The sequence below is a fragment of the Alosa alosa genome, chromosome 6, assembly GCF_017589495.1.
Source record: "Alosa alosa isolate M-15738 ecotype Scorff River chromosome 6, AALO_Geno_1.1, whole genome shotgun sequence".
Classification (NCBI taxonomy): domain Eukaryota; kingdom Metazoa; phylum Chordata; class Actinopteri; order Clupeiformes; family Clupeidae; genus Alosa; species Alosa alosa.
In genome coordinates this window covers 8,814,510-8,958,688 of record NC_063194.1, presented here as the reverse complement: position 1 = coordinate 8,958,688, position 144,179 = coordinate 8,814,510, and the positions used below count along the sequence as shown (strand labels likewise).

The 144,179-nt window shown below is 41.1% G+C and overlaps 8 protein-coding genes across 15 annotated transcripts in view; 2 read left to right on the top strand and 6 right to left on the bottom strand.

Moving 5' to 3' along the window:
- Window positions 1–5,223, bottom strand: part of bpifcl (BPI fold containing family C, like) — an 8,955-nt gene extending 3,732 nt beyond the window's left edge. The window contains exons 1-8 of one of the 2 annotated variants that reach the window (XM_048244741.1): window positions 5,030–5,223; window positions 3,693–3,814; window positions 3,467–3,566; window positions 3,154–3,282; window positions 2,819–2,974; window positions 1,886–1,949; window positions 275–335; window positions 63–154 (exon numbers count right to left, since the gene is read on the bottom strand). In XM_048244741.1, the coding sequence (XP_048100698.1) occupies window positions 63–154; window positions 275–335; window positions 1,886–1,949; window positions 2,819–2,974; window positions 3,154–3,282; window positions 3,467–3,566; window positions 3,693–3,786 (696 nt within the window). In that variant the 5' untranslated portion in view covers window positions 3,787–3,814; window positions 5,030–5,223. Of the gene's footprint in view, window positions 1–62; window positions 155–274; window positions 336–1,885; window positions 1,950–2,818; window positions 2,975–3,153; window positions 3,283–3,466; window positions 3,567–3,692; window positions 3,815–4,955 lie in introns of both variants that reach the window. The other variant, XM_048244743.1, reaches the window with a different exon arrangement.
- Window positions 5,224–7,671: 2,448 nt separating this feature from the next.
- On the bottom strand, window positions 7,672–11,429 carry LOC125295539 (vesicular inhibitory amino acid transporter-like). The gene is made up of 2 exons (XM_048244852.1): window positions 10,606–11,429; window positions 7,672–9,768 (listed from the first exon to the last, which is right to left on the bottom strand). The coding sequence occupies exons 1-2, from the start codon at window positions 10,984–10,986 to the stop codon at window positions 8,587–8,589; spliced, it is 1,563 nt and encodes a 520-aa protein (XP_048100809.1). The 5' UTR covers window positions 10,987–11,429; the 3' UTR covers window positions 7,672–8,586.
- A 43,399-nt stretch (window positions 11,430–54,828) lies between these two features.
- actr5 (actin related protein 5) lies at window positions 54,829–60,235 on the top strand. The gene is made up of 9 exons (XM_048245310.1): window positions 54,829–55,206; window positions 55,324–55,562; window positions 55,702–55,871; window positions 56,096–56,316; window positions 56,443–56,607; window positions 57,133–57,240; window positions 58,374–58,513; window positions 58,943–59,075; window positions 59,385–60,235. The coding sequence occupies exons 1-9, from the start codon at window positions 54,829–54,831 to the stop codon at window positions 59,751–59,753; spliced, it is 1,923 nt and encodes a 640-aa protein (XP_048101267.1). The 3' UTR covers window positions 59,754–60,235.
- Window positions 60,196–87,254, bottom strand: abca3b (ATP-binding cassette, sub-family A (ABC1), member 3b). Its single transcript, XM_048245308.1, has 31 exons — window positions 86,999–87,254; window positions 84,751–84,840; window positions 82,539–82,797; window positions 80,959–81,086; window positions 80,420–80,585; window positions 77,615–77,874; window positions 76,872–76,988; window positions 76,561–76,681; window positions 75,277–75,450; window positions 74,634–74,815; window positions 74,288–74,434; window positions 73,721–73,850; window positions 73,348–73,502; window positions 72,979–73,134; window positions 72,256–72,466; window positions 71,847–71,997; window positions 71,464–71,562; window positions 70,495–70,693; window positions 69,820–70,126; window positions 69,245–69,518; window positions 68,846–69,050; window positions 68,264–68,483; window positions 66,936–67,094; window positions 66,462–66,634; window positions 65,641–65,778; window positions 65,215–65,409; window positions 64,174–64,361; window positions 63,832–64,002; window positions 63,344–63,540; window positions 62,791–62,864; window positions 60,196–62,298 (listed from the first exon to the last, which is right to left on the bottom strand). The coding sequence occupies exons 2-31, from the start codon at window positions 84,802–84,804 to the stop codon at window positions 62,167–62,169; spliced, it is 5,142 nt and encodes a 1,713-aa protein (XP_048101265.1). The 5' UTR covers window positions 84,805–84,840; window positions 86,999–87,254; the 3' UTR covers window positions 60,196–62,166.
- A 2,867-nt stretch (window positions 87,255–90,121) lies between these two features.
- ccnf (cyclin F) lies at window positions 90,122–104,816 on the bottom strand. Of its 2 annotated transcripts, none has more exons than XM_048244737.1 (17): window positions 104,735–104,816; window positions 103,129–103,283; window positions 102,885–102,991; window positions 102,546–102,613; window positions 102,255–102,451; window positions 100,688–100,741; window positions 100,159–100,263; window positions 98,855–98,932; window positions 98,546–98,697; window positions 97,985–98,149; window positions 96,752–96,875; window positions 95,405–95,585; window positions 95,182–95,269; window positions 93,514–93,613; window positions 93,274–93,407; window positions 92,856–93,028; window positions 90,122–91,342 (listed from the first exon to the last, which is right to left on the bottom strand). In XM_048244737.1, the coding sequence occupies exons 1-17, from the start codon at window positions 104,766–104,768 to the stop codon at window positions 90,843–90,845; spliced, it is 2,415 nt and encodes an 804-aa protein (XP_048100694.1). In that variant the 5' UTR covers window positions 104,769–104,816; the 3' UTR covers window positions 90,122–90,842. The 2 variants fall into 2 exon arrangements, with proteins under 2 accessions (XP_048100694.1, XP_048100695.1); XM_048244738.1 differs by having other exon boundaries at window positions 104,581–104,810.
- Window positions 104,817–107,810: 2,994 nt separating this feature from the next.
- LOC125296037 (transmembrane protein 100) lies at window positions 107,811–112,081 on the bottom strand. The gene is made up of 2 exons (XM_048245672.1): window positions 111,997–112,081; window positions 107,811–111,807 (listed from the first exon to the last, which is right to left on the bottom strand). The coding sequence occupies exon 2, from the start codon at window positions 111,734–111,736 to the stop codon at window positions 111,332–111,334; it is 405 nt and encodes a 134-aa protein (XP_048101629.1). The 5' UTR covers window positions 111,737–111,807; window positions 111,997–112,081; the 3' UTR covers window positions 107,811–111,331.
- Window positions 112,082–114,652: 2,571 nt separating this feature from the next.
- LOC125296036 lies at window positions 114,653–119,666 on the bottom strand. 5 transcript variants are annotated; one of them, XR_007193706.1, is made up of 10 exons: window positions 119,425–119,666; window positions 119,217–119,321; window positions 119,052–119,098; window positions 118,384–118,891; window positions 118,248–118,301; window positions 117,145–117,260; window positions 116,780–116,909; window positions 116,218–116,313; window positions 115,276–115,463; window positions 114,653–115,160 (listed from the first exon to the last, which is right to left on the bottom strand). XR_007193706.1 is itself a non-coding variant. In XM_048245667.1 (10 exons), exons 2-10 carry the CDS (start codon window positions 119,318–119,320, stop codon window positions 115,032–115,034), a joined length of 1,350 nt encoding a protein of 449 aa, XP_048101624.1. In that variant the 5' UTR covers window position 119,321; window positions 119,425–119,663; the 3' UTR covers window positions 114,653–115,031. The 5 variants fall into 5 exon arrangements, 3 of the variants coding, with proteins under 3 accessions (XP_048101624.1, XP_048101625.1, XP_048101626.1); XR_007193707.1 differs by having other exon boundaries at window positions 117,145–117,256; XM_048245667.1 differs by having other exon boundaries at window positions 117,130–117,223; window positions 119,425–119,663.
- Window positions 119,667–119,734: 68 nt separating this feature from the next.
- cfap70 (cilia and flagella associated protein 70) lies at window positions 119,735–139,022 on the top strand. 2 transcript variants are annotated; one of them, XM_048245666.1, is made up of 26 exons: window positions 119,735–119,907; window positions 120,105–120,285; window positions 120,381–120,479; window positions 122,225–122,307; window positions 123,992–124,171; window positions 124,469–124,651; window positions 125,006–125,100; window positions 126,657–126,756; window positions 126,930–127,061; window positions 127,279–127,428; window positions 127,632–127,706; window positions 127,812–127,903; window positions 128,036–128,096; window positions 128,580–128,774; window positions 128,959–129,090; window positions 129,538–129,663; window positions 129,843–129,976; window positions 130,711–130,826; window positions 135,162–135,350; window positions 135,903–136,090; window positions 136,358–136,510; window positions 137,035–137,196; window positions 137,309–137,398; window positions 137,734–137,835; window positions 138,346–138,393; window positions 138,841–139,022. In XM_048245666.1, the coding sequence occupies exons 1-26, from the start codon at window positions 119,836–119,838 to the stop codon at window positions 138,919–138,921; spliced, it is 3,219 nt and encodes a 1,072-aa protein (XP_048101623.1). In that variant the 5' UTR covers window positions 119,735–119,835; the 3' UTR covers window positions 138,922–139,022. The 2 variants fall into 2 exon arrangements, with proteins under 2 accessions (XP_048101623.1, XP_048101622.1); XM_048245665.1 differs by having other exon boundaries at window positions 127,617–127,706.
- The last annotated feature ends 5,157 nt before the right edge of the window (window positions 139,023–144,179 follow it).

Sequence of the window (144,179 nt, the reverse complement as noted above, 5' to 3'; positions counted from 1 at the left end):
TTGAGCTGTTGGCTTGAAGGCCTGAAGCCATAAATGTAGGAAGAAAGTTCTTCTACTGTCACCTTTAAGTCCACTTCTATGCCAGAGGTTTTTACAACTGGAGCATTTGTGAGAGGAACTCTAAAGATCAGGCTTGGATCAACATGGTAGTCGACTGTAAAAGAGAATCACATCACTTATTGTTTCAGTTTAGGCAATTCCCCTTCGTCTGTTTCATAGCATGCACATACACATGCACACACACACATACACACACACACACACACACCATTACCATGCATGGCTGCTAGAATTTCTTCAAGGTTTTTAACTTGGTCCTCCACAACAGGGCAGATCTGCGTGTGGTGACAAAAGATATTCAGTAATTTATTAATTATTACACACTGATTATTTTTATTTTAAATGAACCATATGTAAGATTGTGGCCAAAACTGGTACTGCAATCACTTTCAAATTACTGTAGAGCGGTGTATCCCCTCCCCCCTGACTTGAGGTTGCCAACCCAGATGCCGAAACACTACTGACTTCGTGATTAGTAGATAGTTGGAGGGTGGCACATCAGGCCAAAACACAACATTACATGACAAAACACAACATCAACATCAGTTGAGGGCTGCACTTTTTAAATGTCAATATCCTTGCTGGACTACTGTTGTCAGTGATATAAGTATTTGGAATGAATATGGTTTTTTTTTATGTTTAGTGACATATCAGGGCCATTTTATGATTTATTGAAATACATTTCTTACATACGGTTCCTTTAAATATAGCTGCAAGCAGCAATGAGGGGGCCAAGTTACATCAGACATATGGCCGTGAGCAGTAACTACAACTTTCATGTCTAGCAACCAAAGATTTGCTGAGATATAATGTCACTTCCTGTTTGGCGGCTTTGCCACCAGTTTCTATTGGCTGTGATGGGCAAAAAATTTTGTCAATGGCTTTTAGAAAGTAATGCTGATAAGGCATTGTCTGAAGATGATCTGTGCCAATTTTGATGAAGATCAGATAAAATTTGTGACCTGTGAAAATGTTTTTGTGTTTCTGGCAAAACCCAAAATGACGGCCAGATCGATTATGGTGACATCACAAGTTGGCTTTTGTTGGCCTTAGGAACTCCAAAAGACACATTAAGTTTTAATTCCAAACATGTCAACAGTTACAAGCCAAAATGCATTTTTGCTAATTGTAGCGCCCCCTAGAGGTCAAAGGTTACCAAATTTCTTGAGCGTCCATCCAATGGGGTCATGAGTCCATGTACTATGTTTGGTTATGATACATGAAATGGTTGATAAGTGATGGCATGGTCTGAAGATGGTCTGTGCCAATTTTATTGAAGATCAGATGACATTTGTGACCTGTGAAAACGTTTTAGTGTTTTTGATTGAATCCAATATAGCAATATGGCATCAATATTGTTGATGTCAAAAGTTTGCATGTGTGGGCCTTAAGACCTTCCACAGTATTACCAAACACCACCTGTAAGTTTTAATTCCAACCCCATCATTAGTGAAAATTTAGTTTCACTTTTGATAAAATCCAATATGACGGAAAATCCATCATGGCGGAAATTGACATCATAGGGTTGAACGCGGCTTGGTCCAAGGATTCCAACGATACCTCATATTTGAAAATCGGGCCAACGGGTCAAACGTTACATGCTTGAACGTTACAAACGTTACAGCGCTACAGCGCTCAAGGTGCCGACATGAAACTCGGTGAAATAAATCATGGGGCTGTCCCCAATCAGTGTGCCAAATTTCACAACTTTTTACTAGATGGTTCTAGGGCTGCCATAGACTTCAATGGTGGAAGCATAATAATAGGAATACGTACAAACACAATGGGTGCCACCCAAAAATATAATCTCAGTTTGAGTACTCACATTTCCTTGAATTATTCCCTTAATGTGGCCAGGAAAGAGATCCACAAAGGCTTGGATGAAGAAGCTGGAGAGATTTTAGGAACATTTTACATAGACCCTAAACATAATCTCTCCCAGATACATTACGCTAAACAAAGCAACTTTAATCAAAGCGACATGGTCCACAACATGGTAAACAAGTTAGTGCATCAATGAGTGCTATTTTCATACAGTCAAGTGTCAGTTCTAGTCAGGTGATAAGTGCTAGATTTAGAAAGGCTAGTTGTAAGTAGTGCTACGAGAGGAGATATTCTCTGAAGAGCAGGCAATGAGTAGCCAGTGTAGCTGGATGAGCAGCGGGGTAACATGTGCCCTTTTGGGTTGGTTGAAGACCAGGCACGCCGTCACGTTTTGGATCATCTAAAGGGGTTTCACTGTGCAGGCTGGGAGACCTGTCAGGAGGGCGTTACAGTAGTCAAGTTATGAAATGACTATGGCCTGTACCAGGAGTTGGGTAACATATTGAGTCAGGTAAGTCCTAATTTTCCGTATGTTGTAGAGTGGGAAATGGCACGACCGGGCGACCGAGGCAACATGATTGGAGAAAGTTAGTTAGTTGTCGAGCATGACTCCTACATTTCTTGCAGCCTAGGTGCAACAGTCAGGGAGTCAATTTTGATGTTAATGTGATGATGTATAGTAGGTTTAGCTGGGAGGACCAGCAGTTTGGTTTCTGAGAGGTTTATCTAGAGGTGGTGTGCCTTCATCCATGTAGATATATCTGAGAGGCAATCAGAGATCCGTGCCGAGACCAAGGGGTCATCAGTTGGAAAAGATAGAGCTGTGTGTCGTCTGCATAGCAGTGGTATGAGAAGCCAGTGCTGGCCAGTGGGCTGAACTTATGAACTCATGAATGAACAAAAGAGGATCCTTCTTTTGGAACAAGCTACCCACCTGGCTCCTCCATGAAAGCTCACGTCTACACTGCCGATTTGTGCATCACATGTCAGGCACTCGACAGAGAGACGTGCTTGGTTGTCTCTCCCCAGCTGTAGCAGAGAGGATGTATCGGTATTAAACAATGCCAGTTCAAATGCCCCTCCGTCCTTACTATGAAATGGATGGCAGAGTATGGGGGTGAAAAACAGAAAAAGATGGATTAATATTACAGTAAGGTCACAGGTCATCAGGTCACACCATTGTAATTTAGATCCACCCTCTCACTTCCCCTTCAACCCTGAATCAGTCACATGCTGAGAAGAGTGAAATAGAAATCAAACAGAACTCACAAGATTCCAAAGGAAGTTCTCCAGCTCCCTGCTACAGCTATAGCCAGGCCACTGAACTCCACCCGGAGGCCAGTATCCTCCTCAAAGTTGACACTTGGCTGTGGCATATCTACCTTAACCACCTTCATACTGAAGAAATCAGCGAGATACTCAATCCATCAACATTCTCCCATAAAAATTAACCATTTTGCTGTATCAAGCTGAGGGTACCAGGTGTTGCTCCTTATTTGGCAAACTTCCTCATAGGTTGAACACATAAACATATTACATTATAAAAAAGTAAAGGCGGACTCCAAAGACAGACTGGACTTACTCATAAAGGGCATAGCTAACACCGATGATCGATCCACTAACTACTGGGAGGTCTGCCGTGAGTAGCTTTTCCTGTACCCAGCCTGTAACCAAATCTGTCACTACACACACACACACACACACACACACACACACACACACACACACGGTGCATAACATAACAATACATCTTAAATTAAGATTAATTGTAGGATTGAGATGAAGGTGTTTTTGTCTTCAGGGCTCACCATAGTCAAGTCCCTTGGATGAAACCACCATTTTGACTCCAGGACAGGCTTGAGAAGTCTGGGTGCCCAGCAGCAGTAGCAGAAACCACCTCATATCTGCTCTGATGCTATTTCCCTTGCGTCTGTATGCCAAAGTATAATGTTGTATTTATATGTTGTAGAGAGATATCCCAGTAGGTCACCTGGAAGTGGGCCTTTGTCCAGTTTGCTTCCATGGATTACTTTTCTGCCCCACAGAGCTGTCCACTCTTAACAATTATTGTATATCATCATTATGCTTATAGTTGTTTCGCTTTGGACAAAGCAAATTCCCATAACCATAATTAATATGCAACTGCCACCACAATGCATGTTTTGATGTATAGTATAAGCAAATAAAAAATGTGCAAATAAAAAAGTAAACAACCATACCATATTATTTGTGCAGATGTATTGCTAAATATAGCAGCCTATATGGAGTACTACAGTCAATGCTACCTGCAACACCACTAAATTTGTTTGTTGGTTGTACATCCTTTTTTTGAATGGTGAAGAACTACTGCCTTGTACAGTGATTGCTTTTTTAATTGGTGTAGAATTACACTTGTGCATTATTGTTGACACCTTCCTGGCATATAGCTTATATCTATTTCCTGATAATTACACTTTTTATTCATTTTAAAGCAGCAGTGTTGTGGTCTAAATCTGGAGAGCTATAGATAAATAAAAGGTATGAAAAACTTCTAAACACTAACCAGGGCCCTTAATGGCACTGAATCTTACTTTACTAACGTGCTAATTGTGTTTTTTGCAATATACTCAGTGATGTCATCTGTCAGTGTTTAAGCTATGCTCTCTAACATAGTACATATACCCCTTAGTCTCATAAAACAGTGTTTAAGCTATGCTCTCTAACATAGTACATATACCCCTTAGTCTCATAAAACAGTGTTTAAGCTATGCTCTCTAACATAGTACATATACCCCTTAGTCTCATAAAACATCTTCACATATGAAGTTTTTGTTATGAGCATGACATAGGTGCCACAGAATGAAGTTCATTAACATCTTTATGCATGTCTGCCATTATGACAATATTTATTTTTTACATTTAATGCAGTGGAAGCACACAAAACTGCAGTATAATACCATGACACGACTGCATACTTATATATGAGCAGCACTTACCATAATGTGCTATATCAAATTATTCGCTGTTAAATTTCAAAGTATGTCCTAATGATTTTTTGAATTGTCCATGTCAGGAGAAACGATAGAACTTACCACTTAGCGAACTATCCACTGATGTTCAATGTGCAAAACTTAAACAATCTGAATACCAAGCATGCCGTTCTTACCCGTTTAGTCTGCTCTCTGAGTGGTGTTTCTTCTCTGTGAGAATGGGAAATGTCTTCTCCAGGGGATTTTGTACATTCACACTTCCTCATTCTGTATTGGAGCTTGATGTTTATAAACACACACTATTTTGTCTAAAGTGTTTATCACTCACACTATCAATGTTATCCATTAGTGTTTCAGGTGATTAAACAAAGGTTTAGTTTATGTTTGTCTGAATTCAGATTGAATATAGGTTAACAATATCACTAACACTCATCCAACTTTAGAGAGAGAGAGAGAGAGAGAGAGAGAGAGAGAGAGAGAGAGAGAGAGAGAGAGAGAGAGAGAGAGAGAGTGCTTTCAGTTCTTCTTTCTAGAAATAAAAAGAAGAAGCAAGATAAATACTTCTGTTTATTCAGATCCTTATTCTTTCTCTTCTAGATGTTCTCACACATCCACCCGGACACCCACCTCACCAACAATGCTCATTATAGCATGTAACATCAATGTTGCGGGATAGATTAGATATGTCAGCAGATTGTATTTCTTATCTTACATGTGTTTGGGGAGAACAGGCAAGCTATTGTCAGCTGAAGGGGTTGGAGCATCTCCAAAATGGCAAAGTATGTGAGGTGATCCTGATCAGTAGTAGGCTATCTGCCAACAGTATACTGTTATATAGTCCGAAGAGTGACAGGCGATGGTCCAGTGACATGGTGTTTGTCATCAAGTTTGATTAATTAATTAATGCATTATGGTTGTATTCTCCCTGGTCTGAACAGACAGAGGGACTATTCAAATCAAATACAAATCAAAGAAGCCCTCACTTATGGTCACCGGAGGAAGGTGCAACAACCCAATGCACCACACACTGGCAATGGGGTTGTGTGGTGCAGACCAATCAGATTGCACCTGCAATGGACATGCATCAAGTCACATGACAGTTTTCTGTCACATCCTGTGGACAGCAGGTTCAAGTCTACTGGAGGAAGGCGGCACACTATGGGAAGAGGATTGGCCAGTAGTGGGGGTTGTGATGCTCTAGGCTTGGAAACCCTTAGTCAGACATTCATGTGAATGGCAATTTGACAAGTTCTACTGATCTAAGCATTACTCTGGACCAGGTACATCCCTTCATGGCATATAAAACCCATGCAGTCAAGAAAGTGAAAGGTGGCTTGTGCAGCTTTGTCCATAACACTATGGTATATATATAGTGGTATATATATCTATCTATCTATATCAATATATATATATATATATATATATATATATATATATATTAAAGCAACACCAAAGAGTTTTTTGTACCTTAAAATAATGTTTCCAAAATCGTTTCAGTGGTTCATCAACTGGTATCTTCTGCATTCACTTCGCGGCCCTCTATATAACCGCACTAAGGGTATCTTGTCAGATCGGGTAGCGGATCTGTATGTAGTTCGATGGAATGAGACATAAGAAACTACAAATTTGACTTGCTTCTGAAGTCGCAATACATCATACTTTCATAAAATCGTGCAACATCCTCTACCTTGTCTGTGGACATCGTAACAAAGCCAGTGCTGGATAAACAAATAGCGTGCGCGACAGAAGAAAAGTGCTTTGGTGTTGCTTTAATACAATTACAATGCAAAGATGATGGACCAACAATGGTCCTAGTTTTAATTCGTCAAGATATTACCTTCATTAAACATACGATTTCTGCCGTGTTCTCTTTAAGCCAGGTTTCCTGTAGCCTCATCCCAGGGGACGTAATCTATGCTTCCGCCCACCGACGCGGACACATGTGTGCGCATCGCACATGCAATGTGCAAATTTCGTGTCCTCGCGGACTCTTCTTAGGTGTTACCTATAAAAAAAATCAACGTGCTAATGTAGAAATTCAGTCCTGAAATTGTAGCTTCCCTACAACATTTTCACTTCAGTTTTTAACCATTCTTACTATTGACTCGTGCGGCTTCTGCAAGCCATTTTTTTTTTCAACTATCATTTGACCTATGGAAATTAATGTGAAACCCATTTTTATTTTGTTCGTCAGTGGTAGCCTAGCTTTGTCAGGGGTATCAGATAATTACAACTCTACATGGTTTAAAAGGCTGATGCTAATGTGGGACTGGGATGTTATTGGCTGTCTAGACAGGTGAAACAATGGAAAACATGTGTTTTCTTGAAGTTATAAATGTATGCATTTCAATCCTTTCGTTGACCATGCCCCAGGTGGTTTGCTTCAGTCTTTGCACGCAACCTGCCCCACAGGTAGGCCTAAACACTCGCACCTCTTTAATAACTGTTGTCTTTTAACGACGAAATGCTTGGTCCTTGTCCTAATGGTAATCACTGACTACTGTAAGTGACGACGTGCTTAATTTGTATTAATTTAATTTGCGATTTTTTTTTTTTGCAAGGGTCTTGAGTATAGCCTAATGCCCTCAGGATGACCAAAATAAGATAGATTAATTTATTATTATTATTATTATTATTATTATTTCTGTAGGGCCTATAAGACAACAATGTGCTGTGTTTCATATTTGGTATTGAGTCACAGTAATTTATTGTTGGTGAAGAAATGTGGACAATTAATTTGAACTAGGGCCTGATTCTGACACGCAGGAGTTTATAGCATCAATTTAATTTTAAAACATGATCGGGCAAGAGGCAGAGAAACTGCAACAGCAAATAAAATATTTTATTCTTGTTCCATATACACAATCATTTTCTTTTTTTCACATCGCCGTTGTTGACAGCACATGAAGAAAATATCACACAAAGACAAAATTAGTCATACGATTAAAAAACAAATATTACCACAGGAGCCTGCACCTCACATTCACTCTCACAGATACACGTGGTTACGGTTAACAGCGAAAGAGAAGCGTTGATATAGGCAAAGCCTTCCACCAGAAGGAAACATAAATGTGCTGCTTAATTTACAGAGCCTACTTTTCTCTGAACCACACATTTAAAATAGAATGTGATATGTCACAAATGTAAGCTACTGACATCCAGATGTAGCCTCTGCGCCAACGTGTTGGCCCACAAGCTTACTGTTATTGTGTGCATTTACATGATCTAGGCTAATTTAAGTCTGAACAGAAGTGATGGGTTCTTTCCATGCCACTTGCCAGAGCGTCCTAAAGTCAGCCTCCTTATGTTACCTTTTTAGTGTCCATCTTGCTAATTAGAAGACATGTTGTGCTGAGGCTGTTTATTTTCAGAGACCAATGAATAGCAGCAATACTCTCTTAAATCATATTTCACAAGAACATCTATGTGCTGTAGGCTTTTTGCATAGGGAGGTCTTGTCTCCAGCATTCTTTTCAAGCTCAGCTTTTACCTCATAAATTTGCATCCACTTTGATATAAAGACTACCACAAAACAAACACAATTGAACAACAATTGAAACGTCTATTGAGATATTGCACGTTATTTCGACAAAACCCGAGAAGATATTTTTTAACGAACCTAAATAATTGCTTGACTGATCGTGGCAGTCATGGTACCTTAAGGTAATAGACCTAGAGTGGATTGTATTAGCATTTTCATACAATCTGTTCATTTCATTGCCTACCTAAAACCCTAATCCTGAATGTTTAATTGGAAGGCTTCTATGAGGCCTTCGATGGAGTGAATGAATCCAGATACACTGCATATGCCCCCAACTATAAATATTGCGACGTCAAAAAATACATGGTGCCACAAGAGTTTCCTCCACTGAAGCTTCAGGTGGAACAGACTTGGTAGTAAGAAGCACAAGCCTGCCCCAGTGAGACTCCCCGTAAGGCCCATCAGGAGAGCAAAGTGTGGGACAAATATTGCCATTAACAGTGTAAACACAACCAGCACAATTCGCAAGCCCAAGCCCCATGACTTCAACTTCCTTCCTGGGCCGTAACAGTCTGGGAATATTCCTCCCCCTTGGAAAAAAGACTTTTCAAAAACCTCCACCGCGGCAAAGAAGGGCAAAGGATATGACAAAAGAGCTTTGGAGACCAGGAAAATATTTACTACTGCACGAATACCTCCAGGGAGATTGTCCGTAATCACTTCCTTAGTGTCGTCTGCCCATGTGAGATAGGCCACCAGGGCAAAGAGCCCCTTGAGGACACAGGCAGCGATGTGTGTCCAATCCATCATGCAATGAAATTCACTAGGTTTCTGCATGTTCCCCTCTAGGGACGGCAGGAAGATCTGTGAAGTGTAGCTGAACACTATGATGCCAATGGAGATGGGAAACTTTTTGACATCGATGTAGAACTTGACTTTCTCCCATGCCCAGTCGTGTGCCCGCGACAGGCAGTAAGCAATCACTACAATATTTATGACGAAGTGGGCGAGTGTGCAGAGCAAGCTGAACTTGGACACAGATTTCAGGTCCTTCAGAAATGCGCAAGGTAGGAGAGCTACTGTGGCGAGGACCGCCCACGCCTTCTGAGACATAGGTAGACCAGGAAAGCTGTTGGCCATCAAATTCCCACTGACCACCACGTAGAGAATACAAGTCATCACCAACTCAATGATCTGGGCCACATTGACGACGTGTCCGCCAAGGGTGGGAAAACGTGGTGCGCAGCAAGCGTTGGCGATGTCTACGTACGTGTCTCTCACGCGCACGAGCTCGCCGTCTTCATTTTCCTCGTAGAGACATGCTATCAGGATCTTGCCCGTGTAGCAGCACACCACAGCAGCAAAGATGATGAGAAAGAGCCCGAGGTAACCACCGTGCAGAATGGCGTATGGCAAACCAAGGACGAACATGCCCTGAGGATACACAGACGTAGACACCAGTGATGACAACATTTATCCAATTGGCAATAATAAAATCTATTTACAGTGTATGACATAATTCGATAATATCAAATTTGATATTTAAATATGCAACTAGAAACACAAGTGGCCACTGGGATGGTTTTATTCTATAATGTTGCAGTTCGGCTATGGGATATAAGCTATAGTTATGTATAGTTAATGTAAATAACGCCTGTTTTGTGGTATGGTTGTAGCATAGCCTATTGCAATCTAACGCTTATGAACTGGAAAATAGAAGACGGCTGGTTGAGAAGGCATCCTAGACCAATGTAGCCTAGATTAGGCTATTCTCATTACTGGCCAAACTTCAAAGCTAAGGATATGTGACAAAATAAAGGCTCATCAGATTGTATAAAATAGCTATTGGTAAACCATCAGGCTACAGAATTATTGTGGTTTCCGATTATGTGTAGGGAGGGGTAGCCCACAGTGACGTAACTGACTGCACCTCAGGAACTCGCTAACTCGCGATTTCAGCAACATTCACATTAACGCGTTGCGATGGAACGGGGTCTCTATGGGAAGAGGGGATGAAATGGCATTATCAGATATACCCCTCCCCCTTGAACCGCAGTCGCTCTTGATAGCAAGAGTATATAAGAATATTTAGAGTTCCACATAGCCTGCACGTCAACTAATTTCTTAAATGATTTTTAATTTAGTTTTTTTTTTTCATTAATTCTAACTGAAAGCCCCCTCTTTCAGTTCATTTTATTAAATTGCTTGAAAATATGATATTTATCATATTATGTATTTGAAACAGTTTTCTCAAAAGTGCATGTGTCTAACCTGAATGGCGTTGGTTACGTTCCATCCTGCCTCCCAGGCGGTAATTTTGGGCTTGTCCTCCACCACCTCACAACCACCTCCACTCTTTATCGAGGCCCGGTGAAGGGTGCCATCTCTTTGGTAGTGACTATCCCCTTCTAGCCCGTCTCCGGTCATCTCTTCCCCGCCATCCTCTGTCTGAAGCACATCCATGCGCATTCCCTGCCTGTAGTCATAGTCTAGGTCGTCGCATTCAGCGAAGCCCAGACCCTCCTCGTCCGTGGCCGCCTGGAAGCCCAAACGAGCAAAAGCCCCGCTAACCTTAGCCTGGGATTTATTCGATGCTGTGTTCATAGCATTCGTAATTTTGTTGGAAAGCTTGTGTCGGATTAAATGCGCCATGATTATTTTTTCCAAAAACTTCCTTATTTCAATATGATTGACTGTCAAAATCTGCCCCAAGTATCCAGTTTTATAGGTGGAGGAAGAACTTGTCGGTATTAGAAGATCAAATCATTCCTGTTGCAAATGCATTCCCCGATATCGTCAAATTCTTGCTGTCTGTGGGAAAGCTGATTTATCTTGTTCTTGCCACATGCATGTCTGTTGTCCTTCAACATCCACACACCTTTCGAAATTATTCCAGAATGTTTTTCAATGCATCAATCATGATTTCCAAAACACAGAAAGAAAAAGAAAATATATAACAGAATTGTGTATATTCAGAAGGCTGTTTTCCCTTATTGCATGAAGAAAATGTCTTCCCAAACGTTCTCTATATTCCACTCTGGTGATAAATGGCTGCTCCGAATCGCGTCGCGTGTGCGTGCGTGTGTATGTGAGTCAGTTCGTGTGTGTGTGTGTGTGTGTGTGTGTGTGTGTTTTGGACACGTGCCTATGTGTGAAGAAAATTCACACACCTTCTACTAATCAGATTCAGTAATTCAAACGGTAAGATGAGTTATCGAAAAATGTTGACAGTAGCCTACCTGAATAATACAAGTGAAAAGAATAATAGTGTAATAAAATAAAATGTAAAACTCTACATTTATGGCAATGGACCACAAATACGCACAGACACATGTCAACACACACGCGCTATGTATGTGTGTAAGAGAGAGATAGAGAGAGAGAGAGAGAGAGAGAGAGAGGCTACCAATGTGCGGAAATTACAATATTTTTTATTCACAACAGAAAGGTTTTCGTTAGTGAGAGTTACAACACAAATCTAGCCTACAATAGAATATTTCGTAATATCTTTATTTGCTTAGGCTACATGTGTATGTGTTCGGGAGCTAAAATATGCAGAATGTGCGTTCTTGTCGCCGCTCCTGCGGTAAGATGTTTTTTTTTTCTTTTTTTTTGTTGAGTCGTGACGCAGTCTAAGTGCAGATATCATTCGCGCGTGTGCTTTGCACGTGTAGCCGTTGCAGACAGTGAAAATATTATTTCGTTAGCGAACATTATCGAACAATTGTTGTGCTTTCATAGACTAAATAAAAAATACATCAGCCTATGCCTATAGTCTTTATGTAGGCTGGCACATTACCTTATTCGTTTCATCTCATAGATGTTAGATTTGCCCTACATTCATGACAATTACATATAATATCTCGGCCATGTTAATTTTCTCTCCTTCATTTATTTATTTTTGTCAATAATAAGTAAATAACTATCTGTTAAAAATCTCAGTGTACTGAATGGGGAATTTGAATATCGAAATAATAGGCAGATCGTCGATTCACTGACATATCAGTACCACGGTCAGCGACCTCTGTTACATGCAGAAATTAATTCGCGGCTGTTGCATTTCATTTCATACGTGGCAACTAGGCCATTGTGGAACCTTATTGATCATTGATGAGCATATCACATCAATTGCAGTGAGAAATTAATCTGTAGCGGAAAACAGAGGCACTGAAAACACTTGAAAAATCAAGTTTGGTGCACACAAAATGAAAGACATAAGTGAGAGTCGGATGCGCTAAATATAGCAGAAACCCAGAGGACACTCACGCTCACACATCAACCAGGAGTAGACTACAGAGCACGCACTCGCACAGGCGCAGGAGTAGCGCGCGCGCGCGCACACACACACACACACACACAACCCAGAGGACAGAGGAATTTCCACATCGAAGTCCTTGGCTTGGGCTGTTTTGCCATGTGCCATTTGGGCTGAGGAAAGCACGGACAAATAGAGAGTGTGCAAGAGCCTAGGTAAAGCTATGTGAGAGGTGAGGTCCACAATTCCACAACATGCAAGGATTCTGCCTTCACTTCAGAGAAAAAGAGTGTTGGTTCCTGTCTGCATTATCTGACAGCACAAGTGACATTCATAGCTTGTGTCCTCTTGTGTGGCAGGGGATTCTGTCCATGATGGGGGAGGAGAGCTGAGTCACTCAGATGCCTAAAGGACTCTTGGGAATCATCTTTCATAACGGAAGCACACTACAAAAATGGTTATACTGTATATCTATGGTATAGCAGCATATCTGTGTTGGCCAAACATGGAAAAGCAAAGATTAATCTCAGCACACAAAATAGGGAGGAGACTGTCAAAGGTCAAACAAAAGGAATTGTGGCTAAAAGAGCTTGCTTTATTTTCCAAAATTAAAGATCTGATTAAAGCATCTGTAGGTCACTTAAATGTATCTAACAGCAACACAATGGAGGAATCTTTTTTTTTTTTTCCTTTTCTAATTTGTTCAATAAAAAGTATATCTCAGATTTTGGAACCATCCACATTGTCAAAGTCATATTTGGATACTTAATACTACCTATTCCTGTAAACACATTTAAGGAGTAGTCATCCTTTTACTGAGCCCCAAGCAAAAAGGTTGTCATGGTGATCTTGGCTTTAGTATTGGGGGACAAAGGCTGAGATTAGGCTGGCACTGGGCTGGGTGGGGGTGGGGGGTGGGAGGGTGAGAGGGGTGGGGGCGAATGCAAGAGAGAGATAGTGGAAGCGTTTGACCTGGAATTAGCCATGGTGCGTCTGGGGGGCAATCTTCCCTGATAATTTCCATGGACACAGTCACACAAGAAAAACCAGAGCCCAGGTCTTAATCCACAAAGGAATCTTGGGGTGCTTCAAGTTGCTTAATATTTGGGTCTCTCTTTTCCTGCTGTTTAAATGATATGTAACCCACACATACACAACATCTCTGCCTTTCTCTCCATGTCAATAAAAAAAAAAAAAGACAAAACATACCTACCACTGAAACAGAAAGGTATGGCAAACTTACTGTAAGTCATTTTCAGATATTCACAAAAAAGATTGTTAATAATAAAATGATTTTTGATTTTCTCTTTCCGAAAGCCAAGCGCACACACAAGCATAGCCACAAAAGCGTGATTGTGAAGAATTGTGTGCGTGTGCGAGTTTTAAGATCTCCTCATGCTCTATATGAAAAACAGACAGGCGGGTTATGTTTGACAGAGAGAGTGGAGATGAGAGGAGTGAGGCAGAGGAAGAGATTATGCTAATAAACGAGGGAGGGAAAGCTAAAGCAGATATGGATGGGAAGGCACATGAGGGAAACACAGGGCTGTTCTCTAAGCCACTGTCCCGCTGTCTGTCATTTTATGACACATGCGTGGGCTCCATGTGCTTTGCCTCCTGGGTGTATAATGTGTGCCTTGGAAGAGATGACCTAGTTATGCTCATTAATGTCATAGTCCCTGCTTTGTGCCTGGGCACTGAACTGTGCCTGTGACTCAATCACACACACACACACACACAGAGAGAGAGAGAGAGAGAGAGAGAGAGAGAAATTATTGCTTCGGGAGAATCAAGATAAACCCACGTATCATATTATAGCATTTAAAGGTTGGATGTCTGTAAATTAGGTTTATTGAACAAAAGTATCATGTGCCGTATGAGTACTGTTGGATAGGCTGCAGAATTACATATTCAAACAAAATGAAAATATATTTATTAACTAAATAAATATAATGTATATTTTTACAATTCCATGTCATTTTGGTTTAAAAAAAATATTCAGCATTTTTAAATTTGAAAAGCATTGACCACTAATACAACACTTAATTCGAATACTAGATGTTTCCTGAATGTCTCTGTAAAATATGTTTTAAATTCTAGCTGGCAAATACCATTAATGAGGTTTTCTTTGGTGAGGTGAGCAAGCAATTTAACAGTTCCTACTGTATGTGATGACTGCAAAAAGATTATCTAAATACAACAGCCAACCTGTCTCTACAAGATTGTGAAGAAACTATGTCAAACAGAAAACCTAGAAGACAAAAAAAATGTGACCAAGAACTGATTTACTCACAAAAGACTGCTGAAAAATACAACATCATCCTTTGTGGAAGTAGCACTCTGAGGGGAGCAAAAATGACAAAGTGCTGCTCCAAACTGGCCGGATAAACATACTACATGATTGTATCATTAACCACATAAAAGCACAAACACAGTTAGTTCAAATCAAAATTCTAATTAATTAAAGATTTCCACAGGACATTTTATTTCGACTCCTTATTTCAACAGATGACAGCAAGGTCTCTTGTTTCTCAATCAAACCCATGTGAAGCTAAACAGCTGAGGGAATCCCTTGTGCAACTGGATAAAACAACAAAATAAATAGAAGTTCATACTGCCCTCTTCTGTACAAAGAAGAAAAGGACATCTTGGTCCCTCTGTTTTCTTTAACCCATGGCATTTATTCTCTCTTTTTATTCAACTTTAGCATGGGGGTGAATACTTACATTATAACCCACAACCCCCTGTATTTTCCTTTATTTGATTAATTTCACCATCATTGCATGCATTGGCAATGACATATGTCCAACATAGCCAATTATTTACGTTCTGTGAATGCTTGCAGTCTATTTAAATCTGCATGAGGTGTTACATGAAAATAACAGCTTCAAACTCACTTTGAGTGTCTGACATTGCTGGTGTAGGCTATGCCTGGAAGACTATAATATTTTCGCAGGTAGGAGCAACAACAATGATTAAAAAAAACCCTACATAAAACATTAATATAATAAATTAATATCATATTTACAATAAGTAACAATGTCACAATGAATGAACTCACAATGCTGAGTAGCGCAATGAGTGGGCATGGGTATAATTCTCCAGGACGTCATTGAGGTAAGTGGGACCATGATTATGTAAAGCCTTATAAGTGAGGAGTACAGGGTCCCACTCGAAGTCAAATGTAAACTTAGTATATAATGAATGGTACAATATACTGACCAATGATTTCAGAGCAGCTGCATAGTGTTCAAGGATTTTTTACTTGCTTAGAGCAGGAGATGAAAAGACAAAAAAGGGCTCCTCAAGCAAGCAGTAAAGCTAACTAGATATACACAAATCCTGCTTGGAAATATATTTGTATTAATGTATTTTGGCAAGTAAATATTAAACTGCTATAACAAAATTCCCTGATATTCCATGACTTTGCCACAAAAATGATAAAATTCCCTGTCTTTCTATGTCTGGAATAGACTTTCCAATATTCCAGAAATTCCATGACCTGTGGGAACCGAGTAGAATTTCTAAATTGGATTTGATGTCACAAGAAGCCTATTGTCACGGCCCACAGACTCAGGACAGGGAGGTAGAGTTCAAACAAGATAGTTTATTTACAAAGGAAAACCAGGAAATGGGTTGTCAAACCCAGGTCGGGATCAAACAGAAGTTCCACTGGAAACATTAGGCCAAGGAGGGTCCAAAACACAGAGGATCAGCAAACTTAACGGAAGAAGTCCCAAAACACAGAAGATCGACTTAACTACAGTAGATCCAAATCCGGAGGTGACTCGTGGGGTCGGACCAGGAGGATGCTGGAACAGGCGAGGGGACTCCAGGAGGAGTATTCCTTGTGAGTCAGGCTGGTGGATAGCACCTTGGTGTCATCACTGACGAGGCCAGACAAAGACTGAGGGGAGACTGGGGTTTAAGTAGGGAGTGAGGCTGATTGGGAACAGGTGCAGGTCATTAGTAAACTGGGGAGTGTGAACGAGTGAGGGGAGCTTCAGGAGAGTGAGCAGTGGGTGTGGCTGGAACCGAACCTGGTGTGACTGTGACACCTATGAAGCTGGATGAGTACAGGTGTTCGACTGCTTGTGGGTTTTGGGCGTGTGATGATCCTTGCCTCTAGTAGTCTCAAGACCAATCTTTTAATGTTGGGATGTAACCGAAGCATTGATTGAACCAGGACTTCCGCACTCTGCTGATTGAGGACTGGGCGAAGTCTTGCAATGTTCCATAAGTGGAAAAAGCACTGCGAGAGACATTTTTGATGTGAGCATTGAAGGAGCGCATACTGTCTATTACTCCAAGGCTCTTGCCCTGAGTGGAGTATGGTATGGTGCAGCTGTCTATGGAAGACAGTATTTGTCACCGAAGACCCAAGACCTAGGTCTACACTTTCTGGATCTCATGTCATCCCTTCAAACTCCCTCCCCTCTCTCTGTCATCCCTCCACGTCATCGGCAGATGTTGGCTGCTGTTCACTCTCCACCCTCCACAAAGAGTGTATATGTCAGGTTAAAAAACATTTTTGACAAATGAAGGGACATGAAGCAAGATAGTAGTGAGTAGTGATTTTTCTTAAAAAAAAAATCTACTTTAAATACAATAGAACAATATTTACAGTTATTTTTATAACTGAATTTATGAACATTCCAGAGACAGTGATGACCTCATAAGAGGGAGTCCAGCAAAGTTGAGCATAGGGGAGAATGGGTTTCAACTGCATTTTCTTTTACACTGATAAGGCCAAAAATGTCCTCTATGACATACCAGTGGTTCATAAGCATGAGCCTGACTTGCAGGGACAAAGTAGGCTAAAGATGAATAGGCTACAAAATTTAGGTAAATCATGGCCATCAGTGAGAAATTGATTAGGAGTGAGTAGGATCGGATCACTATTAGTATGTATCATGGCTTCAAAATGGCAGTTGTGTCATTTGCCATCACATAGGCTTTCATACACAACAAGTAGAATCAGTAAGCAAATTAATAGTCTGTCTATAGCTAACATTAGTTGATAAGCAGATGTATATATAAAGAGCAAATGTGTGGTAGCCCATATAAATTGATGGTTTTATAGTCAGGTCTCTAAAGCAGGAAGAATATATGCCCGTTGGCTGAACACAGACTAATGAGTTGCTTAGTGATTCTACTTAGTTTAGGCTATATAATGGCCTATATGTGATGGCAAGTGACACATCTGGCATTTTCAAGCATTGCTACTTACCCATATCCTCTTCATCACATTTTAAGATCAATAATGGTTGCCAGTAAAAAAAAAAAAAAGTATATTGTAAATGTATAAAAATGTGTATGTCAGGATATTTTTATGTCAGGCAGGTAGTAGACTCTAGCATGACATACTGGAATGAAGTCATGTTTTTGGCCTCATCAGTGTAAAAAAAAACTACTGTATGATCCCTTATCCCATGTTTTATTTGACCAACTTTGCTGGACCCCCTCTTATGAGGCCATCACTGTGTCTGGAATGTTTCCTGGAATGTTCATTAATTCAGTTATAAAAATAAGTAAGGGATAATGGACGACACGGTGGTCTGTTCACAGAAGTTAATGCACGGTCGAGGTTGTAAAACGGCCCCGACGCGAAGGGTTCTGTGAACAGACCACCGTGGAGTCCATTATCCCGCTTATTCCACTGTTGCCACTTGCGTTGTATTCATTTCCTGTTACAATTTAAATGTTTTAATCGCTAAAACTGTCTTGTTTGTAGAACTACTTTCTTCTGACACATATCAACTAATTTCTCAACTGACAAACTGCCATTACTAGTTCTAAATGGATGGTTGCTACGGCCAAAGGCCAGTCGTTAGTTATCTCTCTCCTGTTGTCAAGCGGGTGTATCCCAAGATTCTGATGAACTTTAGCTTTGAAACATCGCTATTTCACTTATCCTGCTGTCATCCATCTAGCTAAAAGCCACCTCCATCATATGCAACAATGTTGCCATGTTCTGAACGTCTGCATTTTACAGCTCGGATGCAACGTGACAGTTCATTTAAACTTCACAACGAGTTTGGCAAATTAATATACAAGTGTGATACGGCCAAAAAAATGGATCTTCTTCATAGGTGTGCAAATAACATATGGTTAATGGTCGTTCTAAATTACGTAGGACAATGGGAAATTCAACCAAGCAGTGGAATAACTGTAAATTTTGTTCTATTGTAAAAATCACTAGGTAGCCTACTCACTACTATCTTGCTTCATGTCCCTTCATTGGACAAAAATGTTTTTAACCTGACATATACACTTTAACCGTCTTTTGCTAGTCCATCATTGACTGTTCTGTGGAGTCGCCCATAGATTTTCTTTTCTTTTTTTTAAGTATATTTTTTGGGGGTTTTATGCCTTTAATTGACAGGACAGTAGAGAATGACAGGACATGAGTGGGAGAGAGAGTCGGGGTGGGATCTGAAAAGGACCAAGGGGCGGGAATCGAACCCGGGTCGCCGGCATACGGTGCTGGTGCCCCAGCCAGTTGCGCTATGGCTGGGGCCATATATTTTCTTAAGAGTGGGTTTGAGGTTCAAAATAGGAGGTTATGGGAGTCGTCATCTTGGAAATCGTAACTCCGCCTACTTCCCGCGGGTGCAGGAGAAACAGATGATTCACTGCACTCCCACAAATTAATAATATGCGTAAATTAACGTAGAAATTATTAAAGTATAGTTGAGCTGGATATTGTGTTCAGCAGCATTAACAAAAACAGGGTTAAAGCAGCCCAACTGACGGATATTGACATTTAGGCCTGTGTGGGTTCAATTCTTTCATGCTGCTCCATTGTCGAAACTCAAAATCAAAAGTATGACAGAGGAAGGACACCATAGGCTACTTCAGATGTTAGTGCCTTTCTAAAGAAGGGATGCAAACATCTGCCAGTCTTTTTCAGTTGTGTGTGGCAAGTGTTCTTTTTGTGAGAGAAGGCCAAACTGAATATCCATTCTGCATATCCTGCGGGCGAGAGCGGGACCTAATGTTACAGATGCGGGCGGGAGCGGGATTAAAAACGACACCTTATTGCGGGAGTGGGACATAATGTTGCGGGAGCGGGATTAAAAACGACACCTTATTGCGGGAGTGGGACATAATGTTGCGGGAGCGGGATTAAAAACGACACCTTATTGCGGGAGTGGGACATAATGTTGCGGGAGCGGGATTAAAAACGACACCTTATTGCGGGAGTGGGACATAATGTTGCGGGAGCGGGATTAAAAACGACACCTTATTGCGGGAGTGGGACATAATGTTGCAGATGCTGGAGTTAAAAACGACACCTTATTGCGGGAGTGGGACATAATGTTGCAGATGCGGCGGGAGTGGGGGACACCTTAAAGTGGGACATAATGTTGCGAATCCTTAGTGGGATTAAAAGCGACACCTTATGCTTGAGGAGTGGGACATAATGTTGCAGATGCTGGAGGAAAAAACGACACCTTATTGCTGAGGGAGTGGGACATAATTAAAAACGACACCTTATGCCGGGGATTAAAAAACCACACCCTTAAGCGTGAGTGGGACATAATGTTGCAGATGGGCGGGGATGGGATTAAAAACGACACCAGAGGGGACATAATGTGTTGCAGATGCGGGCGGGGAGTGGGATTAAAACGACACCTTATTGCGGGGAGTGGGACATAATGTTGCACGGGCGGAGCGGATTCGGGGCTGAAAAAATCTTTATTATGGAGTGGGACATAATGCTGCGGGAGCGATGGATGGCGGGTCTGAAAAACTGTCCCACAAGAGACCTCTATCGCGACATCATTGTGTATCGTGACTGAGGCGCATGCGGTCACCCAGGCCTGTGTGCAAGCTCAAATCTGTTAACATGCCACACACCGGTATAACTGCAGGCTGGGTGGAACTCAGGCCATTAATGGGTGCCCAGGTTGGCAATCAGTCAGGCAGCGGGAGTGGGACATAATGTTGCAGATGCGGGCGGGAGTGGGATTAAAAACGACACCTTATTGCGGGAGTGGGACATAATGTTGCAGATGCGGGCGGGAGCGGGATTAAAAACGACACCTTATTGCGGGAGTGGGACATAATGTTGCAGATGCGGGCGGGAGTGGGATTAAAAACGACACCTTATTGCGGGAGTGGGACATAATGTTGCAGATGCGGGCGGGAGTGGGATTAAAAACGACACCTTATTGCGGGAGTGGGACATAATGTTGCAGATGCGGGCGGGAGTGGGATTAAAAACGACACCTTATTGCGCGGAGTGGGACATAATGTTGCAGATGCGGGCGGGAGCGGGATTAAAAACGACACCTTATTGCGGGAGTGGGACATAATGTTGCGGGAGCGGATGGATGCGGGTCTGAAAAAAACTGTCCCGCGCAGACCTCTATCGCACATCATTGTGTATCGTACCTGAGACGTGCGTGTCACGCAGGCGGTGTGCAAGCTCAAATCTGTTAACATGCCACACACCCGGTATAACTGCAGGGGCTGGGTGGAACTGTGGCCATTAATGGGTGCCCAGGTTGGCAATCAGTCAGGCAATCAACCAGGCAATAAGTTATTCCTATTATTATACTTATCATTAATAGAATAATTACAACTCCTCTCCTGAAACCCTCCCTCTCTATGTTCCAGCTTCTCTCCTCCTGGCCCAACAGCAAACCAGCCTTATACATATGCGCACACACACACACACACACACATACATCCTCACATACTCACTACCCCTCACCCCCCTTCCCCACCCCCATCCCAACACCACCTCATTCACACTCTTAGAGCTACCATCCGCACCCCCATCCCCCTTCTTTTCATTCCGGTCATCAATTTCATCCCTGATAATCATATCTGTAATCATCCTGGACATAAAATCATCCTTAGCCTTTCTGTTATTAATGTTATGTTGTGTTATGTTTGTGGGAAGCCAAGTCAATGTGATGTCTTGTTAAGTTACAGTATGTGTTTATGTAATGTACGCCTGTTTGTCGTTATGTAGTATTCATGTGCATGTCGTAGTGTTGCATTTTCTGTAATGTCAATGATGTTTGCAAATAAAAAAAAAAAAAAAAAAAAAAAAAAAAAACATGCCACACACCCGGTGTGGAACGGGCCTTAATCCAGTAGAGGTGATGGTGGATTAACCCGTTACTGCAGAAGCGCCCCTTAGTGGGCCTGCCGCTGGGCTCACTGCGACTTTCAAAGTTACATTTATGTAAACTGTGAATATTATTAAAATACAAGCCAAAGACACCATGCAAATTCCCTATTGTTTACACATGTTTAAGATGTAATATAACCTTAGACTTTGTCACAGGAAATTCGATTACCTTCTAAACATCGGAATAACAAGTTTCAGCTCCAAGTGGATGCCTATAACATTTATTTGCTTGCTCACTTTGTAGAGAAAAATGTGTGCTTGCTCAGTTCAATAGCTTGACGCAAAAGTTTGTTGTAATCTTACACAATCCAGTCAGGAGAACATTAGTTGATCATTTATTCATATTATAGCTCTCCCTCTGCCAGTCTCTCTCACCTCCTCTGAATTTCCACCACAACCGTCTGCTTCGTTAGTCCCCCTCATCGACACTCCTCACATCACTGCAGGAGGACAGCCTGCTACCTCAAAAAGCACAAGCCCCCCTTCGGCGCAGTGCCCGCAGAGTGCGAATTACCCCACCATAATTGGGGGGTACTGCTCCTTCACTTCTTCTATGACCATCATGGTCCACTACCATATCAATCCCCATTGTGATCGCCAAGTGCAACATGTGTTGTGCAACACACATACAAGGTGTAAACATGCGACAAACTGATAATCAGTTGGCTACAGAATATCTCATTGTTATTATATCCAAAAGAGAACTGTTTTGATCAACTCTCAAAAGTTAGAAGTTAAGTGCACTGAAATACCATTCTAATTACTAGTAAAAGTAATACATTTACAAGAAGCCTATTGCCTATTTCATAACATATTGATTTGGTTTATTTTTAGATTTCATAAGACCTGGATCCAACCCTCTATTATAGCCTACTGTATAAACAGAAACCAATTTTCCATTATAGTCTATGGTAGTCAGTGTCAAATCAACACAATTGCCTAGAGATATGTGAAACCTGAGCAATCTTTAATGTGATTAAAGAGCATACTATGAAAAAACATACTACCACAGAAGAACTACAGAGCGGTAACCTACAAGAATCCGATATCCAGAATGTAAAAACAATACTAACATTAAAAACAAATTCAAATACTAGCATGTAGCCTACTATTTAGCCTAGGCTACTTGGCTCTTTTTATGTTTTTCACAGGTTTCACTGATGTTATGTAGGCTTAGCTACATCAGACCCTCTTGTGCATAATATAAAAACAACACAGGATCTGTGCCAAACTAATTTCAAAAGGACACAATAATTTATTCAAGAAAAAATGAGAATGGACACCTAGGCTATGGACTGGAGTTCATCTCCTTGGAAATGACAATCGATTTTACCTCACCACAATGTAAAATAATAATAATAAATGTTTTAAATAGAGAATTATCTTGCTAACTAACCAAGGTCCACTTTACTAGCCTCAGTGGGTAAGTAGCAGGTAAGTAGCCGGTAATTAAATGTATGAAGACATGACTATGACTCAGTCATGAGCTATGAAAGAACAAAACACGTTAATACATGAGGTTGTAAAATAGCACATTTTCAACAAGCTAGACGTCTGCTAGCAACTTACATTTACCCATCTCCGTTGCTTCTAGCACCACGGTGGTTAAAAATGGTATGGTCCATAATAGGGGTGTCTGACATCGCTTTACATTAAATTTTTCCTAGTGAAAATAGGAGTTGACTTGTATTGTAGCCAACTGTAAAGATATTTTTTCACAATATCAGAAAAATTATCTGACCCCCCCCAAAACTGATATTTCTGTCTCTTTGGGGGATACTGGGTCTTCATTGGGGGGTATAGTACCCCCCAGTACCCCCTGTAATTCGAACTATGAGTGCCAGAGGCAGAAAGCGGAGAACTCCAGCCCCACCCTCACCCCTCCTCCAGTGAAGCACAGAGTCCAGGGTCGATGGTTTGACGCCACGGAGCGCCTCCTCCATTGCAGTTTCACCCCAAGAGGACCCTAGGAGTTCAGCTGGATTTTCAGGTGCAATACAAACCCTCTGATGTGTTCCAGCTGTACTTCAGTAAAGAGGTGATCTGCATCTCCCTGTATCATGGCTTATTAGCATGTGAGTGGCCCAGCACAGCAAATGCGGTGAATGACCAGCCAGGATTTGATGTGTTTGCTGCCTAAAGCCGCTCCAGGACCAGATTTTGACTGCCTGCAGGGCCTACTACCACCCACGCCAGAACCTTGCAGTAGACGAACACATTGTGGCCACCAAGGAGAGGATCAGGATGATATGAAGGACAAGCCCACGAAGTGGGGGTACAAGCTCTTTGTCCTGGCCGACAGCTCCAATGGCTACACATGTGAGTTCAGCATCTACAAAGAGAAGGCAAGGTCAGCGTCAGGAAATGGCCTGAGCTTTGATGTGGTTGTTGACCTGCTCCATGTGCCATATCTGGGCACAGGGTACAATGTGTACCAGTGGTGCGTGGGTCTGGTCACAAGAAGCCCGGGCTTGCCTGATATTTTAATCAACCCGACCGCAACTCAGACCGCGAATATATGGGCCATTTGGTGGTGCTGGTGCATCACCTGTGACTCACACAGTCACAGCTGCCAGACAGGGAGAAGATTCCACTGCTCGACGCGCCACTGACCCCCTCAGGAAGCAGCACAGAAGAGTGCGGAGGCGCTGAAAAGTTTCCTGCCTCAGCGAGAGGGGATCTCCCGGCCCGCTGCGTAAGCAGCGACAATGGCCACCCACCACGTGCGGGGAAGGCACAGGCAGGCGCCACACCCGCAGCGGCAGCAACATGGATAGCGGCAGCAGGGAGGCACCTTTCCGCCACGGCAGGATGGGCTGCCAAGGCGAGTCTGGAAGCGGCGCAGGGAATGGTCCGCTTCATGCCCAGATACCATCGGCCAGCCTCAGACGAGCTGACTGTTGGGGCAGTCACAGGAGGTTGACGAGCAGTTTCCCAAGCGCGCCAGAGTTCTCCCAAGTGACAGTTTGTGTGCAGTTGCATTGTTGTGTCCAGAAGCACTTGAAAAAAAAAAAAAAAAAAACATGGGTCGGGAGTAGGTCGGCCTGAGTTAAACCTGTGGCCGCCGTGTCTGGCGAACCACATTGCGGAGTGGTGGAAGTGCACAAACTCCCAATGAGTTCTCCATACGCTGGAGTACGGGTACAAGCTACAGTTCGCCTGTGCCCCGCCCATCTGGCGGACAATGGTCTTACCCTGGCACTCCGCAGGCAGATCCGGGAGCTAACAGCCAATGCGCCCGGTGCCGCAGGGCCAGTGGATGGAAGGGGTGTACAGTCAGTATTTTTTAGTTCCCAAGAAGGATGGCAGCCTTCGGCCCATCCTAGACCTCCGGCCACTGAATGCATACTTATCAAAGATTCTGTTCAAGATGCTGACGCTGCAGCGCATTGTTCAGAGCGTGCAGAGGGGAGATTGGATGGTCACGATAGACTTGAAGGATGCATATTTTCATGTTCCGATTCATCCTTGGCACAGAAAATACCTCCGCTTTGCATTCGAGGACGAGGTGTGGGAGTTTTCGGTCTTATGCTTTGAGCTGGCTCTAGCACCCCACACCTTCACCAAGGTCATTCAGTAGGTGTTGGCCCCTCTCAGGAGGCGAGGTATTTGCATATTAAACTATCTGGACGACTGGGTCTTACTGGCAGACTCCAGGGCCCTTCTGGAACAGCATGTAGCCGAGACACTTGGCCATCTCGAGCGACTGGGTTTCCAGGTGAATTGGGCAAAGAGCCGACTCACGCCCATGCAGACAAATCCCTGGGACTGGAACTCTGTGGTGGGCATGACAGTGAAATTGTCTCAGGCACGTCGGGCAGGCCGTCAGCATTGCATCAGCAGTTTTCGCGGAGACGCTATGGTCACCATGCGCCAATGCAGTGTTAATTTTGGCAGCTATTTTAGATTTAGTCTTAGGGCCAATCTCAATTCTCTATTTTACCCCTTCCCCTTAGTTTTGCGCGTGCACGTGAGACGAAGGGCTATCTCAATTCTCATTTCGATCGAGGGGTAGGGATAAGGGCAAGGGGTAGATACCTCTTAAAACCAAGTAAGATCGGGAGCTTACTTGAAACCGAGGAGTAAGAGAAATACCCAACATACACCGCTCACACCGGAAAAATAAGCACACCGAGAGATTCATTGACATGAAATGTTGGCATTAATAAGGATTGTAAAATTAAAATGGTAATTGTTTTATGTTGCATTCAATCTTGTGACCATATATTGAAGGTCCTGTTCTTCGAGGAAGTTTTCAAAAAAATCGCTGTTTTGTGAATGTTAACAGCACATCATTATTTCTAATGTCTGTCGCATTTTACATATTTCCATGTCTACCCCGCGATTTGGCAGCATACCATGTCAGAAATGTTAAGTCCAACAGCAGCTAAATTCGCTGAACTTTTTTACCGCTCGTCTGATATGAATGCTGCATAGGCCTACTGCTGCCGACTCCTCGCATAGGCTATTACAGGTAGCGATTGCTTCTGATGTCAAGTAACGACCATTTGGATATTATTGTAAAATATCAAAGGAGTTGTGGGATGTTTACATAGCAAACTGCATGTTTATTTTGTCCCCCATCCCTGTTTCATTCACCCGGACCAAGGTAGGCTGCGAACGAACATAGGCACGTTCAGCTGTTGTTGAAATAATTCCTGAACGGTTTTATTCCGAGCTGAAAATGCAAATATAGCCTATTTGACAGAAGACAGGTTGCTAGTGACAAAATATTAGCTTTCAGTGTGGTACGATCTCTGTAAATTACGTTAATTCAAGTGTTTCAATCATCCAGCTCTCCCTTATGGTTGGCTAGTGGTATCTCATTTCCAAGGGGAATATTCTTCACCCCTATGTCTTGCCACTCGGTTTCGAGGGACAAGGGCTAGGGGTAAGATGAAGGGATAGAGGGGAAGGGTTAGGGGTAAAACAGAGAATTGAGATTGGCCCTTAGTCTTTAGACGAAAATGTTTAAGTCACATTTTAGTCATTGTTTTCCTTCGTAGTTTTAGTCGACCAAAAGTCCTTACGGTTTAGTCATCTTTTAGTCATTACTTTTAGTCAAAATGTTTTCTCTTTTTTAAACTAATTCAATTAGGAAAGGTTAGGAAGGTATCGGAAATTGAAATGAAGGTGACAGGTTGTATGAAGTGTTGAAATTCGTAAAGCAACATTTCACTCTTAACACTTTTACCACATATATAGTACATACTCCTTACCTTAGTTGTATATTTCTAGACTAGACTCTTCCATCTAAAAGATGGTGCTGTGCTGTCCTTTCTGATTTACTAAGGTAGTAAGTGCATTACACATGGCGACATTTATACACTCTGCAGTGTGTGGGTGGGAGATCTGGTCAAGCTTCAACAATATGTGCTTTGGTTTGTTCTCCTGATTACAAAAGTAACAGGCACTAATTGCGAGGAATGACGCTGTAAATCCTTTTTTTGTCCATATGTATGAAGTCAAAATAGGGTCTTTAATATTGAGAGCTTGTGAAAAGATGTTCACATGTGTAATAAAGTTTTGCAGCTGTGCAAAGACATTTCGTACCTGTAGAAATATTTTGTACATGTGTGAAAGAAATGTGTATCTGTAGTAGTGCTGCCGCGATTAGTCGACTTAATCCAGCTAATTGACCATGAAAATTAGTCGACGGCAATTTTTTTAGTCGAAGAGTCGTTTTACTATTGACCACCTATTTATTTTTGGTCTCCCGTCTCAAATGGCTCACTGTAATGTTATTAACTCTTGAAAAGGACGACTGTCTTTGGATATTAAACAGGCTACTTAGACTTTGGCAGTCATGTTTTAAACCCTGCTAAGGTCGCAAGTGGAAACGCATGTAGCAAAGCTGCGTGCCTGCCTGCTTTCAGCGCGATTCATTATTAGGCAGTTAAGCGGGGGACCTTAAGCTACGCTAGTCCACACTCTGGCTAACATAGTATTGTGGAAATTGCAATAAATGAAGTGAAGAGAGTGGCTCACGTTGACAACGCAACGGCGTGTCATTTATTCATTCATACAAAAAAAAAACGTTAAAATGAATATGCGCTGCCCGTGATACCAACAATCAAGGTGCGTGTTATTTCCCATGTTCAATAAGTCACGATGCATAGGATATTTTTTTGCGTTCAAGCCAACAAATAAAGTGAGGTATCCTATGTGGTAAGACGCACAAAGTGCCTGTAGCCTACTTGTTTTGAACATGCTGACATTTGCAAAGTCCTCAACTCCTGTCGCCTTTCAAAGTTGGCTAGACCATCGTTTCTGAAACTTTGGGCCGCGGACGAGCACCGGCCGCAACGTGGACACTGCTGGTGAAGTGAAATTATTCCCGGGGCTTCGTCTGATAATTTGCTGCGTAATTGATCAAGGAACCGCGGACCGACAGAAAAAGAAAACAAACGTTTCTGCAATCAGTGTCATCAAACATACAGTAGTGGCATACAATTAAATTGTGGTATGAGCGTTCATTCAATGCATGCGTGTGCGCGAGCGAAACTGAAACCACTCGATAACGTTGGTAGCAAAGCTCCGATTCACCTATTGGAAGGCTATTTAATTATGAAACAACATTTAATAGAACAATGTGGATTGATGCACCTTCCATAAAAACAGAGCACAGACTAATACACTATCTAGCATTGTATTGTATAGTCAAATTTGAATAACATGGCCAAAAGCTATTGTGGCATAATTAAATATCATGTCAATATTCTTTCCATTTGCCTACCAGTGTATGATGCTTGCATAAGGGAAACATCCCAAAACAATGGCACCCATATAATTGCTGTTGTTTTGAGAAGTATTTATCATGTAACCATGCAAAAGCAATGAAACTATTGTAATTATATTTTACATTGGTAAAGCAGTCCTCTGTTTTCAAACTTTTTGCACTTTAAACATTGGCTGCTTTAAAGTGCATGTATAACAATATAGCATAACAATAAAAATTGTGATGTGATATAATGATAATTTGATGGGGGGTGGGTTCATGTAGGTGCCATGATCGGCCCTCAGGTCAAAGAAGTTTGACAAACATTGAACATTATCTATGTCCATTGCAACACTGGCATACAAATAAAGTATATCAAAGGTCTGACATTAGATCTGATGGTAGCATTTTAAATGGGTGATTTTTTTTTTTACACATAATGTTTTTGAACAGTTCACTTATTAATAAGCTTCTAACAAAAGTAGAGTGATCTATATTTTATGTTTCCCCTTCAGTTGAGTTCAAAACACAAACACTTGATTTAAAAAAAAAAAAATTAGTTGTTTAGATTAGTCGACTAATCGAAAAATTAGTCGAAAGATTAGTTGTTAGAAAATTAGTCGTTAGTGGCAGCACTAATCTGTAGAAATGTTTTGTACATATGTTGGGGGGAAATGTGGATCTGTAAAAATATTTTGTACACGTGTGGAAAAAATATGTACCTGCACAAATACTTTGTGTGTGAATCTCCTACGCGACGCTACGTGATGCTTTCCTGCGCAACACTGAAAGTACGAGCTTGTGAAACTGATTCACAATGCGTACAGACTTTTGACCCTAATTTTACTGCCTTTCTGAAGAGCCAATCAACACATTACTTACTGCCAACCAATCAGCGTTTCCCACCGACCACCCAGATTTTGGTGCTAAACAGATTGGCTTCATATCAAAGAGTACACTCAGAGCCCGTCTATAATGTCTTATTAGAAATTCTCTGGTATACTCTTTGATTGGGGTTGCAAAATTATAACTTAATTAAGAGTGACGTGGTAGGTCAATTAATACTGTGATCGCAAAAAGGGTTGAAGCGGAGCCGTAATATTAAAGGATAATTCCGGTGTGATTTTGACCTAAAGTGTGTTGAAACATGATAACGAGTGTGAACGTATGTCTCATAGCTCACCTCTGCTTGTCCCCTGCACTCAGAAATCTGGCGCTAGTTAGCCAATGCTACCAACACAGTGTTTCGTTGTGGTGCCTCGGGCATCGGCCTAGCCATGCAAATAAATCACTGTTTTACACCATTTACGAGGATCAAAGTAGCTCCATACTTCATTGGTAGACTTCCGAGGGCATTGACATTTAAAACGAGACATAGAGAACTTTGAAAAAGCACTGGTAGTTTATTTACAAGATGATTTATACAGACAGTACCTTAAGGAATTTTACCGTTTGACGCCATCTTGAATTTAGTCACGATAAATTCGGCGGAAAGTCTGAAACGAACAGGTATGATAAGGGATCAGATTCCAAAAATAATTCTGTGAAAATGCATGGATTCCAGTTGCTGCTACGGAAGCAACTGAAACCATGCATTTCCACTGAATTATTTTTCATTTTAATTGCCTAGTGGACGGCAAAAAGACGAATCAAATGAATGGGTTGTAATGGGACATCCACAGCTAGGAGATTATAGTGAGATTTAACCGTAGTAATGCCCTTCCAGGACTGTTAGTTTATTGTTTGGAATACAACATCATCCCATTTTCTTACATAGGTACATTTTGTTTTGTTTTCTTTGTGTTTCGGGGGTATTTCAACCACAATTGCACGGTTATCTCGTCAGTTTATGAAGCACAGCAGCGGTTTCTATAGCAACCATAGACTGAACAGGACGGTAGACTACCAAGCAAGCAAGCGCTTAGGCAAAGTCTATGGCAAGATCTGAATGTAAATGGATAAACCATATCATGAATGGTACTTCAAAAAGGTGTTATTTTAAATAGATTGCTGATGGGCTATACATCTTGGTGAACGTCTGTTAACAACTTCTTGCCATCATCGTGAAGCGTGTATCTCGCGGTTATGGAAATATCATGCAATATGCCATTTTTTATAGTTAGAACAATATGTGTTCCCAATTATATCATGTTTCTATAGTGTAACATGTTATTTCACTGTGTCTTCAGTGGGTTAGGGCACCACACATCAAAATAAGTGCCCTTCATGACCCACAGGCCTTCAGTCTCCACAGGTTAACATGGCAAAACTCGAAAAGCTTGTCAGACCTCCTGTGCCTAGTGACGGGTTGCTAAGCCACGATTGGCCTGTGGCGGTTTTCGGGTGTGGCTTAGCGAAGGGTGAATTTCCCAGTTGACAAAGCAAGCCCAGTGACATTGACTTAACGTTAGTTAGCATCAGGACGTATCTACAATTTTTTAGGATCTACAATTAGGTGTTAATTAATATTACTACGCTAGGTCGAAGTACTCCCAAGTGCTATTGCGCCACAGATTGTAGTTCTCCTGTTTATTCACTTGGAAAATCGCCACGTTGCATGTTGTGTGACCTTACACATTTTTATCAACTACTCGTGCAACTGTATTTAAGTAGGGAAAACGTGGATGTTTTTGATTACTGCTATCTTCCTCCCTCTATGGCTACGTCTGAGCCCGCTAGCATAGCAACATGCTAACACATTCGCGCCGCGCACCAGAGCGTTTGAGTGCACGTACCGACACGGGAGAGGTATGACTCAACTCGTGAAAGTTAAAGCAACACCAAAGAGTTTTTTGTACCTTAAAATAATGTTTCCAAAATTGTTTCCGTGGTTCATCAACTCGTAACAGGGTGAACGGCACTTCTGCATTCGTTTCGCGGCCCTCTATCAGCTATAACCGCACTATGTAAGTTTGCCAGATCGGGTAGCGGATCTGTAGTTCGATGGAATGAGACATAAGAAACTACAAATTTGACTTGCATGATGTCGCAATACATCATAGCCTACTTTCATAAAATCATGCAACAAATTCTACCTTGTCTATGGACATTGTTATTTACAAAGCCATTGGATAGACAAATAGCGTGCATGCGACAGAGGAAAAGTTCTTTGGCGTTGCTTTAAGGTAAGAACATATATTACTACTGACATTGGGTGGCGTGTTCCTTTAAAATAGCATCTGAATTTTCGCCACTGACTTTAGACTATGAGTAAGGTCTTACTCATAACTGCAAGTCGCAGTAACAAGTATAATTTTTAAAGGAGTAGGATGTTTTCCTTTCCTGGTTTGACATCTGACCAAAAAAATACACAGATATAATGATCATGTAACAAATATAAGATGTTTTACCATCAAAACAAGATGCATAGCTAAATATAGGATGTCTTACTGTGTGACACTGCCTCATTAGTTTAGGTGCCATCACTTAAAATTAAGTATTCTTGATTACATATATGTCTGTAGGTCTCATATAATATCAGTGTGATATGAATATGTACTTATTTATGTATTTATCATGCTTTATTTCCACTGTGTATGATGGTATGGATATGGGTGATTTGTCGGCCGATACACCTATCACCGCGCACCCAAACTTATTGAGCGCGCTAGATGATGGGGGCGGTCTGAAGAGAGTAGCAAGCATTTGTGAGATTTTGAATGTGTGGCGCGAGTACTCTAACCTGACTCTCGCCAGATGAATTACGTTCCGCCTAGCTCCACTTATCCATCTGGGATCGATCCATTGGAGTGGTGCTTCAGAAGACTGGGCCTTAATAAAAAATCCTTGCATAAGATTGGATAAGCCACTTGTCCGTCATCTATTGACGTGCTACTTCAACCACTCACATCGAAGCCAACCCGTGACGCTGAGAACAGTCTCACAGTCGCTTCTACGCTACGTCACATCTATGAAACTCCCGCCCTGCGTCCTGATTTGCTCGACCATACAATCTTGTGCCGAAATCACTCTCAATGGAACCGATCCCAGATGGATGCGAGTGGAGCTAGGCGGAGCTAAGGGGAACAAAATTCATCTGGCGAGAGTCAGGTTACCAGTACTCAGTGCTGCAGCCAGTGATGTAGTACTTTTCGAATCGGTCTCGGTTCGAGACCGATTTCTGCTTTCTCGACTTCGACTTCGGACTTGTTCCTTCAAAGACTCTGTCTTGACTCGGTCTCGGACCACAGTGGGAGGAGAAGGACTCGTAATTTCAGACCAAGTCCTCGAGACCAACGCATTTTTTTATGTTCATATTAAAAAAAAAACACAACACATAACAACAATAATAATAAAATGCATTATTTGAAAATAATCCGCAAAGATACTGCCATCTGTAGGGTAGGAATTTCACGGCGGCCACGTCTTTGCCCCTTGCGTTGGCCTTGGTGCCCCCTTCTTTCAATATAGTCCGGTGGACAGCCCATAGAGCCCCGTTGTGGACCCGGAAATGTTGAGTACACCAAAGTGTACGCCGGATGCTAATTTGCATATGTTGGGTAATTTGTGTAATTTAACTAATTAGCATAAATTAGCATAATCGCCTATATTGATCATATTATAAGAGCTGCTTGGCCAAAATGGTCAATGATAGTATGTTTTTAGGGGTTACTGGAGATGCTGAATCCATATCTGACATTTTCAAGATTCAAAATCACTATTTTAACTTGGTTTGGTCACGTTTTTACTCTCATTAAGCTGATTTTGCTGAGTTTTTTGGTCCAATTTAGACAGATTTTTGGAGGATAGGGCTGTAGCGATATACAGTAGGGCTGTAACGATACACCAACCTAACAATTCGATTCGTATCACAATTAATTTTTGACCGTTGACCCACGGTTTGATACGAACCTCGATTTTTTTGGAGGGGTCGGGCTAGACATTTCAATAGCCTACCTTAGAACACCAGAGGATTACAATATACAGTATCTGTATTATTTTATATCCTGATATTAAAAGAGAGAATACTGAATGTCTGATATTTATGACAGCACACTTTATGCAGATTAGCCTATAGCTTAGGCCTACTATTTCTATTACAACTCTACCACATTCAGCTGTCTGGTTGAAGCCTGGAAATATTGTACACAAAGAAGCATAGTTGGCTAGCTTATCATAGTCTACTGATTGGACTGTTAAGTTTCCTCATGTGTGTTTAAGGTAATAATCTTCTTGTAGGGACAAGTCCTTTTGGGAAACATTGTTATTGAGATGATCACTCAACTTGAATGCAAGAGCTTTAACAAATATGTGCAGCATGCTAATGATGCTAAGCAGATTTAATAGTGTAATGATTGATGAGACAGCGTTGTCTAATCAAAAGCTTTATTAAAGGTTGAGAGCAGGGACATCGGCACAGAATATAGCACACGCCAGGGAAGTCAAGAACACTCGCACCTTAGGGTTGGACGCAGCCGCACCATACAGGCACAAGCACACATAATAACCCCAAAGTTCTCCCAGAATCCCCAGCGCGAAACATTGTGGGAATCTCAAGCACAGTCCAGCACGCTGACGTTACACAGCTCCCCCAACAAGCCATTGCCGTCCTCATCTTCCAAGGCCGCTTCCTCAAGCCGCTCTCCCGGTCCCGTGGTCCTTCTCCGCCGTGGCCACTGCATCGAGACCCTCTTTAGGCAAGCACTCCTCCCGTAGCCAGGCCCAGGCGACGGCTGGTCTCCTCCTGCGGCTTCTACTGAAGGCCTCTGTAAGCTTCTTAGTACCCCTTACAAGGGCTCTCTTCGGATCCTTTTGCTTGGGCCTCCACCTAGCGGTGAGCATAGACGGATTATGAACTTTCGGGCCCCTGGGCCCAGATGTATTAAGATTGTCGCATGTGGAAGGGGGATTTGGGGGTCCTTCCTCAGAAATTATTTTAATTTGTTTGATGTGATTTCCTGTATACTGGTGCATTTTGGGGATGGACTAAATTCAATCAGATTCATACACCATACATCCTGATCCAGATGCATACATCCTCGCCCACCCTCGAGCCCAGTCCTGTTGCTCCTGCTGATTTGTTAGATGTTATCAGCAGTAACTGCAAAGCTGGGTTAAAATTGTGTATACATGTATCTGGAAAGTGCAGCTGTGCAGCCGCAGGCCAGGCCTGTACTAAGTATTGTTTCTGCAAAGGCAGTGATGTTACATGTTGCAATATATATATATATATATATATATATATATATATACACACAGCTAAAAGAGCAGAAGGACAGGGATGAAGAGTAGGGGTCGACCAATTATCGGCTTGGCCGATTATTAGCGCCGATATTTAGCATTTTTATAATAATTGGTATCGGTCATTTTTTCCGCCGATAAGCCGATATTGAAATGGATAAAGAATGAAACGCGCTACTTTGTCTGTAAAGCGTCTCTCACTCCCTGAATTTGCTACTCTGTGGTCAAGAGCATTGTCCAGCCCACTACACCGTCTGATTTGTTAGTTAGCACGAATGCAGCCAATCAGGATCGAAGACTGAACACAGACAAAGTTTAGGATTCTCACTGGCAGACTGGGCTTCAGATGTAGCCTACGGAGCTATTTTTCAAAGGTAAGGAAGGTAGCCTACATTGCTGAAGTTGCAGTGAATCACAATCATCTACACTGAAGTTACAAAAACTCCACTTTGTAAGCTATTGTCTCTTTGATCCAGATCAATAAGTAAAGCACCCACTTCCTTCATTTAGCGAATTCCCGATTGATGCACGTTACTGATGCTAGTTATTTAATAGTTACTTACTAGTTATCCCACAAACTCGGGTGCTGCGCGTCGGGAGTTCTCTGCCTCTGACATAGTACAGACAAGTCCTAAACTAGATGTACCGCATAGCGGTACAAAATATGACCGCCGCTCAGTCCTGTACATCCGTTCCGCGAAAATAAATCACACTTCAATTTGTCTCCATATTTTACTCCATCCCCCACTCTTGAAACTTTTGTGTATGCTTTTTTTATAAACAAAAACATCTGTCAGTTCCATGCCGTTTTTGGATGGTCATTTTTGGATGGATGGATTTTTTGTGAATGTTTCTTCTTCTACATAAGATTTTTAGTCATCTTTAGTTCATGTAATACTTTATTGTCAATGCACAAATTAAGTAACAGTAGTCTGAAACATTATTGTTAATGCACAAATTAAGTAACAGTAGTCTGAAACGAAATGCTGTTTTACATCTAACCAGTGGTGCAAATAACTGACATGTCCAAATGGGCCTTGATGAAATGCGTCGCTAGACTGTTCATACACATTTTAACGGGCCAAAGTTGAAGAGCTTTTGTCCGTTATTGTTCGTGCAAATATAGGCTGATTCATGTTCCCTTGCATTGTGTAACTGAGGTCCATGGCTAGTCTGGCTTTCATCAGACCAAGCTCAATCTTTTAAGAAATCAAGAAATAAATAACGGGCAGATCAGGCTGGGTTAACCCAGCCTAGTCCATAGGCACCCGATATTGTTTAATTTTCCGATTGAGATATACACGCTCTGGCTATTCTAAATGCAAAAATGCATCAGGGAGTTATGACAAAACGGTAACTAACAAACTAGATCCTTATAGAAAGCTGTTAGCTTCCCTAAGCTACAGGTAGGATTATAAGGTAGGCCTATTTACAACATAAATTGTCAATAGGCTATGCTGGCGACACAAATAAAATCTCCTTTGGAAACCAATGGCTTACGCCTTACAGTAGGCCTATCAAGCGGACTTAAACTGTCATATTGTGGCGAAAAGTTGTAATAACATTCACGCAGCTCCATGAGTCAAGGAAAGCGCGAATGAAGTAGCCACTTCTAAATGGGACTCACTACACAGTAGCTTAAGGTGTTTTGCTAAAAGCAGCCATAATGAAATGAAGGTGTCATTGTTTGGATACTTCACACACACATGCTTTTTAATTTCACAGACTACAACTACCAAGCTGTAATCAAAGCACATCGATTCCCCTCTCACACCCTGCACGCTTAAAAACAAAATAAACAGGCGTCTCAGTCTCATGCATGTATAGGCAAAACTGTATCAGACCGGTGTAACGTTGGTAAATCTTCCATTGCACAGAATGATTTTGTAGCACGTGCAATAAATGACAGTCGAAAGATACAAACAGTGCTGCTATACATTTGCTTGGTATAACCGCATTTATAGTTTTCTACAAATGCAATAAATCAAATGCCTCCATCACTCAACCAACGCTAACGGTAACATTACCTAGGTCCTTATTGATATTACAAGATTAACGTACCTGCAGTAAAACCAAGCATGTCCGATAAACATCCTCAGATTTATTTCGGCTTCAAGAAGAAATGGGAATTACACTTCATGTGAACATCGCCCTATCCTTATTAGATGTTCGCTGCAGTAAATTACAGTCCTTGTATGAAGCGTCCATTGTTTTTTTTTCAACCCACTTTTTAACTTCCAACAAAATTACGTCTCACTGCAACGATCGCCATCTAGTGGACAAACGACTACTTATCGCCAATACTGAAAATGCAGCCATGATGATGATGATTAATATTTATTTTGGCTTTCTTTTTAATCCTACTGAATTTGTAATTATGTATCGGCCGTTCTAATACCGATAGTATGTGGGTGCCTGTGTGTGTGCATGTGTATATGTGTGCACCGCCATTTACAGGCCAATGAGTGTACAGTCACTAAATGTACACATAACCTAATTTTTTAGACCCCCATTGATGAAATTCTACGAAACTTGGCATACCCCGGAGAATGCCAGGTCAATCATAGACATAAAATTTGGTGCAGTTCTGAACATCTTAACTGAAGATAGGGCGATTAAAGCAGAATAATATTGCATTTTCATTTTTACCACGGGGTGGGGGTGCAAATCACAAATGAGTGATTATGAGCCAGGTTGATGTGGGCCCTTGAGACCAACATACCATAAAAGATTCTTCATCCTCAGTGCCACGGTTCAGGTAGTTATTTAGGAAAAACTGATTTTTTTTTTGCGGTTCAGGGGCCCAGCACGGGGTTGGTGGTGGTCCCGGGGACAAAATGAAATTTTTCCGTAAAAAGTCTAGTGGGGCTACATACCCACCAAATTTCATGTACCCGGTGGTTCGGTGTCCCGGTATCAATGACCAAAAATTCAGGAGGTAGATGTCGGGAAAAAATTCTTGAATTGTGTGCATGTGTGCGTGTACAAGTTTATGTTTATGTGTGTGGGTGTGTGTGTGTGTGTGTGTGTGTGTGTGTGTGCAGGTGTGTTTGCTGCGTATGTGTGTTTGTGCATGTGCATGCATGCATTACATATGTCTACTGTGTGAGTATGTGTCATAATTATGATTACTGTAAATGTATGTGTGTGCGTGTGTATCTGTTTATGCACATGTGTGCACATGGAATGGGTTAACATGACCCCTGGAGGCAAACATACGGAAAAATTGGTCATCCTAGGCCCTACAGTTCTCAAGATATTCACAGAAAACTGTGTCTGCCCTACCCTCCTTTCGGGGGGTCCAGTCCAGCGGGGGGGCTACAGATCAAAACGAAAAACAATGGTTCCATGCTATCCATGTGGGGTTACATGCCCACCAAGTTTCGTGTACCCCGGTCTTTCAGTGTCCCGGGAATCATTGACGGAAATTTGGGCATGCGAAAAAGAAAAAAATAAATAAATCTGACTAAACCTATATGACCGCCGCTTCGCTGCGGTCATAATTATGCGATAGCGAACGACAAAAAGTCTTAATTGCTCCTTTTTGAAACGGACTGTCAGAAAAGACTACATGCACCCAGGGCCAACCGTAATTTAATCTGACCTGAACAAAATCGCGTCCTGAGCTGGCTATTAACGTACCTTTTAGGCTCTCAAAAGTGTATCTTATAGCCTACACATGGACACAAATTGCATGCTTAAATAGCCTAAGAACTATTTTAAAACTGTTTTGTTGAACTATTCAACCGTAACACTTGCCATCACACATGCACCTCTTCCTCTCCCTCTCGTGCACTCACACACACGATGGCAAAGCATCCTCTTTGTGACAGGTCCCTTAACAAGCACATAGCCCATTGTGCAGGCCTACTCTATGAAAATAATTGCTATCACTCAGCTCTTGGATTAACATGATACACAGGATTTACACTTGCAAAGTGATTCAAGTTGATAGACAATTGTGTATCAAAAGAAGAAAGAAAAGTTTGCATTATTAAATGATTTTGAATTAAATTTTTGCAGCATATAGCCTTTACTATCTACCCCCCTTTTTGACAACTGACATATCAGTTTTACATATCGGTTATCGGCCTCCTGTTTTGGTAATAATTGATATCGATATCGGCCCTGAAAAAAACATATCGGTCGATCCCTAATGAAGAGTCTGGAGAAGATGGCGACAGGACAACTGATGAGGAAAGGAGGAGTAGTAGTGGCTAGTTCTTCCCTTGGTTACTCAATTGTGAGTCACAGCAGAGGGCCAGTGAATAGCTATTTCCAAAATTATTGTGGAATTCAGAAATAACTTGAAATTATTCCTGAACACTTAACATTTTTATCCTCCAAAAATCCGTCTAAATCGCCCCCAAAAACTCAGCAAAATCAGCTTAATGAGAGTAAGAACGTGACCAAACCATGTTTAAATAGTGATTTTGAGTCAGCATCTCCAGTAACCCCTAAAAACATACTAACATTGTCCATTTTGGCCAAGCAGCTCCTATAATATGATCAATATAGGCAATTATGCTAATTTATGCTAATAGGCCTTTATCACGGCAGCCCACGGGCAGCTGAAGCAGGGCTGTTCACTTTCCTGTTGGCAGGCAAACCACAGGTGTTCCTAAAAACATTAACGAGGCCTCTGGTTGAAGTAACTGTGGCCGAATCTGACACTTAATTAGAAACACCTGTGCTCACACAGGAACAGGGCTGTTCACTTCCTACTTCGGCTGCCGTGATAAAGGCCTATTAGCTTAATTACACAAATTGCCCAACATATGCAAATTAGCATCCGGCAGTTTCTGCATGCTGAGAACCCATACTATATATTGCCATCATAAAACTTTGGTGTATTCAACATTTCCGGGTTCACCTTTCTGTCAACTAGACTAATATTCTGCTTTGCGTCCGATTAATAGCGATTTTTATTTATCCTATGGCCTGTCAAAATAATCTTAGCATCACAGCGCAAACTAATTCAGTCTGACACAATGGAGAAAATGACAGCGCATGGCAAGACAGAAAGTGCGTCCAAATTCACCCATTCTTCTCAGTTGAAATACTCCTACTCATCACACAGACACATGTATCACATCACATGAAAGAGTTTTTTCTCAGCTTTTAAACGATGTTAGCCGCTAATTGCTGTGGTGAACGGTTCGCGAGAAAAGTAAATAATATGATTAAATTCAATCATAACGTCTACATAAGGTGCTACGCCCATCTCCCTACCCATTCATCTCGGTGGAATACTTCACGAACCCTTCGTTCAACACACGACAAACCATATATCAGAATAAACAGCAGACCTTACCGAACACAAAGGTGTAAAGCAGTCCCCTGTAAAGTAAGCCGTTCCAGAGTATTCCGGTTAAATTAAAAATGTCATTTGCAGCAAGGTCTACATTCATGTCTCCAAGTTTGGTCTTTAGGATTCAAAATGTGTTTAAATCGTTCTACATGATTTCATAACAGGCCAAATACAAAATAAATGTTACAAATATTGCCTAGATATGGGTAAATATTAAAATCAGGATATACAGCTGAGTAAGAGTTTGTGAAAGGAGTCTTTATGATCAAAAAATGCTATGTCATGTTTCATGTTTTTGTAATGTTTCATACAGTGATGCAGGTTTACTGCTGTGAATAGATTAAATACAACTTTGATTATTTTTATAGCCTACTACTGTATAGTTAACTTTGGCCTTGGTGCCCTGACATGTAGCCTTTGTGCCCCCCACCAAATTTGCCCAACTGAAGGCCAAGTGGCCTTGCCCCTAAAATGGTGAAATTCCAAGCCTGGGCCTAACTGTTGATTATTAACTGGGGTGATATTAAATCATGAATATGAAAACTGACATGTTTTTATGGTCTTGGTCTCGACTCCTAAAGAACTCGGTCTCGACTCAGACTTGCTTCCTCAAAGACTCGATCTTGACTCGGGACTCGACTGTATTTGAAAACCAACAGACTTGGTCTCGACTCTGTCTCGACCCTTCAAAGACTCGGTCTTGTCTTGGACTCAGCAGGTCTCGTCCCCATCACTAGCTGCAGCTGTTTCTGTTGAGGGGTAAATAGAAAGAAAGTATCTCTACGGTGGAAATGGACTTCATATAAGTTAAACGCCGCTTGTAGTCTAATAAGGGTAGGATGATTTCTGCATGACATGTAATTCCCATTTCTTCTTGAAGCCGAAATAAATCTGCGAATGTTTATCGGACATGCTCGGTTTTTACTGCAGGTAGGCTACGTTAATCTTAAGTTATATCAATAGCCTAGAGTAGGTAAAATAATGTTACCGTTAGCATTGGTTGAGTGATAAGAGGCCAATTTGATTATTGATGTATTTGTAGAAAACCATAAATGCGGTTATAGGCTACCAAGAACATTGATAACAGCACTAATTGCATCTTTCGACTGTCATCTCATTTGCTTATAACCATAACCTAGGCTACTAACAGGAGCTAAGTGAGTTACCCACACACATTCGCTACGTGATGGTTTTCTAATGGAAAATATAGGCTACCTGAAAGATAACCTGATGATGCATCCTAAACACCGGGCTGGGACATTTAGCTCAAAGTCTCAAAAAGCATCTGAGTCAACGTTCATTCCCAAACACCCATATAGGCTACTTCAATCCTCTATTTTCAAAGGTGATTCAAGTAAGGAAGAGCATGGCTCAAAGTAAAGTAACTACTGAAACTACATAAATTCGTCAAAGTGAATAATTTGTGTCAACTCGCCGCAATGTAGATTTATTAACGCACCCGTGATCTACATCTCCATTTAAACCAAATGTTTTACCTACACATATTTGTTGCACGTGGCACAAAAATCATTCTTTACGATGGATGATTTAGTACCAACGTTACACCGGTCCAATACAGTTTTGCCTATGGCTATACCGTGAGACTGAGAGATTTTTGTTTGTTCGAAGTGCGTGTTTAGGGTGTGAGAGGGGAGTCGATGTGCTTTGATTCCAGCTTGGTAGTAGTAGTCCATGCGATTAAAAAACACGTGTGTGAAGTATCCAAACAATGATAACGCTTTCATTATGGCTGCTTTAGCCATAGACCTTGAGCTACTGTACAGTGGGTTGGGTTCCATTTAGAAGTAAGCTTTCTCGTGATTCACACAGCTGCGTGAAATGTATTACTACTGATATGCAAAACTATTAACTTTTTGCCAAGAGGTGGCAGCTTAAATCCGCTTGATACTGTAAGCCATTGGTTCCCGAAAGGAGATTTTGTTTGGGTCGCCAGCATAGCCTAGTGACAATTTATGTTGTGTAATAGGCCTAGCATAGGGCCTACCTTATATAGATTATAGTTTGTTAACAGTCACGGTTTTGTCATAACTCCCTCTATGCATTTTTGCATTTAGAAAAGCTCTGAAACCAGGGGCGAACACGTCGCAGGGGGGGGGGGTCGCGTGGATATCTCAATTGCAAAATTAAACAATATTTCTATCGGGCGCCTACAATGGACTAGGCTGGGTGAACTCAGCCTGATCTTGGCCCGTTAAAATGTGTATGAACAGTCTAGCAACACATTTCATGAAGGCCCTTTTGGACATGTCAGTTATTTCCACCACTGGGTAAAACGGCATTTTGTTTTAGACTACTGGTATTTAATTTGTGCATTGACAATAAAGCTGAATATCATATGAACTAGATGACTAAACTTATGCATATGTAGAAGAAACATTCACAAAAATCCATGACATGACCTCTCTTCTTGATAGCTGTTGAAAACTGCATGGAACTGACAGAAATTGTTTTGTTTAATAATAAATAAATAAATACATTATGCTGCTACCTTCTGCTTTTCCCAAATACAATGTAGCCTAAAGGTGTACCTTTCATCAGTCCAGTTGCAATGGATGGACTGTGATGAACTGCCCTACTTGTGATTGTTTAGATATTTTAAAGGTTTTATAACATACTTGCTGCAGAGACAGAAAAAAGACAGAAATAAAATAAGGCTTCACCAAATTCAGAGCTTCTGGAGCTGCTTGTGATGTTCAATTTATTTTTTTCTATGACAACATATCCGCCAGTTCAGTTTTCAGAGTTATTTGGTTTGAATATAATAGGCTACAAACAGTTATTTCTTTATCAAGTGTTTTTGCATCGAAATGATTCTTGTTTTGCACCAGATAGAAAATGAGTAGGCTATTGGCTAATGTAGGCAAGAATTTTTTTTTAAATATATTGTGAGAATGTGCGTTCATTTGACCAAATTGTGCACTCATTTTACTCAATTATGATCTCATTTTACTAGATTGTGCATAGAATGTAGTATATTATGTGTCCATTTTAGTAAATAATGGCTCACAATTTTGTAAAATGATGGACTATTTAGGACAATAATACATACATAATTTCAATACACCCCACCCCCCACACTAACTGAAATGGATGCCGGTGTACTGAAGTGTATTATCGAACCCCTTCCTAGTTAGCCACCCCAAAAACCTCAAAATCGTAGCAGCCAACCTTACGGCCTAAAAGCTAAACAATACTAAGACACATTTATAACAAATCTTCAGTCATGTCAATGATTCCTTACGTTACACCATCGGTGATCAAGTCAACACAGTCTTCACGTCGGTAACGCAACATTAACGTTGTCATTCATGTCAGATGTTTCTATCTAAGTACTTGGCTACAAACAACTGTAAATTGTGCTATACATATTACGAAGGAATGAAAGGTTTATTTGACAATAAAATACCGATTAGGTGTACTTGACATAAAGTTGGCAGTCATGAAGCATGGGAGTGAACTTTATCGCGACTACACGTCAAGGACATGTTGCAGCCTCTCCTGGTGCTAACGTTAAGTTACCTAACTTAGCTAGTTTTCTGTATTATCAGATGACAAGCAAGCAACATCATTCAAAATAGAACAAATCGTTAAAGTGTCAGTCCTAGTAGGTCTGTAATCTTGGTTGACATATAGTAACCCCCGAAAAATGACTGAAAATAATGAGTTTACTAAAGATTACGGTGTGCTAAAATACCAGCTATCAGTAAACGACAATAGGCTTGCTATCCATCAGTTATGCTTAAACCCTGTTATTTAATGCTGCCAGAACATCCAGCTGAACTATAGTTATGAACACTACTTTAATCATTTCCATATTTAAGTTTACGCACATATTTAATTTGCGGGAGTGCAGTGAATCATCGGTTTGTCCCGCACCCGCGAACGCACCTCTCTCATCCCGCCCGCTCCCGCAAAGAGCTTTCAAAAGTTGTCCCGCGCCGCATTCTTTTGTGTCGGGACCCGCGGGTCTACTGCGGGAGTGCAGACCTCTAACCCGGTCCGAAGCGGAAGTATCCAATCGCGCCTCGAAAATGTAGTCAGATTGTAGTTTTATAGAAGACTGCAAAACGGACGCCGACCTGGCTTTGGTGCTGTTGAAATTGTAAGTAGCCTACCCTTGGGTTAACTTCGTCTTTGTAATGTGGTTGAACAATGTGTTTGCTCGACCGTTTTATTGTGAGTCCTGTATGTGTTTAGCTTGGTTTCTTAGCTAGTGGGGGTTTAGCGTAGCAGTCACTTGCTATCAAAGCTGCAGGGGGAGCTGTTACGGAAGCATATTAGGGCCACATGAAGAGAAAATATTTTTGAAAATTCTGAGATAAAAGTCAAAATTTTCGAGAAACAAAATCAGAAATAATTTCTGAGATTAGTCAGAATTTCTGACTTTAAAGTTAACATTTCTGATTTTAATCTCAGAAATTATTTCTGACTTTGTTACTTTAATCTCAGAAATTATTTCTGACTTTGTTACTACCCTCAATTTGTTGTTTCCCTCTCAAACATGATTGGATTGTGCAGGCACCACTGATTGGGACAGCCTATCAGCAATCACCTTCAGCTTTCCGCCAAAGTCAACTCCATGGTCAGATTTAGATAAGAGACAAAACCATCTACGAAACAATGAAGACGCAGCAGGTCTGTCCTGGGAATGTGCCAACCTGTGGCCCCACCTCGCCAGACTATTTCAATTTTTCAATAGTATTTTGTATTTGAAATACGTATTCTAAATACATGTATTAGAAATACTGCCCATCCCTGGCAACATGGTAAAAAGATGAAAATGACTTGATTTTACTTTCAATTCCTTTTACATTCTCCAAGGTATTAACATTTTTCATAACTCCATGTAGGACGTTTCTGTACATAAATGTAAGCACTGTGGCAGTAGTAATGCAATATTTAGAAAATGTAGGCTCTTGTACTCTTGATACTCAAGTAGGCCTACTTTTTTAAAAAACAAGTACTTCAGTACTTTTACTTAAGTAGACATCTGAATGTTGTATTTTTACTTGTACTTAGAGTTGGGTATCGTTTGGGTTTTATCCGATACCGGTGCCTGAACCGGTACTTTGTATTTAAATTAAAATGGTCTAAAGCAGGAATTGCTTTTTTTATTGATAAGACACATTTGAAGAGGAAATTGAACTGTTATTCAATTTACTATCAATATCTCATTGCTCCTACGCATAATAGCCTACATTTAAAGGTTAAAACAGCTTGCCATGGATGCATACACAATGGTAAGCTCTGCTTTCAAGTTTACCCAGTGTAGGCGGTTTGCCATAAGGTATGTTAAACCCGCTTGCCATATAGAACTGCCAGGTCATGGACAACGGCATTTGCAAGCAAGCTAATCTGACAGCGACTCTTTCTGAATTATTTTCCAATTAATTTAGTGTGTTCACAAATGGTTCAAGAAATTTCATGTCTTCCCCCATAACACGCAAAAGTTTTGAACATGTTAGGCTACATGTCGGTGTTGAAATGTTTAGATTCCCAGTGCTAGGCATTTTAACAGCAACTATGGCTATGCGCTATACCAGTCAGCTGAGTTTAATTAGCTTTATAAAGTACGGAGGGTTCCGTAGCCTCTTTGACAGCTCAGTGACATCGGGTATGTAACCTACATATTTATGTTTTAAGCCAGCTAACTTTTAACATGATCTTCATATTCATTGTGATGCTATATGGACCTCATGCATATGAACGATTAATATCATGCCATTATGTTGTTTAGAACACACCGTGAAATAAAATTCTCATCTTACAACTTTGCTGATAACATTTCAAATAAATGCCAGCTAGCGCATTAGCAAAGATATTGTGTAACGTATACTGTTGATGTTGTTATAGTTGTGATAGCCTTTTGCTTGTGTGTAGTTAGGCCCACTGCTAGATTTTGACAGGAGCTCGTGATATCGCTTTAAAGCTACTTGGGCTCCCGCAAGCTGTCAAACACTGTCCACTCGCCTATAGTGGTGACCCCTCTGGTTTATACATCCAGTGTTTATGTTAGCTAACTGTATCTGGATGTGTTGCTATCAGAGCAAGAGTTAGAGATGGCGCATGACATGCAGTGATGCCTCAAAAAAAAAAAAAACGAGATTTAAGCACCGAAATGAGGCACCGAAATCCATGTTGTTATTCGATGCAGTTACTACCGTTTGCGTCAGCACCGGTGCCATATTAGAACCGTGTTTCGGTGCCCAACCCTACTTGTACTTGAGTAAAATTTAGCAAAGGGTATCTGTACTTTTACTCAAGTAATGAAGCCGTGTACTCTGTCCGTCTCTGCAAAAAAGTGACATGTACAGTGTCAATGGGTTCAATATCTAATCAACAGCATCTGTTACAAAAGTTCCATAACATTTTTCCATAACATTTTTAAGTGCAAGTTTGTAGGTTTGTTTCTGATCCTTAAAGAACAGACATTGGTTTGGCATAAGTAAGTGTAACAGTTCATCAAAGTGTGTCAAAAAGTGACTTGTACAGTGTCAATGGGTTCAATATCACCAACAGCATTTTGTTATTCACAGTTCACAGAAAGGTTCCATAAACATTTGAGTGCAAGATCAGCGCCATTCAGACACCTGGTCTCTAAGAAACAACGCAGTATTGTCAGACACGTGTGGATGGGGTGCCGGAGGCATTAGTCCTTCTGATGGAGTTTTAGCCCAGGTTCTTTAACAGATAGGCGTGTGAGTAGACCACTCAATGCCATCATATATAATGGACAACATGGGCTAACAAGCAAAAATTCCCATAACAAAGGATCTGGAGCCCCAATGAAGACATCAAATAAAGAGGAATTAAGAAAGAACTTCTGAGAGATCATCAGCCCTGTTCAATGCAATCAGTCAAGAAATAGCAAATATAGATAGATAGATAGATAGATAGATAGATACTTTATTGATCCTCAAGGGGAAATTCAACGGTCTCGGTAGCATACAGACATAACACACAACATGCACTTACAGCAGAAGTGGTAAACATAAGTGTAAGTATAAACATATAACTAAACTCCACTGTACAATAAAGACAGTAGAAGATAAGACAGATAAGAAAACTAAAAACTAAATACACTATATAAGTTAAATTAAGAAAGTCCAATGTGCTTAAGGGTGATCAAGCATAAGACGCTTGTAGTGACAGGGCCAGGACTGGTGATGTGCTAAAGGGAGTGAGTGTCATGGTGAAGGTGCAAACAGTAGTCCAGCCAAAAACTAAATACACTATATAAGTTAAATTAAGAAAGTCCAATGTGCAAACAGTAGTCCAGCCATAGTCCTTAGTTATGTGTGCCTGGCAAGGTGCTCAAGAGAGTGAGTGAGTGTCATGGTGAAGGTGCAAAAAGTAGTCCAACAGTGCAACAGTGCAAGAGTAAGGTCTAGAGACCAGCATAAATAATATAGAAAAATAGGGGAGTAAAGTGTAATGTAGACAAGGTAAAATAAAAAACTATTTCAGTGCAAGAACAGGTTGAGGTAATAGGGTTATAGCCATTCATTCATTCAGTATTGTATCAGAAGCCTTACCGCAGCCATTGATCATGTGTGCTAATATAGCATGAAAAAACAGTGTAGCAGTAAAACAGTAGAGAAAACATTAGGCTGTGTACAATAGTAGAACAGTAGTAAAACAGTAGTAGCCTTTCAGTTGTGCATGGCAGTGAGCGAAGTCTCCAGCTGATCAAGCTCTTTTGGTTTTTGATTGTGCTGTAGAGTGGATGACATTCATTGTCCAAGATGTTGATCAGTTTGTTTAGGGTCCTTTTGTCAGATATTGAAGAGATGCACTCCAGTTCAGCTCCCACTACAGAGCCAGCCTTCCTTACCAGCCTGTCAAGTCTGGTAAGGAAGCAATATAATCAGTGAGTGTCTTCACGGCCTCAGTGAGACAGAGGTTACGGTCATGCAGTTGGTTCTATGATTTGGACATGCTTCAAGTTCTAGGTGGAACTTGACATAAAAGCCATTAGACCTTACTTCCCTCATCCAGCTGTTCCTTCACAACTGGTGCATGTCATTTTGGATGTTCCCATCTGGCTAAAATTGCTTGGGTACACTTTGGCTGATAACAAAAGTGTAGGCAGCAGGTGGGCAAATACAGTGGCAGTACATAGTGGAACTGATATAGATAGAACAGACAGATCGACCTGGTCTCTCAGAAACAATGCAGCTTTTTTTTATAGTATCTCTTGCCTTCCTACCAGGCCTGACTGTCTGGTCTTACGCCTTTCCTTCTCTTTCTCCTGGCTTCCCAAGTGGATTCTTCTCTCTGCCCAATTAATGCTTTGGGATGGCAGAGCATATCTACACCCAGGACGTGGCAAACAATGGCATCATTCACTCTACAAAAACAATTCCTTAGCAATGCAGGAAAGTCAGAACATTGTATGTCGTAGACTACATTGTATTTTTACTCACCCTGTAGACCTCCTCAAATTGTGTCTGCGCCGTCATCTTTTTCACACCACACACAGCCTGACAATTACAAAACACTTGTAACCATGAATGGCTTTGCAATCATAAATTGTCATCATTGTTGACATAAGTATTAAGTATAACTGCATATGGAAACAGAAGTTTAATAGCCTACCCTGACCATAGCACCGGGTTGCGGGCCTTGGAGGCAGAAAGTGGCCATCTGACCACAAGCCTTGATACAATGGCTGGAGGTGGTGTTGGGGGGTTCAGGTGCTGGTATGATGCACACCACAGAAGGTCCATTAAGACAAGCATGCCTCAATCATCACTTAAGTAGACACGTCCCTACACCATAGTTCATTTTAATGGAAAAAGAAGTGCTCGTTCATTAATCAATACCTCACACCAAGGCGTGTGGCCACTCTATGGAACTCTGCATGCATGAGTGCCTGATAGTCAGCATCTTCCGTAAGCCGGGATTGGAAGTCCAATACAAAAACCTAGCATGAAAGGATTACAAGTATTACTGACAGATATCATTATTACTCCATGCATTTTCAATACAACCCTGCACAACAGCATCGAACTCAAGCCTACTATAGCTCATATACTTCATATAAGATGAATAATGTTGTTATGGATTTGTTACTATGGCTAATATTCAGCGAGCAACTTATCAGTGCTAACGTTATTCGACAATACTGCACAAGACATGTAGTTCAAGCTAACGCTAACGTAGCGTTCTATCTCCGTACGAAGAGTCAGAGATCATCAGGTGATTCAACATTAGGGGTTTCCCAGCAGCCGTGAGCACAACTCTGTCGTTCGGTAACTGACCGACAAACACGAAAGGCAGAGTTAGAATTTCAGGTATGTCCCTCCTTGGCTAATGCATTGTAAAGATGGAGGCCGAAACATGGCTGCTGCCATACAGGTGACTCGCTCGTATGTATTCTGAATGGCAGATTCTACACTTACGAGAATACTTTGCTTTGTTGGTGGAAGTAATTACACATGAATGAGCACATATTTTTTAAAGAAAAAATGGGTTTTTGCTAAGAATCGACCCAGAAAATGACACAATGTCACTTTAACATTAGCCTACTAAACATTTTACTATTGCAGATTTTTTGACTGTGAAAACACCACAGCCTACATAGCCTAGGCTACTTACCCTTGTCCAGCGGTGTATTGCACTTCTGACAAGGTCCTCAAAATCCTTCCTGGCCTCTTCAATGGTGCGACTCCAAGTGAGACTATTGCTTGGTGCCATAAAACACACCAGGTCAGGAGTCAGTGGCATGGTGATTGCCTGCAACTCCTGGCGGAGAGCCTTTGCAGCTGCCCCCGGCCTGCTATTAAAACCGAAAGACAGACCACTAACCGGCATGGTCACAATCCCATCGGCCATACTCCTTAGATGGGAAGCCCCAAATACCATGACAAACTAAATAAAAGGCTCGGGAAATATTGTTTTATGGCAGTGACCTGATCGCTCTGATCACAGCCACTGCTTGGGACAGTGGGGATTCCCCTGTTACGTACATTGCATTAACATATACTTGTGTTGTAGATTTGGAGGAGTAGGGACTAGGTCATGTGACTCATCTAACCTCTCTACCTGTTGAGCACACCTGTATTTGTCTGGCATGCCTTTATGACTTTTATTTGAAAACATGTAGACATGTAGCCAGTGTTCCATTAAGGCTTTCTGACTTAATACAAAAGTGACTAAAAATTGTTTTCATAAATGTGAATACTTTGTGGTGGCGTTGACAGATGTCTGATGTGAAAGAAAAAAGGATGAGTCATAATGCAGGTACCTTCGTGTCGCTGGGGAGGTCAAACGCAATGCGTCTGGTGGACACTGCTTGCTTGTGGGTATCTGCGTAGATGGCGCTCCCTTCAGAGCTGCCCTGACAGCACTGACCTCAACACCTGTTCCTTTCAAATAGTCCTGCAGGACTCAAACGTGTGACCTCTTGGTGGGGTTTTTGTTGCACGTCTGGCACATAGTACCAACACCAAGACGCTGTGGTGAAAGCAAAGCACAAACAAAACTTTAGCTAGCATCCGTCACACAGCTTACTGGCTGGGTTAGCTAACAGTGGCTAACCCCCTCCAGTATGCACAAAGAACCAAAATTGAAACAACTTAACTTAGCATTGATGTTGTGGACTGGACCCACACCTGCAATGACCGCCCGTTCAATGTCTCCTAGACCTAGAGAACCGGCCATGCTGCCTTTCACCTAAGTCCGTTGCTTTCACCACAGCGTCTTGGGAGCTAAGAGATTTAGGGTTGCCAACTTTGGGTGTTTGGCTGGAGTGAGATTTTGTGAAGTCATAGTGCGTGTGCGTTAAATTTTTCCCTAAACCTAATTAAAAAAATGTCTGTTCCCTGACTCTTTTGCTATGTATAATCCCTGATTTAGGCCTATGTAAAACTAGAATGGAAAAGTTTCTTCAAAATGTACAATTAATTAATTGATTGCACTTGAAAACAAAACCAGTGTTTTTACCCCGTGGCATGGAAGGATTATGAGCCACTGCGCCCCTGGGCACAGACATGAACCCCCCCATGTAGAATTTTTTTTTAAAAAATAACCCCTTAAATGATGACTTCTGGCGAGTTTTGTGGAAAGAAATGGACAGATTGAGACTTACAAATATGAATGTGTGTATGAGTGTACGTATGTATCAGGGATGGAAATAAAATATTTTTTTCCACCTACCATTGTGGCTGGCGGATTCCAAAATCTACCAGCCACTCAACTTTTTTACCAGCCACTAGAGATACAGTATGAACATTTGATGAAAAATCATGACCAAAATGATCACGGTTATTGGTATTATTGCAATATGATTAAAATGTGCTGACTTTTTTTCTAAACCTATGCCATCAATGTTGGACAGAACTCATAATTGGCCTGCCCTTCATGCCCAGTAGCAACAAAACTAAAGGACAACAGAACAGCTAGTGTCATAAAAGTGGTGTGGCTCCTTTAAGACACAATCCACTAGAGTTCTGGAGCCATCCAACTTTATCTAACTCTATACTAGCCTATATCATCTAATTGTAATATTATATCTAGGTTTGTCATGTAGTTGAACGAAAAGTTTGTGAGATATTCCACCCTATATGAATTGAGATGAGCGCAGAGCTGTAGAGTAATAGCCTATGATTATTTCTTGAAAGTTAATTTTCTCGCAAGCAGTCACAGCAAATAGCGGCTATAGTACCGTATAAAAGTTATTTAATGTGATATCTGTGTGATGACTAGGCTAGCCTACTTTGTGAGTAGTTCAACAGAGAAGAATGAGCGGCCACACTTTGCGTCCGTCTGCTCAATAGGTCTAAATAGCAACGTGTTCTGTGAAGGTGTCCGGATGAAAATAGTCAGCGAATCAACAGAAAACTGTGCTGAGAACGTTGTAGGCAGATAGACCTACCTGCTGTTGGTATAACTCTAAAGACATATATGTATGCCTTAAACTCGTCTCTTGTTATTTAGAAACAATGCTGTGGTCTAGTCATCAACAAAAAATGAACGGATTGCCAAAAAAAAAAAAAAAATAGAGCGTGAGATTGGTGCTGAAAGCGTGAGTGTCACGCCAGATGCGTGAGAGTTGGCAACCCTGTCTAAGATTTAGATGTAACATTTACATATACATGTAAGATTTAGATAGAACATTTATATATAATATTTACATGTATTTTTTACATTTGAACATATTGTTGACTTTATATCGTTTTGTTTTACATGAATTTCTGTCTCAAATGTGAGGAAAGTGAGCTAAATGTTGAAAATGTTATCAGCTACATTTTTTTTACAATCAGCAGCACCCCATGTGCATAGGCCTACTTTCATTTGTCTTATGTATGTAGTCTGTATCACAACTATGTAGTCGTTTATCACATCACATATTTAACAGAAAATGTTTTTTTTATGCTTTAGAAACACATTGAATTGCGTAATTTCAAGGCTTTTTCTCGACCACGAGGTCAAATGGGTGGCATAATTTAGCATGCTACGCCTACATATTGAAAATGTATTCTTAAAAGACAGAAAATACGTTCTTGGTGAATTTAAGGTATTAACCTACCTTTGATTTGACACTCATTTAGCACCACTTAGATGTCTTCTTCACACGAAATGTTCTGTCCACTTTTCTCATATTTAGGCTCCCTTACCCACAAGCGCCACGCTAAGACCGTGAAGAGTTAGGCCTATACATGGGTTTCCCGTTTACCAACAAAACTAGATGCGCGCACAGCCGTGGGGCAGAAGACGCTTGGTGGCCGTCCACAATGTTATAAACTTAACCTAAATAGTTGTCTGCTGTAAGCTACAATCGGATTTTTTTGTATACCCCTGTTGTCTCAATGATAATAACATCTCATTTCAGACTATATTTCAAAGTTTGCCGTTCATTTGCATTATTAATATAACATCGTATTTTTGGCGAAGACATGCATTCCGTTAGGGATATTGAACATATTTAACATTCTCTAACCATCGTGATTTCGAATTGGTGCAGTTTTCAGCACAAAAACTCATTTTATTCTTTTGCTCTTTTGCATTGCTCTATGCTGTTCTATGGTGCTTTCTGCCTCTTGGTTGCGCACGCATGTTTTCGTGACGTTGCATAGAAATCCATATTCTCTGGCCTACTCTAGATATAGTAGACAGCGCCCTCTGTTGGGTTTAGCAGTAGGCTACATTTAGATCGCCACCAGTGTTGGGAGTAATGCATTAAAAAAGTAATGTAATTACAGTAATGCATTGCTTTTTGCTGTAATGCAGTAATGTAAGGCATTACCAATACAATTTTAGTAATATTTTACTCGGTACAATTCTCAGTAACTGAAGTTACTTTGCTTTTTAATCCAAAATTGAGAAATGCTCAATTGGCACCAGAGAAGATTATCCAAGAATTAAAAAAAGTCATCTATGCTGGTCCTGGAATTTGATTGCCTTGTTTAGATGACTGTTGAAAGGGAATTTGAGTTATCTCGTTATCTAGTTAGTTCATGCAACAGATCTAACATGGTTAGGCTATAGGCCTACTTCTCATTTCAAGCAGTGAGAATAACTAAAATGTTGCTTTTACAGACAAAGATCGTAGTCATTATTCTCAAACTATTTGCATTAAAGGAGCCGTATGTAAGAAAAATATTTCAATTAATCATAAAATGGCCCTGATATTTCACTAGACATGAAGAAATCATGTTCATTTCAAATACTTATATCACTGACAACAGTAGTCCGGCCAGGATATTGTCATTTAAAAAGTGAAGTTGCAGCCCTCAACTGATGTTGATGTTGTGTTTTGTCATGACATGTTGTGTTTTGGCCTGATGCGCCACCCTCCACCTATCTACTAATCACAAAGTCAGTAGTGTTTCGCCATCCGGGTTGGCAACCTCGAGTCAGGGGGGAGGGGGAGGGGATACACCGCTCTTCAGTATTTTGAAAGTGATTGCAGTACCAGTTTTGGCCACAATCTTACATATGGTTCCTTTAAGTCTACACCACTGTAAGTGGAAGGAAAGGCAACCAGCAATGATGAGAACCATTTAAAGTCAACATACAATTTCACTATGGCTATATTTTACTATATTAAGTTGTGAGTGACCTTTGGCCTTTGGGGCCTACATTGTCCCATGAGCCATAACTGCAACCATTATATTGTTCTTTTGTTAGCCTTAAGCCTAGCTCAGTCATTATGCCATACCACATCACCTCCTGCCGTGTAATGAGCTGCATTGAACACAGGAACATCTATTGAGAACACCAAATCCATATTTCCTGTTATTTTGGTGAAAGAAATGTAAACGTAGTGTAATGCCTTACAATTCAAAGACAGTAATATTGTAATGTAACAAATTACTTTGAGATGACAGTAACAAGTAATAAATAATGCATTACGCTTTTTAAGTAACTTGCCCAACACTGATCGCCACTTGCATAACCAACTACAGAACAGAACACAGTGGCGGAGCGTTTTGTTACACTATTTCCCGAATGTGCTGCGGCCTGTGACGAAGTTTGTCAGAGGGCACTGGTACAACAATGGGGACCCAAAGGGGACTGGCCCAAATTGGCTGTCCATCAGGGACATTGTGGCCAAACCAGACAGTGCCTGGCAAATCAGCGGCTCTGGGCTCTCCTGAAGTAGCCCATTGGGTCTGGAAAGGGCCCTAATGCAATATATATAGCAAATTATTAATTTATACTTTGTTAATTGCATTTTGGTAATTATTGATCACAATGTTGTAATTTTGTGTGGAAATATGGTGCAAAGACAACATCCCCGCACACAGACACAGTGAGACTCGGACACACACACACCAACGCATCACATCGGAACACTCTATCTACACCAAGGTGAAGTTCCACACGGTGGTATTTTGTTGTAACACTCATTTCATATGATACTCAAATCGAGCATGTCAACCAACATATTCACTTTTCAGGATTACAAATCCACACCGGATCCAGTTTATGAAGTAAACGTAGAATGCTTGCAGCCATCACCCGTTCCTATAATTATAGATAATGGTTCTTTTCAAACGCGGGCAGGATGGGCGTGCGACGAACTTTCGTCTCCAAGACTTCAATTCAAATCGGTGGCGGCCCGAAGCCGAGGGGCTGCGAGGAGTGAGACTCAGATTGGCAATGATATTCCAAATCTGGAACCACTCCGATGGCTTCTAAAAAGTCAATTTGATCGCAATGCTGTCGTCAATTTCGAGATCCAAGAGCTGATGTTCGACTATGTGTTTATGCATCTGGGTATCGCCACACAGGTGAGTGAAATTAATTTTACTTCCGCTGTAGGCTGGTTAGCATAGACAGTACCTTACCTATTGTTGGCAAAGTTTAGACTACTTGCTAAAAGCAGATTTGCTTATTTTCCTACCAAGGGCTGCGTGGAACACCCCGTGGTTCTGACTGAGCCTCCCTGCAACCCGCTACACTGCCGACAGATGATGTCAGAACTTCTCTTCGAGTGCTATGGTGTTCCACAAGTCAGCTATGGCATTGACAGTTTGTTTAGTTTCTACTTGAACAATAAGCAACGCAGTATGGATATCCCGCACACAGGACTCGTCATCTCCTCTGGTTATCACTGTTCTCACGTTCTTCCAGTCATCAATGGAAGGTAGGTGTTTGAATTGACAGTCCCTTTCTCATCTCGTGTTATATTTTCTCTAATGTTCTTTACTTACTTGAAATTCGGAAGTCAGATGCATAGGCGTATGTGTAGCTGACCATTTCGTTCCACTTTTTGTGTATCTTAGACTGGATGCAGCCAATTGCAAGCGGGTTAATGTGGGAGGAAGCCAGGCTGCCAGTTACCTCCAGCGCCTGTTGCAGCTGAAGTATCCGGGTCAGCAGCCTGCTCTCACTCTCAGTCGAATGGAAGAGCTTCTGCATCAGCACAGCTACATCGCTTCAGACTACCAACAAGGTAAGCAGTATGCTCTATGCGGTATGCTGTGCTCAGTTTGGGTAACAACAACTGATTATACACAATTGTCAGGTTGGTCACTTTGAACTACATATCAATTCAGGATGCATTGTGAAGGCAACATGGCTTCACTGAAGTTTAGTCTTCCTCTCTAAATGAAGCCTACCCAATGCGCTCCTCAGCTCAGAGTGATGACTGCGATGTGTTTGTGTGCTGTTATTTAGAGCTTGAAAAGTGGCGCAGCCCAGAGTTCTATGAACAGGAGGTCCATCGCATCCAGCTGCCATTTTCAGCCAAGCTGGCGGGTGCTGCAGGGGTGGGGGCCGAGGAGCGCCAGGAAAGGAGAGCCAATCAACTAAGGCGACTGCAGGAGATCAACGCCCGACGCAGAGAGGAGAAAATCCAGCAGGATCAGGAGCGTCTCGACTCCCTATTGGCAGTGCAGGTGACGAGACATTTATTCAAACGCACACAGGCACATTTTATCACCATACAATATACTGTACATTGGAATGTATGCCTAATTTCTTTCTATACGTCGTTGGGCTATTCCATGGGACTGTCTGCACAGGAGCTGCTGGAGGATGGGCTAGTGGATCAGTTCCAGCGGCGGCTGGTTGAGCTGAACATGGACTCCACAGAGGAGCTCCAGTCCTACATCCACAAGATCAGCATGAACCTGGAGCTCAGCCGTCAGCGCAACCTACTGCAGGAGGGGCTGGACAACAGGGCAGAGGTGGGTGTGTGCTAGTGGAAGGAAGAAAATTAGCGTTTTTCTTTAAAAACAAAAAAAATGGGGGGTATTTGGATGGACATGCAGTCATCCTTTTTTTTTTTTAAATAATTAAACCACCTAGGATCTTTGGACTGCACATTCCAAAGCTTATAAGGTAACTGCTAATACACTGCAGTGCACATATTTATATTTAATTTATACTACTCTAAACCACCTTCTGTAAATCAACTATACTACTGTCTACACTGCACTATATTTATTGTCCTGTCTATGCACCACCTGCCTATACTTTGTATATCACATTGCACTTTTCTGCTTTTTTTGCATTTCTGGTTAGACGCAAACTGCATTTCGTTGTCTTTGTACTTGTACTCTGCACAATGACAATAAAGTTGAATCTAATCTACCGGTAATCTAATCTAATCCCAAGTAAATTTGTTTTACAACAGGAAAACCTATATTAATTGGATATTTCTAACACATCTGTGTGTGGTGAGATTTGCCTCTGTTTGTCATTATTGTCAGGCTTTGGATCTTGATCAGTCGATGGAAGAAGGCGATGGCGCAGCTGATACCGATCCTGATTTTGGTGAAGAGAACACAGAGGTGGAAAGATCGGTTAATGTTTCCCAGGTAGGTTTCACATCAGTACAATATAATACAACACAACACATGCAAATCACAACAGCTGCATCAAGGCATAAATGTGAGATTGTCCATCCATATGCTTGAGGTAGAGCAGGGGATCTGGATTTGAGGTTTAGCTTCAGGCAGTTAGCATCAAAATTGGGCGCCACCATCTTAAAAAAAAATAGTGTCCCACGAGAGCTCACTTCCGGGCATGTTTATACAAACAAGGCAATTATGGTGTGTTCAGGCCATTTGGGAATATTAGGGACCACTCTTGTGATTATGTTGTTTTTCCGACTGCTAATTAAATAAACAACTGTATTAAAAGTATGGTCTAAGGCGCTTGTGCAAGAAGGATATACAGTGTTCAGGTGACAAACGCCAAATTCCCATGTTCACATTAAAATTGTTGGACTACAAATGAACTACAACGTGATGACAAAAGTGACGACAAGCCAACAACTAGGCACTCTCTGTTCGCAAACTCTTCCACCAGTTTCCCACCAGTTATACCCACATGAAGTGACGTCCATGATTATGTTTTCACTGGGAAAAATGTTTTTCCCATGTGCATGAATGCACCATTAGTTGTCACACAACTGATGGACAAACATATGTTGCCTGTGTGGAGAAGTGGATGTTCCCATGAGTCAATTTCCAAAACTGGGAGAATCAATCAGCATGGATGACCTAATTTGTTGCTATCTGTAATGTGGCAGCTAATTGGTTTGTTTGTCAAAATGTGACTAGTCTCTAGTCACTAGTCTAACATCAGCCATTGAAGAGAATGAGTCCAGGTCTATATAATGCTTCCACAAAGTGGAGTCACTTAAAAACAAATCACTAACTTATAGGTTAGTTAGAGAATAGGTGGCACTATGACTTTCAAGATCATGGCTCTGTTCAATATGTGCTCTGAAGACGGAACACATGTCAAGCCAATGCCCCTGAGGGGCTTTACCAATGTTAACCAGCTATACAGAGCTGGATAGAGCAGAGCAGAGGTATGATATGACTGTCATGCATAAATACTTTCTGTACACCAAGTTTCCCTTTCTGTCTCTCCCTTCCTCCATCTCCTATTTTGCCCTCTCCACATCGTTATCACTCTCTCTCTCTCTCTCTCTCTCTCTTAGCCTGCATTGAAGTTAGCAGAGTACCACCAACTGTATGTGGGCACAGAGCGACTGCGTGCTCCAGAGGTCATTTTCCAGCCGTCAATGATTGGAGAAGATCAGATGGGCCTCATGGAGACTGTGCAATTTGTGCTAGACAGGTGAGCGTTTACATCAACCTGAAGGAAAACTTGCACTAAATTACTTGAGTGACAGCTCTACATTTATTAAATTATGTCAATGCATAAGGTTGCAATTTTCACTGATGGCTGTATTTGCACCTTTGACTTTACTGTGTGTATGTTTTGCATCTGCTGAGTATAAATTACCAGTTCCCTGTAATTACAGTTTGCATGAAACTAGTTTGTTTTCCACATTCAGACCGTTTTGAAGTGAGCTACAGAGCACTTGAGCTACCACCTTAGTATTTTATCTAATAATTACAATAATAAGTTAAACATATATCTAGGAAGAAGAGTAAATTAAAAGGTGCCGTTGGATTTAAGTCAAGTTGCCTCAGACATCACAACATGTAAACTGAGAACCACACCTTTGTCCAATACCCAAGAGAGGATTTTGTGTTGGTGCAGGTACACTCCTGAGCAGCAGGGGGCACTGGTGGAGAATGTTCTTCTCACAGGAGGGAATCTGATGTACCCTGGGTTGCGGGATCGTGTGGAGAGTGAACTGCTGGCCATACGACCATTCCAGTCATACTTTAAGGTAAAACTGAGTGCTAGACTGCTTTCTGACAGTGTGCATACAGTTAAATGAACTTATGTGTTTGGACTTTTAAGTAAAAGATGTAAAATGTCCCACAAGATAAACACTTTGTTTGAATATTCTTACCCAACCACAGCATTATTTGCTACAGGTGGCCTCTGTAATATTGGACATCTTGCTTTTTTAAACCTGTGATTAAACACATGATTGTTAACCATTGAGCACTAGCTGAATCAGGTAACCAAACACAACACAACAGTGTCACAAATTTGTTATTGACCATGCTCTCTCTGTCTCCCTCCCCTGCAGGTGAGGCTAGCATCGCGTCCAGCACTAGATGCCTGGTACGGAGCTCGCGAGTGGGCCTTGCAGAACCCCCCTGGAGAACTGGGCTGGCTGAGCAGGCAGGACTACGAGGAAAAAGGAGGGGAGTATCTGAGCGAGCACTGTGCCTCAAACGTCTTCGTCCCCATGGCCATCAGTCGGCCTACGCAAAGAGCTAACGAGGCCGTTCCTGCCTCTGAGCTCACTCTGCCCACGGAGTCGGGACAGGCAACTGGTCCTGTTGCTGTCGCCATGGAGACCACCCCAGTATCTGGTGCTGATGCCTCCCTTTCAGACACCAGAGAGGCATCTTCCAACATGCATAGTAACACAGATCCACTTATTTCAACATAGATTCAACCCCCCAATTCTTATTCATTTGGATTGAATGAATGAAATGCTGGTGCCGAACTGCATATAGGAGTCAAAATACCAGAAAATGAACTCTTCATAGGCTGAGCATGTGTACACCACAGTGTATTTAACAGACTTCTGATAGACTTTGATTTTAGTAGTTTGGTGTGTTTTAATGAACTTGTAATCATCTGTAGTCTGTAATGGGCATTACACAGACCAATTGTTCTGTTTGGTTTCTTACTGTATGTTTTCTACAATTTGTTGTATGCAATGTCCAGTTTACTTACCACTTAAATGGCAGTAGCTCTGGGATTAATGTGGAAGGAAATTTAGAAATATATAATTAGATCAGGAAAATCTGGACACATGCAAATTATTTCAGTGAGGCAACCATTGTATTCTAGCTTGTTTTAGAGCTAAGAGATCACCTGTTGCTACATTTTCTCATGAAGCATATTTAATAAAAAAAATTACAGCAATACATGTATATTTGACACGGTTCATTCAGTGATACAGTACAGAAGATTACAACATGGATTCCCTTCTTTAAATATGATACAGTAGTAATTTTCAGTCAACATTATTATTTATGTTTACAAATGCACTATTGAATTTCCAAAGAAGAAAAAATGTTAATGTGCTGTGCAAATATAAAGACAAAGAAAATAGGTCAAGGTGCTGTCCCCTCACAAACCCATCAAATGATGTCACAATGTCACAAAATTGTCAACGTCCAAAACTCACCAGCCAATACAGCCAACACTGAACGGACACAGGTCTTTCTTATCTTGGTCATTAAATAAGTATTTGCACTTCACAGATGAGTGAGGGGTTAGGGCAACATAAATTCATTATGTAAGCATGCCTTCTCCAATCAGTGTGTTTACTTTATACTACGGGTACATTTTTGCCTTTTTTGCAATACAAAAAATAACGAGTATCTAAATGAGTTCTCCTTGGAGCCTTCAACTAGTTTCGATTACATTCACGTGTGAAGTCTCAAGAGATAATCCTGCTCTCAGAAGCTGAATGAAATGTGTCGAGTTTAGTGGACATTTGGTCATAGGTACGATTCACATCCTCACAATCGAGTTGTTGAGACTGCTATTGACCTCTAATTAAACATTTTAGTATTATGCTCCTTAAAACTATGGGGACCCAGAACATCATCATACAGTAGAGATGTCAGCAATGTGAGAGAAACACTCAATAGGACCATCATACAGGACATCTGCAGGGGTGAGTGCACTGCCTTCTGAATAAGGCACATCTGGGTCTCAAGACGATGCAACAAGAGCAACTTCACTGACTGAGTAGAGCGGCACAATCATGGTTTCACCATAGATTAAGAAAACACAGGAATGTTTTTCAAACACAAAAGCCTACGGTCCACGCCTACACACACATACATAGGCAAGCTTACACTCGCATACACCCATTGGACAGCCTATCCACCTAGGCTGAGTACATAAACTATTTCTGTGATGCATATTCATGTGTAATGCATGTCAGTGCAAATGGATGGCATGTAAGCAGCACAGATACCATAAACAAAAGTAGTTTTGTTCCCAGGACAGTCCCAATACAAAGTGTCTCTAAAGGCCTGAGAAACTCATGAGGTGAAACCTTTTGAACAGGCTTGGTCTGAACAGTTCATTCTAATGCCATGCGTTTCTCTCATAAGAAGGTTTCCATGTCAACATGCCTATTTGTACTTAACCTGAATGGCTCTGGCTGGAGGGAAGAGTTATTAAGGAATGATTGGACTATTTACACTTCACACAATCCCACACGTTTATAGTGAGATGCTGCCACTTCAGAACAGTAACAAACAATGGAAGAAAACAAAAGCCTTAGCGAATGCTGTGATGAACACAGACACAGCAAAAAAAGCTGCACAAAAAAACACACACATCAATTGTTGATAGCTGATCTGTCCGACAGACCATTTAAAGGAGTGTGGAATGAACTTCATCTCCAGTAGTAATGTACTTTCAAGTCTTTTCAAAAAAGAAAAACAAAGAACAAAAAGGTGCAATATCTAAGACTCGGACCGATGTGCACACCCAGCTCATCCCCAGTACACTCCCCATGATTACATGACTGACACACGCGCACGCACACGCGCGCGCACACACACACACACACACACACACACACACACACACACACACACACACACACACACACACACAGAAACCAAAGGACAGCAGACACTCCACATTTTGCCTACTAACGCACACGACACAATGTGCAGAGCTGCACTGTGGTTGAGGCTTGTGTCAGTATTGGTTGAAGAGACCTGAGCAGTCCTCTGGTGGAGCCTCGAGGAGAGTGTCCGTTTGCTCAAGCCCTGCACGGACGGACAGTGTGGGGAGGCGGGGACTGAGAAGGGGCCCACCCCTCTTCTTCACTTGCGAGCCCCCTCAGCACAGTGCTGGAACTGAGCAAAGCTCAGGAACACCTGCTCCAGAGAGATCTGACTCACACAGTAGTCCTCGATGCCATACTTTTCTTTGGCTGCCTCTAGGGTCCCAAAGACCTAAAGACCAAAACACACGCACACACACACACACACACACACATAAATCTTTTTTATTTTATATTTATTTAATACAAAAGATTGTCCAGCTAATTGCTCATCAACTATAAAGTGTCTAACTGAAAGCAGCGCCTAAGGTAGTAAATACTAACAGATGAACACACTGCTCAGTCACATCATCACACTGAAAAATTCACAGACAACATATGTTCACATTCATGGCAAAATTCAAACGGGACCAGAAAATAATTATTTTCTCACATTCACTTGCATTGACGATTTTTCAATCTAGAGGTCCAGCGGAAAGGGCGGGACTTACCAGCTCTATACGTGCGCCATGAGCTCCCTGTTATTCAGTGATGAAAGATAAATAATATGCTTGCCTTGTACAGCCTTGTGCCTTTTCTACATCGGGTAAACATTTGTGACAAGTAGAGCATTCTGTGCAGTGTTGTGTCTGACCATGTGTACGCATGAGTGTGAGTATCTCACCTGAGCCCATGTCAGGCTTTTGTCAGTCAAGTGGTAGTGCACCATGCCCTGGTGTTCATCCTTCAGTAAGCTCCCTATACAAACACCAACACACAGACACAGAGGAGATGCTAGTTAGTCACCGTCCACCAAAACAAGCCTCAATCCCACGAGATTTTGGGCTGGTTGTGGTTATGCGCACATTGCTGATCATCACTTGTCCTTACAGGAACATGCCGACATTTTGGGAAATAAGCTTTTTTGCTGTTTACGGCAGAGTTGGGTAAGAAAATACATATCCTTCTCTTCTCTGTGCGTGCAATAACCCAGTCTGACACCAGTAACTTAGCATAATTCACTTGAAGTGGGTTAGACCTATTTTATACAGTCTATGGCTTAGACCAGTTACCCTATAGCTAGTATATAGCTAAAATGGTCTGGTCTAACCCACTTCCAGTGAATAAAGCTTTAATTAAGCTAGGCTAATGGTGTCAAACTGGGCTATTGCACGCACAAAGAAAAGAATATAGGCTAACGGTGTCAAGAGTTGGTAGGACATGGTGGCTGCTTGCACCTGGGAATGTGGACTCGATGAACTCTTTAAAGAGCTGCAGCTGGGTCTCCTCCACCTCACTCTCCAGCCGCACCTTGGCCAGGAGGGTGTAGCCGCTGCCGAACTTGCTCTTAAGGTGCTGCGGACTGCCCAGACACTTTAGCTGGCCGTTCACCATCACAGCCAGACGGGTGCACAGCGCCTCACACTCCTCCATGCTGTGGGGAGGAGGGCGAGAGAGAGAGAGACGTCAACTAAAGAGGAGGATTACAGAAACCTCTAATCCCATTTTATAAACTAATGGCTATGGTGACTGAGGCTGAGCAGAACCTTTTGTTGTTGATGTGTCAATGGATGTGTCCATACATTCGTTTTATGATGTTTTCTATTGCCAGGGTTTATATGTTCATTCATTATATTATTATCATATTATTGTATAAACTATTATTAGATATGTATGCAGTGTGTGCATATGTATTTGTTATTCACAACTGCGTTGTGTCTCTGACCTGTGTGAAGTGATGATGACTGCTTTGCCAGACTCGCGAGTACGGGTGACAGCATCCCACAACAGTCGCCTGGCAACAGGATCCATGCCCGTTGATGGTTCGTCCAGAAAGATGACAGGTGGGCCACCAATCAGAGCCATCCCAGCACTCAGTTTCCTCTTGTTACCCCCACTACACATACAAACACACACACACACACACACAGAGAGAGTTAGTCTAACAGCTTTTACACCTTTTTTTCCTCATTGATTTGATACCTTCATTCAACATCACTCTTTACTTTGGGAACTTGTTTCCCTGAGCATCCTTTGTCTCCCCCTGCGTTCTGGAATATTCCATTACCTGTAGCTGCGGACCAGCTTGTCAGCATGGGGCTCCAGCAAAAGGGAGCGGAGCACGTTTTCTACGCAGGCCGAAGCGTACTTCTCTGGCACGCCCCTTAGCCTCGCATACATGCTCAGTGTTTCACGGCCGGTCATGTGATCCAGCACGGCATCAAACTGAGGGCAGTATCCAATTCTCTGCTGAACCTGTACCAAAGCACACACACACACACACACACACACACACACACACACACACACACACACACACACACACACACACACACACACACACACACACACACACACACACAGCACAGATGAGATAAAAAAAAATAGCATGTGGTGCAAGCCGCAGCATTCACACCACATCTGGGTCTAAGTGGCCAAGGGAACCTGGGTTCGAATCCCACTCATGGTCTTATCCTGCTCCCACCCAATCTCTCTCTCCCACTCACTTCCTACTTTCTTTACTATCCTATCTGATAAAAAGACCACAGTCTAAAAGATTTTCACATAGATTAGACACACCTAAACCTTTGTTTCCGAAGAGCAGTTCAGGCCTCTCTTTTGGTGGTATCACTGCATGCTGAATTCAGTAACACAGTCCTCTTAGGGATTTAAAGATATAACCTATATCTATACATCTATATATTTTTTGATCAAATGTCCTATAATAAATGGCTATATAATAATACAATAGTTGTGTCTTCTTCTAGAAGGGACATGTTCCTTTATTCTGTTCTCTGTAAGATGAACAACAGCCAATTTAAAACTGAAGTGGATTGATAGGGATTGATTTGCATTTCTGAGATGAAAAGAGGACCACTGTCATGTTACCATAGCAATGACAGAGCAGCGATTGTTCCTGAATGATCATCCACTCACCCTGTCATTTTCATTAACAAAGACTGAACACTGGGTGCTGTGTGAGCTCTCTGCTCGTGCTGGTCCCTTCTTCCTCCCTCTATAATCACTATCCTCGTCTCTCTTTTAAAACTCTCACCCATCTTGTCTTTTCACTCTCTCCTACATCTGCCGTCTTGTACGAGTGGCTCACCTTCTTGATGTCCCTCAAGACACTGTAGCCATCGATGTAGGCGTCTCCTGAGGTTACGGTCTCGTCTCCAGTGAGCATCTTAAAGGTAGTGGTCTTCCCTGCTCCGTTGAAGCCCAGCAGGCCAAAGCACTCGCCCTTGCCCACGGCCAGAGAGAGCCGGTCAACCGCCAGCAGAGTTGGCCCCCCTGTGTACACCTACAAACAGGAGCACACGTAGAGCACAATTACGACACACTCACAAACACACTCATTGATACACATTCCCACATGCACAGTAATATAGATAGTAATTTGGGCACAAACCCAAACAGAGTTGTCAAGTTAAATACATAACAACAGCAGGAATTACAACTTACACACAGTTAGAACACCCACATATCACGCCCAATCAAACACAGGCGCAGTAGATATGAGACACACTGGTACCTTAGTGAGCTCCTGCAGGATAAGAGGGCTCCCAACCATGGACTCCACCACAGGCTGGCACTCCAGAACTCTCTTCCTCTCTTCAGCCACATCCCTGTCCTCAGGTTGTAATGCTGCTGCTCCAGACAGCAAGAGCCCCTACACATGAGGTATATTTTTTATATAAATTTCTCATTGAATAAAATGTTTTAGTTTAACCTACATATGCGATGAAATATGGTTACCATCCTTTGACTTAGGTATACCGAGATACCCCCTGTCTTATCTGAAACCTCCCTCTGTGGAAATCATTAGTGAAAAGTATGTTTGTTGTAAGGTATCTGATGGTGTGACCCCAGGGGATAGACCAACACAAACATGGTTTAGGTTGGGGTTTTTTGTAAATATTCTTATCTCTGTTAAATACCAGCTGGTTAGATGATCACTGGTAGGGTGGCATCTTGTAATTTTCCGTGGGTGTGTGTAGGGTATAAGAACTAGCTTCACCCACAGATTATTTGGGCTTGTTACTTTGACATTTCATGTGGGTAACATGCTCCCGGTATCGAGAAAAGCTGCACATCAGCTGCCTTTGTCAGTACCAGGGGCGCTAGCTAAGAACTTGGTTATTATGTGTGGGTTCGATTCCCAGCTACCACCGTTGTGCCTTTGAGCAGGCACTAAACCCTGAGTTGCTCCAAGGAGACTGTAGACCCTGCATTTGGTATTATAATCAATCAATCGATTGATCAATCAATCAATCAATCAATCAATCAATCAATCTATCTATCTATCTATAAAACTGGCACTCATGGGTCGTGGCGTGCTCCCCTCAGACGCACCTTCCTGTGCCTCCTGCAGAGGGAGCCCAGCGCACGTTTCATTGTGCGCACACACTGCAGCTCCACAAGGAAGAGGAGCACGATGAAGAGCAAACCCTGCAGCGCCATGGCAACCAGGAAGCGCCCAATGCCTGGGGCCGTCATTGAGAAGTAGTTCTCCTGGTAGGTGAAGTCTGTTGAGGGCACACAAAGCACACAGACTTTCAGCTCTCTCACAAAGGCTCAGATAGCTTGGCCACATACTGTAAGTGTGAAAGAGGCTATACTGTTGCACTCTAGTCAAAATACATTACATGTTAAGTAATAAACTGACAATGTCTTGTCTTATATTCCAATTCCATGTTTGGGTATCCAGATCTATTAAAGAACCAACATCACCCTCTGCTTATTCATCTCCACAAAGCTCTGGAGGGAACTCCAATTTAAGGTTTGCCCAAATAAGATTTGCTGTGCTGAATCAGACTTATTACTCACTGTATACTTTGCAGATGGTCTCTGCCACAGGGTTGGAGGTGCAGAAGGTAATAAGCTCGTAATTTTGGTAGAACTGGCTAAAGGACATGCCCAGACAGTAGTTGGGGAAGAGCAGGAAGACCTTGTCCAGGATGTGAGATAGGTCCTGTAATTCCAGCTCTGTAAGAGAATGCATGGAGGACAGGGGAGAGAGAGAGAGAGAGAGAGAGAGAGAGAATGTAATCCACTCTACTATGTACCGACATGATTTGGTTGTGGTTGAAGACTAACATCACAGAGGTGACGCACAGTATGAAGGAGCTATGTGGAATTCTGTCGGCATCCAGTTGTCTTGACCGCAGCTGGCACAACTATGTTGACTTTTGTATTTAATACAGCATCACACATGGTACAACCTGCTATTACAAGAGAGCCAGCCTGGCGCTAGTTGATTTGCATGCTAACCTCAGTGGTTACCACGACAACACAGAACCGTTGTCAGAGTAAAATTCCATGACTTTTCCCTGACAAAGAACCTGAATTTCCATGAGCTACTATAGAATGAATCGTACCGACCAAAGATTTCAGAGTAGCCGCATAGCGTTCAAGAATCTTTGACTTTTTTTGAGTGGGCCATTGAATAAGCAAAGTTGGGCTAACCACAACCACTCAAGCAAGCAGTAATGCTAATTACCAGATATAATCAGGGCAGCAGTTTTCAGATTATATTATCTGCTTACATAATTGCAAAAGGGTTCTCCAATGTTTTCTCAGATAGCCTTTTAAAATGATATCAGATTAGTAAACAGAATGTGCCTTTGGGACATTGGATGAATGGTTACTGATAATGGGCAATGTAGATATTGCAATAAAGATCAGCCATTTCTTTCCATTTCAACAGTCGAGAACCCTTATGTAAGCACATAATGTAATCTGAAAACTGCTGCCCTGATTAAAAAAACAATGCAACTGATCTCAGCTGGGATTCTGTCTATAATGGAGTGGAATGGAAATTTCTAAGTGACCCCAAACTTTTGACCGGTAGTGTATATTTACATTAATGTATTTTGGCAAGTACATTTTAAACTGCTATAACAAAATTCCCTGATATTCTATGACTTTGCCCCACAAATGATACAATTCCCTGACTTTCCATGTCTGGAAAAGAATTTATCAAATTTCCATGATATTCCAGAAATTCCATGACCCATGGGAACCCTGTGTTGTTGACTGTTGTTTCCTTCACATTCTGTTGCTAGGTCATTTTGGGATGTTTTAAAAAAAACTAAAAAAACGCCTCATAGCACCTTTAAGTGAACGTGACTGTCTACATCATCACTCATTTTCACCTGGAATGGTCATGATGGTGACGGCCAGGAAGGAGGCCGTGCCGCTGATGATGTTGAAGATGGTGAGGCGGGTGTAGGCGGTGGCTGCCGTGGAGAAGAGGAAGCTGAGCAGGTACATGAGCGGCACTACCGCCCAGCCAAACAGCAGCAGCACCAGCAGCACGTCCACCAGGTGGTTGTGCTCCACAAAGGCCTTGACGGCAAACACCCTGAACACCACCTGAGAGAAACAAGAAATAATAAGAAAGGAAGGGGGTATGCACAGGATAGTTGACAAAGATGATGGAAGTTTCAGTGAATGTCCAAATTCAAACAGCGTTCAATGGAAACAAGATTAAATTAAAAAATGAAACTGTCTAGAGTAGGTCAATTGTTTGCTTGTTTCTTTGATGTTGAATGGAAAGTTGAAGTATTTTTGTTTTGTAAGTTGTTTTACTTAATAATACATTCTACTGAGTAATTCAGAAAACATTCTTGCTGAGTATTAGCAATACAGACTGATCATGACACAAAATATATGCAAAATATGAGAAGCATTTCCAAATGTGTGAGCGAGTGAAGTGTGTGTTGTCTTGTACAGACCAGCATGAGCAGGCAGGGCAGCATGAAGTTGATCAGGTCCCAGAGCAGGGCGGAGAGCCAGTAGTTGGACACGTAGACGCCGCTGACCTGTTGCACATGCTTGCACTTGAGCGCGCGCTCCGTCACCAGTAAGAGCGCAAATGTGCTGGACAGAGAGGCCATGCCGTACATCAGGTTGATCGCGATGGCAAAGCCCGTCTGACTCCTGCAGCAGAGCCAAAGGGAAACACAACAGGAGAAGGGAAGATAGTAAGAGAACGGTACGGATAGATATGATTTAAAAATACATACACATCGCAGGTTGACAATGTTATATTATGCAGTATGCATAACAATCTACTAATATGTTAACCCGTTCACGTAAGTTAGACACAGATCCATAAACTATGTCGTACTCACACAGAAAGCTGGCTCTGTGCCGTTTCGGATAGGTTGCGTGGCATGGGGTCATTGCCCGCGCGTATGGAGGCATTAGGTCCAGCCAGCATGCGGTATAGGGCATTGTCCAGCAGCTGGAGGGCAGTGGCAGGGGTGTGGTAACCCTGATTGTTGAAGTAGGCAGTTGCCTCTACAAATTTGGAGCTTTTTCCGCGGAAAGCCACACCAACCACACAGTGCTCATTGAAGGCTCCACCTTCCTCCTCAGCGTTTTGCAACACATACTCAGAGAAGTCTGTTAACAAGGCACACAGAGAACGGTAATGTGATCTCAGTTTTTTTTCCTCTTTTGCAAAAAACATCTAATATCCTGTTTTAGCTTTGCCATTATTTTGGGGCAGTGAGTGTTGATTGATGAGGGTAAAAAAAAAGAAAGTTAAAAGGCATAAGGCTTCTACATCAACAAAATGTGAATAAAGACATATGTTTCTAAATGCACTATGTACAGTATACTGTTGTTAAAAACACCCATCAACCCATTACACCCATACATGTGGATAAAAGATTGGGTACTCCTGTACCGGTGGAGTTCTGACCTGTGATGTTGTTGGGTGTGGCCCTCTGCTCGGGAAGCTGGCCACTGTAGGCCTGGGCAAGAGCCACCGCAAGGGGCCCTGCTGTGGGACCCAGGGCTATAGGCACATAGGTGGGTCCGTAGCGCTCCAGCGACAGCTTCAACTGGGGAGTGTTGTGGCGACCGGGCAGGGTGCGGGCCACCACCAGGGCCAACACCGTGAAAACCAGCGGCACAAGAAACTGAGCCACCATCACCTTCCAGTTCCGCATGCTATAGAGAGCTCGCTTCAGAAACATGGCGTAGAACTGCTGCATGTAGAGTCTAGCCTGGAGGAACAAAGAAAGTTAGTGAGGGAGTGAGCGAGTGACTGTTTGTGTGTGTGTATTTTTGTTTGTGTGTAAAAAAAGTGTGAGATGTATGTAAGAGATGATAGACAGCCTTTATAAGGTATAGATACATTATATGTGCTCATCTGTAGGTGGTAGCTAGTATATTAATGTTTGACACTGGTTGTTGTATATATAATTTAAATATGATTGTTTACACATCATTGACCCAACTACGCAATAATATACTGTGTATATGGTCCTGTATGCGTGTGTAGCTTTACTATAGACTATACGTGCAAGGTCCTTTCTCCCTTTATGTTGACATCAGTGTGTGTGTGACTGTATGTGTGATGCTTGGCGCTAACCCCAGTATTGAGCTTGATGTTGGAGCAGTCCTCTGAGATGAGTGTGCCACTGTCTGTAAAATCTGTGACATCAGTCAGTCCACTGATGCTGCTGGTGTCGTCCATGGTCCAGTCGTGTGACCGCCGCTCGTGCTGGTACTGCAGAGCTGGCAGCTGGATGGCCTGGATGTCCAAGCTAGAGTCCACCAGCTTCCCAACTCTGCACACATTCACAAAACAAGTACAATCATTTTGTGCACTTACAAAAAAGCAACTTCTGGAACAAATTTACACAAAAGTACAGTACATAGAATCTCTCTCTCTCTCTCTCTCTCTCTCTCTCTCTCTCTCAGCCATGCAAAAGACACCACTGACTAGGCCTGAGTGTGTACAGACAAGCAGTTAGAGAGAGTACACACACAGAAAGAGATTTGCACAGAAACCATACACATATCCACTAAACTCTGCTTAGTCACCATGATTAATATCAAATTCAATTCCAGTGGAAATGTACTGCTTCCTGCAGTGTGTGTGTGTCTGTGTGAGAGAGAGAGTGAATAAGATCACAGACTCTCCATGTCATTCTCCCACAGCCAAACCTTAACCTGAACAGCTGAAGAGGTTTATACAAGCAGCGATCTATTCTAGGCTTCTGCTCAATGGAGCCTGGGGGTGCATTCACTGCAGAAAAACAAGCCTTCCTTGGACTCTTTTTCAGATTCATTTCTCTCTCTTTCTTTGTTAAGCCACAATTAACTTTATTTACCCCCCCCACACACACACACACAAAGAAGTAGACATAAACTAACACACACAGTCTGTGGAAGGTATATAATTGTGTGATGTAGTTCTCGGAGATATTGGGGTGTGTTTCACTTTTAATTCTCTATTTACAGAGCCAGGACTCAGCACAAAATATACCACAGGGTTTATAAATGCCCTGAATGGACAAAAATGGTGTCAACTGGGTAGCAGTTATTGGTCTATTACCTCAGAAACACTTCCTCCATAGTGGTGACGGACGCTCCATAACTGGCAATGCCCAGCTCTTCTCTGTTCATTTCAAGCTCAGCAAACAGAAGCTCAAAACTGCACCCAACAGAAAAATACAAATGATGAAAAGTCTGGTCAAAACTCAGCAAAGCAACCTTAAATGAACAATAGCAGGTGGTCCCTTGCAATTGGATGTTATTACAGTGTTATGTCCTTGGTTTTATGAAAATGTGCAGGTGCAGGCGTATTTATCCAAAAGCAGCCCATCTTGCATCAGTATATTTGCACAAACATGAATATTTATATGTGAGTATGAGCCTGTGTGTGTGTGTGTGTGTGTGTGTGTGTGTGTGTGTGTGTGTGTGTGTGTGTTCTCTTACCGGCTGCTGCTCTCTTTGGGCAATATGTAGGAGAGTTCTGCTCCAGCACTGCTCTCTAGTGTAGCGTTTGGCACATACAGATGGACTAGCCGAGTAATCTCAGACACATTACATAAGGCATCTTTTACTATCACCATGTGGTAGCCAGCACCTGCACAAACAACAACACACACACACACACACACACACACACACACACAAAACATGCATTTCATTCATATTGAAAGGGGAGGCTGACTGAGGGAGAATACACTGAAGCATGAACTAAATAATCATTACAGTTCTAAACATTTTTACAATACACTGGAGAATGAACTAAATCATGTTTACACTTATCATCTTTGTATACAAGATTTCTGCTTCATACAGATTATGTAGGAAGCAGCATCTTCATCTTCATCTTCCTCACCATATTTGTTCTTGAGGAAGAGCGGCGAGCCGCAGCACTGCAGCTCTCCAGCAGCCATGATGGCGATGCGGTCAGCCAGGAGGTCGGCCTCGTCCATGAAGTGTGTGGTGAGCAGGATGGTGCGGCCACGCTTCTCCCCCTGGAGCAGGTCCCAGGTGGCGCGCCGAGCACACGGGTCCATACCGGAAGTTGGCTCGTCCAGCATCACCACCTACAACGCGTACACACACACGCACACACACGCACATACACACACACACACACACACACACACACACACACACACAGACACACACACACACAGACATGTTAAAACTGGTGCTTAATCTGACACTGACCGAAGGTCCTACCTTATGTTCCATCGGCTCCATTACTGGTTTGTCCATATACTCACTCTGACATTTAAACCGGATCACCTCTCCCTGACCTTTAGCCTTGCTCAGCACTGAACATGAACATTTCACAAAGTTGGAAATTTCACTGACTGTTCTTGGTTTTTAGTTTTTTCCACGGTGGTCGTTTTCTAAGGAAACAGTCTTTGCATCATTCCATAGAGAAACAAATATGAGCAACTAGAGATGAAAAAAGTATGTCAGTGTGAACGTCGTCTCTTAGGTAACAAGCCCTATCTTTGCGCGCCCTACATTTAGCCGTACTTCTCTACCTCCGCAACATATGCGCCTAACCACTAACCGCTGAACCATGACTCTGACCCACACTGACCTTAGAGTCTCCGATGAGCGCGATGCCGATGGACAGCTTCCTCTTCATGCCCCCAGAGAGTGTCTTTGAGCGACTGTCCCGTTTGTCCTCCAAGTTCAGCACACGGAGGATCCGGTCCACTTCATCCGGAATCTTCTCTTGTGGATATCCTTTCAGCTGTGACATGTGACGGGCAAAGACAGATATAAAAGGGAGACACGGGGATGGCATGAGTGAGACAGAGACATAAGGAATATACTAAATACCCACCAAACAAGTATGCTGCTGTGTGTGTGTGTATCTGGCAGAATAAAAGCACTAAATACCCACCAAACAATCCTGCTGGTGTGTGTGTGTGTGTGTGTGTGTGTGTGTGTGTAGGAGACCCACCTGTGCATAGAAGAGCAGATGCTCTCGGACTGTCAGGTTATCAAACAGTACATCGTGCTGTGGACAGAGACCCAGACTGCGGCGAATAAGAGACATGTCCTGACTGATGTCATAACCGTTAATGTAGGCCCTGCCACTGGTGGGCGTAAACAGACCTGCAACCAAAACACACATCACAGCAGTTTAAAGCAGGAAACAGACTGCATATGCCCATTAAAAGACCTTTAAACCTGAACTAGTCAGTAATTACTCATTAATTAACTGTTCATTTTCATCTTGCAGCAGTTGGAGTTGCAGTTGTATATAATTTGGGCAATACATATTCACAAGGATAGAGTGTGTGTGTGTGTGTGTGTGTGTGTAAGCTACTGACCTGTGAGCATGGATAAAGTGGTGGTCTTGCCGGCTCCATTGTGTCCCAGTAGAACAGTGATCTGGCCTTCAAACATGTTCAGTGTCAGATCTCTCACTGCTTCCTTTGTCTTGTTTCCCACTTTGAAGATCTGGAAGACATATACATGACACAATCTCACCTCTGCCTCCCTGAACTCTCTGAAATTATTGTGCACTTTAGGGCTACAACTAAAAATTATTTTTGATAGTTGATTCATCTGTTGATTATTTTCTCAATTAATTGATCGATAAATTGTCAGCGTTTCCCAAAGCCCAAGACTGTCCTAAAATGCCTTGTTTTGTCCACACGCCAAAGATATTTAGTTAGTCGGTCATAGAGGAGTAAGTAAAGCTGAAATGTTTTACATTAAGAAGCTGCAATCATAGAATTATTAGGCATTTTCTTTAAGAAATGACACTAACTGATTAATGATTACCAAAATAGTTGGCAATTGGTTTAACAGTTGACGACTAATCGATTAATCAATTAAATTATGCAGCCCTTGTGCACTTTTGTGCATTTTTGTGCGGGTGCATTTGAACGTACCTTGGCTAGATGTTTGATCTTGACTCCGGACACCAGGCCAGCCGGCTCCTCCTCTATGAACTCTCCCTTCAGCGCCTTCTCTGCATCCTCCTCTTCCTCCTTCTCCTTCAGCAGGGCGACACGTGGGGTGCTACACCAGTAGGAGGGCTACAGGGATTACAGTGGTTACGTCGGACACCTGTTGCTATTGTCTCCCCAGACAAACCTACCACACTTCTATCTCGACGCGTGTATATTTAAAAAACAAAAAACAAAACTGGAGTTCATTGTCTAAATACCATGCACAGGATAACTGCGACTGGGATAGGGTTTTCGTTTTTTTTTACTGTACATTTTTGTGACTTACCAGCAGGAAGTAGTACCAGGGCCGCGGGACGCCATACTCCCCAGGGAAGACGGTCTCCATATAGCAGGCCAACATGCCATAGAGCACTGCATCCAGCAGCAGCAAGCCCATCACCTGGGCCAGCGAGAAGTCATCATCCACGCTTACCGGCTGAAACAGATTGCTCCACTGCACCCCTGTCCCTGTGGGGATGGACACATATGGAAAATAGATGAAAACAAAAACACAATACTCAATTAATACGGTGCTGCATGTATACATGGAAGAGAACCACATATGTACAATGAGCACTTCCCTTTCTGTTTGAATGTTATTCTCTTTCTGTTTGAATGTTATTCTCTTTCTGTTTGAATGTTATTCTCTTTCTGTATGAATGTTATTCTCTTTCTGTATGAATGTTATTCTCTTTCTGTTTGAATGTTATTCTCTTTCTATTTGAATGTTATTCTCTTTCTGTATGTAAGTTGCTTTGGATAAATCTGCTAAATGAATAAATGTAAATGTGTACTTATATAAAATAGAATTGTTATTAATGCAGACATTATAAAAATACTAATAGTAAATAGTTATCATAGTAATAGACTATTGTATATTTTAGAGCTGAAAACCAGTTGTAGACTGAAACTAGGGCAGTAGGGCTGACCTTTGCCTTCGAACATGCCAATGAGTTGTGCTCCCATCGCCATCGCAACATTTGAAATCAGGCAAGCGGAGACTTTTTGGGCGTGGCTCAGCAGGTCATAGCGTGGCCACAGGAACACGTAAGGCAGGTAACTCAGGAAGTAGATAAAACCACCTGCTGCAGCTGCAACGTTAGCTGTAAACACATATATGCACACACGCACACATGCAGGCACACGCGCACACGCACACACACACACCAAAAAGAGTGGAACAAGTGTAAAAACAGTTGCTCTACCAGTTCAGAAAAAAATCTAAAAGTACATTTATGAACCCCACATAAAAACTCCATCCTTACATCTAATAGAACTGTACAACATGTGCTCTGTGCCTCATTCATTCACTCCAATGGGCACACTGACCAAGGGCATAGAACACTTTGCGCTTAAAATGGAAGACTCAAGGACATTGAAAAATGGCATATCAAGGTTTTTTTTACATTCATAGGCACTAAAAAACCTGATGACAACTGACAATGCGCCATTTGGGCTGTGGAAGAGTTGTGCAGTCAGAGTAAGAGATATGTATTAGGTATCCCTGACGACTGTTGATGAAGGCAGCATCAGTGAAGGAAGTGAGGCATCTGGCAGAATAAAAGCACTCAAATAGGCACACAGGAATTCACAGGGAACTGTCTTTCAGGGTCTTCAATGTCTCTTCAATAACCTCTCTAACAATAGTGTGTGTGGGTAATGATTTCTGTGTAGCACTATGGATGGTCAGTCTTGTGTAAAAAGATAGCTATGTCTGCAGGTTTCATTTCATTTTTATTGAACTTTTTTAATCAAAACATTAATTTGTGATCACATGGTTTCAGTGTCTGCATTAGTTGTGTCAAGTGTGTGTGTTTGTGTGTGTGTGTGTGTGTGTGTGTGTGTGTGTGTGTGTGTGTGTGTGTGTGTGTGTGTCAAGTGTGTGGGTGTGTCAAATGTGTGGTTGTGTACTGCAGCAAGAAAGGGAATTGTCCTGTCAGCTGACTAAGACGACAAACATTTACTTTAGAGCACAGCAGCCATGTTACTTAAATCAATAACACACTGACCCACCAATAAAAAAAACCTGATCTTATCTCCTGGTGTTCAGAAGTAAACACAAACATATGCTTCCAAAATCACAAGCATATGCACCCAAGGGACACATACATGGCCACTTCATGTCACTCATGTGAACTTTATGTGACATGACAACTCTTTCCACTCTCACTTCCCATTTCCCAGAGACCAGAGACCTTAACACACACACCCACCTCTGCAGAAGAAGGAGCTGATCATGAAGCTAAAGTTGATAGTTGCTACAGCAAACACCAGCAGGAAAACAAACACCAGGGTTGGATCGCTGTAGGTCAACACAGCTCCTTTGGTACTGACCTATCAGAGCACAGCAAAGCATTGAAAACACAGTCAGCAGACAATCATATACATCAAATCAATAATACAATTGGAAACATGCATACATACATACATACATACAAACATACTGTACATACATACATACATATATTAACACAAAACTGCAATGATTGCAATGTAAAGCACCAATACACTCATGTGTACTGACCTTCACACAGAAGAGCAGTGTGACAAAGAAGATGGAGATGGAGAGGAAGAGGAGGAACATGAGGAACCAGGCAGTCCAATGGAGCCAGTTACTGAGGCCCATCATTCGCATGTACTCCTGCACCACAAGAGAATGCATTTAGTTATTAACAATGTTAATACTTGACATAAACAGTTGGTAAATACCCCTCCACATACACACTGAGACAAGCAAATCTGCAGGCATACTTCATCATAATAATAATAATAATAATAATAATAATAATAATAATCTTTATTTGTATAGCACCTTTCATACACAGAATGCAGCTCAAAGTGCTTTACAGTTGGAGCATGTAACACAATAATAGAGAAGAGTTGATTTTGTTTCAACCCAAATTTTGCTGCTCTTATTTCTTCATTGTATGTGCCTTCTTATTTACTTTTTATATTGTTTACTTGAATGTTATGTTTGTCTGTGGACCTAATTGGTAAAATATGTCTTGTCTCCACCGTGGGATAGTGGCAAACGTAATTTCGATCTCTTTGTATGTCTTGACATGTGAAGAAAATGACAATAAAGCAGACTTTGACTTTGACTTGAGTCAGACATTATCAGTCATTCCTCTTCATTGCTGTGGCCATTTATGATCCAATCAGCAATGTCTCAGAAATATAGATAAGAACATGTAATACACTTGAATCTCTCTCTCTCTCTTTCTCTCTCTCTCTCTCACACACTCACACACACACACTCTTCCAGACCTTGAGTTTCCTCTCTTTCTCCTGCACTACAGCTCGTATGATGTTGAGAGAGGTGTAGGTGAAGCTGAGCACCAACAGCAGGGGCAGCTGGTTCTGAATGACCAGAATAAACACGTCATAGATGAAGGCCGGGTAGGGGAAGCGTGACACAACCACACGCGTATGGGCCAGCAGAGACTTTGCCGCCGTTTTGTTGTATGCACGCATGATAGCCCGGTCCACCGCATGCTGAAGAGTGAGAAAGCCCTCACGATAATATCCTGCAGGAACACACACGTAACACAATACATGTAAATCAAATGTAGATGTAAATGTAAATCTAATATGTTGCAAACTATTAAAATCTAGCCCTATGCCAATCTAGTAATAATATGTAATAAATAAGCAATATGATGCATTACTGATTTTTGGCAATACAGCTCAGTACTTTTACACATACATATAAGACTATTTGTTTACACTGTGACAGAATAGAATGTTTCTGTGCATGTGTTTTGTGCATTTTTGCCATTCTGGCAAAAATCCCGCTTAACAAACTGGTGGAGCACATCTCAGAAAGTGCTCTCCCAGAAACACAGTTTGGCTTCCGCAAGTCCAGATCCACCACTGCCATGGTCTTACGGCAGGTGTTCAAGAAAAGCAGAGAGCAAAGTGCAAAGACCTGTTTCTAGTCGTCATTAACCTCAGCAAAGCCTTTGACACTGTAAACTGTGAATTGTTCTGGAAACAGCTCTGCTAACTTAGGGTACCATCCAAGTTTCTCTCCATCCTGCAGCAGCTGCACGATGGGATGCAAGCCAGAGTCCTCATGGGGGGACTCCAATTAGTGTCAAGAAGTTGGGTCAACATTTGGGTCCTGGCCCTGTAATAACCGACGTCTGTAAGTAGATTTGGATAAAAGCATCGGCCAAAGGATTTAATAATAATAATAATAATAATAATAATAATAACGGTGTTCACCTGGAGTGCTGTCTTGACATAAGCCTATTCAATATCTGCCGACTCCAGACTCCAGACCTCTGACTAAATACTGAAATAAACAACTGAATCCTCAAAGCTTTATCAGCCTTTGGACCAAAGTTGCAGTCTACCACACGGTGTGGGTCTCCACTCTGCTCTATAGAGCAAAAATATGGACCTCACAAAAAATACTGGGTAGGCCACTATCCATAGGCCTGACCGCCGCCTTCCTCACCAAGCCCTTTATGGGAGACTGTTGGCGGACAGAAAAGGAGTTACAGAGACTATAGTAAAAACCACCTGAAGCCCTGCTAAATAAATTCAAGTCATCTTGTGCCTCTGACACTCTATAGTTCAAGCCGGGCAGGTTACCTGTGTCAGGGCAACAAAACAGATATACAGTAGACCAGCTTTCTTTACTTTCTTTAAAGACATTCCAAACAACCTACAACCTAATGACCACATCAGGGCTCCCTTGCCCCTCCTGTGGGTGAGTGTGTGGCACACGTGTTGGCCTCCACAGCCACATAAAGTGGCGCCAACGCCAACTGCGTCACCATTGGACACGATGGACAGTTAAATGAAGACTACTGATCATTTCACTAGTTCGCCCATTGGAATGCTTGGTTTAGAGTGCTGACAACATCATGCAGCAACAGTAGCTGCTACAGCTTGGTAGTTGGCCATGTCCTAGGATGCCTATAGCGTAGGGATTGTGTGAAAGCCTGTCAATAATTCCCTATAGGGCTCTCCTGAGTTTTGTTTAGGAAGCATTATTCAGCTTTACCCAGCAGTGTAGAACATTGAGCTGGTAAGTCTACGTCTGTCAAAAGACTGCTTTTCATCCTCTTTATCTTATCACATAAGACAGCCGGTTAGTGATACCTTCTTAAAAACTGTTGGATAACTTAACTTCCCTTTGCACATTTACAAATTATTCTGTAGGCCTAATGTGACTGGAAATTACCATATCAATCTAAAGGAGGATAGATCATAGTTTGTGTATCTGTATACAACTGCAATTATGACTTGTGACAAGATTTGTCTTTAAATGTTTGTCATTTAAATAATATGTAATTCATTTCCAACCCAGGTGAGGTTTCCAGTATCTGTGAAGGAAGATCATCCCTAAATCAAGTATCTACACAAAGCTTTTATTTGAGTAGGATATTTTTAGAAAATTTAGATTTTTAGGCTGTTTCCAGATCAAATTAAAAAAAAATAACTGTTACATGCAAACACTCACAGTATGGTTATCTTTGAATAGACCCTGACCATGACAAACAGCAACAGGATTAAAAAAGCTTCTCTCCACATCTCACACACAAACAGGCATCCCACATCATCAGAACTACAGAGGATAACAGGGAAGTGCCACAGTTGTCATGGGAACCCTCATAGAGAGAATGCCCAGACTGAAGCTCCACAAGGAGCAGACAGAGCCAATCAAACTGCTTCTCAAACCACATAGTGAAGCAATCAGAAGGTTCCACCAAGCACAGAGAGCCCCGAGCAGGAGCAATGAAATGGCAGGGGAGATGTTTCCCACCTGGCTAGTGGCTACAACCACAATATTTACCCAATTGCTCTCAATCAGAGGCACATGCTTGCCAAAGGTCTTGTAAACATTCAAGTTGAATTTCCCCTTGAGGATCAATAAAGTATCTATCTATCTATCTATCTATCTATCTATCTATCTATCTAAGTGATTTAGAAAATACGACAACAAGTATGTTGAAACATCTGAACCATGACGTATTAAATTTGTAAGCTTGATGATATGACACTAATGAAACTATCAAACACTACTGAGAGGATGCAGTGTTTGCTTTGGTGCCAGCTAACCTGGTGTGCCACCACGTGGGTCGTGTTGCTCCCGGGGTCCAGGTAACTGGAAGAGGGGGAAGAGGCTGAGTGTGTGCCAGTCCAGGTCATTATTGGGGTTCAGCTCCGACCTCTCCTTGGGAGGTGCAAACCGGGGGCTGTATGGGAACCGCAGGTGATAACTCACCTGGACATACAATAAATAAATAAAGAATTGTATTACATGCACTAAACTAGAGAAATCAGAGAAACTCTTGCATCAATGTTTGGTCATCACTTTACCGTCTAATGCAATATACATATTAATGCACAATCTACACCAAGTTGGTTGTCTTATTCTATCTCATTGTATTATTTTAAGGAACAGAAGAAATTAGCCTGTAGATAATTCTATAACTCTGCTGTATTACAGTTCCTTTTTAAAATTCTATCACATATATAACATTTAATTAAACCAACCCCAACAATATAACAATGTACTGTCATTTACAAACATCTGTGAACCTGTACACAGACACTGAACATGAGCACTCTCTTTCACTCTCTCCCCAACACTTCACCTCTAATGGAAGAGGCTCGTCATCATGGAGGAATGTGTTCTCAAACACCACCGCGGCCAGAACTTTGCCTGAGTGAGGATCTGTCTTCACAAACTCTTCAAATTGTTCTTCCGTCTCAAAGCCACGGACTGGAGACAAAAAAAATAAAACATAAACACACACACACAAACACACAGACACACAAACACACACACTTCAGTTGTTGCACTGGCTATTCTCTCTTTACTTTGTGAATGTGTGCTTAAGAAAACACAACAGCTACATGAATCTAAAATTACAGGAACACCCTGCACAAAGAGCGTGTTTACCGTTGTTGTTACACCATGCTGTAAATCTGCTAAATCTGCTGAACTATCCAAACGAACAGCATTCCAGTCTTCAAGAGGCCCAACAACAAGCCCGCTGTGGCTCTGTACCTCAGAACTTGATAGCGTAGCCCCATCATAGTCCTGTGTAGTCTTCTAGTACTTGTTAATTTGCCTGGCACTTGGAACCATAATTCACCATGCATTCCAAGCTTATCTTTATTTATAGCTAGCTCTTAGAAATGGTAAAAAAAAAAAAAAAAAAACATTGCGAGGTCATAAGAAAGTCACTGACAGAAAGGCACACCAGTTTTGCCTTCCACAAACACAGACAATCTGGAGGTATGCACACAGAAAATGTGGTTTGACAGAAAGCAAACTATAGATCCCTGATGATTAAATAACAGGATCCTATTTCTTCTCTCTTATCACTGAACACCATTTAGAAAATAGCTGTGTATTCTTCTCCAGCTAAAGCTTTCCCCCTTTCTTTATGGATAGTTTGTCCTAAACTGAATTCTGCTTCATTGCACCCTGCGACGTGCCCAAAAATGAGCAAATACAACTAGCATCCCTGCCTGCTCTCACTGTGTGCATTAGCTAGTGCCCATGCGCTATGTGCCGCAGAGGAAAAGTTGCACACCCAGTGATACAGGCCTGACAGGCTAAAGCTGTTATCTAAATATACTGGATTGGCACATTGCACAGCTGTGCACAAGAACCAACGGGCATATTAAGACAATAAACAGTGCTATTAATGATTAACTATTTCTGGTCAATTTCATAGGTAGTACTACTGAATTTTAACACAATTTATATTTCATTGGATTTATGGTCCATGTTTTTAACAGTAACCGTCGGAAGTCAAATGCGTCAGCCAAATGTAATGTAATGTTTAGTATGTTCACTGCTGCTGAAGGCTGGACCCAAATATCACAATAAAAATGCAGTTTATTAACAGTTCATTACCAAGGACTAATTCACTATTCTGTATGCCAAATCATCATATTGTCTTCCTCATGGCGTCGATGAGTAAGCCATTTCTGCCCACTCATGTGTTTACCATCATGAGCTTATGTCATGCTCTTTCCAAAAATACCAGTGGTCTTCAGCTAGTCTTTCATGCCATGAGAATGAAAAGAAAAGATATTATAGGACTTGTCTGCACTATTCTAAATTCTAAAGAAACGTCCTGTCCTTATTTTGGGGCCAATCAGATGAAGTGTTGACATGTTTTTGGACCAATCATATAGTGTTTTACTGCTTGGTACCCACCAGAGCTGATGGCCATGACCCCCAAGCTGCGCTGCACATCTTCAGCCACCTGGCGCACCACACTGGCATTGCCCGGCACATAGGCCAGCTGGAAGTTGGCAAACTCCATATGGAAGGGCATGTAGTCCACAGAGAAGCTGTTGTAGTGTGTTGCATTTGGGTAGTTCTTGAAGGGCACCCGCTGGCGCAGGACAATCAGGATGGCGGAGAAGAGCAGAGGCAAAGCGACTTCCACCAGCGTCACCAGAATCTGCCGCTTCTGTTGATGGTGAAGGACAAAAGGCAGTGGTGTAGTCTATGTGATATGCAGGAATACACAGTATACTCACTTAAAAAGCATCACCATCTCAGTATACCCAGTTAAAATAGGCAAGCATACGTATTAACATTTGGGGTTGATCACAGTATATCCACTACAGCTAACTACACTACACCACTGACAAAAGGGAGACAACAACAAGCAAAAATAAAGTAAAAGAGGGGATGAAACAACATGAAACAACTTCACACTGCCTGCGTCAGGACTTTTCCATAACTTCCTCTATTCTTGAAATACATGGCTCAGAGTGGTATATATTCACCCACTGAAACCTCTGGAAAACTGAAGAAAGAGGAACGGAAGCTCAGCTTTATGCTTATCAAACGGAAGCTCAGTGGTAGTTATGCTTATCAAAATGTTTACTCTTTGACTGATAAGCTACTACCTATCAGACGGAAGCCAGATACTGTACTTTTAGCTTTGAGTGAATGCTGCATGCAGACAGAAACAGCTAAGGTGAAGAGATATTCACATTCCACACAACTGAAGCACAAGAGATAATATGGCCTACTATTTGTGAGTATAATGAAGAGTAGTGCCACACATATTAGGCAGAACTACATCTGCTGTGACACTCCCATTTCTACTTCCTTGAATAGCAAGTACCTCATATGAACTCTCTCCCTTTTCTTCCTTCCTCGCTTTCCCTATCTTTGAGCCAACCCTTGTAAAGTCGCCGTACTGGGCCATATCTCCTAGCAACCACAACTGGATCAGGGAAGTGAGGGAGGGGTAACAGACAGCCTTTCAGTTAAGTAAGACTGGTTATCCCTCTTACTGCTCAAAGAGACTTTGTTTTTCACAGTCTGCCCTTGAGCAACTCCCCAGTCTCACGTTGTAGTTACACCAGAAAAAAGATTATGTTAGCCTTATGTTAAGACTGTACTCTTAAATAAGCGGGCCACAACTTGTCTACTTTTACCGCTAATATGTTGCTCTGCAGCACAAAACTTAACCCATCACAATGAAAACCACCAGAAATTACTATACAAAATTGTGCATAGCCTATACTGTTGTTCCAGCTATAAGGTATTTGCTATATATCAGCTTTATTTGATATTGATCAGTATTATAGCAGCTTTGACATAAAGACCACAATAGAACTTTGAAAATAACACTAATAGATATGGATCTGCTATTCTGCTGCCAATTCATCCATGAGGGCACACATGTACACAGATACAAGAGCTAAAACCAACATTGATTTATTTAAGTAGTTTTAAGTAGGATAAACCAGTTTTCACTGCAATTATTGCATGATTTCTAAACTGCGTATAATTAGGTAACAGTCCAAATTCCAACGCCACAGTGTAATGTAAAAGTGAACCAGGGTGTAAAGAGAAAACACTTCCTATCCCATATTCAGTCATGACAGATTTACATGGAAAACTGATTTCCCAGAGGTCATAGCACCCTTTTTTTTCCAAATACGAAATAGACTAACAATGTGCCTCTATTGTTGTAGAGTCAAACATTTGGTTAAATCTGGTCAGGTTTCCACAATGTGTCCCATAATCCACAGAGACCCCAAAGGACATGGTGGGAATTTATTGTTGTTGAGGTGGGAATGCATTCTTGTATTTTGAACTGCTACTGATAGTTTCTTCACAATAATTTTATGTTCCATCGCAATGTTTTTGCGCTCCCTCACAATACGTTTTGCATTCCCTTTCAACAGTTTTGCGTTCCCTCACAGTCAAAAGTATTGCGAGGGAAAGCAAAACTATTGCGAGGGAACTACAAAAGGAGCTCTAAAAATAAATGTCCACCAAAAATAATTTCCACCATGTCCCTTCAGGGGCTCGGTAATAGATCCTCATCTTTACTAGGTATTTTTAAAGTCCTTCTTGATTTCAGGTATACATCTCTAACACATCAAACAGTCTTGCCAACCTGCTGTAGGTAGTTCTTCCACAGAAGTAATCCAAACTGCCGTAGCACAGCCATTCTCTGAGGTGAGAATGCAAGCCTGATTGACACAACCTGCAGAAAAGGGGTATGAGAAACTAATCACATCAATTCACAAGGCACAACAGGCATCCTGAAGAAAAAAAAAACAATCATGGATTTATCATTATATACAAACTCAGCTGCCCACAGGGAAAGATCAAACTGGCATAACGGATAGGGCTCAGGGGCATCATGCTCTTCTGGGAAAGACTTTGGAAAGATATTTACCCCTGACATTCCACTCAACCTCTGATAAGCTTCTGTTTTTGATAAACATTTGTTGCTTTCACTGGTTAGTTGGTCAGGAGTGAGATGGTGAGAATGTAGGAGTAAACTGAAGACCAGGTGTATTTTCACCACTTTATCCAGCATGAGGCAGGCATGACAGACAGAGGAGGATGGTTGACACCACTATTCTTTCACACAAACTTACACCAAATTGATAGCCAAGGAGCCAGAGGTGAACACACATGGATAGCTATAAAAACTGTGCTTTCATTATACAACTAAACACGAAAGAATACTTTCATAACCCTCGAGCCAGCTCCTTACTATGTGATCTCAATGGCGACGCAGCGTTTGTTTGCACCTCCAACAGCATGGCGTACCTGGTTACCTCCCAAAAACACCCTCAAACGCTCACAAATACCATATGTTTGTGTTAAAGAATACAACAACATGGATGTGTATTTTCTTTGAAATATTGAGTAAGCAACTGCATTTAAAACCTTTGTTTACAAAAACAATGTGCTTGCTGTACTTCCAAAAGGATCCTGTACGAGATTAATGTACAAGTTTATTTCAACACTGATCCCTTGAACTTTGACTAATTTCTCAACTGGGTTTGGTTTAGTGCCAGCTAGGTTTTGTTTTGGAGTTAGACCAAGTTAGAGGTAGAGTAGGGTTAGGTGGGGAAACGGTTCTGCTTCTAGTGCCCCCCATCAAAAACGTGTCTCACCTGTTAGCAACACCATTAAATGTAAATATTTGCTCAATTACTCTTGTTGGTTTAATTCACGATAAGATACTTTATTGTCTGTTACAGGAGGGTTACAGATTTCTTTCTTTGACAAGGTTCCAGTTACAAGGAAACATTCCCACAGACATGTCGTAAAAACATCTACAAGAAATCCTTCATCCCCTTCTGCAATAGCCATACTGAACAGCACAAAATTAACACCACAGTCAGCTGATACCTCAAAACAAGACATGGGGTGTTGAGGTATCAGCTGACTGTGGTGTTAATTTTGTGCTGTTCAGTATGGCTATTGCAAAAGGGGATGAAGGATACGGGCCAGTGGTACATTAAAACATTAGGCCTCATTTGGATTTTTATGCCAATAAATATGTTCCATAAACAATGTTAAACATTCAGATTAAGGCACATGCACCTAGAGCAATGATCAATTCTAATGTGAGGAATGACACTGGTGATAGCCTACAACAAAAATAGGCTATGTAGCTCCTGTAGTTAGTATCATACACTGAAAGACTATACTTTGCGAGTCGAGCAACAACACAGACCAGTTTTATACAACACCCCATTTAGCCTGGTCTCAACCTATGCAGGCACCACAACTGTCCAGGGGTTCCTTTTTAGAGGTAACTTCAATCAGGAAACGCTTCACAAGACACAGAACAGCTCTAGTTACTTGAGAGAAATTGACCAGCTCTCAATTTCCAGGTTCCTATCTCATTACACCAAGGCAAAGCTTACCTCTTGTTGTTTGCTCTACAAAATAGCTACAAAGAAAGGCCTGATACTTTTGAACATTTTCATAATGCCTAATGAACGGCACGAAATCAAGACAAGGATTGATCGTTTCACCTTCGGATGGGTTAAACACTGATTCAGAGAGGACCACTGATGCGGCCTAACAGCAGCCGAGTGCGTTTCGGCCAAATGCATGTTCCACTATATAGTGATTAAATATCCCCCATATCAAAAAGGTAGGCTAATGTAATTTATTTTTGCGACGTTCTACCTAAGACCCACAGCGATTGGCTAAGGCAGCTGTCCATTACGTTCTTTCCGTCCATGACATGCCTACAAGGCTGCCGAAAATCGTTCATAATGCTATCAGAAATAGCTTTTGTAAGCTAATTTGCATTGCATCGTTCAGAATAATTAAGTTATATTTGAGTGAATATGATTATATAAAAGACAACATTACATTAATGACAAAAATACCTCAGATTAGTCGGAATGGGCCCACAGATGTCATAGGTTGTCCTTTTTCAACGCAGTAACGTTACAATCATCCGTTTTATTAGCGGTAACATTGAGTTATCCTCGCGTTCGGGCACCTGACCGCGGACGATTAACTGGAGGCTATCCAGATAAAAGAAATGTTAAATTATGAGTTATTTCGCACTTAAAGCGATGACACTGCAGCATCCGACGGACAGAGCTTATCCATTGTGCGAACACACCATCATCAACAAACAGTCACGTGACCAGGCAAAACAGCCTAGCGTTATGTCACGTGACCTTTGTTTAAATTTCAGGGATAAAACAGCTGGCTCTTGGTGTATTTAACCGACGGTTTTGTGGAGACTTACAAAATATAGACGGACGCGTAAATACATCAGCTAAGAGATTAAACAAAATGCATGATGTAATTAAATCCATACAACACAATTAAGTATTATATGCTAGTAGCCTACTGGTGGCACTAATGGATCACCCATAATGTTGATCAAATGGAAGAATGATGCAAGTACAGGAAGTCAGGAATCACAGAGGAGTCCTTGTGTCCTTTGTCTTAGCAAAGATAAAACATTCTGAATGCAGTGGTCTCACCATACATAAATACAATAAATAGCCTGTGTAACATATTATATTGTGTAAGGTCTGATTTTCTGAATAATAGTGTCAACCAACAGGAGTTAGACACAGAAACAATATGGCCGAGAAATAGGGTTGATCATCAATCAGCACCCTAATTTTTGTGCAGTGTATGGTCTATGAAGATGAACCTAGAATGGCGCTGATAAAAAGATAAAGCTGAAGGTGACAGCCCTTCATGAAAGCTGAAATAAGTTCAAACATCAGAAGTTTGAACCGATGTATTGTCTTACTAGCCTGGTCCCGTCCGCCTGGATCTCAGCTCATTTTCATCTCAGAGATGCTACAAAGTGAGTATGTCTAGTGTTGTTCTAAGGGGAAAGACGAGTAGGCTACAGGTGAGTAGAGGCTTTTTCTTGATTCAGTCATAAAAGGGTTTAAGTAGGATGACTAAAAAATCTGTTCAGCGCCATTTAGTGAACATGTGAATAGATCTTATCTGAATAGTGTGCTTTCCTTAGCATTGCAAATAAAATGTTAACTAACTTACAGGCATGAAAACGGGTCAGGGGTGAAAAAGGTGAGAAGGGCGCGCGAAGTGGGAAATGGCCGTTTCATAGCAAAACAGGCGCGAGTGACATTATTGCCAATAGTGCATAGCTTCCATGGAGTATGAAGTTGCCTAAAACCAGAGATTTATGAAGAAAACAAAACTACAAAATGACTAATTTTTACACAAAAATACTTATTTCTTCTTTTTGGCTTGGGCGTAAGTGTGAAGGGGCCCACTTGCGCTGTTTGGCAACATGCTTCAGCCTGGCCCTCCTATCCTCCTCAGTAATCTACATGAGTTTTCTTTCTTTCTTTCTTTATTTCTTTGTGCCTGAAGTTATCAGACATTTCATAGGCCTAAAGGACACTTAGAACTAGTAGAATAAGTCTGAATATTTGTTGGACCAAACCAGGTAATAAATAAACTTGGGTAGGGTAGACTAGGCTTTAATTTGTAAAATTGGTTTGAAATGTTTTAACCTGCAGCTAGGCTACTTACAGATTGTGGCATTGTGATAGTGTGTCAGGCCACTGAGCGTTTTTTAAAAGATGGCATTACCATGTCAAACACTGTTTTTGTCTCTGAACTCGACAAAACGCACCAGCCCAGTTTAGGAGATTTAAATCAACTATTTAGTTATTCACATTAGCCTTTGCTATACTGAAAAAGTATGCCTATTTGCTTCACCTTTTCGATCTAGATGGCTCAAACTGCACGTATTCTTCATCAAATGAACTTGTTATGTCTATATTTCTGTTCAATATCGCTAAATTTAACAACAGCCTATGCTACGTTGCTACACCAATATCAACGTCTTTTTCTGACAGAAGTTGAACGTTTCAACTAGCCCACCTGTGACATCAATAAGCATCTCTCCTCGCCGGGCTCACATTTCAGACACATCTGTAGTTACACAGACAGGGAGGCTATTCCAGCGCAAGCATGTATCTGTTTGTAAACTCAGTTGTAACCCCATACCCCCCCTACAATATTTTCTCTCATTTTCTCATTTCTCAGATCTGCGCGAACCACGTAAGTCCCCTATTTTGGATTCAAAACGGCGAATTTCGCCGAAAGGTGAGGAGTTTTCATGCCTGAACCTAGGATTTTATAATAATAATATAATCATTTTTTATATTATTATTTATAACAATAATATAATCAGTTAACCATTAAGGCAGAATATGATTTATAGATTTTAATGAGCTGGTGACATCAAAATGACAAGACAAGCATACACTAAAAACATTTCTTGCGCACATGGTGAATTTAACAATGTTTACATGTTTTGTAGACATAAGCACCGAGAAATGTTTCAAGTAATGTGGTTATTCACAGCTTCGTTCTTTGCCTATACATTAACAAGTATCCAAAGCCTTAGTTTTAAAAACAATATTTTACATTTAGACATAGCTGCCCAGAGTTGGACATACAGAACATCACTTCTCAAACCACAAAATATATTTTCAGAGATCTACCACCCGGTTGTTATACAAGAGGCAAGATTGGCCTCATGCCAAGCAGGCAACACTAGGATGCACTAATGGTTGATTGTTTCAGCATGGCAAGGTTGATTTAACAAAAAAGGAAATATTATTTTTATTAGACACATTCTTTTGAAGTCAAGTGCCTGCCCCAGATATGTATACATCTTCAGCATACCACTAATATCCATATTATACAAACTTTGGTGACATATTGTACACCTGATGCAGCACCATTCTTCAAATGCACAGAATTACACACAAAAATGTAAACAAAAACAAATGAAAACAAATTTTGTCAACCACCTTTTGGCAAACTGAACATACAAGTATTAAATGTTTTTCTTGCTCGTGTGTTTCAGCTTTTCACCCCTCAAAATGGATTCCCCCAGCTGCATACTTCCAGCATGTATAAAGTGGTGACTGTCAGCTATTTCTTCCTATGTGGATCAAATCTGATACTGACAGCAGATGGCTAGCTGATTTGTAGTTTCAGCCTGCTGTACATAACATTAGTTAAAAATATATATCTACAGTGTATGGATGATCTATGTAAGAGAAACATTCTCAAATAACATGTGTGTTATTATAATTTACTGTAGGCTATCACCCAGCAGTAACCACGACTCATATTACATTAAGGCAGTGTATGTAATACAAAAAATCCACAGAGCCTGCCTCCAAAAAACAAACACTGTGCTTTAGAGTCTGAGCGGGTCTACACACAGATATGAGTGTAACAATACTGCACATTTTGGATCCTTTCATGAGTGTAAAAAAATATGCATACAAATATTTTAGACACAATAACAGGTTACACAGCTGAAAGAGCCCTGAAGGATGTCTTGAGGTTGATTTGTCTGATTTCAACAGTCTGTATGAACATGTGTGTGTGTGTGTTGAGGCAGCAGGGGTTGCAGTGCGACAAACAAACCTGACAACAGAGGAGTACTTTCCAGTGTTGACCTCCCTATGCATTGTAACAGCTGCCAAGTCCTTTTAAAACACAGCTGGCAAAATGTGACTAGACAGTGTAAGGATTCTTCTCCATTCTCTTGTGAAAAAAAAAAAAGAACTATAAAGCTGGTTGTATGGTGCTAATGCACAGGACGAGGTGCAAATATTTCTTCCTGCCACCTGTCAAACTCCTCATTCATAGTATTTCACAAAACCAAAGTGCTTCTGAAGAGTGAGGGTGCAGTTTCTCATCTCACAGGCTCACGAAAGTCACATGGGAGACTCTTCCTCCCGCCTCCTGTTCTCCTTCCTCCCTTTCCTCTCCACTGTGTGCTGCTCCATTCTTCCGCTTCACTTGTCTACGAATAGGTCCATGCGCCGGAACCAGCAGACGGAATCCCACTGCAGGCACACGGCCGGGGGGAGAGGAGGACGAAGCCAGAGGAGAGAGGAAGCAGGGCAGCAAAGAGGAAGAGGAGGGACTGGAACTTTGGACAGAAGAGTAGCCAGAGCTGTGGGCATCAGCTGATGGGGTGAGAACAGAGGAGTGGTTGACCAAGGAGGAGAGAGGGTGAGCGTCTGAGTTGCGAAGTTCATGGCGGCATCGCCTATTGCCGCCCTCCCCTCTTTGCGTCACATCGTCACTCGTTTCTCCCTCGTTAAAGCTGTCTTCGTCACTAGAGAGGGCGCGACAGTGTGCTCGAGAGTCCGCAGGCTCCGTCTCCAGCTGCAACTCTAACCTCACACCAGGGTCTGCCGAAAGAAATCAGGCCATTAGATGTGGACATATTTACGCAAACACTCAACTCCCTCTCACCACGAGTTCCACACTGGAACTAGTGCTGGGCGGTATACCGGTTCACACCGTAAACCGGTGTATATTTTCGTTATGATAAGAATTTTTAATATACCGCCATACCGGTGTATTTGATTAGGCCTACACAACGTTTGGAACGCTGCGCCGCGCGACAGTGTTTCAGACGGGACTTTTTTCACACGCAAGCATGGTGCGACTGTGAGGCAGGCATAGTGAGGGTAAACACAAAACACCTTAAGTTTTTCCCCTGAAGTATGACCCTTAAGGCTTAATTTATCCTTAGGTAAGGGGTTTATTTAAGGGTGTTGCACAGAATACCTTAAATTGTTTCTTTAGTTAAGGAAAAAACGTTAAATGAAACTGCATTGAAAGGGATTTACCGTCACGAAAATTCTATTGAGATTGTTCAATAGCTGTAACTAGCTGGCTAGTAGGTGATGTCGTTAGTTAGCAACCCATCGAACACAGTGAAGTTTAATGATCTTATCATTCATCTCACCTTAAGAATATTCGCTGAAATTATCCAGGTAGCAAGTAAAGCATGTTATAGACATGAACTGAGCAATTCTAGCTGGCTAGTTAGAAATGATCCTGACTGTCATCAGTGCACCAAAACAAACTTTTTTGTTAATGTTTTGCCTAGCGAACCGAACCGAAGCTCATGGCAGGCTAACAAGACATCTACATCTACATGAAGTTAACGTTAGCCTACCACTAACGTCATGCAAACCACACAATAACAATAAGGCATGTTTCTGATAGGCCTATTTGACAGAGTAAGCATATTAGCAGAGAGGTTTTAAAAAAAGTATCATTATTGCAAGTTGCACTACTTTTTGTATTGGTTTTATACGTTTTATTGGTACGTTTTATTGGTTGTATTGTGACTGCAATTGTCTTTGCATTCTGATTAGATTCTTCATTAGAATCATGAGTGGCTCTTTGTAAACAGCATCATTTTCTGGGGCCATGCAAAACTGAATTACCACTAGTGTGGAGTTATTCTACATCATGACAGTAAAATAGACCATCCTTAGTCAATGTACTGCAGCAATTCCTCTCTCAACCTGTAGAAAATGCTGTGAACATCTGATTATGCATGAAAAAAAAAATACCGTCATATACCGTGAAACCGTAAGAATTTTGAAAAATACCGTGATATACATTTTTGGTTATACCGCCCAGCACTAACTGGAACACACACCAGATTGCCGTGCTGTGAAATAGTCTAGGTCTAAATTAGGGGACAAAGTGAAATTTAAAAGGAGGTAAATATAAAAAAGTTATTTCAAGTGTTTTTGCATGGGTACCATTCCTGACACCCAAATACATGCATAAAAGCTCATGATATCGGACCTTCAAATGTTTTCAATCATGCTGATGTAGGACTTATAGGATAAAAGAACGATTATGTTTTAACCTGCCCAGAAGTCCTGAATCCCCACTTACTTTCAGCATCCCTTTCTCCTTCACTTTCCTGGTCTCCTTCATAGCCCGAACTGGACGTATCTAAGCTCCAATCCAGGATGTCTCCCAACAGCGCCTCCTCCTGGGTGGACAGCTCCGCTGTGGGTGTGGCCAGGAAACTGCTCCTGTGATTCTGCATGCTCTCCTCTCTCCGTCTGGATAAAAACATTTAAAGTGTTTCTCCACATTCTCAGCTTTTTGTGCATTGGGCATTATCATGAACACCAATCAAATGGTTAGAACGCCAAATATCTCCAATGGTTCTACTGTAAACTTGGTAGAGGACACCATTTTTCACAACACAATGACTTAACGAGGGAACAGTGCCACTATTTTGCCTATTCATGACTTTCATCTAGAGCAGTTATCTCAGTGTTTCAGGGTATGTTAATGTACATACCTCTTGCTGTTACTGGAGGGAGAGGATAGGAATGTGTGTATATCAGCTGGTTCTGAACTGGGATATAGCAGCCCCATCTTAGCCTGAATCTCAGGAACTTCCAAAATATGACACAGCTCAGACAAGCCCATCACCTTCAATAGACAAAAAAAACAATCAGGCCTAATTCACACCCAGCACAAGGCTGACTGCCATACTGAAGAGGAGCACTGGGCCTTTTCAAGTAGAGTCAGGACTCACCGGCTCCTTACTGATCTGTTGATACATATCATCTTCGAACCGCTGCTTCACTCCTGTCAATGAGACATGCCTATAGTCTTTAGGCACATCCTGACTGAAGCTGTGGAAGAAAAGCAAGATGCAAGATGACTCAGATGAACAGCAAAACTTGGAGAGTCATAATCAAAAGGGTAAAAAAAGCCTGAAGTAGAGGTGGGTGTTGAGCGTCCTTAAGAAACATTACACCTAGATCTCCTTTAAGGGTGATACTAGTCTGGAATTCCATAATTCACATTTCCATCAGACCCCAAAAAGGTCAGGCCAATCATCGATGAGAGGGGCTGAAGCTATAGTTTTAAGTGGCTATGATAAACAGCAATAGCAACGCAACATCAAAAATGGCAGTTGGAAGAATGTGTACATTAAGGTAGGACAATATACATTGTTTTCTGACTGCTGATGCTGTTAATTGTCAGTTTGTAAAGTTTAGGCAAAGTATGGGGTGACATTTCCAGTCATTAGCATTTAAATGACTACTGGCGTTGTTGTTGTTTGTTTGTTTGTTTAATTTAAGGCCATTTCCGCAACTAAGGCTATTTAATGGGTGTGTTATAGAAAAATATGTTTTTTTTTTGTTTTTTTTTAATCTATGCTAGTAAGATATTCTAAAACCGTCAAAGGTGGGACCTTACTAAAAACATCAGCTATAGAATTTTGATGATAAAATTGTTGTCTTTTGGTTTTCAAGGCAGGGCGCGTTGTTGTCCAACTGGCTACACTTTAAAGAATTGTAGACATTAAAAGGATGATCTCAGTTATTTAGAATTTCTCTTAGCTGTGACCGCCAAGGTTAACCTGACTTAGGGAGTCTGAAGTGAAAACAGCTTATCTCTTATCATTACAGCTCTTTTTCTTTCATTTCATATAATCCATCAAGAATACCATGTTTTAGTCCTATAAATAACGGTAAGACTTTGTTTAGTCCTATAAATAAAAGACTCTGTTTACAACAGACTTGTTGCTCTCATGCTCGCCTAGGATGCTTGTGTGTTTGTAAACTGTCTCCGGCGTTGTGAATAAAGCTTTGTACTCTGCCGTACGGTCGGCTTGCCTGTGTGTTACTTTTTGCCACTTTGTGGATTAATACTTCATTTTTACCACAGTAGGAAGTAACATTAGGAATCTCTGATCAATATGATTGATTAGGCTGGACCAATGATTTCAAAGTTAAAGCAAAGTACGTCCGTCACCATGCTAGTGTTAAAACAAAGGTTCCCAATCGTGAATCCCCAAACTCTATTCACAAAGTGAATCACAAAATGAATGAGTCTGGTATTAACCAGGCTATATAAAAGTCTCAGTTTTAACTAAATAAATAAGTTGTTTCCATTGATATCAGTAATAAGGCTGAATTAATATCCTGCTTACAAGAGCAAAATATGTGCAATATGAGACATTTTACAATTTTGAAGGATGCAAATATTGTCTAATTATGATTATCGGAAAAAAGTCCTCAAAAATATTGCGATTGTGACATGTTTGTGCCTGAACTGAGTAACTAGAACCGAGGGTGGGGATGAAGCTAGCTCACGTACAAATAAATGATCTATTTACACTCTTGTCTAATCTCACAGCTGCATCAAATGCATCAACCCATGAAATGGTGATGGTGACCATGGTGACGCTTACCATTTCACATAAAGCACCATGGCAGTGGGGACCAACTCCTGACTTCTGAAGCCAGTGTGCTCAGCCAAAATGGAGGGCCAGATGGGAGCTGCATTGGAAAGAAAGTACGAGTGCAAGTAAGTACAAAAGACGGTAATAAAAAAACAAATGACTGTCCATCAGATGGTATGTCAATTACAGCATACATTCATCATATCCACGGTGTGTGAGATGGAGAACTTGCCGTTGTGATGCAGCGCACGTGTCAGTAGAAGGGCTGCGCAGGCCAGGAGTGCGGGTGGAGTAGCACTCAGGACAGCATACAGCAGGGACAGCTCACCGATGTAGCAGAACAGGTGGAAACTGCGCCGATCCATGGGGACTAGAGATTGCAGCACCTCGCCATAGTCCACCAGTGTGGGAGTCTGAGGGTGCAGGGAGACACATGTTACTTATTACCTGTACCTGTAGTCTCTTGTGTTTCTGTTGGTCGGTAATTGCTGGTTTTTGAGTCTCAAATTCTCTGCTACGACCAGAGTCCCAAAGAACTTGTACTTTCTATACTCTTTCAAAGCGTGACTATACAAGATGATTGGTGATGTCTGTACACACAAGTCCAATCTGATCACTTGCTAACAATAGTCATCTGATTCGAATATTTTATGTATCCAGTCTTATGTGAATTTTATTCCTAATCAAGGGAACAGTTCTGAACAGCTGTGCTATCAAAACAAAGCATTGTCAGGGCAATGTTTACAGAAACACAAAGGTAGAAATGCAACAAATGCAAATAGACTGTTTCTATATACCTTAATGCACCCACCTCTAGTGAATCACATTTTTATGTGCATTAAAAGATTGTATGCAAGTGGTTCTAGTCAGGACTTATTATTTGAATAGTTAAAATGCACATTAATAAGTTAAATGGAAAACCATCTTATGTAAGATAGTATTCAATAAGAAAGGAAAATTCTTAAATTGAGATCTGACCAGTTTCTCCTAAACTAGAGCAATAAGGAGCAATATGAAAAGATTGAGAACAGAAAAAAAATGTTGAGATCTTAAGTTGAATTTAAATTGGACAGTTGAGAAATAGCCTACCTCTTGTTTCAGCCCAAGTCCAATTTAAGTTCAATTAAAGATTTCAAAATACTTTGCAATCTATTCCTATTGTTCCTTATTTCTCCTTAAAGGCAATGTACACTATGCAGGTTTAGGTATTTTTGGCTACAGTAGAGCTCCCTCTAGTCGCAATATATTTATATTTTACTCTCCTATTGTAAATAGCAAACTTCTCATGACGTGTCCCCCCTGTACACAATGAAAATGCTTTTGTTGTGGAGGTGAAGGATTAACAACAGGCAAAAGCTATCTCTAAAGACCTATATCTACTGATATTAAGGTAAAAATCTTGCATAGTGTGCCTTTAAGGGGGTTCAAGACAGACTGGTAAGTTATTTCTTTAAACAAAGAAAAGATATTTTCAAGACATGACATTTTCTTTTGGGATGTCTTCAGATCTGATGTTGAAATCATTATATCATGCCACAACATAGTTCCAGCTGTCCTTGATGCCCTTATTGCTACTTACACGGATCTTCCCCCCGAGTACTGCAATCACTTCTCCCATCATCCTGACCAGGTCTTCATACTGATATGTGTTATCAGTCAACCAGACCGCCTCTCGAATGGTCAAGATGTCCTTACTAACATACCTGCAGAGTAACCCATCGCACCCAGTTATGACTCATGCCATGTTGTACATGTATACTCATAATAGGTCTGTCACAACAACGATGACAATATTCAAAATACATCATTATTATACATCAGAATACACAAACTCCATATCATAAAATAACATAATACCCTTACATTCATAAACATCAACAACCCAAGCTAATCTATCATAGCTAGTCTATATATAGCCTATCACACAAAGAGGATGACGGGAATATAAGAATCATAGATGTGACTAGATTAACCATTGGGACAGAATTGTGAGTTGCACAATTTATTGCAGCCTTTGCAATTAACTAATTGCGTGAGTTCAAACTGAGATTTCAATTAAACGTCAATTAATTGTGCAGCCCTGAATTCAGCGTTTTCTGACTTAGAAACATGGTTATATTTTTTTCCCCTGCAGATAATATCAGAGAATGTCTAATAGGAAGAGAATTGGCACTGTCTGGTTACTTCCGGTTTCTGGACTGGTTGCAGTTCCTCCTCAGATTCCACGTGAGGGCACACGCAGGCGAGCGCAGAATGCATGGAGGTCTATGGAGCTCAATTCAAAAATTCAAATTACTAGACAAAAAAACATATCCAGAGAAAAGTGGATATTGAGGGGCAATATCCACTTTTCTCTGGATATATTTTTTGTCTAGTAATTTGAATGTTGCATTTGAAAGGGGAGGCAAAGAAAATACACACTGTTGATTATTATATGTTTTAAAGTCACGTAATTGTTTTAAAAAGCCTTTCAAATATGTCAATGACGTCATTCATTAGCAGAATGCTAGCGTGTGATGGGCCACAACGACCCAACCTGTAAGAAATGAAAAGGACATAAGTACTCGTTCATTCAACTTTAGATCTAAAGTCCATATTGAACTTGCATAAACTACAATAAAATCTGCGATTCTTCCACGACAAGAAGGTGAAAAATGTAGCCGTCTAGCTCCATAGACCCCCATTCAATCTGCGCTCGCCCGCGATCACCCCCAGTGGAATTCTAATGGAACTGCAACCAATTTCGATAGGAAGTGCCAAGGCTCTCCGTAGACGGGCTCTGGTAATATTGGCATAGGAGGGAGACACAAACCTCGTGCAGATCACCATGCAGGCGATGCCCAATAGTTGGAGGCGGGCTTTGGGCACAGAACACATTGCCAGGTACCGGTCCACACAACACACAGTCACATGCAAAGTCAAGCTGGAGAAGTCCTTCATCGTGGTCACCTCCACCAGCCAGTCCACCAGGATGTACCTGCACATAAAGTACATAAAAGGTTGTAAGACATGTGAAAGAAGCACTACGCACAAATTCATTTAAACTAAAACCGCACTTTCCTAATAACTTCTTAGTTCTCTCGCGTCAGTTACAAACAGTAGAATGCATTGTGAAAACATATAGGAAAAAAACTGTTCACCAAGTCATAACAAGCTATTGGCGCTAGAGCATTAGTTTGGGATGTTTGGTCTACTCAATTAAAACTAGTATTACCAGACAATACTATAATGAGTGTCAGGTCGAGTGCAGCTGGATCACAGGTAATGAGTGGGCTATGGGTGTCGTCATCAAAAACTCTATTTTTGCTGTTCACCCTGGAACCTGTTTTTACAAAAACAAATCTTTGTGTGGACATGGCCTTAGATTATATACCTCATAGTGTCATTGAGCCCCTGCCGCAGCAAATCTTCTGCTCGTCTGCATGGTGTCGGGTTGGAGTGAAACAATTGGGCCACAAGGTTGGTGCATGCCTGTAGTTCTAAACCAAGTGGGTTTCCACTGATGCACAACTTGGCCAGAGACAACTGTAAGATACAGACATCAATCAATCAACAATAGCTTATTTGTTATTGTGAAGGGCAGGACAGTTATTCAGTCTGATATGGTAAACATACAATTTCACAGGACATGGGTCCATCTGGAAAACAAAACCGCCAAACATAATTAGTTATGTCCATTTACCTGTGCTTCCCAGCATCCTTTGGCTGCATAGTCCCTGAGTGTACGCATACATTGGAGATAACGTCCTGGATCTGTCATCTGTTGCACAAGTATGAATAAAGCATTTAAGTGTTATGTCCCTTATACAAGCCAAATACCTGACTTGAGTAGGAAACCAAAATATTAGAATCGAGTAGAACCGATAAGAAAGAACCAAAGCCGGGACCGATAAGCAGAACCAAAAAGTCAACAATGTTTAAACTATTTTTAAAAACATTGAATTTGGTTCTGCCTTTATTATTGCAAACAAGGACAAGTAAAAATGCACAAGTTTGACACCTATTTTGAGACTCTGAGGCAAAACAGTTGTTTTAATTAGCTGCTCTAGACTGATCTGTATGCATTATTGCGGCCTTATTTTTTAAAATGCACGTCTCAGGATCAATACTTGTAAATAAATATGCTCTTTTTGAATGTTCATTTAAAGGAAAAAATCCAGCAATTTTTCACATAGATCTCTGTTTCTGTACGTAACCGAGTACTATGGGTATGGAAAAAAAAAAAGCATGATTTTAAAAATGCCCCAAGCATTTAGGCAAAGCACTGCTACTACCTGAAAAGTTCCGGTGTTAGTTCTTCAAACACCAAGGAGCAGTGCTTTGCCTGAATGAAAACATAGTTCCAAGTACTGTATGTGTTACAAATAACTACATATACAAATAACTGTCAAATGGCTGCATCTCATTTGACAGTTATTTGTACATGTTACATATAACTATACAAATCACAGCATGTAAATAGGAAAATGTTGGAGTTCTTTTGTCACTATTGGGAGGTGTAGGCTATTGAGCCAGCCACTTTGAGGCACCTGTGCTAGTCTAGTGGTGGGTGTGTCAGAGTAACTACACGCACATTGATGAGAAGGGTATGTATCGACTTATCTAACTCTGGGGAATACGGTGAATAAAGTACCAAAAGGTCGCCGTGTTCCTTTACATTTTGGAATCTAAATGAGGTTCTGGTAGGAACCGGAATTGATAAGCTAAATCGAACTGGAATCAAAAATGATTGAATGATACCTAACCCTTTACCTGACCGGAATAAATGTCAGTGCACATCAGTGTAATCCTTGAGTTTATGAGTTTATACTATGACTCATGGCTTAAAGCAAGGAAAATGTCCACGTATCAAGTTATCAAAACATTTTCCCAAGACCTTGTATATAATAATTTCTAATCTTCATGATCTGGCCCATGCCTGAATTAAAGCACAGTGCTTGAGAACTTTGAGCGCTGATGACCACTGAGAGAGTACGAGGATCTTACTGCTAAGTGTCGCTTATGCTCCCAAAGCAGGTAGGCACTCTGCACACATCCACTACATGCGGACATCTCAAGCATCTGCACAGCCTCCTTTCTCTTCTCTTCATCCTGTAAGGGACAGACAGCCATAAGCAAACATAATCATGGCATGGCTTTACAAACATTTTAGTCACGCAAAAAACTTTACACTTTAAATGTACCACATATTTATTCCATGTCCCTTAGACCCCATGATCCTGAGGCTGCTGGATTCTATGAATATGTAGTGTAGACACATGCAATATTCTTAGCACTCAGCCCTTATCTAACCCATAATCCCCTCCAGTGCTGGGAATTACCTATCTGATTACCCCAACCCAACACTATAAAGGCTAATAAATAAGCTGTTTCTGGCCCCTGCCTTTATGAACACATCCATTAATCACCACTGATTAACGCCCACTACTCACATCAAACTACTGAGAAACTATCAAACAACAACAAATAGGAAAAGCAAAAGGAGAGGACCTGATAACTCAGTGGATATACTCACATCAAAGAGCTGGAGCACTCTGGCTAAACAGTGCAATAAACCTCCTCTCCGCTCCTATATAGATAGAAAATGGCCATTACAATAAAGCATTGTTTGATAGATAGGACCTATTTTAGAATAATAAAGCTGATATTACTGAATTGTCTGAATAAAATATAAGTAGTATAAGTATAAGTATATACACTCTTTTGATCCCGTGAGGGAAATGTGGTCTCTGCATTTATCCCAATCCGTGAATTAGTAAAACACACTCAGCACTAGGGGTGGGCGATATGGACAAAAAATAATATTTTGATATTTTTTGTGATTTTGACGATAACGATAATTAGTCGATATCCTTTAAAAAAAATTGTAAAAGTCTGAGTTACTTTACAGCTTATTATTTATGAATAGCATCAATACAATAGTAACCAATAACCTAACCTGTGACTTTTTAACCAAATCAGCCAATGCATTGTCACTCTATGACACATTTCCAATTTTGCCCCCTTTTGTGTGTGTGGAACATGGTCTAGCCAGCTACATTAGAGAAGATGACTAGGCCTAACAGTTTCTCAAGAGAAAGTCTACAGCTGAAGTTCCTTTCAAAAACCTTTACCTAGGATTCACTGTAAAACTAAGCGGACCAACAGAGTACATCTCAGTTATTCCCTTCGATGTTTTGTTTAAGAGAAATCATGTAGGCTAGCATTCCAAGTTACAGAATAGAAACTAATGCGTTAGCTTATGGCTAATGTATATGAGAAATCCCATAGAGATGCTAACGGTTAGCATAATCGATACACGTAGATATTTAGAGCTTAACTTTAGTCCATTTTACAAAAGGGTTACATGAGAAGTGTTCTTTGTTTTACAACTGACTACTAAAATACTCAAAGGCAAATGTTTTCTCTCCATATAATACCATGTAGGAAAAAAGGACTGTCTCATCAATGCTACGTGAATAGAAGTAGCTGCAAAATCCCTTGTAGGCTACGTCTTGATCTCGCTACACAAAATAAACATTAGACCTGCGTGTGACAACGTGGACCCACTAGGGATCATGTGACACTTGCTCTGCTGCAACGGGGCTTCTCTTGCATACACCTCCTGGATTTATTGAATGTATGGGGTTTCAATGCGTGATTTCGAGTGTTTTCCCCCCATAAGTAATTTAAATACTCGATAATGTAAATTTGCACATCGTTAAAACAACAATCACGATATTATCGCAGACAATATATATCGCCCACCCCTACTCAGCACACACTAATCCCGGCCCAGTGAGCTGCCTGCAACAACTGCGGCGCTCGGGGAGCAGTAAGGGGTTAGGTGCCTTGCTCAAGGGCACTTCAGCCGTGCCTACTGGTCGGGGTTCGAACCGGCAACCCTCCGGTTACAAGTCCGAAGCACTAACCAGTAGGCCCCAGCTGCCCTAAATGGTCTGACTTAACAATATACAGTCCATGCTTATACGCTTTGAAGGGACTAACTGACCTGGGCGTTCCTGATTAATCAGATTAAATCAGATTTAACAATTAAAATGTCTCTTCTTGATATACCATTTATCACTGTCATCAGCACTCACCAAGTTAGTGTCACTCTCAGCCCGTAAGTGCTCATACACCACAGCCTTGCAGCAGCTGCCTGATGGGGACCAGGGTGGACGAATAAACACCCAGACGAAGGGATCGGCAGACTGAGGTCTCAAACTCTCCGCCAAACTGAAGTAATGAGATGCTTTCCTTCCACAAACATCGGCCCTTCCCTCATCACTCAAAGATGCTGCATATGACAAAAGAAAAAAGTAAATTATTTCAAAACATTGACAACTAGCATTACACGATGCCAAAGCCCTTATCTCCATTTCAAAACTTACGTCCTTCATTGTACAAGTAGGCAATTCCTAATTTCACAGCAGCTTCAAAATTTCCCCTCTCTGCAGCCCTGCAAGAGAAATTTAAACATCAGGATAGTCAAACTCAAACATTTCAATAGAGAAAATGCAGGCAATAAACAGCAACAAACCTGTTATTTTGTGACTTTCGTATGTTTAATATTATGGTGGTGTGTTGTGACATTTTCTCATTATAAAAATGTGCTTTGTGTAACATCACAATTATGACCATAGACTTAACAAACATAGAAGGCCTACAAAGAGAGAGAAGGGTCAGAAAGAGAGCAGAAATGGTAAGAAATATAATATGCGTAGACCAACCTTTCAAAAAGCCATATGCTGTTAGGTGAAGGCCACTGTTCCTTGAAGCCTACCCTCGCCCACACACTGGCATGTCCATCTACCAAATCACGCAGCCGAGAGTGCACCTACAAAACACAGAGGCCAACTGATGTCATAACCATACTGAATATACTCAATTAAGCTCAGTACTCATATTCTACTTTTACAGCCACTTAGTGTGCACAAACAAACTGACAGGCATATGTCTAGCAAATGCACTTACAGCTCTGATTGCCAAAAGATCTTCAGCTGAGAGACACTGCAACACACACAAAATTATCTCTTCGGGCAGAGAGAGCAGTGTTAGGGTGGGTATTCTCTTGCGCACCCGCTTCCGAACTGGCACTGAGAAACATTTAGCACATCGGCAGTGAAGCACTGAAACAAGAAATAAATGTCAAATTAAGAACACTACACAATGAACAAAATACATAACATTGTAATAACAAAAAACACAAAGAAATGTAATTACTATGAAAGACAAATACACTGTCAGGGGAAAGAGTAATATGGAAAAGCAGGCAATAAGGATCTATGTTAGTGTCTGCACCCTGAGTTACTAAATTACTGGGTTTGTATCTTATTAGGTACAATTTAAACAACTATAACGTTATCCTCCTAGCCTGCATCTTACCCCTTCAGTTATATTATCACTACGTTACTTCAGAAGCCTAACGTTAGCTATCTGATGAATGCTGTCTTGCGAATAGATGTTTTTTCCTTTGACATCTATAACCAGTTAAATTCCTAGATTTGACAGGCCAGGCTATGGCAACAAGGCTAATGTCTTTACAATCATATTAAAGGCAAATGTATTTCAAATGTTGCATTCAGCGCCCAATTTTCCCTCCTTGGTGTAACCTCAACGTTACTAGGCTATGCATCATTACAACTAGGGCAGAGCATAGGCCTACATAACATTAGTGACGTTAAACCACGATATATCTAAACCGTTAATCAAGGTACCATAATGTAAAGTTTTTCATCAAGCTGGCCTCTTGACCTAACGTCAGGTTATCTGGTGTTAACGTTAGCTAACATTAACTTTACTGTAAAGGCTTTCGCGAAACACTCTCTAACGTTAACTTAAAATGACCGCCATCAAGTTAGCTAACGTTTATGGAAGAGTCTGTAAAATCAAAAGGTAACGTTAACCTTGATGTTAAACGTTATTGATAGCTATAAATAACAGTTTTGGTCAAAACCTTAGTAAGTTAATCAATCGACACTGAAAGTTATCTTAGTTAAGCTTAACGTTAACGTAAACTGCAAATGTTGCACGTCCCCGCCTGATTTCCACATCTAGCTATAACGTTATCCTTACTTATTGAGAACTTATTGATTGTTTGTTTAGGCAAAGTCTACGTTAACTGTTAAATAATTTGCAATTAACCAGCCACAGGATAGCTCAGAACTTCATAAACCTAGATATATAACTGTTAGCAAGGTTACAGACCTATCATAACGTTAACGTTATAGATTATGCTGACTAGCCGACCTCCTAGTAAATTAAGCGATAACATGTTTAATATGACAAATAACAACATTCACACCATTTAGTATATTGGGATCTAACAAGTTAATTTTGTAACGTTAAATAAGTTGTAATAACTAATGTTACTACTAGGTTGCAACATTTAGCTAGTCCAGCTTAGCATTAAGTTAAAACACTTACCGCCGGGTTTCATCTCAAGCGGAGTTCCGTGAAATTACAAATTAAAGCACTGTGTTCATTCACAGAAACGCGTTTCGCACCGAATATGAATAATGTGTTACTTGTATTAAGATGTGTCTGTGCAAAAGTAGCAGTGTTCATAAAGTAGTATTACTGAATTTAGATGACAGAGACGAGATCTTCTTCATGCATGCGTCCCAGATGCTGAAAGTTCCTCCCCGGCTGTTTAAGCACCGCCCGCGCGGAAGAGTTTAAACATCAACTTAACAACTCTATTGGTCAAAACAGGGACACGCCCACTGAGACCCCTGCGAACTTTTTATTCGCCAGAAAGGGAAAGGGAGACTCTTATTGGCTAATAAACTCTACTACTAAAACGAAATCCTACGATTGGTTAAAATATCTCTATTTCGAATTACGCGTTTGAAATTACTGGTCCGCCATTGGCTGATTCATTTTGTAAGAAATTCTTCATGTAGCCTACGGTTCTAAGGAGGTTTAAATGCAACATTTAACATTTGAAAGTAGGCCTACCACGCCTACAAACCTGCTGTTTTCACACCTCGTAGCACTTTGAGATTCCCTGGGAAGTGCATTACAAATAAAATATATTATTATTATTATTATTATTGTTGTTGTTGTTGTTGTTGTTATTGTTATTATTATTATTATTATTATTATTATTATTCGTTTCAGTAATGCAAAAAAGTATTAACAAAGATAAAAGATCCTTGATTACTCCGCTTTAACCCTCTCTGGTCTTCTGACGAAACGTAATTCTTGACTAACATAATACTACAGATCAGATTTAGTGTTACAATCTGAGCGTAGCACAGCCATATCGCGGATATGGAGTACCAGCCTATTTCTATAGCCTAGTCATTTGATTTGTACAAACACTGAACTAGCTGTGATAGGCCTAAGTTTATCTAAACATGCTATCATCTTTTGACAGAGAAATATCCCATGAACATAACCTCAAACTTGCTAGCCAAAGGAAAAGTTGGAAAGGACAGAAAGTATAATCATGCAAAAGTGGTGTAGACAATAATTTGAACACAAAATAGGGTTAGTTCAAGGGTGCAGTGCCTTATGTTCAGGTCTGCATACTGTTAGGCCTACTGTATGTTCAAATCTGCAGCACGTAGGACAAGACGAGAGGCAATAAGGGCAAATACCCATACTAATACAGACAAATACTGGCATACCCATAGGGCATAGGCTATATATTTTCACTGTGTTTAACTTCTAACGTGCAGAGAAAATCAATGCTGGTTCAATTGTATGGCTAACACAGTACAGTGATGTGGCACTGAGAGAGCCAAGCATTTGAACATTATATTTGCCAGATAAGAAAGTCCACTACAATGTATTATTATTATTATTATTATTATTATTATTTTGTAAATGTAATACATGCGGGTTTAGTGGGCCAATATGACATATATATGACAAAATCTGTTTTTTTCTGTTTCTGTTGAGGCAAATGACACTCCTGAACATCACTTTCATATTTTCTCCAGTAGATGGTGACTGATCCCATTTTGCAATTAGTTCTGGGCTCACAGACATACATTTGAAATCCGTTCACCGGTCATTATTTTAAGTCATATGGCTGTATTTATACACAAGTGTGGAATAAAAGACAAGTGGTCGACAAAACTTTTAAATGCATTATGCGTTCTTTGCACTACATTGTAAAAACAAACTTCTTATCACATAAGCAAGGTATTATCAGTGCCAACTATGATTTTATTGGTGTGACCAAAATGATTTTGTCCTTTGTACCTCACCATTCTGTACCCTGTTCTTTATTGTATGGCATTTAGGTGGAGCATTTTTAACAGTATTTCCAAAATGAGTCTTTGTTTTAATCATCATAAAATTAATGTTAAGGTTTTAGATGCTTTGACCCAAACCTGTTACTCATTTGGTAGAGCTAATAGTCTGGTAGGAAGGAGGGGGTCACCTGCACCCGAAAGGTATATTTTTTTAACCTAGGAATTTTGATGTTCCCCACACAAATTATTGTCCCATATGTGTTTTTTTGTATCATCTTTTGTGTCCGTGCTTGATTTTCGGCTGTACAAAATGAAAACTTTAATACTATAATGGATAACATGTATTCAATGACCAGGATTCTGTTGGATAAGCATCTGCTAGATATTTGATTACAGTATAACCTGTGCATACACACATACACACACAGGCACGCACACAAGCACATGCACACACACACACACACACACACACACACACACACACACACACACACACACACACACACACACATAAACACAAACACGTACACGCACACATGCAAACACACCAACACGCACACACACATAAAAACACACACATGTAGGCAAGCAGCCACACGCAGACACACACATAAACCCACACACACACCCCATTACCCCACACACCCACTCACAAGCGAACATACACACACATGCACACAAACATAAAACACACACATACATGCAGGCAAGCAGACACACACACACACACACACACACACCTTATTACCCCCCCACACACAGTCACAAAGGAAAACACACACACAGGTAAGCACACATGCACACACTAATTTACATAAAGTTGCAGTAGGGGATGGAGTAGGAGATGGAGACAAATTGACAATCATGATTTATTTTTGGAGAGAATATGCAGGATTGAGCGCTGGTCATATTTTGTACCGATTTGCGGTACATCTAGCTGAAAATAATTTCTTTTGATTTATATGTACTCACCACTTGGTTAGCATACGCCACCGTTGGTGGCCAATTTGATTTCTGCCCAGGCTAACTAAATAATGACAACAAATCTGAACCAAGTCATGTGACCTAGATACTGATCACAGACAAGACTTTTGATTTGGTATAAACTTTTAGAAATGCCTCCTACAGGATGTTAAAAAGTATGCATCTCCTGCACCCTGTTTAAGGGTTAAGGACTGTGTTAAGACAAGCTGCCTCATGTGCTCCAATGTCAATTAATAAGGCAAGATCAACAAGACATAACATACTGTATATAAGTATTTCACTTAAAAACTAAAGTTTGATGGCTGGTTATCACCCATATGGCTGAATGTCTCAGATAATTTCAGGAGGACTTTTAGGTTTTTTATAAATGAGTGCCTGGAAAAACTGTCAGTGTTTTTTTTTAGGTTTTTTTTTAGAAGCACTGTGCTACTGTTCAAACAAACAAATACATGTACTTAGACTTTATACTGTATCAAAATATAGATATTTATTTGTCACAATAAATTCACAAAAAACAAAATGATTCAAGTGAACATCCAGTACAGATTTTGAATTAAGCTTATATGAGTAGAAAGATATAAATAAATATAAGCACACATTTATATTTACATCAGTAAGGAGATGGATTACATTTTTACCAGGACAGACATAATTATGTGGAACTTCTTCATTCAAGCAACCCCCTCAGGTATAGAGAGGTAGAGTAGGCTATTCCCTCTTTTCTTTTTAAACCAAAATATTTATCACAAGTTATTACAAATTACAAAAGACCAGTTTACTAACATAGCTTTTTCTGTTGGAACAAGTAGAAGGATATCTTGTAGACACGTATTTGCGTGGCACATTGCAGAATAAGCTGAAGTGCAGTTATCATCAGACATGGTGGAGTGGTTTTGTGTGTGTTACCTGTACTTTACTTCACATTCTGTCACATCTCCAATGTAGCCTCAACATCCTCTGTTTTTTAGTCAGTGAACGATTTATCTCATGTTAATACAGAAAGTAAGAGAGAACTTTTGCAAGTACTGTTTCAGCTGTGAGTGACTGCTATTGGCTCCCAACAAGGCTTCAGCAATGTAATTAAATCAGCCTTAGCCAGGATGAGTCATCCCCCACATCTCGGCTATTAGGGTTCGTCCGAGCTGTAGCCGACGCTAACTCACGGCCACCATTTGCCTTCAAAGGGCATTAAACCTAGTTTTAGCCATGGCGTCCTCAAGCAGAGTTCATGAAGTGGGCTAAAGTCAAGGCTGTATATGCAGCAAGCTGAGATAAAGGGGATGGTGAAGGGGGTGATAAAGACTCCTGGAAAACTAAGCACAATTCTCTCTCTCTCATAAAGGGAAAAGGGACGAAAAAGAGATAAGGTATTCCCTTTCTTCAATAATCTTTGTTCATATGGCAAGCACAGTGTAATAATAATAATAAAAAAAAAATAAGGAACACAAGTGACAATCTGATTTAGAGGCACAGAATATTAATGTTCAAGATCCTTGTTGTGTTGTGTGGACACCTAAGAAGGCACATTGTTCTAACATGCCAAATGCACAGACTTGTCTGGTTGCAGCTGCACTAGTGTCTTTCAGTATACGGATACGTTTTTGCTTTACAGACTGTTCTAATTTGCAGCAAAGGGCACAAGGGTGCTCAGAGCACATCCAGTTTAGAGTCTCAGCATATGCTTAATTACAGCGAATGTCCATACCAACTTCCTCTTTATCTCTTCCCTTCCCCTTCTCCTTCTCATATTTCATGCGCAATCATTTTGCACGCTGCTGACGGATGCAAAAGCATTTCTGACACATAGTGATAATGTCCTTCAAAATGCAGGCTCAGTCCCTCCTTAAACACTATTTGCCGAGCTCACAACCACAGCATGGTGACTCTGAGTTATCCTTGAGTTTTTGAGGGTAGTAGAAACAGCCCTGGGGACACATACAGCAGCTCTTGAGCCCCGGCAGACTGAAGAGGCCGTCTGCTTAGAGCACATGGCTATCACTGTGCGGGCGGGGAAAAGTGTGAACATGGCCTGCTGTTCCAAGACAGGGAACCACAGGAGGCATCTCTTCTGTTCTGACATTCTGTAATATCTTCCCGGGAGCATTAATGCACACAGGGACATGAATGTCGAGCATCATGTATCACTCATGAATGAAATCAAGTCAACCTCCCCCATAGGTTAGGTATTGAGACTAGATTTTAGTATGTCCCTTGACTGATTTTGTTTTTAAGAAACACTGAGTGTTCCTTTTTAGAGTACACATATTAGTTTTGTCTCTCAAAAGAGGCAACGTTAATAACCTGGCAGTGGAAAGCACTCAAAGACTGAACGTGAGGGACCAGAGATCTATGAGCGTTCTCCAATTAAAGTTAAGTTAAGTTGACAGATATTTAGCAGACGCTTTGCATCCAAAGCAACACAGATTCATAACGGCAGGAATTGAACCCGGGTAAACCAATTGTCAGCTGGTGACGTTACGGCTGCTCCATCACGCCTTCAACAAAGCAAATGTCTGAGGATAGATAGGGCAAATTCAGCATTTCTCAGTCTTTGTTCAATTCTGTATAATAACTGTAAAATGATTTTGTTGCTGCTGACAGGATGGCAGTGTAATGCAGAAGCTGTGTGTATGTGTGTGTGTGTGTGTGTGTGTGTGTGTGTGTGTGTGTGTGTGTGGAGGGTGCTGGTGGTATTCTGTTCCCTCGGCTTCCTGTGACATGGCAATGGGGTTTAGCTCCAGTGGAAAAACCAGGATGGGGTGTTGGGTCTTCATTGACGTTTGAGGTTAAAGGGGTTAGATGGGGGAGGGGGTGCTCCTGATAGAAACAAGGGGAAAAAACGATGTGCGCACAGAGACTTGAAACAGTTTTGCTGACAGCTCAAGGCACTTTGGGCCTCTAAAAAATATGTAAAAAAATACAGCAAATGCAGTGTCTCCTTGATTTTTGAGTTGCTAATCTCATGATCTGTTCAGATCAATGGGAGACAAAATCAGGCCTTGTGATGCTATGATTGAGGATGAGAGTGGACAAAGCTTCCTGGTCCTCAGAAACGTCAACAGGTGTTATACAAAATACAAATCCCCAAGTGATTTCGCACCCCCATAAACACCAGTGATTCCTAATAGTGCCCACGTGCACACACAGACCCAGGTGTCTACCAGAAGCAAATGCCCTGATAAATCAACGGTTTGTTTCTGACAAGAGAGTTTTATCTTCTCTCTCTATATTCATTTGCTCCTGGGAACATACACGCAGACACATACACACCTCCCTTTAAAGACCGTGCTGTTGGGACCTCCCGAGCGCAGCTCACAGCTGTTGATGCGAGCTGGCGGACCGCAGTTCATGTTCCAGTGTCCCGTTGCGTAAAAAGCTCACACATTGCGTTGGTGTCACAGGATGGGGCCAATGACGCGGGACGCCGACGGGGGTCAACTCCACTTAGGTGGGGGTGTCGGGTTGCCCCCTCTGGCCCACTTCTCCGACGAAGCACTCGCATACTCTGGGTGGCCGGAATGCAGGGGTCTGACGCCAGAGCTGACGGCAGCAACCGCTTTGCAACACACACCCACCGTGTCCAATGACCAGTACGTGTGTGTGAGAGAGTGAGAGAGAGACAGAGAGAGAGAGAGTGTGTGTGCGTGTAAGAGTGTGGTGCTTCTTCTGGCTTGTTTTGACACTAGACACCTGCTGTGTGACGGTAAACTGCATGTGTCCCTCCTCTTGCCACTTAAAAGTGTTTCCACTCTGATCCTTGAGTGTGTACAAATGAGACTTTTACGCCAAAAAAGTGTGCGTATACTTTTTTTTGCACCTTTCTCAGTGCACGTGGTTGCTTCTCCTGAGTTAGTCAGTGGACAGAGCTCATCAGCAGAATAAAAGAAGAATCATAAGAGGGATGCTGTGAGGCAAAAGCCACCAAGCATGCTTCCAAATCCCTTTATCCTTTTCGCTTAATTTCTATCCTTGTCCAACTCGCCCCGTCATAGTGGGCACTGCTCAGAACTAGCGGACGCTCCTTCCTTTTTTTTCCTGCGTTTCTTCTTGTGGGCTGTCCAGCAGACTGTGGCCATTATTACCAGGATCAACCCAGTAACCAGCAGCACCACAGAAACCACCTTGGTCTGTGGGAGATCATTGTAGGTGTAGCTGACACCCGTTCCTGCGATGCCGATCACCAGGGAGATTATGCCGAAGGGGAAAATACAGCGGTACCAGGACTTCTCCACCCCACCTGTGGCTTGGGAGAGTCGCTCCAGAGAGGACAGCACGTCTGGAGCTTTGGGGCCTAGCTCCTCTGGTCCTACGCTGTGGTTCTCAGCAGCGGACACTCCACAGGCTCCAGGGGACTGGGGCTGGCAGGCCGGGTGTCCTGCAGTGCAGCCCATTCTGAAGCTACAGCGTGGGGCAGGAGAGGAGAGAACCAGGGCACCCTGCTTCCACAGGCCACTAGCCTTGCCTTGGCCCGGGATAATGTGAGTGAATGAAAGAGAGAGAGAGATAGAGAGAGAGATAAAGAAAGAGAAATAGAGCACTTAATTATTCACCAGTTCGTGAAAAACAATGAAGCCTCTCTGAAAAGCTTCGGGAAGACTAGAATTCACTCACATGCTTTTGTTATTTTCCTTTTTACATTCCTTTTTTCTACCTTGGTCTCTCTCCTCCTTCCAGCGCCGTGCTCCCTCTCTCCTTGCAGTGATGTGCTCCTCCTGCTTGCCGTGCTTCCTCTCACAGCATGCTGCGGTTTATCTCCAAAACTGAGAGTTGCTTTATATGTAGCCTGTAGCAGGGGTGGGGCCAAGGATGAAAAGTGGGTGGCTATAGGCTGCTGATAGGCTACAGTCCAGGATGACGTCCATGCCCAGAGCGGAGCGTCTGTACAGTGTGGATGTGCGTGCCTGTCCATGTTATGGGGTGTGGGGGGATGGGAGTGGCAAGGCAGGAGAAAGAGGAGAGGGGCAATTTCCTGCCCCCTTCTTCCTTTTGGCTTCAATGGATGGAGCATTTTCTCTTCACAAGAGCCTTGATTTTTCCTTGTTCAACTCCCGTTTATCAGTGAGGAGGAGGGACAATGTGTGTCAGTTTTACATCCTGTGGGAAAGAATGATCATAATGCCCATCAGGAGCATCTCACGCATCACACTGCATTACACACACACACAGGAGCAGCACAGCTGCGGTGTCTGTTCCTGACAGACCAATGGCATTCACTCTCTCCTCTCATCCCATCTGAGCGTGCACAGACGCACCTACCCACACATCATCCACCCCCATATACACACAGAGAGGGAGAGACAACCAAATCAGCTCAATGAAACCCACCTAAGGGATAAAATGTGTCATTATTCAAGACAGAATTTTCCTTAGGGAAACACCGTCAGAAAAAAACACACTCAAGCACAAAATTGTGAAAAACACGCAAGTATACCAACAGCTTAATTCAATTTGTATGCGTGTCACATACCTACCTATTGCGCCCTCAAGAGATTAGGCTGTACCCAGAGGGAAGTGTGGTGGATAGGTCATGGTAGGCTAACTGAATTGTGTATAGGTGTGCACATATGTGGGTGGCAAATGTCATTCTCAAATTAATGGGAGATGGGAGCGTGCTAAGCTCATTCGCAGCTGTGTGTGTTGAGGTGTGTTTTTGTGCCTGCACTGTTCTAGCAATATGTTTGTAGGTTGAGGAAAAGAAGGGAATGAGCCCCAAGCACCCTATTTAATGTCAGTTATAAAATGAACACTATGAATATCACATGCACACAGTAACACAAGACAGACAGATGATTGGTATGGCTTTGCATTGTGTCAAGTAATGTTTGTAAGGGGCATCTTATATATGCTTTTTGCATAGAGCTTTGACAAAACGTTAATATGAAGGCAAGATGGATGGCATATAAAAGTCTATTGAAGTTTGATGTGTCTCTAAAGGAGGTCTATATGTATGGCCTAAGATACAGAGGTGAGACACAGTACCGAGCAGTAAACCATAAAACTAGATGAGCAGAATGACTCATGACTGACTCCAGAGAGGGAGAGGAGAGGCAAATAAGGGGTGAGATGAGAGAAGGCGGGGTAACAGAAGGATGCACAGGAGAGAAATTGGATGGAGGCGAGATGGTTCTGGGCACATCTTAATTGCAGATTCGTGCTAAATTCTACATCTGTCAGAAGCATTCCCTGGCTTGAGCCATATGGGTGAAGGGCTGTTTACAGCTTCCCTACATCAATATATCAATACCACCTACTCTTGTTTTCTAGTGCAGGTCAGTCTTTGGAGGTGTTTTCCCCACCAATTATCAGTTCAAATGTTGATATCTGTATCCTCAATTTTTTGAATGGAGGGTTGAATCAAACTGTTCCAATAGGGCAAAAAACAGCTGTTACAAATCCCTGTTCCTATCTTGCTCATTGACTGTAGTATTTTCATCTTGATCTCCACCCCAAACTCGGGTGTTTTTTAGCCATTTTCTCAGTCAGCAGAGACTTTATTCTCGGTGACTCAGAGCAGAAATGTCTGCGCATATGTGAGCCCAGGAGAGGGGGCAGTCTGGAGGATAGCACTCCAACACCCACGCCGCTCTGTGTGAACCAAACGCCACCTGTCCTCCATTCTGCAGCCTGTATGCACCCAAATCCACCACTACATTCCCCACTCCCTCCTCTGAGCTTCTTTGACTTGTATGTAACACACATGAACGGCCTGCTATTACCTAAAGACAGAACATATTCCCCAGACTACAATAACTCCATGAGAATGCACCTCTATACACCTTTAGTTGTGAATATATGCAGTCATTAACTGTACCTCAGGGACTATTGTGGGTTTTGGCACTCTAAATTCACTGTGATAAGGGATTGTCTTTTAGTTTGAGTAATGAGTGTGGGGACCATTGTTATGGCATGTACTCCATCTGGCTCCCTTGTGTTGAGCTAACTTAGATGACCAGTGGACCCCTACAGTGAGAGAACTCTGACTAAGCACAGTTCCTGAGTCATGGATCGCATCACATTTGTGAAAAGAGCATTCTTTTTGTGTATTTACACATTCACAGTAGCCTGTGGTGCTACCTCCTACCACCATTCGAAGACATCAGCTCAGTAGGAATGAATGTGCTAATGGCGGCATTAGTAATTGCATTGATCTAATTAATCTATTAATTAATGGTTAGATCTAATTAATCTAACCATTATTCCTACAGCCTTGAGTGTGTTTTGCTGCTTGAAATGATATGAAAGGTCACTACAAATTAACCCTGTGTGATGGCTAACATAAATAATTTTCACAACACCATGACAATAAAGACTTTTGAAAGTATTTATTTATTCAAAATGCAAGTCTATCCAACCATATTGAAATTGAATAGCAACATCAGAGTAGGTCAGTTTTAGATGGCTCCCTCTGCTGGTGAAATAAAATTGCAACACACTAAGCAGGCACAAATTCCCACATATTACCACCACATGATTGGCTTTAATGAAAATCCTGATATGCTAGTGTTTTTCTGACTAAACACTCAAAACAGCTCAACACGAACATACAGCTCACACACACACAAACAGCGCTCATTTCCAGAAACTATATATATACATATGAAAATACACCTTCCAAACTTTCACAACAGACACAAATGGCAGAACACTCACACATCAACTCTTCTGGACTGCTGAAGTAACTTCAACTCAATCTGGCTCAGTGTCCATTACAAGAGTAGGGAAATATAGTCCTCCCTCCCCCAGGAGAGAATACTGTCCTCTCAGGTCAACAGCAGAGAAGGAAGGCAAACCCCAGTGGAGACGATCTCTGAGAATCTGTTAGAAGTCAAACATCATCAGACAACCTTATATCTTTCAATTCCAACTTCAATGTTAATCCAGTGTGGCAGCTAATGAAACAGAACACAATGTTATTTCAAAACCTTGTCACCTGCTGGAGCTTTGTCTCCTGCTGTAGTAGCTGCACCCTCAGTCTCAGGTGAGCTACCTCCTGTAGCTCAGCCTGATGGTCGTAGCAGACAGTAGGGGGCAGGCAGGGTCTCTGTGGGTCTCCCCATGCTCCCCTCCTTCTAACTGGACACAACACTTCAGGCTCCTGTCTGTGATACTTATCCAGTACTGAAACACATATAAGCAACTAGTTACTATTAAAGTAACAAAATGTTACAATTCCCCTTTTCGTCCATTTTCAACGTACTGGAAACCCATTTAGTGCTACGGGTGTTCGCAATTCTTCTAAAACCGATGAAAAAGTTCATGGTCCTACCCATGACAACAACATGATGATACCAGGTGCTTGTTGTGCGCACTGGAAATGTCAGAGACTCCATTCTTCATATTGTAAATAAGTGTAGCATCAAAAGGAGTTCATTTCAGTTTTAATTAAACAACTCAAGGACATTTTATATTTAGGAGGCTTCCCATTATTGATGAGACAGAGGGCACACACAGACACACAAACAGAATATACAGAACATACTTATTACTTTGTCATAAATCTCTGAATCTTTGAGAAAGATCCAGAGGAAATGCACTTCCTGACATACTTATACTCATATTTTGCACTTTATATTCTGTCTTTAAGTACTGCTCAAACTGTAATTGTTAATGATTTGAAATGCAAAAGAAATGTTAAATACGTAGCGTAGTGTGCACAACTTTTGTGTACACAGTATATGTAACTGCATTTACATTCCAGAAAACTTTTGTGATTCTAATAAAGACCCGCTTCATCGGGTATTTCATTGGCTCCCTGTAGGCCTAATTAGAATGTTAAATCGAATTCTCAAAATTGGATTTCAATACACAGACCTTTAAAAAACTCCTGAAAGATGAACCTTGATAATTTAAAGTTAATAACCGAGTTGATTACCTGAGATCATTTGCCCAGTGTGGGCCAGCACACCCATCATCATTTCCTCAAGTCCATTGAGCATTGCTTCAGACTTATGTTGTCTCCCAGTGTCTACTTCAACATAATGAAATTTCACAAATACAAGAAAACAACTAAGGCATACTGCATGAAAGATCTCTGGAGTAAACTTCAATTTGGCTGTAGACATGCCTGTCGTGGCTATCACTCTGGGTTTACGTCTCCCATCTAGTGGCTCTACTTTCATATCTCACACACTTAAATTAGTATGTACTATTAGTAACATCAGTACGCAGGATAGAGGTTCGTCAGAAACCTTCAAATGTAATTAATAATGAGCAAAATTAGAAAATGGCATATTATAACGGACAATCCAAAACATGATGAGAAAAATACTCATTTAATCCAATTGCATTAATTAAGAAGCAGTATAAAGGGGTGTTCACTATCTGGCTAACTTCGACAAACCTGCTCTTTACTCCTACACATTTGTACTGTAACTACTTCTCTCCTTCAACTACCTGATTCTCTGTCAGTTTCATCATATGACTGCCTGGCATACCTTCAGTTGAAGACTGGTTAATGCTGCGCTCGGCATGGTGACAAAAATGGAGTGCCCTGCCTAGCTCAGTGAGGCAACCCATCCTAGAACTGGCGTCAGCAGGGGCATCAGAAAGCATCTCCATAGGGAACTACACCATGCCAGGTCAGGAAAAACAAGAATGCCAAAACATTTTGTGGAGCTATTCAAACATGTTTCCAAAATATGGCATTGCACATTTGCAGATCATTTTGTTGCACAAACTACACAGACGTAGAATTTTAGTGTGTTATTTTTACAAAGCATGTCCACTAGTTACAGTACACTGTAAAACATGAAATGTATGTTCATTCAAATACGTTTTTGAGTACCTCATCAAAGGATACAGTATTTTGAAGCTTCTCCGTAAAGTGTGTCTTCTCAGGAACAACTTGTGTACCTCTGGCCAACACCTTGTCCCATAACCTTTTAAAAGACAGGAGCTTTCATCTATACTGCCTGGCTAAAAAAAAAAAGTCACCACCTAGGCCAACATTTCGCTATAATTTTGGCACATATTTTTGCATTCACCATGGCATTGTTTCAACAACTTTATGCAACACATGTTTGTGTCCAGAGTTGCATTACTTTTTTGCCAACATTTTGTATTAATGATAGGAAATGGCGCAAAGTCTTCTTTAACACATCCCAAAGACTTAGCCGGCTTCAGACCGTTGAGCCAGGCCAGGTGAGGTTTAAGTCTGGACTCAGTGGTGGCCAATTCATTTGTGAAAATGATTCTTCATTCTCCCTGAAATACTCTTTCACCGTTTGAGGCAGCAGATGTGGTTCAGGGCAGACTTCTTTATTGCACAGAAGTAGGCTTAGTATTATGATTGACTATTTGTCTAATCAGAGTCACATCTGCTGTAAATAAGGTAAGCCTACCTGCTCGTGATTATGGGCTAATTGTTTATCCCCAGTTAACATGCATCCAATTAAGATCCGTAACACCGGCTTGTATGTGAACACTCACACCAAGGTGGCAATTTTTCACCTCCTTTTTAGACAGATACATTGGCATAAAGACGTCTCTTCTCCCCGAGAATTTTGCGCATTCTCTATCTAAAAACAGCTACTGTCAGTCTTTGGGGAGTGCTGGAGAAGACTTTATTCAGTGGTTAGGCTTTCCTGACATCCACAGATGATCTCAACGAAAGATAAATGCAACTCTGGATGGAAATAAATGATATGATGCATAAGGTTGTGAAAACAATGCCAAGGCAAATGGGAGCTGCATGTAATCAAAACTAAAGGTGGTCCCAACAAAATAATGAGTGGGTCATTTTTTGGCAGGACAGCGTAGTTAATTTGTAAATTCAACCAAGTTATGTCCCTTAAGGCGGCAACACAACCATGAAGATCTACAGTAAACCAAAAAAAATGTAATTTGAAATAATTTGTGAGATATTATAAGTTATTTTGAGAAGACGTCAAGTATGTTCCCCACCTGCTTTGTTTGCTCCTCATTGCTGTCCAAGATTGCAGGAGAGGAGATGGAATCCTTAAAATATATTTAGCATTTGATTATAGCATTTGACAATTGCAAAAAGAGAAAGATGCACATATCCTGAATGACTGCTTACCACTTCTCTTCTAAAATTGCCTTAACGTTAGCATCAGGAGGTCCGAGTGTCTTGGTCCTACATAGATCATCACCAGAAGAAAGGGTTTTCCGTTGAGTCTTCAGTTTGCCATTAGTAACCAAGTTCTGAGTGCAAATTTTATCAACTGAAACTTTAGTTTGTTTTGAGTTTAGAGGTGGAGCCTCTCCTGATTTATGGGTCTCTGTTTGGCCAGGCCCTCTCAATAGGCCACCCTGGGTCGTTTGCCCATGAGCTCCGGGAATCCTTTGTGTTGCTTTGGTATGAGATGATGCCTTTGCCACTTGGGGAGGTCTTTTGTCAAAGCTGACTTTGGTGATATTCTCGCTTTGTTTTCTGTGGGAATTTAACAGGGAAGGAGTCCTCCCTTTTCCCTTCGCAGTACTGGCTCTTGGGTCTGCATGTGTGGCCAGGGTTCTCCGTGCCTTTTCAAGCAGCTTTTCCAGCTGCTCCAGCTCTTCTGTCACCTCAGGAGAAATATCTATAGAATCTTAAGACATACAGATACACCTCAATTTGACACTCGTAATTATCAGTACTCCGTCACGTTGTGCTTAGAAAAATAATATACTGCTTACAAAGAGTATAGAAGTACTTATATACTCTTTGCTGCTAATAATATCAAAATACACATGCATGATGTAACGTACCATCTTTGGCAACTGTATCCTCTCTTGAGTATGCATGACGAATTTTCCTGCAAGATAAAACAATGACAGCTCTGTCTGTGTCAGAGGTACAAATGCAACAGTGAAGTCGTAGAAGTTTGTCAACAGCGTAAAAATTAAATCGTCATTCATAATAAGGAGACTTACATATGTGTCAGTAAATCTCTACATAAGAAAATGTTGTCGTTGGAGCGACCCTCTTCAACTTCACACTGTTTCAGTGCATTGTCGACAGCGCACAGGATTGACATTCTGGTGGATACAAATGCAAAGGCAACGAAAGACAAAATCAAACACAGCTGAAGAAATCAGACGATACAAAATAATTACACAAAAGGCAAATCGCGCAGTCTACCTTTGTAACGTCAAGCAAGTGATTTCCCCACACAAACTTCCTGGAGTTTAAACGGTAATTAGGCTACGACGTCCCTAACGTATCACATACTGCGAATGTATTTTCTGCCATTAAATACATAAACCTGCATCTATTAATTCATTTAATTTCTCATGACTTTCGCATCTTTACGGCGGTGCAAATAATGTGATCTTAGCTTCCCAGTTAGATAGCTCGATACACAAGTAGGCTAGCTAAACAAGTATCTTGAGAAGGAAGAAAAGACCTACCGCGAGGATATCTCGCGATATGTTGAACGGTTACTATAGAAACATGTAGACGCCGAAAAATTAATGAAAGTGCCAGTACTCCCTTGGTTTCACGGGGTCAAACTATTTAGTTAATATTGCATGTTTGGTGCAGTTACTCAAAATGGAAATAGGACAAGTAGTTGGAGAAAAGGCAGTATCTGTACAAATAACAGTCTTACGTGGCCATAATTTGGTGAGTGACGTGACGTCTAGCTCTGTTCTTCTGTTTAACGTAGGCTAAAATAACATGCTAACGTTAGATATTGTAACAAACATCTTCGGGTCTTATTATTTAACATTTTTATTTCTTGTTTTATCATTAAAACATAGCCCGATGTCTTTGGTGTTTCTGTTATTGAGTAATTGCATGGTCGATGTGATGTCTTCCAGAAAGGAAGGACCGAGTCTTTCCTCAGTTTTGTTAGAGCTGAGTTGAATGGTGTAGTCCTTGGAGATTCTCCAAAGGTTGATGCAGTTGTTGACGAAGCAGTGGATTACAACTTTACATGCAGCTTCGAATGTTCAGATGCTGCACATAATTTGGATGATCTTGCACATAAACCTGTCATCTGTAAGTAGTCTTTATGGTGCTCATTTGATCCATTCTCCATCTGTTAAATTGACATACAAAGCTTCTCATTAGCCTGCTTACCTCATGCTCATCAGTGACTGTGACTGAGATCTTGCCCAAAGAGAAGAAGCAGAAGGAAGAGAAGACGATTGTTCTTGGGCAGGCGGTGGTGGATTTGCTCCCTCTTCTCCATGGTTAGATTTCAAATTAAACTCTAAACTGTCACTATGAATCCATTTTTACATGATGTGAAAGGACAAGCCATTGCAGTCCAATATGTAAACATTAACATGCTCAACGCACATTTTGGACATAACGACATGTAGATGGTGTAAAGTCAGTATATAAAGTGTAACAGGTGTCATCTACATACATGACAATGAATTGACCGTTCGCAAAACCCCGCCCATTGAACGCAGATGAGCCAATGGCAGTCCAGTAGCTCCGTGCAGGCAGACAGCCCGTCAACTTCACCTTGTGGCTCCATAGAAATGGATTGGGAGCCTTGATATTTGTCCGGTTTTATGGAATTTTATAGTGATATGAGTTCAAAAGGACAATCAAATGACATATGTGGGATTAACACAACACCGATACACAGAAAAATGCCTTTTAATCTTGGTTAAGTTTTCTCTAATTATGTTAAATTAGATTAAATTCTCTCTTCCCAGATCTCCACTATTTTAAAGCAAAGGGTTAACATTACTCCTTAGCCAACTATAACGAAAACAGTGCTCCACCACATTTGTGGATTAAGCCACACAGTCAACTCTATGTAAGTAAGATAAATAAGGATGTTAATTGTTTTCAGCATTGCCAGCATTATATAAAATGATTGTCACATGGAGGAGACTTGTAGATAACTAACGTTAGCATAGTTAGCTAACCGCTGCTAATAACGTGCTAGCTTCGTCACGTCAGAGAAGCATGGGGCTGTGCACAGTAGTATAACATTTATTCACCATATAATAATAAAGTTGAAGTGGCTCTGCAATTTAGGCTATGTTTCCGTTTTTGGCAGCACCATGTTCCTTACATAGACATAATATACATAGACGCCGCATTGGCTGCTGGAAACAAGAAATGCGGCCGCCATCTTGGACCTGTCATACTCCTCATTGCGTTGCAGCAGAAAACACAAGATGACAGCACTGTGCAGCATGTTCCTGCTCAAATCGGGCGGACCATACTCGGGGGATTTACTTTTCACAAGTAAGATTTAACATTACCGTACTATTGGTTGTATTTTGTATTTTCGAACAATGTGGCCTGTATCATAGCTACATGTATGACCTTTGCAGCAAAAAAAACCGCGTGAAAATCTGTTCGGTATTGAGTGAGATAAGATTAATTAAGTGTGCTGACAGCTCATTGCACCCCGCCAAACAGATTACACTGAGTGGAGTGGATGACCCGGTCCAAGATGGCGGCTCCAAATCTCGTCAGCGCTAGTAGGGAGCAGCGGTCGATGCGGCGTCTATGTATATTATGTCTATGGTTCCTTACATGACATGGCCCAGTGTCCTAACATGCATGCAAGTCTATCTAGCACAGCTAGCAATATTAATATCAGTGAATCACACTCACTCGCCTCCCGTTTAAGTTTGTCACCCAACAATGCTAGATATGAGTTTTTATACATGTGTCTCCATGTCATATTTAGGTCCGTGGCTCTCTAAAAGAGCCTCTTGTGCTGTAACTTTTAGAGTCTTAACAGCTACTGTACGCTAAAGTACCATTGAATTTCTGCGTAGTAACAATAACTAGGGGCGTGGCTTTTGCGAACGGTCAATTCATCCAGTAACCTACTTTTCTGGAATAAAAGCGGCTTTGTGGGATGAAAATACAGCCAAATCTGGTGGGGTATTAAATAAATGAAAGTCATTGAATATTTACTGTGTATTGTGAATGAGATAGGTCATCAGGTTACTTTGTGCAGGTCAAAGCCGCTTCACAGCCTCCACAGTCCTCTATCCAGCACCTGGCTCACCTGGAGAGACAGCTGCACTGGATGGTAGCAAGGTGAATGTTTACTAGTGTTAATTTCGTCAGACAAGACGAGAGGAAATATGTTAGTCAACTACCTTTTTTTTCATGACTTAAGACGAGACGATGACGAGACTGCACTAATGTCCTGAAACACTGACTAAGACTATCTTAAGATTCATTATTGTTGACCTAAAAAAAGCGAGACTAAAATGTTTTGCATGAAATAAAAACTAAGATAAAATCTCTCTTCATTTCGTCTACAAAATGAGAAGACCGAATATCTAGCTGTTATATTTTCAAAATTATTCCAAATGAGTTCATGCGCAGCAGCTTTCCTGTAGGCTAGTCTACGTGCTGTTGCTGCAACCCTGTGGCTGCAACACGAAACTACATGGAACAATAACACCGGAGATTTCTGTCAGAGTTAGCAAGCTAACTACCTAAGCTTTATGCCACAATGCTACAGACCCAGAAGTTGAAGCTTCTCTCATACATTGACAAATTAACATCCCCCAGAATGTCCATATGAAAATTTTCAGCAAGTAATGTCAACTATTTAACTAGTCACACTGATGATGCAAAGTTTAATAGCAAGTAAGCTAATATGGAAAGTTCGCTAGCAAGTTAGCTAAGATCATATTCTCTGTTAAGATGGAGAGTTTGGGGAATGTGTTGCGCATATCGCCATCTAAGCGTGTGCGGAGTAAAACATTAATACTTGGGTCTACGACAGTGTTTCTCAAACATTTTTCAGACAAAGGACCACTTAACTAACCAATAAAAAAGAAACGCACGGACCACCTAGCTAAAAAAAAAAAAGATTAGACCTACTTCAACAGTATATTAGCCTACACAATAGGCCTACTCACTGAACAACCTTGCTTATTGTCTTTGCACTTTGCTTATTGTGTCAGATTCATATGATTTAACTGGCATATCTTACATAGACAGTGTTGCAGAACTGTTTGGATTTACATACAGTAGCCTACAAGTTGGTTCAATATTGCAAACAACTCATCTATATCATATTTTACCACGTCTGCTTGCATGGACCAACAGTGCGGATAACACTTTGAGAAACACTGGTCTACGATGATCATGACAGTGGTCCATTCAAATCTTTTACTGTCTATGGTCAAATCCCAGCCGAGCTATAACTGTAGCTCGACTTACCTGTCCATGTAAACATACTGACTGACAAAAATCTGAATGAGTTCTAACAAGCGAGTAGCCCTGTGGACACACAATATTGGAAAAAATTGAGATGTGTGAAACACTATTTCACTGAAATGGTAATCAGAAATAATTTATTATAAAAAAAACGACTAAAATGTTTTGACTAAAACTGACTAAGACTAAGATACCTTTAGTTTTCTTTTGACTAAAACTAGACTAAAATGACAAGACTTTTAGTCGACTAAAACTTGACTAACAAAAATTATATTTGAATGACTAAATATGACAAAGACTAAAAAGGACATTTTGTCACAAGACTAAGACTAAGACTAAATTAAAAATAGGTGACAAAATTAACACTAATGTTTACCCACAGAACGAGCATGCAAATCATAATTGTATGTTGCATTTATGTTGTCAGTACAAAGTGTTATTTTGTTTGATGTTTCCATAAACATAACAACTACATAAAATGTCACTGTGATTCAAAGTAATATAGTGTTCCCATGTTTTGTTGTTGCTTGTTTGTTTGTTTGTTTAGCCTGTGCTTGATGTCTCAGTCAGTGTCCCAAAGCCTCTGTTGTCAGCCACCCAGCTCTCAGAGTCCAACCTTTTGAAAGTTACTGTTGAAACAGCCTACTCTGTGCCTGATGTATGGAATCAAGCAGCTGCACCTGCATCAGGCTATGCTGCAGCACTACAGGTTCCCCTCACAGCTGAGGTATTTATCTATTTTGATCTCATTTTCTACTTTTTAGTAGCATGAGATCTTGCTTCGTAGACTTACACCAACACAGTGGTCTAGTACAATATACAGTATGATGTCTTCTTTATCTGTATATTGTATTTGGATAAACGGAAATCTTTTACTGAAAATCTTGTACTTATATTACTTACTTAAGAGCATATTTGAAAGAAAAAAAAGTGAGGAATGTAAGCTTGTGTTATTTATTAGTATGGCCATGATGTCAAGTGAAATATTGACCCATAGGGACAATTTACCCTTGTTCTCTAACAGAAGGAGCAAATATTGATGTTCTCCAATGGAATGCTGAAAATGGGAGGGGAACGAGAACCTGTTCCCCGACCCAAAAAATGGCCACAGGATGCCATGTTGGCCTCAGGAGCCCAGCATATACCAGGCACCAACATTGAAGAACAGAGTGTCGACATGGAGGATGGCGATATGACCACTGCAGAGGTTAACTTTACCAAAATGTCAGCTCATATCATAAATGAAAAATTCTGTAAAAAATAGAATGGTAAATAGTATGTAAGAGTAGTCCTCCTTTTTTCCTCTAAATTGAATTGTGGATATCATGTGGATATTATGGCTATTATGTGTGCAGCTGAATCTGCCATAGAGCATTTATGACATGTTTATGTCTAATGAAATTCTTTCCCTTTTTTATTCATGCAATTGTCCTATTATACTGTAGGCCCTCCCAGTTGCAGCTCTAAATAAGAAAAATCCCCACCGTAAACAGAACACTTGAGAAAATGGTTTCAATAGTGTAAGATTGCCTACTACTTATTCTCCATATGTGACTTGTAGGATAAGGAATTTCGTGTTGAGGCTGAGATAAACAGGAAGAGGGTGAGCTGGGACACAGAGCGACGCTGCTTCCTAGATGCTGGAGGTGCTGCCTGGTGAGACTCTTGGATCTTCAGAACATTAACAGTTGCTAACAATTTTTGCAGATTTCCTCAGAATAATCATCATCATCATCAGCTGGTCATATAATTAGAATATCATCAAAATTTATGTCAGTAATTCCATTCAAAAAGTGAAACTTGTATATTATATTTATTCATTACACACAGACTGATATATTTCAAATATTTATTTATTTTAATTTTGATGATTATAACTGACAACTGAGGAAAATCCCAAATTCAGTATCTCTGAAAATTACAATATTACTTGAGACCAATACAAAAAAAGTTTTTTTTAGAAATGTTGGCCAACTGAAAAAGTATGACCATGAAAAGTATTCATGTACAGCACTCAATACTTAGTTGGGGCTCCTTTTGCCTGAATTACTGCAGCAATGCGGCGTGGCATAGAGTCGATCAGTCTGTGGCACTGCTCAGGTGTTATGAGAGTCAGCTCTTCTACATTGTTGGGTCTGGCGTATCGCATCTTCCTCTTCACAATACCCCATAGATTTTCTATGGGGTTAAGGTCAGGCGAGTTTGCTGGCCAATTAAGAACAGGGATACCATGGTCCTTAAACCAGGTACTGGTAGCTAAAACTTCCTGGTAGACGGCTGCGTTGACCCTGGACCTCAGAAAACACAGGCACCCCAAACCATCACTGACTGTGGAAACTTTACACTGGACTTCAAGCAACATGGATTCTGTGCCTCTCCTCTCTTCCTCCAGACTCTGGGACCTTGATTTCCAAAGGAAATGCAAAATTTACTTTCATCAGAGAACATAACTTTGGACCATTCAGCAGCAGTCCAGTCCTTTTTGTCTTTAGCCCAGGCGAGACGCTTCTGACGCTGTCTCTTGTTCAAGAGTGGCTTGACACAATGAATGCGACAGCTGAAACCCATGTCTTGCATACGTCTGCGCAGGGTGCGGTTATCCCTATTGCTTGTACACTTTTTCTACCACATCTTTTCCTTCACCTCTCTATTAATGTGTTTGGACACAGAGCTCGGTGAACAGCCAGTCTCTTTAGCAATGACCTTTTGAGTCTTGCCCTCCTTGTGCAAGGTGTCAATGGTCGTCTTTTGGACAACTGTCAAGTCAGCAATCTTCTCCATGATTGTGTAGCCTACAGAACTAGACTGCCATTTAAAGGCCTTTGCAGGTGTTTTGAGTTAATTAGCTGATTAGAGTGTGGCACCAGGTGTCTTCAATATTGAACCTTTTCACAATATTCTAATTTTATAGAATACTGAATTTGGGGGTTTCATTAGTTTCACAAGTTTCACTTTTTGAATGGAATTACTGAAATAAATCAACTTTTTCATGATATTCTAATTTTATGACCACACCTGTAATACGACGGTGTGAAACATGTTTATAGAAAACTGACAAACTGTTAATGTTGTCATGATGGCCACATTTATATATGTGTGTGTACAATTAATTGTTTCCCCCTTTTATTTAGACAGTGTTAATTAGAAAATGATGTGTGCTAAGTTGAATAGGGTTGTCTGGAACACTTCCACACATGTTCTTGTCTCCACAGGCTGACTCGGCGGATTGTGGAGAGCCGGTTGTGGCCAATAGAGATTATGAAAGTAGCGCAGACGGGAGCTGCCAAGGGAGCGAAGGCTGGTAAAGAGAAGGTGTGAGGACTTTAAATACAAATTTAAATCAGATGTCCCTGTGCCTTTGTACCGTACTAGAAATACTGGTGTCTCGACAATGTTGCACTGATACTGCTCCATCCGTACGTACTTGATCAGTGAACAATGATGTAATCACTGTGTGTAACAGTGTCTTTGTTTGTCCAATGTAGGGGGAGGATGAGACCCTATCCTTCCATGGAGTGGCATATGTGGACTTGGCTCCACTGCTGTATCCAGGGGCTACGTGTGTCAGAGGGGCCTATAAACTCTACCCTTTCTATGAGTCAGAGCTCATGCTGAAAGTCAGAATTACTTTTTTTCTACTCTACTTTGTGTGACTACCCATTAAGTTGAGAAAGAAATTGTATTGCTGTTCAGTTTCAGATACGAGTTAAGAGTAATTGTCCAGACATGTACTGCAGATCAGCTGTCCAAAACTTTAAATATTTTTTTCAGAATTAATCTGTCTGCTGTTTAGAATAACGATGCTGCTATATCACTATTTTTATTTGTGTTTAGACGAAGCGAAACTATAGCGTGTTACGGGAGAGTATGCGGCCGCCGGTGACGCAAGGCAAAGCGCGGGTGTCCTCTGTGGGCTCCTGTAAAGCTGCACCAAGCAAAATTTTTGAGAAGGGAGGAAAAGATACCAAAGAGTCTCCCAGAAAGGTACATTCACAAATCACCGTCCAGTCAGAAACTGAATAAATGTACCTCCACTATTTCTGCCCATCCTTCTGTCTAGCCATACTTCCAACACAATCTTATTTCAATGAATTCCATCAAAAATATTTTGTTTAAATTATTCTATGCATGAGACTCAAGCATATGCCACTCAAGAAGCTAAAATACATCAGATTTCTGTTTCCCAGGCAGGGCCACAGGGCAAGGTTGCCCCAGACGAGAACGTAATTGAGGTGGAGCCACAGATCAACACAGAGGGACAAGTTAGTTTTACCATTTGAAATTAATAGTCCAGATATCACACATTACTGTAGCGACACACAGTTGCACAAATTGCCACCAACAGGCTTATGTGCTCTCTATTGTAGATGTATGCAGATTCTAAGTCCTACATTGTAATTGAGATTGCATTAGACAAACCACTTGTTCCCAAAAGACCACCAGAGGAGCTTGCAAAAAGGTACTGTACTAAATAAAAATATATCTTTGTATGATATATAGAAATCAATAATGATAAATAAATAAGATATTTGACCTGCTTACTATTAGTAATGGATGAAGGTTAATGTAACTGTAAATGTTTTTTCCATAGAGTGATGGAGCTTATTCCTCCAAGACCTCCATTACCTCGCAGACCAGCTGGAGCAGAACGAGTAAAATACATCTCACACCATAATTACTAAGACAAAGTTATAGTATCTGTCAATGCCTCATATCATGGTGAGCCTATTAATGCATGACAGAAAGCACAAGAATAACCTAGATAGCACACCAAGTGGCAACCACTGAGTTTATTCATCACCCCTTAAGCCGGTATGGGAATGTTGGACATTGAACGTTCTTAAGAATATCTGGGTTCATTGAATTCATGGAATTCAACATGGAATTTTAGAAAAACATGGAAATTTAGAACCTTACATTGTTGCAGAATCAGAATCTTCTGTTAGAATGTTCAAAACTCCCCTGCTGAAAGGTTAACGTATAACTCTGAACCACACATTCTCTCATCACCTTACACAAACACATATTTATTTACCCATGGTGGCTTTGTGATTTACTACATTTCATTGGCTCTGTACTTGTTCTCTGCACAATGACAGTAAAGTTGAATCTAATCTAATTCTCATGACTGACAGGCCGTGCAGGAGTTTCAGGCTCAAGTAGTAAGTGTGGCAGCACAGGTCCTAGACCAGTACCAGCAGCTGTTTGGAGCAGCGTTTGAACCCAGTGCCTGGCTTACAGACCCCAACACACAGGAACAGCGTAAAACACATTTGCTCGGGGAGCTCAACTACTCCGGGAAGTACTTTGCTTTCAAAGAACAACTAAAGGTAAGTCGAAGGAATTAGAGTTTTCCAAAATATTTGTGTTAAGAGTATGCAAAAATCCCACCACCACATTTTCATCAGATATATCTGCTTGTTGTGGCAAAATGGTTTGTCATGGTGCCTGCAAACATGTCTATGATGTGAGGTGTATTTTGATTTTATGTTTGTGCCTGTATGTGTTGGTCAGTATTCTGTAGTTCGTATAGTGCGTGAGAAAATGTTGCGAACTGAAGCCTTCACAGATGTGGAACAACTGCAGGCATTTCTAAGTCAGCTATATGTGTTTCTGGTGGATGAAATGCACAAGGCATTGAATAAGGTAAGACATTCCATTTCCAGACATACACCCAACAGACAGATAACAGTCTTGGAACTGTTGAACTATCCAAACTCTCTATTTATTGACCAAACAAGATGTTCAGCAGCGAAACTTTGCCTTTTTCTTGATGGAATGTTAATGGTAGCATGACAGAATTGTGGATATTATGTGTGCAGCTGAATTTGCCATAGAGCATTTATGACATAGAGCATTTATGACATGTCAAATGAAATTCTTTCCCTTCTTATTCATGCAATTGTCCTATTATACTGTATATGCCTTTCCAGTTGTAGCAGCTATTAAGCACTGAACCATATTTCACGTTCTAAATCTTCCCTAGCTCCTAGAAAATCATAATCAAATAGTAACTAATCACCTGAGCCATAGAAATAAATACCGTATGTGCGTTGTTTGTGTACTTGAGTCATTTTTTTCTCTCTGGTCCAGACACTGTCCGTAGATGACCTAGAGAATCAGCCACAGCCACAGCTGGAGTGTTCTCAGCTGAAGCACTTTGCCAGAGAGGCTCAGCTGAACCAGGACTACCAGCTCGCCACAAAGTACTACCAGGAGGTACGGGACAATACTTTGGGAGCAAACCACTTGTCAGAGGCTAGGTTTAAGTTAACATACAGGATGTTGGACTGTATTCATACATCATTATGCTTTATATATTGTACTTTGTGTTATGTGACTGACTGAGGAATGAGAGTTATTTGAGGTATGATGATGAGTTTGACGTGTCTATACAGCAGCTGGCACGAGATCGTAATGACCCATCCCACTGGTTTGATTATGGCTGTTTCTACATGTTGAGGGGGGACTACCAAAAAGCAGAGCAATGCTTCCATCAGGCGGTCTCTATGAATCAGGCACATCTATCCAGGTGAGCCACCTGACATAACTCATGATAAAAGCCTGATTAACTAACTATTAGTTCTACTCATTAGTAAAAGCCTGGTTAACTGAGCATTCGTTGTGCTCATATCTAACCTCTTTACACCAGTAAATCATATAAAGCCTCTTTACTTAAAAGCTCACTAATTGTTCGGTAGGTAACAGGTTGTGTGGTTTGACAGGACAAACCAGTCATTTTCTGATTAAGAACTGATTTTCTGAATGTATCAACTATACTGCTCAAAAAAATTAAGGGAACACTTACAGTTTTCCACAATTGTTAAAACACATTTTTTGAAACCTTCCACCCTTTTCTCCATTCTCAAACTACATTCACAGAATGTCTGGCAGTCAAAAGTTTTACTTGTGTTCAGAGCCAAACAGTGTCAGAGTACCGATCCAGTGTATGATTGAAGTGTTCTCTTAATTTTTTCGAGCAGTATAGTTTATGAAACCCTTACAACTCATTAAGTCAAAACAATTAATATTGACAATAGACATCTAATGGAACATAGGTATTTTTACCCACCCATCCCACACCCCTCTGACAACCTCATGGACTGGCTCAAAAACATTTTTCTTTTACTTTTTCTGTGTGTTTTTTGTATTTCTTCCATGGCCATATGTTTCTGTCTCTCTCTCCCTCTATCACTGTGTCCAGTGTACTGATGTGTGGTATTCACTGTGTCCAGTTTACTAATGTGTGGTATTCACTGTGTCCAGTTTACTAATGTGTGGTATTCTGGCTGAGATGGATGGGCGGTACGAGGATGCAGAGACGTTTTTTGAAGGAGCAACCTGTGTCAATCCCAGCAGTGTGGTTGCCTGGACACTGTTTGGTGAGTTACAATGATCAAATTTAGTTCAGTCAGTGCATATATTCCAGTGGTAGCTGTTTGTACAGTTTCTTTCGTTTAAACCGATGGTTCGGAGTAATTTCACCCTAGGGTCCTTTGCACCATGACCAAACACCCTCCCAGAACCTGTTTTCCCTTGGTCGAACCCTGGTCGAGTAGTGCTGTCAGAAACTAATGACTTTCTGCAGGCGCTTATGGAACCAACAGAGTATCTCGTAAATTACCCCACTAATAATGCCCTGAATGGTACGAAACTTCTACAGCAGTACAACTATGTTCTTTACTCATAAAACGAGGCATTGGAAAGTTTGTAAGTAGTTTATTTAAATAACAGTTGCCTGATAACTTCTACTCTGCTGCTATCTACCGCTGCGTCGACGTTACTTCAGTGATTTGGGAAAAGCCCGTAAAAGTCCTGGCAGGAAGCGATTACATCAAAGTTTTTTGGTATATCCAGTTTTTAATATTTTTTTCCGAACTGTTTACAACTTAGTAGGGTTGGGTATCGTTTGGGTTTTATCCGATACCGGTGCTAAATCAATACTTTTAAAACGGTGCCGGTGCCGTAACGGTGCCTGAACCGGTACTTTGTATTTAAATTAAAATGGTCTAAAGCAGGAATTGCTTTTTTTATTGATAAGACACATTTGAAGAGGAAATTGAACTGTTATTCAATTTACTATCAATATCTCATTGCTCCTACGCATAATAGCCTACATTTAAAGGTTAAAACAGCTTGCCATGGATGCACACACAATGGTAAGCTCTGCTTTCAAGTTTACCCAGTGTAGGCGGTTTGCCATAAGGTATGTTAAACCCGCTTGCCATATAGAACTGCCAGGTCATGGACAACGGCATTTGCAAGCAAGCTAATCTGACAGCGACTCTTTCTGAATTATTTTCCAATTAATTTAGTGTGTTCACAAATGGTTCAAGAAATGTCATGTCTTCCCCCATAACACGCAAAAGTTTTGAACATGTTAGGCTACATGTCGGTGTTGAAATGTTTAGATTCCCAGTGCTAGGCATTTTAACAGCAACTATGGCTATGCGCGCTATACCAGTCAGCTGAGTTTAATTAGCGATAAAGCACGGAGGGTTCCGTAGCCTCTTTGACAGCTCAGTGACATCGGGTATGTAACCTACATATTTATGTTTTTCGCCAGCTAACTTTTAACATGATCTTCATATTCATTGTGATGCTATATGGACCTCATGCATATGAACGATTAATATCATGCCATTATGTTGTTTAGAACACACCGTGAAATAAAATTGTCATCTTACAACTTTGCTGATAACATTTCAAATAAATGCCAGCTAGCGATTAGCAAAGATATTGTGTAACGATACCGTTGATGTTGTTATAGTTGTGATAGCCTTTTGCTTGTGTGTAGTTAGGCCCACTGCTAGATTTTGACAGGAGCTCATTGATATCGCTTTTAAAGCTACTTGGGCTCCCGCAAGTAAGCTGTCAAACACTGTCCACTCGCCTATAGTGGTGACCCCTCTGGTTTATACATCCAGTGTTTATGTTAGCTAACTGTATCTGGATGTGTTGCTATCAGAGCAAGAGTTAGAGATGGCGCATGACATGCAGTGATGCCTCAAAAAAAAAAAAAAAAAAACGAGATTTAAGCACCGAAATGAGGCACCGAAATCCATGTTGTTATTCGATGCAGTTACTACCGTTTGCGTCAGCACCGGTGCCATATTAGAACCGTGTTTCGGTGCCCAACCCTACAACTTAGTGTTAACTAATAATTGTTACAAACTGGTACTACGAACAAAATATTAGTGCATTCCTGGATCTATATCCTTATGCATGCATGCATCCTGCCAGGACTTTTACAGGCTTTTCCCAAATCACGGAAGTAACGTTGACGCAGCAGTAGATGGCAGCAGAGAGTAGAATCCATCAGGCAAGTGTTATTTAAATAAACTCCTGCTGTACTTACAAACTTTTCAATGCCTCGTTTTATAGAGAACATAGTTGTACTACTGTAAAAGTTTCGTACAATTCAGGGCATTATTAGTGGGGTAATTTACGAGATACTCTATAGGGTCATTCCACGTCAATTCAACCAGGGCCCACGCACTTAGGTCTCAAAAAATTCTGAAAAAATTACCAGGTGTACCTATGTTACCCAGGAGACACACTGTAAAATTACTCTTATGTAAGATCAATACTTTCCAAGATACAGCCAGTTTTACAGGGGGAGGGGGTGTCGATTTTGTTCGGGCTCTTTTTTTTGTCAAAGTTCACAAGCCCACAGCACAAGAACTAAACCATGTAGGAGGCTCAAATTTTGCATGCTGGTACATAAATAGGAATAGTATGTAGCAAAATCGTCACGTTTGGTCTGGATAATCCTGCATGGTCATAGCTGTCCCTCAAAGTTGATACAAATTTTATTGGAGTTTTTGGCTGGGCTCTGTTTAAGCCTTCAGAAGACATATTTGTACTCAACATAGGCTCTTGATTTATTTTCCTTACTGAGATAAGTAGAAACACTCTCACAAAAAACAATGAACAGAAAATAAATTCCTTCAGGGTCTGAACAGCAGACCTTAGAAGTCTAAAAAATAATTTTGGTTCTCATTTTCAGAGCTCCTAAATACCTTGTGGGAATATACAAAGATTTTTAAAATATTTTTTTCTTTATTCTCCATGATCTTTTCTTTTTAAAAACACCAATTTGACTTGTCTTATGCAAATCTTTCTTTTTCACTTTCCACCCTGAACATGGGCAAAATGCACCATTGACATCAATATGTTTTGTATAGAGCTACCACAGGTTACTCTATACAACCACAGGTGGCAGTGTGGTGACTCTATATAAAACATATTGATGTCAATGGGGCATTTTGCCTATGTTCAGGGTGGAAAATAAAAAAGAAAGATTTGCATAAGACAAGTCAAATTGGTGTTTTCAAAAAGAAGGGATCATGGAGAATAAGGAAAAACATATTTAAAAAATCTTTGTATATTCCCACAAGGTGTTTGGGTGCTCTGAAAATGATAACCAAAATGATTTTTCAGACTTGTGAGGTCTGCTGTTCAGACCCTGAAGGGATTTATTTTCTGTTCATTGCTTTTTGTGAGAGTGTTTCTACTTATCTCAGTAAGGAAAATAAATCAAGAGGCTATGTTGAGTACAAATATGTCTTCTGAAGGCTTAAACAGAGCCCAGCCAAAAACTCCAATAAAATTTGTATCAACTTTGAGGGACAGCTATGACCATGCAGGATTATCCAGACCAAACGTGACGATTTTGCTACATACTATTCCTATTTATGTACCAGCATGCAAAATTTGAGCCTCCTACATGGTTTAGTTCTTTGCGCTGTGGGCTTGTGAACTTTGACAAAAAAAAAAGAGCCCTAACAAAATCGACACCCCTCCCCTGTAAAACTGGCTGTATCTTGGAAAGTATTGATCTTACATAAGAGTAATTTTACAGTGTGTCTCCTGGGTAACATAGGTACACCTGGTAATTTTTTCAGAATTTTTTGAGACCTAAGTGCGTGGGCCCTGGTTGAACTGACGTGGAATGACCCTATAGGTTCCATAAGCGCCTGCAGAAAGTCATTAGTTTCTGACAGCGCTACTTGACCAGGGTTCGACCAAGGGAAAACAGGTTCTGGGAGGGTGTTTGGCTCGGGGTCCTGATGCAAAGGACCCTAGGGTGAAATTACTCCGAACCATCGCTTTAAGTGTCAGTTTCATGTTCTGTTTCTGTATAAGCTGATCGTAGAAACTGTAATTGTTTATGTATGGTCTTTTACAAACAGACACGTGTACCTGCAGTTTTCTGTTGTATACTGTAGCTAAATGCTGGACTGATTCATAAATGTTTTTGTTCTTATAAATGCTTGATCATGTTATAATGGTCTTGAATTTCAGTTACAGTGAAAATTATCTTGTGCTTGCAGTTCACTGAAATTGTTAGAAAATATTCATATGATTATGATTTGGATGACACCCACCCAAAGATTTTTACTTGGTATAAAGAGTTACAAAGGGTTACACAAATTTTGCTGTGTATGTTTCAAACTAGCTGGAGCTTTCTAGTTTACTATCTTAGAATGTACTAGGTATTATGGGCAGTGGGCACACATCTTTCACCTATTCTGATAAAGATTGGTGGCCCAACCTGCCTTTTCTGCTTTTCAATGCTTTTGAGATTTATTTTCTTTTTTTTCCCCCACAAGGTATTATCACTGCATTATTACTATGTATATACCAACTATATTTTACCTTTGTTTTTAATTCACTTCTACCATGTCTGTACCCCGGCTTTTCCCTCTGGACAGGTGTGTTCTATCAAGCACAGGACAACAGTATCCAGGCAGAGATGGCTTTCTTAGAGGCCTGTAAGCAGCAGCGGGCAGGTTTGGCGCTGAACCCAGTGGACGATGGGGACACACAGACAGAGTTAGACACACAGGCAGAGAACATGATGCCAGAGGAAGAAGCAGAAGAAGACTCGGCTGATGACAGCAGTAAGTCCAAGATCACACCTGTACTATCATCACTATGTGCACTGCTACTGACTATGTTTCTTAAGAGTGCTGTGTGGAGTTCTGTAAGCTTCAGGTAGTCTTGTACATAGCTGTATGGTACTCCTCCATTGACTTGCATTGTATTTAATACAGCACCACATGTGTTGCAAAATGATTTTAGAGAGCCGGGCTTACGCTAGCTGGTTTGCATGCTATCTGGACAACACAGAGCATAAGTGTTTTTGACATAATGTCAAAATGGTGGCTTCTTCAGTATATACTTATATACTAATATTTCTAGATCATTCAGAAACTTTAAATAATAATACAAAAAAACACATAGAACCTGTAACAGTGATTACTTCTGTAATGTATAATCATAACAATAAACAATACTAAAGAGATATTCTTTCATTCTTTCTTTCCTTCCTTCTGCCATTGAATGTCACGTATGTAGGTGGAGAAGAATAACATGAAGCAATAGTAGTATACAGCTTTCCAAAATTCTCTCTCTCTCTCTCTGTGTTCATATACTGCGTTTTCTTGTTGCAGTTGAGGGAGAGGATGTAGAAAGTTCCATCAAGCGCTGTCAGAGTGGTGCTGGTGTTAAAGAGGTGGAGGGTTCTACTTTGGCAGTGGAACCTAAACCTACCAGGACAGCTTCCCTTACCAGCCCGAGCAAACCATGTACTATCTACATGGAGACTGTGGAGTTCCTACTGCAGAGCAATGCATTACAGGTAACTGCATACAATAATTTGGAGTCTAATTTAAAGGTGTTATTATTATGATGTATAATACAAGTACATGCTGCTCTGGACTGCCAGCTACTGGCTTACATTCTATGTTTTACTTACATAAACGTTGCAGACGCTGAACACTGAATGAGAATCTAGTGGAAATTTGGATTGTATCAAGTGTTGTTATAAGTTAGTGCCCCTCTAATGAGTCCTCTTCATGTAGTGTGTTCATAGTTGAGCTCTGTTCATCTCCCTTCTCCTTATTAGATGGCCCAAAGGGCCCTGGCTCAGGAGCTGCTGTGTCCTGAGGGCGGGTTGAGTAGCTCCTACCACCTGGCGTTGGCTCAGCTCCACACCCTCCGAGGGGAGTATGGCAGTGCTGAGACCAGCCTCAGTGCAGCGCTCAGAGATAGCTACGAGGTGATCCTGGCACAGGGCTCATAGTTTTACCAATTATGATTTGTTCAGCTAATATTTCCTCTTACCAGGGCCTAGCAATGGGCTGTGGTGATATGACTGTATAATTATAATTGCATATTATTTATTGATTGTAATGGCCCGTACTAGCTTACTTAAATTTGTAAGATGAGATAACATATCCAAGGCAGTCACTCCTCTGCGTGTAATGGGATTTCAGAGTTAAAAGCCACCATACCGTAATGACAAAGCCAACCCTGACCTTGATCTGTTCAGAGGCTCATAACTGCATGGATACTAATTACTTGATAATCAGTAGACTTCCTTAGCATTATCCTGTGTGAAAAATAAACAAAGATTCCTGAGTACTACTTAATAACAATTAAAGGTGCCACAGAATAGGAAAAACAGTATTTACATTTGCATAGTTGGGCCAGAACATGGAATTAACAGACTATGAATCTCAAATCATGTTGTCAAAAAAAGAAAAAAATTACCAATAAAATGGTTCCTTACTTAATATGTAGAATCCAGATGTGTGGGCACTTTGGGGCCACTTGCATTTCCTGCGAGGTGAGAGCAGAGATGCCCAGAAGTGTTACGAGAGAACCCTGGACTTTGTGGCGGATGCCTCTGACACCCACCCCATCTATTTGCGCCTGGGCTCTATATACCTGAAGGAAGGGCAGGTCAGAAATAATACATTCCCATGTGCAGATTACACAGTGCTGAATGCTAGAAAGGACGGTTGAATTCTGTTGGAGTTTTACCTTGCTATCCATTTTCCTGAAACTTCCATAGTTTGAGAAGGCCAAAGCCACATACCTTCGTGCTTGCAAGAGCTCACCATCCTGCTTGACCTGGCTTGGCCTGGGCATCGCCTGCTACCGGGTAAACATGATACACTTTCATAATTTACCACAACATCCAGAAGAGGATTCTTTTTCTTTTGCAGCTAGCCAGCTAACACCTAAACATCGTCATAATGTGTGGCGTCAATGCAATTCATGTGCTTTCCAGACACATTGCTATAACCATATTACACTAGTAGAACCTGCAGGAGTGTATATTTAAATACTTTTTTTCTGAATCTTTTGATTTGTCACTGCAAAGAACACAATGAGATGGGCTAATCACTGTGATGTTTATCATAGCTATTGATTAATATAAATGTAGAATATTGTCTTTGTGGCTTTTCTTGTCTGTGTGTGATATTTATGTGCTAGCTGGGGGAGATGACAGAAGCTGAGGATGCACTGACAGAGGCCAACACCCTAAACAATTCTAATGCAGAGGTGTGGGGATACCTGGCACTTGTCTGTTTGCAGGTGTGTATGTTTTTGTGCTTGTGATGACATGTGTGCTTAAGTTTTGAAAGATATTTAAAGAATATTGTGACATTAAAGTTCTTACTTACTTCTTACTCTATTCCATTTAAAATGTTAAAATTGCTCTAAGGTATCTATGAAATGATTGGTCTTTTTGTGAGAGGGATAAAGATAGCAGGAAAGGCATAGGACTGGGGACCAGGAACTCAAAGCCCCTAAGGTCTTTTTACTTTCTGGGAAGTGTCATGTGTGCACCAGAACGTTTTGCACGTTCACCAGATACTTTATTGTGCGCACCAGAAAATCAAAGCCCCTAAAACAACATCGGCAAAATATGTTATTGTCAGTTTCTGATGTGCACACAAAACTTGCACAAGAAACGTTGAAGAAAAAAAAATGTGTCCATGTCCCTTTAGGGTTTAGGTAGTATAGTAGTGTGTATGTTTACAATATTGACATCCATTTGGTGCCATATTTTCACCTCTCTTTCACGATGTGTGGAATCTACAGATGGGGAGAAAGTTGGAAGCAGAGCAGTCTTATAAGTACACACTGAAGGTTGGTTATCTAAGTGGATATGCTGCTGAACTGTTTATTTTATACTGGTTGCATGTCTAGCTCTTTGAAAACCCTCACTTCCAAGGATACCTCCTCTTCTAACTTCTAACAGCATAACACACCTAACACACACTTCCGTCTTCTCTCCTTTACCTCTTTGTTCTTCTACCCCTTTTTCCTCCTATCACACTAGTACTTGTTCTTGAATTTCCCCTGGGGATCAATAAAGTATCTTCCTATCTATCTATCTATCTATCTATCTTATAATATCTGCACTCTTATCCTCTAGTAATAGTATGGACTAATGCAGTAGTAATTACCTAATGTCTCTCCACTGTAGCTTGAATGTTATTCCTCATTCTGTAAGTCACTTTAATTAAAAATGTCTGCTAAATGAATAATGTAAATGCATACACACTTAATTAATTAATTTCTTTTTTTTATCAGCTGGATTTACAAAACGAGCCACTTCTGCAGGAGATCAATGAGATGCAAAAACATGTTGGATTTGGCAACCCTTGTTTTTGAATACAATGTGGAATTGAATGCATTGATTTACTGCATTCTGATTATTTGTTGTGATATGATAACTTGTACACCTATATCTATTAAAAAAGTATGATCCTGTTCCTTTTCTTATGCATGGACCATTACTGTACTGAATACTGCATGCACAGTGATTTGAGGTAAAAAGCAGGTTTTGACAATATCTAAACTCATCAAAGAAAGCTAAACTAGATGTACCGCAGAGCGGTACAAAATATGACCGCCACCCAGTCCAGCACATTTTTTCCACAAAAATAAATCACGCTGAAAGGCCTATATGATTCTAACTGTCTCACTAAATTGCATTATCCACACTCAATTCTCACTGGTATCTGCTAGACAACAAGTACCAAAACATGATTAGTTCATAGATTTCACATGTAAAATTCATTTTATACAACCCCACCCCCATCTTGCCTGTTCATAATTCTGAGAAATTCTTGAATTGTGTGCGTGTACACGTTTATGTTTATGTGTGCGTGCTTGTGTGTTTGCCTGAGTATGTGTGTTTGTGCATGTGCATGCATGCGTACATATGTCTACTGTGTGAGTATGTGTCATACGTATGATTACTGTGAATGTATGTGTGTGCGTGTGTATCTGTTGTATCTGTGTGCACATGGAATGGGTTAACATGACCCCTGGAGGCAAACATACGGAAAAAATTGGTCATCCTAGGCCCTACGGTTCTCAAGATATTCACAGAAAACTGTGTCTGCCCTACCCTCCTTTCGGGGGTCCAGTACAGCGGGGGCTACAGATCAAAAGAAAAAAACCGATGGTTCCATGCTATCCATGTGGGGTTACATGCCCACCAAGTTTCGTGTACCCCGGTCTTTCAGTGTCCTTGTTGGTGTACGGTCACTAAATGTACACATAAATTATTTTATTGTAAGGCCCCCCCATGAACGAAAGTTCACAAAACATGGCATGCACTTGGAGGATGTCATAATGATCCTACACTTTCAATTTCGTGCAGTTTTGACCATGTCAGCCAGAGATATTGTGGTGAAAACACCTAATTTTTGCTTTTTCATTTTTAACTAGGTGGCTTATACATGAAATAAGTGGTAATGGGATGGGTTGACATGCCCCTTAAGACCAACATAAAAAAGGTGGACCTCCTAGGTCCCACGGTTCTTGAGATATTCACAGAAAACTGTCTCCCGCCACCTACAGGCCAGTTGGTGTATAGTTACATAAATTAATTTATTGTGTGGCCCCCATGAACGGAATTCGCGACGAAACTTGGCGTGCATACAGAGGGTGTCATAATGATCCTACACTTCCAATTTCGTGCAGTTTTGACTATGTTAGGTCACAGATACCCGCGACATTACAACATCTCATTTTTACTTTTTTGTGTTTAACTAGGTGGGCTATACATGAAATGAGTGGTTATGGAATGGGTTGACATGGCCCCTTGAGATCAACATAAAAAAAATGGTCCTCCTAAACCTTACGGTTCTCGAGATATTCACAGAAAACTGTGTCTGCCCTACCCTCCTTTCGGGGTGCAGTCCAGCCGGAAGGGCTACAGATCAAAAAAAAAAAACGATGGTTCCATGCTATCCATATGGGGTTACATGCCCACCAAGTTTCGTCTACCCCGGTCTTTCAGTGTCCCGGGAATCCTTGACGGAAATTTGGACATGCGAAAAAAAACAAAAAAATCTGACTAAACCTATATGACCGCCGCTTCGCTGCACGGCGGTCATAATTCATGGATGAAGGCAGACTTACCTCTAGTGGGCAGCATTAGGCTTGCATATAATCAACAAATTCATATGTTCCCACAATTTCCTGCAAGTCCTGTTAACAGAATTATTGAAGACAAAAGAGCTCATTGTGGACTTCAGGAAGTCTAAAGCTAGAACACACCCCCATTTTCCTCAATGGGACTGAAGTGGAGTGTATCACCAGCTTCAGATTTCTGGGTGTCCACATCTCTGAGGACCTCTCTTGGACCCTCAACACCTCTACCCTGATCAAGAAGGCTTACCAGCGTCTCTTCTATCTGAGGAGGCTAAAGAAGGTCCACTGCCTCCTCAGATCCTGGTGAACTTCTATCCCTGCACCATCAAGCGTATCCTTACCAACTGTGTCACAGTTTGGTATGGCAACTGCTCTGCCCACTAATCGAAAAAGCATTGCAGAGGGTGGTGAAAACTGCCCAACGCATCACCGGTTCCTCACTCCCCTCCATTGAGGCCATCCAGGGCAAGTGATGCTTGCATGAGGCGCACAGCAGGTTCAGAGGAAGCTTTCCTGCAGCTGAACTCTAGATCTGCATCCCGGTGACCAGAGGCGGACAGAGTACACAGCTTCATTACTTGAGTAAAAGTACAGATACCCTTTGCTAAATTTCACTCAAGTACAAGTAAAAGTACAACAGTCAGATGTCTACTTAAGTAAAAGTACTGAAGTACTTGTTTTTAAAAGTACTTGAGTATCAAGAGTACAAGAGTAGCCTACATTTTCTAAATATTGCATTACTACTGCCAGTCTGCCACAGTGCTTACACTTTATGTACATAAACGTCCTACATGGAGTTATAAAAAATGTTAATGTTAATACCTTGGAGAATGTTAAAGGAATTTAAAGTAAAATCAAGTCATTTTCATCTTTTTACCATGTTGCCAGGGATGGGCAGTATTTCTAATACATGTATTTAAAATACAAAATACTATTTACTAACACTAACACTTGAAGCGAAAACTATCATTAACTTGTTCAGAAAATTGAAATAGTCTGGCGAGGTGGGGCCACAGGTTGGCACATTCCCGGGATGGACCTGCTGCGTCTTCATCCATTGTTTCGTCCATGGTTTCGTCTCTTATCTAAATCTGACCATGGAGTTGACTTTGGCGGAAAGCTGAAGGTGATTGCTGGTAGGCTGTCCCAATCAGTGGCGCCTGCACAATCCAATCATGTTTGAGAGGGAATCAACAAATTGAGGGTTTCTGAGATTTTTCTTTTTTCCTTTTTTTTTTTAGAAGAAGGGGTACTCACGGTTATGGATAGAAATGTAGTGGAGTAAAGAGTACAATATTTGCCTCTCAAATGTACTTGAGTAAAGTCATGAGTACTTCCCAAAAATGATACTCAAGTAAAGTACAGATCCCTTAAAATTGTACTCAAGTAAATGTACTCTGTTACTGTCCGGCTCTGTGTATTTCCATACTTATAGTCAGAAATGAATATTGCGAGACACCAGATATCTCTTCTATGATCTCATCCCAGAAAGTTTTTCTTTGACTTGTTAGTTTTTTGAACATTTATTTTATCTAATGACATACCAAATATGAGTAATTGAATCCACATATCCTTGCACTTGCGAAAACTATTTTTCACTAGCCTAAAACCGTAAGACTGAAAGTTCTACTCAAAGTGACAGGCACTTAATTAGATTTAGCCTACACACCACAAATGTGATGATATTAAAGACAAGTGTAGCCTAATAATTTAAATATCAATGTGATGTATTCAAATGACTAAATATATTTAGCTATTAGTAATTATGCAGATCATAAAATACTATAAACAATTAACAATATAAAGTTTATATGAATTCCAAAATATGAAATAGAAACCTATGACAACCATCACTTTCTATGATTGCCACTGATCTAACAAATCACACAAACCGAATCAATTTTTTTTTTAAAAATGGCAAAAGTATCGAAATCAAGATAATGTTGGTATCGTGACAACAGGAGGGATGTGTCCCCACCAAAGCTGAGACCAAACCTACGCCCTTGCCTCATTGAAACCTGATTTACGATCTTTCTAGATTTTTTTTGCCAATACAGTATATTTGTTTATTACTTGGTTAATGTTGTTTACCTTTCTATTGTTTTTAGGAAATGGAGCAGTGTGCCTTACAGCAGACCATCCCAATTGAGATGGTCGATTCTTATATTGCTCAGCTGAGGCAGCATTCAGCTGTCAGGGTGTGCAATTATGCTGCTTCAGCATTTTCACTTCCTGACTTCACTGCATTCAGCAGTTCAATTACATGTATGTATTTGTTTTCATTTCCTTTAGGAAAATAAATATGTAATTGTTGAGAGGTGTAGCAAGCTCCTCCCCGATGGCCATGGGTGGGTTTGCTGCTGCTTCTGCTCTCGGAGGGAGAGTGCGTTAATCCGAGCCATGGCCAGAGTCATTTCCTCAGAGAGGCGTGAGATGTTTGCTTTTGTTAACGTTATCTCCAGACTGCCAGTGAGTTCACCGGGTTGGTCAGTTGTAAAGAACTTTGTTGCTGTTGCATTGGTTGTGGAGACACAGCTGTGTGCAGTTTCACGCGAGTCATCATTGCCCTTGGACATTTTCAGCCGGTTGGAAATTGGAATAATTTTATTTTTTATTTTATTTATTTGTTTGTTTGTTGTCTGTCTTGTATGTTTGTGTTTGTTATTTCTTAAATGTATGTCTTGGTGTCACGGGTACGCTGGCGACTACGCCGCTCCGTCCGGCATCTATTGTCTTTGTTAGTTTATGTGTCAATGACAATGTCTTATATGTGGAGCGCTTTGGGTTGCACTCTGTGCATGTTAAATGCACTATACAAATAAAACTGACTTGACTTGAGGGCTGATATTATGGCATTACAATTATGTCTAGGTATTAGAAACATAAAGTTCAATAAAATATTTTTTCTGCAATCATTTAATGGTAATCTTTAATCTCTTAAATCAGGAATTACAGAGCAGTATTGCCTCCATGTCCTTGCACTAAAGCAAGCAGTGGAGGACTTTGACAGGCCCTTTGGCTTTCATCCCAGCATGCATGACTATGGTTAGTTGTACCATTCATTACTGTCATTAATGAATCATCAGAGTCATTAAAGAAAACACATATGAATTATGTGAACTTTGATACTGAACAAATCCTTTAATGCAAAAATAGCTACATTTCACACTGAATTTTATTCCTTCAACAGAACATAGCTATGCCTCTGCTGATGCCTTCCTGCAAGGATGTGATGTAATGACATAATGTAAACAGTATTACTATTGTTCACAAATGTCAGTGACTGAGTAGGTAAAATATACAATATAGACAAAATTGTTGCACAAAACCAATTAATCACTTAATTCCCAAAGACACTCAAAGTCTTGTGGGAAGCCTTCCCAGAACAATGGAAACTGTTACAGCGATCTCATACCTGTAGATTTAGAATTTGATGTCATAAAAGCCTCTTTAGGTGTAATAGCCATACCCTGTCCAGATTGTGT

Bases quoted from the DNA above. Each gene is read 5' to 3' on its own strand.
- LOC125295539 (XM_048244852.1), bottom strand. From the start codon at position 10,986: ATGGCGCATTTAATCCGACACAAGCTTTCCAACAAAATTACGAATGCT. The intron at 9,769-10,605 runs GTTAGACACATG...GTGTATCCTCAG, and splicing joins ACGTAACCAACGCCATTCAG to GGCATGTTCGTCCTTGGTTT.
- actr5 (XM_048245310.1), top strand. From the start codon at position 54,829: ATGATACTCAAATCGAGCATGTCAACCAACATATTCACTTTTCAGGAT. The intron at 55,207-55,323 runs GTGAGTGAAATT...TTTCCTACCAAG, and splicing joins ATCTGGGTATCGCCACACAG to GGCTGCGTGGAACACCCCGT. The intron at 56,608-57,132 runs GTGGGTGTGTGC...CATTATTGTCAG, and splicing joins GGCTGGACAACAGGGCAGAG to GCTTTGGATCTTGATCAGTC.
- abca3b (XM_048245308.1), bottom strand. From the start codon at position 84,804: ATGGCTGTGCTACGGCAGTTTGGATTACTTCTGTGGAAGAACTACCTA. The intron at 75,451-76,560 runs GTGGGTGTGTGT...ATGTGTTTACAG, and splicing joins CAGCTCCTTCTTCTGCAGAG to CTAACGTTGCAGCTGCAGCA. The intron at 66,635-66,935 runs GTGAGTAATAAG...TGCCCTCAACAG, and splicing joins GACCATCTGCAAAGTATACA to ACTTCACCTACCAGGAGAAC.
- ccnf (XM_048244737.1), bottom strand. From the start codon at position 104,768: ATGAAGAAGATCTCGTCTCTGTCATCTAAATTCA. The intron at 95,586-96,751 runs GTAAGTAGCAAT...CTGCACCCTCAG, and splicing joins TACTCGGGGGGAAGATCCGT to ACTCCCACACTGGTGGACTA. The intron at 91,343-92,855 runs GTAAGTGGGGAT...TTCTTTCGGCAG, and splicing joins AGGAGAAAGGGATGCTGAAA to ACCCTGGTGTGAGGTTAGAG.
- LOC125296037 (XM_048245672.1), bottom strand. From the start codon at position 111,736: ATGGGCTGCACTGCAGGACACCCGGCCTGCCAGCCCCAGTCCCCTGGA.
- LOC125296036 (XM_048245667.1), bottom strand. From the start codon at position 119,320: ATGTCAATCCTGTGCGCTGTCGACAATGCACTGAAACAGTGTGAAGTT. The intron at 118,892-119,051 runs GTACGTTACATC...GTATGTCTTAAG, and splicing joins GGATACAGTTGCCAAAGATG to ATTCTATAGATATTTCTCCT. The intron at 116,314-116,779 runs GTATGCCAGGCA...ATTATGTTGAAG, and splicing joins TAACCAGTCTTCAACTGAAG to TAGACACTGGGAGACAACAT.
- cfap70 (XM_048245665.1), top strand. From the start codon at position 119,836: ATGGAAATAGGACAAGTAGTTGGAGAAAAGGCAGTATCTGTACAAATA. The intron at 125,101-126,656 runs GTGAGACTCTTG...TTGTCTCCACAG, and splicing joins GATGCTGGAGGTGCTGCCTG to GCTGACTCGGCGGATTGTGG. The intron at 136,091-136,357 runs GTAACTGCATAC...TCTCCTTATTAG, and splicing joins TGCAGAGCAATGCATTACAG to ATGGCCCAAAGGGCCCTGGC.